A 143,539-nucleotide genomic window follows, 5' to 3' on the forward strand; every position below is an offset into this window, starting at 1 on the left:
CCTGTAAGTCTTGTCAGGACCAGGTTTAAGTCCCATGGGGGGAATGGGTTCCCGAATCTGTGGGTATAGCTTTTCTAAGCCCTTGAGGAAGCAAATGGACATTTTGTGCGAAAAGACTGACTTACCAGCTACCGGATGGTGGAAAGTTGAGATGGCTGCTAGGTGTACTTTAGTAGATGAAATAGCTAGGCCTTGCTGTTTTAGATGAAGTAGATACATCTGCACAGTCTGGAGAGGTGACCTAGCGGATGAGAGGCCTTGATGGGACGACTAAATAGAGAAACGCTTCCACTTGATGAGGTAAGTAACTCTAGTAGATGGTTTTCTGCTGCATAGCAAAACCAGGCAGACTTGCTCTGAACTGGCCAGCTCCACAGGATTTAACCATGGGGCTGCCACACAGTCAAGTGGAGGGTTTTGAGGTTTGGGTGGAACATTCAACTGTGCTGTTGTGAGATCAGGTCGAGGAGGAGGCAGAGAGTGGCATTGGGGTTGCTGCTGACAGGTCATGTCAGTGACATGGTCATGACAGTGCTGGCATGGCCAGGGAGGAGCTATAAGAATAACCCTTACTCTGTCCTGCTTGACCTTCAGTAAGATCTTGTGCATCAGAAGAATGGGGGAGAAGGCATTGTCTGAGGGAGCAAGAAGACATCTGTGAGAGATCCTTGGCTCTGGCCGCACAGGGAGCAAAATCGATGACATTTCCTGTTCTGCCTGCTTGCGAACAGGTCTATGAGGAAAGTCCTCCACCACTGGAAAATGGTACTTGCTATGTAGGAGCAAAAGGACCTCTTGTAGTGAGAGGAGAAAGAACTGCTGAGGTGATCTGTTTTCTGGGCTCCTGGAAGGTGAGAAGCTTTGAGGTGGATCAAATGCTTCATGCATAACTCCCACAAGCAAATGGCCTCTTCACACGGGGAGGGCTGCCCTCTCTGCCTGTTGAAAGGACTGAAACACAATTGTGACATTGCACACCATAATGTTTTATGGCAATATGCTTATGAGTGTAAATATGATAGAACTGGAATATGCTTCATGCAAAAGGTCTCTTGTAAGGTATCATTACAAAGATTATAACCTACTGAATACATTCCTCTTATTTGTATGCATCTATCATCCTTGCATCTGAAGCTAGAAATATGATCTGAGGACCTATTGTAATTATGCAAAGTGTGGGCCATTAATGGTGGTTTAGAATCTTGATGGCTCCCATTGACTAGGACAATTGATTGTAAATGGTTTATTTACCTCCAAGCCTTCCTGTATATGTGCAGGCCACCCCTGGAAGAATGGAGTGGGTGTCACAGGACATGTGAACATGTCACCTGATACTGGTATCCATCTTAAACCTGGTGCTTTTCCATTTAGAAGAAGGGGTGGGGTCCCAGAGAATGAAGGATTCCCACCTTGTGCCAAAGCTATAAAAGGCGGGTGGAACAGGATAAAGGGGCTTCCAGTCATGAGAACCTCTGCTTACCACCTGAGATATCTACTGGAACTAACAAGGACTGTACCAGGGGAAAAGACTGGGCCCAGACTAGGAAGGAGTCCAGTCTGTGAAAGAAGCTTATTGGAAAATCTCTGAGGGTGAGATTTACCTGTAATCAGTTTCTTAATGTATTAGGCTTAAATTTGAGTGTTTTGTTTTATTTTGCTTGGTAACTTACTTTGTTCTGGCTGTTATTACTTGGAACCACTTAAATCCTACTTTTTATACTTAATAAAATCACTTTTGTTTATTGATAAACCCAGAGTAAGTGATTAATACCTGGGGAAGCTAACAACGGTGTATATCTCTCTATCAGTGTTGTAGAGGATGGACAATTTATGAGTTTACCCTGCATGAGTTTTATACAGAGTAAAAGGGATTTATTTGGTGTTTGGATCCCATTGGGAACTGGGTGTCTGGGTGCTGGAGATAGGTGACCTGCTGAGCAGTTTTCGGTGAAAGCCTGCAGCTTTGGGGGCATGGACCAGAACTGGGCCTATGTTGCAGCAGGCTAGCGTGTCTGGTTCAACAAGGCAGGGTTCTGGAGTCCCAAGCTGGCAGGAAAAACGGGCTCAGAGGTAATCTTAGCACATCAGGTAACTGTCCCAAGGGGTTCTCTGTGACCGAACCACATTACAACAATGTCTTGTCATTTCTGAATCAACATTTTGGGGAACTTTTCATTTTGTGAAAAAATGTATTTCCAATTTTCATCCCCTTTGGCTCAGCTCTAATTTAAATAGAATTTAATTTGTAGTCAGAGTCAGCACAGGTGCATTAAGATTTACTGGGGCTCTAGGCACAAAGAATATTACCCAACTCCCTCTCCCCCATGGTGAGTGAGGATTAATTATTTAGCTTTTATAAAGCAGCTTGAAGTTTAACACCACCAAATATAAGCTACATATTTATTAGAAAAATACTAGATTGTAAGCTGCCCAGGGCGGGAGCCCTGTCTCTTTACATGTGAAAGAATAAAACACTAATATAAAATAGCATAGAAATAAATATGAATGAAAACAAGTTGTTCAATGCACCTAAAATGTGGATATCTTTAAAGTTGTCATCTTGTCAATAAATTGTATGGTTTTGAATTAATAACCCTGCTGCTACTTGGGACAGTAGTTTTGGAGCCTGTAGTTTCAGGTGAGTGAGTGTGGACAGCTGCAGGGATCTGTACACCTAAGGCAGTATTATGCCAGAGAACTCTGCCTAAGTGCCAAATATTGTAATAGCTGAGACATGAGGCTTTTTTTATTAAAACAATATCTATCATAAGTGTTGGAGATTGGCAGTCAGGACTCTTGAGTTTTCTAATTAGCAATGATACTTGATTCACTTTGTGCGTGACTGTAGGCAAGTCACTTAACCTCTGGGTGTTTCACTATACCTATGTGTAAAATGGGGGGAAGGAGAGGGACCGTGTGGGGGGGCCAGCTCCACGCAGGAGGGAGGGGGAGGAAGGAGAGGGGCTGGGGAGCAGCTCTGCACAGAAGTGGGGGAAGGAGAGCATCTGGGGGGGCAGCTCCATGTGGGAAGAAGGGGGAAGGGGAGGGGCTGGGGAGACAGCTCTGCATGGGGGGAAGGGGAGGGGCTGGGGACAGCTCTGCACAAGAGGGAGAAGGGAAGGGGAGGGGCTGGGGGGCAGCTCCATGCGGGAGGGAGGGGGAGGAGAGGGCCTGGGGTGGGCAGCTCTGCACAGTGGGAGCATGCTCAGTGCTCACCCTACCACAGCTCCTGCGTCTGTCCAGCCTGGCCAGGGGGCAGGAGAGGAGGAGCGGCAGGGTTCTGGCCTGAGGTAGAGTTGCCAACTGTCTAATCACACAAACTCAAACACTCTTGCCCCGCCCCTTCCCAGAGGCCTCGCCCCTTCTCCAAGTCCCCACCCTCCACTCACTCCATCTGCACTCCCTCCATCGCTCACTCACCCCCCACTCACTTTCACTGGGCTCAGGCAGGGAGTTGGGGTGTAAGAGGGGGTGCAGGCTCTGGGCTGGGGGGGGCAGTGTGGGATGGGGCTCCAGGCTGAGCCTGGGGCACGGGGTTGGTTGCATGAGGGGATGTGGGGTGCAGGCTCCAGGATGGAGTTGGGGTGAAGGTGGGGGGCTCAGGTCTGTGGCAGGGGATTGGGGTGCAGGAGCGGGTGAGGGATGTGGGTGGGTGGCTCTTACCTTGGGCACTCCCAGAAGCGACCTGCATGTCCAGGTCCTAGGCTCAGGGGCAGCCAGGCAGCTCTGCGCGCTGCCCCTGTCTGCAGGCACTGGCCCTGCAGCTCCCATTGGCTGGGAAGCACAGCCAATGGGAGCTTCAGAGTCTGCCCTCAGGGTAGGGGCAGCATGCAAAGCCCCCATGGCTGCCCCGTGCCTAGGAGCCAGTGGGATGTGCCAGTCACTTCTGGAAGCTACGGGGAGCCAGGGCCGGTAGGGAGCCTGCCTTAGTCCCACAGCACCACTGACCAGAGTTTTAGCGGCCTATTAAAATCTCCGGGATTAGTTTCAGAAGCCACCGGGAGACTGATTCCAATTCCAGGAGACTCCTGGCCAATTCGGGAGGGTTGGCAATCTTAGCCTGCGGGGGAACCTCCCTATGGCCAGGCCCGTAGGCACAGGTCCCACAGACCCATAGGTGATCCACCACTGTAGTGCAGACAGGCCCGTTAGGGCATGAATAATGGGGCCCCCACAGCAGGAGACAAAGACATAAAATAAGGTGAAAAGCTGGAGAACTAGATGCAAGGATTTCTTTGTGCAGAGAAAGGGCTGAATAAAGTGACCTATGAAGGTATTTTGAAATACCTAAATATGCATAGTTTGGCTACATAATGAATAACTAGAAGACACAATAATTCACTACATGCATTTAAAAGGAAATTCTTTAGGGGATTTGAACAGGTAAAATTAGGAGTAAATGGACTGAAACCGAGAAAAGGGAGCGTTTCGGGAAACATTTTCTAACTGAAGGGGCTCTCAGACTGTGGAGTAGTTTCCCAAAGGGAAGGGGGTTGGCAGTCCCATTAGCTAAGGCACTAACAACTAGTATTATATAAATCCCTGGAACATGTCATTTAATTCTAGGACAAACCACTTGTCACAATGCTACACACTGTGGCCAGTTGGCACTTCATGGGAGCAGCAGGGATGGAACTTTCAGGCTGGTGTTCCAAACCCCCAGACCTCGACCCCTTCATCCAAAGGAGACCCCATTACATGTTAGCTGTATCAGGCCCCAGCACACAGCTGAGTATTTCTGTTTCCAACCTGTAGCAGGCAGGGGGCATCTACAGTCCCACAGTTCATGTTCACAAGTAAGGAACAATCCCGCACTAGTCACTAGCTGGAAAAGGTGAGGGCTATTGACACAAAAGTACTTAGCAGATTTTCTCCCACAGACCCTTTCCCCTATTCTGGCTGTGGAGGGCAGAGACCAGCTGGATGGGACACACCTTGGCCTGAGAAGTCCTGGGTGAAGCTGTGATCTGGGGCTGAATGGGGCTAAGGGGGTTGGGAACAGAGAGGCCAGGAGCCATTGGTCAGGTTGGTGAATTCATTTATTTGTAATGTTTGTTTCCTGATTCTTGCTGCTGTTTTCTCTTCGTCGCTCCATCCATCCACCTCAGCCTGTGCAGGGGCTAAGTAGGTGGGACGCAGGAAGTTCGGAACACGACTCCATCCCTCACACATTGCCCTGCTCAGCTCCCACTGTGAGGGGGAAAAGAGTGGGAACGGAAGGGGTTTAGAGAAGAAAATTGCCACTCCTCCCCTAGGCCTGGGTACATATCCAGGGCTGGGCACGGCTCCTCTGCTGCAGGGAGCACACCCCTGCCAGGGCCCCAGGCAGGAGATTCCATGGCCCTGATCTCTCCCCACCAGGGACAGGACCTTGCCACATCTGCCTCCAAACAGAGTGTCTCATAACACTGGGGAGTCGCAGCACAGGCTGTGTCAGCCTAGGCTCCGGCTGGAACCATCTCTGCTGTGTCTGACACTGCAAAGCGGCCATGTGGCAGGGAAGCAGCCCAGCTGGGATTCACCTGGGATCACAGGATACTCGGTGCCATAGACATGCTAAGGCTCAGCTTGGACATTTGCTTTGGGAGTGAGGTGCTGATCTGAGCAGCACGTTCTCTCTCCACCCCTTTGTTCCTATGGGACCCAGCACAGAATGGAGTGAATCCGTTTACACAAGAGCCATCAGTAATCAGGGGAGGGAAGGGAGCTCCCTGCACTGGGACTGAGCATCTGCCTGTGGATCAGCACCAGGGGAAATGGAGCGCAGAGAAGCCCCTGGATGCTGAGATCCTTCCCTGGGCCTCTCAGACCTGCAGAATAAGGGCTGGGAAAAGGAGGGTTCTGCTGAGTCCTGCTGCTGGAAGACCCTCCCCTCCTCTGTCTGGCTCTTCTCTGCTTTGGTTCTTTAATTCACTCTCTCATCCTCCCTGTCACTGATATTTTGGCTCCTCTGATCCTAGCCAGAAGCAGGAAGTTCAGACCCAGCTGCTGGGGAAAGAGGGGGTGTAAAGAATTTGAGCTTATAGGACAGGCTGAGCGGCCTCATGTTCTTATTTTGATCTGAGCCCGGACAGCCCATCTCTGACAACTTCACACAAACAAGCGACCCAGTGAGATGGCAGGGGCTTGCTGGCTCTGAATGGACTGGAGCCTTCACCCCGCCCCTGGAAGAGCCTCTCACAAACCACTGCAATGACACAGTTTCAATACAGCTCAGGAGGCAGAGGCTGCAGCAGGGAGATGTGTAAAGTGAGGATGAAAGGAGCATCTGTCCCCCGGAATAAGCAAAGACACCATCAGTGCAGGCAACAAACCCCTGTGCAGGGGAAAAAAAGCCACCAGCTCCGACTGCACTGGGGATGCACACCTGGAGCTGAGCTCTTGCAGTGGGGAGTAGGTATGGGGGTGCTGTGAGCAGGACGAGGGGAGGAAATGGCTCTTCATACGCTACCTTTGCTGCAGGGGGCGCTGTACTCAGTGATGGCAAATTCATCTGGAAGACACAAGGGAAGAGAGATGTGATCAGGGCTGTGAGACGCAACCAGGACTCCTCGCACTTTCACCAGGCCCTGTGGCAGAGAGCTGGCACCGCATCAGAGATCTCAGGCAGGAGAGGAGGGAGCCCTGTCTCCAGGGGCACTGGGGGAAGCTCAGCCGGGCTCCATGGGAGGAAGGCCAAGGTTACCCCAAGGCTACAGCACAACAGGTATCTCCAGTGGGTCTGTGCCAGGTGCCCTATGTCCGTTTGCACCTCGTCTGACACACAACCGCTGGGGTTGCCGTTGGGCTCTGGTTTTGTCACCCGATGTCCTAGCTGGGGAGGTAGAGGAGTGAATGTGCCTCCCCCAGGTCACACCCAGAGCTGGGATCTCAGGGCAGGATCTGAACCCAGAACCCTCCCAGGTCCTTTTGGCTCTAACCCACCTGGGTTGGCACCTTCCCTCTACAGTGCGGGAGGGGTCTGGGGCTCATGGTGCGAGCATGAGGCCAGTGGAGTATGATCCCTTGTCCATAATCCCTGTGTGCCCCACATTCTCATCTGGGAGAGGGGTGACACTGCTGAGATGGGCCTGTTGTGTCCAGAGATGAGAGGGGGACGCTTTCTGCGTGAGGCAAACCAGTGTCAGGGATGGTGCGGCAGGAGCATTCGGGTTGGAAGCAGGAGCAGAAGGGAATGGGGTTTGCCCTTGAACCTCCATGGGCAGTCGCTGAGCAGGCAGCGCTGGCGTGAGGTTCTCATCTCAGCCCCAGGCCTGTCACCACCCTCAGGAGGCAGCCCGGGGTTGGGGAGGTGGATCATTGAGAGAACAAGGCCAAACACAATCCCGAGCCCAGCAGGTCCCCCTGTGGCTCTGACTGTGGCCTCTCTCCTCCCTGTGACAGGCCCATGGGAGCTAACGTTCCCCCCAGCCCTGCCCCCACACGCACCTGTCTCATAGTAATCGTAGACTTTCACCAGTGCCGGCTTCAGGCTCTGTACAGGGAAGTCCTGCTCCACCGCGAAGGAGAAGCTCTGAGTCACATTGCTCACCTGGGGTGTGTGTGGGGGAAACAGATGAGACTCAGGAGGATGCTCTGAGCCACCTCACTCTCTCCTTCCCCATCTCCCCACCCCTCATTCTGCAGGTCCAGCATCTGCCCCCCTTGGCTGCAGGGCCTGGCAGGGATTCAGGCTCTGAGGGAGAAGGGAGAAGCCCTACCGTCACGATTCCCCTCCCCCAGGTACAAGCAGCTCTCTCTGGTACCCATAGGCTGGGGAGAGAACAGGGTCCCAGCTCTATGTGTTGGGAGGAGCAGGAAGAGTTTCACAGAAATGCTGGGGAGCAGCAGCAGCTGCGCAGGAATACATGGGTTTGTTTTCCCTGGCCAAAGCCTGGGAGATCCCCGCTCAGTGCCCCTATCAAAGGTATGTCAGGGGGTGACTCTCCCTGGCCCATCCTGGCCCCCTGTGAGCGCTCACCTGCTCCATGTACAGCAGCACGTGGTTGGTGCTCAGTTCTGTGCGGTGGATGTGGTTACGTCCTTCCAGCTGCCAGTGGCCAAGGGAGAGAAGCAGGATGTTACTGAGCCCACTTCGAACCACCCCAGAACCCTAAGGAATGGGATGCTGAAGCAATCCCAGAGCTGTTAGCAATTATCTTTGAGATCTCCTGGAGGATGGGTGATTTCCCAGGGGATTGGAGACAGGCAAACAGAGTATCTATCTTTAAAAATGGGAACAAGCGGACCCAGGGATTCTTAGACCAGTCAGACTAACATTCATACCTGGAAAGATAGCCGAAGAAATTATTAAACAGTCACCTTGTAAGGACCTAGAGTGTAACAGGATTACAAGATAAAGCCAGCATGGATTTGTCAAGAACAAATCAGGCCAAACCAACCTCACTTTCTTCTCTGAGAGGGTTACTGGACTAGTGGATAGTGGGGGCGGGGAGGGAGAGGAAAGCAGCAGTCACCATATATCTTGATTTTAATAAGGCTTCTGACACAGTCCCACCTGACATTCTCATAAGGAAATCAGGGAAACGTGTCCTAAAAGAAATTATTATCAGCTGGATGCACAAGTGGTTGAAAGACTGTACTCAAAGGGCAGTCATCCACGGTTTGCTGTTAGACTGCTAGGGTGCATCTAGTAGGGTCCTGCAGTGGTCAGTCCTGGGTCTGGCACTACTCAACATGATCATTAATCACTTGGATAATAGAGTTGAGAGCATGCCTCTAAAATCTGTGCATGACACCAGCTGGGAGGGGCTGTAAGCACTTTCGACAGGATTAAAATTTAAAACCATTTTGCCAAATTAGAGAATTGGTCCAAAACCAAGATGATGAAATTCAGTAAAGAAAAGTACAAAATACTACACTTGGGAAGGAAAAATGAAATGCACAACTACAAAATGAGGAATAAATGGCTAGGGGGTAGTTCTGCTGAAAAGGGTCTGCGGGTTACAGAGGATCTCAAATTTAATATAAGTCAGCAATGTGATGCAGTTGTGAAAAAGGCTAATATCATTCTGGGGTATATTAACAGGAGTGTCATATGTAAGTCATGGTATGTAATTGTATCACTCTACTTGGCATTGGTGAGGCCTCAGCTGGAGTACTGTGTCCACTTCTGGGCACCACACTTCAGCAAAGATGTGGATAAATCAGAGAGAGTCCAGAGAACAGCCACAAAAATGATAAAAAGTGAAGAAGACCTGACCTATGTGGAAAGGTAAAAACTCTGGGCATGTCTAGTCTTGAGAGAAGAAGGCGGAGGGAGGACCTGATAACATATTTGAATACTTTAAAGGGTTGTTATAAAGAGGATGGTGATCAATTGCTCTCCATGTCCACTGAAGGTAAGACAAGTAGTAATGGGCTTAATCTGCAGCAAGGGAGAGTTAGAAAATTTGTCCTAAATCTAACCTAACTGCAATGGCAGTTAAGCTCTGGCACAGGCTTCTAGGGGAGGCTGTGATTTCCCATCACTGGACATTTTTAAGGACAGGTTAGACAGACACCTATCAGGGATGAGCTAGGTTTACATGGTCCTGCTTCCTCACAGGTGGCTGAAACTTGATGACCTCTTGTGGTCCCTCCCATTCCTAGCGTAGAGTCCTGCGTGGGACTAATTTTTAATCCTGCTCCCGCTGTTATGGCAATGGGTCCTGCGGGATCCCAATCCCATTGCAGAGCTCTACACTAGTCCCACACAGGGCTCTAGCCTATAGCTCTGTGGTTCTTTGCTGGTGCCATAGGCACTGACTCTGTGGGTGCTCTGGGGCTGGAGAACCCATGGAAAAAAAGGTGGGTGCTCAGCACCCAATGGTGGCCCACTGATCAGCTCCTCCCCCTACCCCCCAGCACCTCCCACCCACCGGTGGTCAGGTGCTCAGTGGTGTGCAGGAGGCTCTGGGGGGAAGTGAGAGAAGCAGGGGCAGGAAGAGGCAGAGGGAGGACAGGGTGTGCTCGGGGGAGGGGGTGGAACGGGGCGGGAAGAGGCAGGGCAGGGGGCAGTCCTCGGGGAAAGGTGGCAACTGTGGGCAGGGCCTGGGGCCCAGCAGGGGTCAAGCGCCCTCGGGGAAACCAGAAAGTTGGTGCCTCTGGCTGCTGCTTTAAAGGAAGAGGCAAAATCTGTACTATGGCCCCAGGGACAGTGCGTAATGCAGCTGGGAGAGGCTAAGCCTCCCCAAACCTCCGCTAATGCGCAGCCCCAGGGCTGGGCCACAGCAGGGCTCAGAGCTCCTTCAGAGCCAGGGATTGGGGCTGCTTGGCCAGGCAGCTGGGGTTCCTCTGTCTGCGGTGGGGGGCTCAGGGCTCTTCTGGCCCCAGTGGGTGAGAGTGTGGGGGCATGGGGGTGGGGCCTCAGGCAGAAGGAGCAGGGCAGGGGTGGGGCCTCGTGTGTAAGGGGCGAGGCAGAACTAGCCTCCCCGAAGGGGGGGGGTTGGTGCACCGTCGATGTATGGCCCCACCCACCTGGTGGACTGAGATGTGAAGTACCACGGTTTGAGACCTGTGGGGCTAGGCCACAATCAAGTGCAGCATCAGTGCAGTGTCTGACCCATCCCCTGAGGGCAGGGCTGGGGCTGTGGGCAGTGTTGGGGTTCTGGGCACTGCCTCCCCTGTGCTGCTCACAGGCATCATTAGTCTGATGCCATCACACCTCAGGGCCCCTCAAGGGACACCTCCCAGTGTCTGAGTCTCCCTGAGGAGATGCAGGGCCCAGGGTGGGCTCAGGAGTTGCAGTGTGTGTGTGTGTGGGGGGGGGTGTTAAAGCTGGGGGAGAAGAGAGGGATGCAGGGAGGTGGGGGCTCATCACTCTCTCTCCCAAGCACCCCGCAAGCCCAGCCTGACTTCCCCTTACAGGAGCACTGCCCCCTCCAGGGGAGACTGTGAGGTGCCTCCAGCTGGGCCTGCTCCCCCTGTGTGTAACAATTTATCAGGGAGTCACTGAGTGGGCGCTCAGGGGGATGGGATGGGACGGGGAGGGCGTGGGGAATCAGGGGAGGGTTAGAAAGAAGAGATGGGGTCAGAAAGACAGGAGACAAGGGGGGACCAGACGCTGGACAAGGGATTAGGGAGGGGCCTGGTTGCACCGGTAAAATGAGGGGTTGAGGTTTGGAGCTGACCTGGGGCCAGAATGGGATTGGAGTCAAGGGGCCCTAGATGCACACTGGGTGAGGTTGGGGTTGTGGGGAACTGGACTCCACTGGGTTGTGGGGCAGATACCCCTTGGGGACTGCGACCCATACACAGAACAGGCCATTACCATCTTCACTGATGACTTCACAGGGATGAATCCTGACAGCATTTTAACGTCAACAATGACCATGTTGGAGACGGGGCGTTTCCCTGTGTAGCTGGGAGACCAAGCAGGAAACGAAACAAGGTTTAATACATCTCAGCACAGAGCTGATGCACCTCAATCCTGACCTGCAGCACCTCCCACCCTGCCTGGCTCCTGCTAGTCCAGTTCTGGTCCCTGGCTCCCTGAGCTGCCAATACCTGCCATTCCTGCCCTGCAGCCTAGCGCCGCTGCTATCCCAGTCCTGGGCTCCCCACAGAGCTCTGCCAGTGCCCCTCAGTCCTGCCCTTGGAACAGTGGAAGTTTGTTGAAAGTCCCTGAAACAAGACGGCATCCTTTCCAATAAGGGGTTTAGTTAAATTACTCCCATCGTTGGTGGCAGGAGGAGGAGGGAACAATTTAAATCAGGATTTAAATCACTTGGTTTTTTACAATTATTGATTTAAAATGGGTTGAGGGGTTGTAGAACCAATGTAAATATTGGTGCTAATTTTGACTGCAGTTTGTAATGAACTAAGTTATAAAGACTTGTGTTTCTAAATGCCACTATGGCTAGAGGATCCTATTTGAATTTGACAGAACTTTTAGACAGAAAAACAAAATACTGGAAGTGAAGGTGCCGTTTCTGCAAACTGTTTAGCCGGTACTGTAGGGGATATATAGAACAGGCCTGGTTTGAATGATTAATAACTAGTGATTCCTTCCAGCCCTCAAAAATGAGAAAAGCTACCCACCTCTATTTATCCCAAAATAGGATGCACTTAGGAATAAAATGGTTCACATCAGGTGAGACCCTTTGTCTATGGACCCACAGTTCAGCCAAGGTCAGGAGTTGCTCTCCCCAAGAAGAGAAACTAAAGTGGCTAATGAGAGTATTGTTAATCGCCTAGAAAAGAATTTCTCATTATTTGCATATGGACAAAACCTCTTTCTCCCTCCTAATCTAGCTAAAAAGAACTCCAAGTTATCAAGAAAGGGTCATTCCCTGCTTTCCTATGCAAAGTGGCCTACTGCACATTGAGTGGATCAAGAGATGGGTGGGGAAGCTGCAAGCTAAACAAACCAGAAGTGTGGCTGTAAGACTGAAGGTCAAATTGGGTGAAATGCCCGTTTCCCCAAGAAATCCAAACCATAATCTTTCACCCTAAATTAGAAGCTGAACATTGTTCTTGCTAGTAAATATTACCCTTTTATGATTTTTGTATGTTAAACTCTCATAATAGTTTTATATACTAACCAAAAGCCTTTTCATTTTGTGTATGTATATATTTATTGCCATGTACATATCTAACCTACTGGTGAAGAGAGGATGATGGAATGAGTGCAATCGTTTACTCTGGTTTTTACCCCAACTTAATTAATACAGCCCAGACAGCCAGGGAAGGGAACCCCTCAAAACTACTGAAAGGTATCTACAGCAGTATCAGAGGGGTAGCCGTGTTAGTCTGGATCTGGATCATGCATCCGACGAAGTGTGTATTCACCCACGAAAGCTCATGCTCCAAAACGTCTGTTAGTCTATAAGGTGCCACAGGACTCTTTGCTGCTTTTACAGAAGTATGTTTTCATAAACAAGGCTGGGTAATTAATAAGGGATGCTTATGATCCAATTATGTTCTGTGATTGATAAGAGGTATTTGTTGTTACAGATGGGTTCTATATGGATGGAATAAAGGCCCATTGAACATGTTTTTAACTCATTAAGAACTTTCAGTTGTTACAGCTGTTAGTAATAATCACTGGATTAGAGATTCCTTTTTACTCATCAGTCAGGTAAATGGAGGGCCATAAAAGAAATTCCACCAGTAACTAGGAAAACAGAACATATGGCAAAAATAATAACGGGAAAGTACTTTTTCCTCCAAAAAGAAGTTTCTTTATCTCACACTGTATAAAAGGAAAGAGGGTTGGAAAGTTAGTTTGGGAATGAACACTCTTAGCATTCCACAAGGTACAGAAGAAGGGAATATATGTGAAAGAAAACAGTCAAATATAGTAAAAATCTTTAATGAAACAAACTGTACCATAGAATCCCTGTGGATATAAATTCCATGTTTGAATAATAAGAGTATAGCAGTAGGAATATGCTCCCGACCATCTGACTTGAATAGCGACCGTGAGTCACAAGAGTGAAATGCCTGCAATTTTTTTAAAACACCATAATAGAGGCTCGAATTTTATGTATATCCCAAATAAAAAAAATGAGAGGACCACAAAAGTGCCACTGTGGCTGAACAACAGAGTGAAAGAGGTTGTTAGTGAATAAAAGGACGTCTTTTAAAAACTGGAAGTCAAATCGACAGAGGAAAATAGAAAAAAACAAACTATGGCACATCAAGCATAAAAGTAAAATTAGGGAGGCCAAAAAAGAATCTGAAGAGCAACTAGCAAAAGGCCTAAAAACTAACAGCAATTTTTTAAAGTACATCAGCAGCAGGAAGCCTGACAAACATCAGTGGGGCTGCTGGACAATCAAGGTAAAGGAGCACTCAAGGAAGAAAAAGACATTGTGGAGAAGCTAAATTAATTCTTTGCATTGGTCTTAACCACAGAGGATGTGAGGGAGATTCTTGTACTTGAGCCATTCTTGTTGGGTGACAAATCTGAGGAGGTTTTGGAATAAATAGATAGATTAAAGGTAATAATTGGAGATATACCAATCTCCTAGCACTGGAAGGGACTTTGAAAGGTCATTGAGTCCAGCCCCCTGCCTTCACTAGCAGGACTATTTTTTGCCCCAGATCCCTAACTGGCCCCCTCAAGGATTGAACTCATAATCCTGGGTTTAACAGGCCAATGCTCAAACCACAGAGCTATCCCTCCCCCCATTTAAGCAGATTAAGCAGTAAATAGTCGTCAGGACCAGATGGAGTTTCAGAAGGAACTCAAATAGGAAATTGCAGAACTACTAACTGTGGTACGTAACCTATTGCTTAAATCAGCCTCTGTAGCAGATGAATAGCGGCTAGCTAAAGTAATGCAAATTTTAAAAAAAGGCTCCACTGGCGATCCTGGCAATTACAGGCTGGTAAGATTAATTTCAGTATCAGGTAAATTGGTTGAAACTATAGTAAAGAACAGACTTATCAGAACTAGATGAGCACAATTTGTTGGGGAAGAGTCAACATGGCTTTTATAAAGGGAAATCATGCCGCACCAATCCATTAGAATTCTTTGAGGAGGATCAACAAGCATGTGGACAAGGGTGATTCTGATCTTGGGAGACAGGCCAGTCCTCACTTACAGACAGCCCTCCAACCTGAAGCAAATACTCACCAGCAACCACACACCACACAACAAAAACACTAACCCAGGAACCTATCCTTGCAACAAAGCCTGTTGCCAACTCTGTCCCCATATCTATTCAGGGAACACCATCATAGGACCTAATCATATCAGCCACACTATCAGAGGCTCGTTCACCTGCACATCTACCAATGTGATATATGCCATCATGTGCCAGCAATGTCCTTCTGCCATGCACATTGGCCAAACTGGACAATCTCTACGTAAAAGAATAAATGGACACAAATCGGACATCAAGAATTATAACATTCAAAAACCAGTCAGAGAACACTTCAGCCTCCTTGGTCACTCTATTACAGACCTAAGAGTCGCAATTATTCAACAAAAAAACTTCAAAAACAGACTCTAACGAGAAACTGCAGAACTGGAATTAATTTGCAAAATGGACACCATTAAATTAGGCCTGAATAAAGACTGGGCGTGGATGAGTCATTACACAAACTCAACTATTTCCCCATGCTAATTTTTTCCCTACTGTTACTCACACCTTCTTGTCAACTGTTTGAAATGGGCCATCCTGATTATCACTACAAAAGGTTTTTTTTTCTCCTGTTGATAATATCCCACCTTAGTCGATTAGTCTCACAGAATCATAGAATCTCAGGGTTGGAAGGGACCTCAGGAGGTCATCTAGTCCAACCCCCTGCTCAAAGCAGGACTAACCCCAACTAAATCATCCCATCCAGGGCTTTGTCAAGCCTGACCTTAAAGACCTCTAAGGAAGGAGATTCCACCACCTCCCTAGGTAACGCATTCCAGTTCCTCACCACCCTACTAGTGAAAAAGTTTTTCCTAATGTCCAACCTAAACCTCCCCCACTGCAACTTGAGACCATTACTCCTTGTTCTGTCATCTTCTACCACTGAGAACAGTCTAGATCCATCCTCCTTGGAACCCCCTTTCAGGTAGTTGAAAGCAGCTATCAAATCCCCCCTCATTCTTCTCTTCTGCAGGCTAAACAATCTCAGTTCCCTCAGCCTCTCCTCATAAGTCATGTGCTCCAGCCCCCTAATCATTTTTGTTGCCCTCCGCTGGACTCTCTCCAATTTATCCACATCCTTCTTGTAGTGTGGGGCCCAAAACTGGACACAGTACTCCAAATGAGGCCTCACCAGTGCTGAGTAGAGGGGAATGATCACATCCCTCGATCTGCTGGAAATGCCCCTACTTATACAACTCAAAATGCCATTAGTCTTCTTGGCAACAAGGGCACACTGCTGACTCATATTCAGCTTTTCGTCCACCGTAACCCCTAGGTCCTTTTCCGCAGAACTGCTGCCCAGCCATTCGGTCCCTAGTCTGTAGCAGTGCATGGGATTCTGCCGTCCCAAGTGCAGGACTCTGCACTTGTCCTTGTTGAACCTCATCATATTTCTTTTGGCCCAATCCTCTAATTTGTCTAGGTCCCTCTGTATCCTATCCCTACCCTCCAGCGTATCAACCACTCCTCCCAGTTTAGTGTCATCTGCAAACTTGCTGAGGGTGCAGTCCACACCATCCTCCAGATCGTTAATGAAGATATTGAACAAAACCGGCCCCAGCACCGACCCTTGGGGCACTCCACTTGATACCGGGAGCCAACTAGACATGGAACCATTTATCACTACCCGTTGAGCCCGACCATCTAGCCAGTTTTCTATCCACCTTACCGTCCATTCATCCAGCCCATACTTCTTTAACTTGCTGGCAAGAATACTGTATCAAATACTGTATCAATACTGTACTGGGAGACTGTATCAAAAGCTTTGCTAAAGTCTAGAAATAGCACATCCACTGCTTTCCCCTCATCCACAGAGCCGGTTATCTCATCATAGAAGGCAATTAGGTTAGTCAGGCATGACTTGCCCTTGGTGAATCCATGCTGACTGTTCCTGATCACTTTCCCCTCCTTTAAGTGGTTCAAAATTGATTCCTTGAGGACCTGCTCCATGATTTTTCCAGGGACTGAGGTGAGACTGACAGGCCTGTAGTTCCCTGGATCTTCCTTCTTCCCTTTTTTAAAGATGGGCACTACATTAGCTTTTTTCCAGTCATCCGGGACCTCCTCCAATCGCCATGATTTTTCAAAGATAATGGCCAATGGCTCTGCAATCACATCGGCCAACTCCTTTAGCACCCTCGGATGCAGTGCATCCGGCCCCATGGATTTGTGCTCGTCCAGCTTTTCTAAATAGTCCCGAACTACTTCTTTCTCCACAGAGAGCTGGTCACCTCCTCCCCTTACCGTGCTGCATTGTGCAGCTGTCTGGGAGCTGACCTTGTCTGTGAAGACAGAGTCAAAAAAGCTTTGAGTACACTAGCTTTCTCCACATCCTCTGTCACTAGGTTCCCTCTCTCATTCAGCAAGGGGCCTACACTTTCCTTGACTTTCTTCTTGTTGCTAACATACCTGAAGAAACCCTTCTTGTTATTCCTAACATCTCTGGCTAGCTGCAACTCCAAGTGTGATTTGGCCTTCCTAATTTCACTCCTGCATGCCTGAGCAATACTTGTATACTCCTCCCTGGTTATTTGTCCAATCTTCCACTTCTTGGAAGCTGTTTTTTTGTGTTTAAGATGAGCAAGGATTTCACTGATAAGCCAAGCTGGTCGCCTGCCATATTTACTTTTCTTCCTACACATCGGGATGGTTTGTTCCTGCAACCTCAATAAGGATTCTGTAAAATACAGCCAGCTTTCCTCGACTCCTTTCCCCGTCATGTTATTCTCCCAGGGGACTTTGCCCATCAGTTCCCTGAGGGAGTCGAAGTCTGCTTTTCTGAAGTCCAGAGTCTCTGTTCTACTACTCTCCTTTCTTCCTTGTGTCAGGATCCTGAACTCGACCATCTCATGGTCACTGCCTCCCAGGTTCCCATCCACTATTGCTTCCTCTACTATTTCTTCCCTGTTTGTGAGCAGCAGGTCAAGAAGAGCTTTCCCCCTAGTTGGTTCCTCCAGTACTTGCACCAGGAAATTGTCCCCTACACTTTCCAGAAACTTCCTGGATTGTCTGTGCACTGCTGTATTGCTCTCCCAGCAGATATCGGGGTGATTAAAGTCACCCATGAGAACCAGGGCCTGTGATCTAGCAACTTCTGTTAGTTGCTGGAAGAAAGCCTCGTCCACCTCATCCCCCTGGTCTGGTGGTCTGTAGCAGACTCCCACCACGACATCACCCTTGTTGTTCATACTTCTAAATTTAATCCAGAGACTCTCAGGTTTTTCTGCAGTTTCATACTGGAGCTCTGAGCAGTCATACTGCTCTCTTACATACAACGCAACTCCCCCACCTTTTCTGCCCTGCCTATCCTTCCTGAACAGTTTATATCCATCCATGACAGTACTCCAGTCATGTGAGTTATCCCACCAAGTCTCTGTTATTCCAATTACATCATAATTCCTTGACTGTGCCAGGACTTCTAGTTCTCCCTGCTTGTTCCCCAGGCTTCTTGCATTTGTGTATAGGCATGTAAGATAAATCACTGATCGTCCTGGTGTCCCAGTATGGGGCAGGAGCCCTCCCCTCTTGCATTCACCTACTTGTGTTTTCTCCCGATATCCCACTTCCTCACTTACCTCGGGGCTTTGGTCTCCTTCCCCCGGTGAACCTAGTTTAAAGCCCTCCTCACTAGGTTAGCCAGCCTGCTTGCAAAGATGCTCTTCCCTCTTTTCGTGAGGTGGAGCCCGTCTCTGCCTAGCAATCCTTCTTCTTGGAAGACCATCCCATGGTCAAAGAATCCAAACCCTTCTCTCCGACACCATCTGCGTAGCCATTCGTTGATTTCCACGATTCGACGGTCTCTACCATGGCCTTTTCCTGCCACAGGGAGGATAGACGAGAACACCATTTGCGCCTCAAACTCCTTTATCCTTCTTCCCAGAGCCACGTAGTCTGCAGTGATATGCTCAAGGTCATTCTTGGCAGTATCATTGGTGCCCACGTGGAGAAGCAGGAAGGGGTAGCGATCCGAGGGCTTGATGAGTCTCGGCAGTCTCTCTGTCACATCATGAATCCTAGCCCCTGGCAAGCAGCACACCTCTTGGTTTTCCCGGTCAGGGCGGCAGATAGATGACTCAGTCCCCCTGAGGAGAGAGTCCCCGACCACCACCACCCTCCTCCTCCGCCTCTTGGGAGTGGTGGTCGTGGAACCCCCATCCCTAGGACGGTGCATCTCATGCCTTCCAATCAGTGGAGTCTCCTTCTGCTCTGTTCCCTGAGATGTATCATCCACTCCACTCTCTGCACTAGTACCTGCAGAGAGAACATGAAAATGGTTGCTCACCTGTATCTGTGTTTCTGGTACATGGACGTTTCTGGTACTCTTTCCTCTTCTGGAAGTCACATGCCGCCAATTATCCTCGCTGGCCTTCTGTCCCCGCTGCGTAGCCTGCTCTGAATCTTCAGAACATTGTGCCCGCTGAAGCTGATCCTGACGTCTATCCAGGAAATCCTCATTTTCTTTTATGGAACGCAGGGTTGATATCCGTTTCTCCAGACCTTGAACCTTCTCTTCCAATATGGAGATCAGCTTGCACTTTGCACTCATTAGAGTTGGTATGGCAACACCCATTTTTTTATGTTATCAATCTATCTATCTACTGAATTTTCCACTGCATGTATCTGATGAAGTTGGCTTTAACCCATGAAAGCTTATGCTCAAATAAATTTGTTGGTCTCTAAGGTGTCACAAGTACTCCTTGTTCTTTTTGCAGAGTAACACAGCTGCCACTCTGAAATCAGTGGACATAGTGTCCTTGGACTTTTAGAAAGCCTTTGACAAGGTCCCTCGGCAAACGCTCTTAAGCAATGTAGGGTGTCATGGGATGAGAGTGAGGCTCTCTCATGGATCAGTAACTGGTTAAAGGACAGGAAACAAAGGGTAGGAATAAATGGTCAGTTTTCAGAATGGAGAGAGGTAAATAGCAGTGTCCCACAGGGATTTGTCCTGGGACCTGTGCTGTTCAATATATTCACAAATGATTTGGAAAAAGGGGTAAACAATGAGGTGGCAAGCTTTTCAGGTAATACAAAATTATTCAGGATATTAAGTCCAAGGCTGACTGCAAAGAGTTACAAAACTGGGTGACTAGGCAAAAAAATGGCAGATGGAAATTCAGTGTTGATAAATGCAAAGTAATGCACATTGGGAGACATAATCCCAACTAACATATAAAATGATGGCATCTAAATTAGCAGTTACCACTCAAGAAAAAGATCTTGGAGTCACTGAAAAAAAATCTGCTCAGTGTGTAGCAGCCTTCAGAAAAGCTAACAGAATGTTAGGAATGGGATAGATATTAAGACAGAAAACATAATGCCACTGTATAAATCCATTTTATGCCACATCTTAAATACTGCATGCAGTTCTGGTTGCCCAATCTCAAAGAAGATATGTTAGAAAAAATACAGAGAAAGGCCACAAAAACGATTAAGGGTATGGAACGGCTTCCATATGAGAAAAGATTAGAAAGACTGGAAGTGTTCAGCTTAGAAAAGAGATGACTAATGGGGGGATATGACTCAGGTCTATAAAATCATGAATGGTGTGGAGAAAGTGAATAAGGATGTGTTATTTAGCCCTTCACATAACAAAAGAACCAGGAGTTATCCAATGAATTGAATGGGCAGCAAACTTAAAACAAACAAAAGGAAGTACTTCTTCAAACAATGTGCAGTCAACCTGTGAAACTCGTTGCCAGGTGATGTTGAGAAGACCAAAAATATAACAGGGTTCAAAAAAGAATTAGATAAATTCATGGAGGATAGGTCCATCAGTGGCTGACTGCCAGAAGTTGGGCCTGGACGAAAGGGGATGGATCACTCAATAATTGCCCTGTTCTGTTCATTCCCTCTGAAGCATCTGGTACCAGCCAGTGTTGGAAAACAGGATATTGGGCAAGATGGACCTTCTTTCTGTACACAGCTGTATTAATCTTTGGTTAAATAATCTCATTTGAGCTTGTTATTTGACAATCTTGAATCATTATTAAATTCAAACTTGCAACATTCTATACATGGAAAATATCTTTTGTTCTAATACATAATGGGAAATGCTTATGTACAATACAAGAACGTGTGGAGTATGTCCTCCAAATTGAGAAGCTTATAAGCGATTTTGTTGGTTTTCATTGTAAATAATTGCTGTGGTCTAACAGTAATAGGAATTGTCTGGCACAAGGAAGAAGAAATGTTAGAAGATATAAACCAGAGTATAACCTGGGAAAGTGACAGAAATTGCTTAAAAGAGGGGATCCTAATTGATAGTAGGGGCTAAAAATGAAATACAGTCCTTGAAATGAATCAAACTTAAACAGCCTCCAATAAGAAAAGAATTGAAGAAATTTGTTATACACAAATGCCATGCACTGGATACTAATGGAAGCAGCAAGCAAACTGAAAGAACAGGAATAAGAGGATGCCCCTTACCCTCTTAGGAGCCCTGAAACTTGGATATATAAACTGTATTTTTAGTAAACAATTCTCCCTTAGTAGCATAAAATCTCTGTCACTTCAGATCCAAACTGGTTCCGTGTTAGCACTAGGAAGTTATTATTTCAATACACTAGCAAAGTCATTGTGAGATTTTTGATACTCACTTTCAAAAATAGGAGCTTAAAGTTAGATCTGGTCTACACTACAGACCTATACCTATGTCACTCTAGGGTGTGAAAAATCACAACCCAAGTGATGTAGTTATATGGATCTAACCCCACCATGTAGACAAAGCTAGGTTGGTGAGAAAGCTTCCCCTGTCAACATAGCTAGTGCCTCTCGGGGAGGTGGAATAACTACGCCGATGGGAGAGCTCTCTGCTGTCGGTGTAGAGTGACTTCATTTAAGTGCTACTGCGGTGTTTTAAGTGTAGACTTGTCCTTAGGCTCTGAAGCCCATATTTTGGCATCTAAGGGTGGGTATTGTAAAAGCACTGAAATGATTTAGGAGTACAAGTCTGATTGAACTCGGCCTGTAAATCCTGGTGAAGGAGAATGGCCGGGTCAAAGCACTCAGCTCCTGCGACTGGGGTAGTTCGCTCCGTGGGAGGGTGGTGATGGTTGCAGGTACAGGACGGGCTACTGTCTGGGCACTTTTATGTCTGAGTTTGTGTTGCTCTCACACGAAGAGTGTGACTAAGATGCTGACTTGTCTTTTTCAGCCTCAGGGAAACAAGCCCAGAACAATCACTCTAACAATTTAGCGGGAGAAAGTAAAGAGCTAGCAACACAGAAATACAAAATCTGATTGACATTGAAAAGAGCAATTGCAATTAAGAAAATATCATGGGATTTAATTTTTGAAAAAATATTGATTTGTATCAACTTTTCTGGGGGCTCCTCTCACCACTGAAATGACTTGTCCCCTGCCCTAGGGCTGCTCCGGAAGGTCCGGCCCTGCGAGGGGGAGTTACCTGATGTTTATGGCGATGTTAAAGGTCCTTTGAGCCTTGGCGCTGTCACATGTCTCGGGGATTGTGTGCACCTCCAGCGCGAACGGTGCCTCGCCCGTCTTGGGGAGCACATTGTACCTCAGGCTGGTCTGAAAGAGAACACACGATTCTCTGTGTGTTTCCATCTGTCCATCTCCTCAATCTCCTTCCCTCTGCTCAGTTTCATTCTTTCCTTTATCTCTTCTCTCTCTCTCCCTGTTCCCCAACTCTCTCTGTCAACTCTCTCCTCCTCACACCTCTTTCCTATTTTCTCCTCCTCTCCCCCATCTCTTCCTCTCTTTTCCTTCCCTCCCTCCCCAATCCACCCCATCTTCCCATCTCCAATGGGAATGAGACAGGCTCCCCTCAGCAGCAGCCTCTCCCTCTCCACCTGCCCCAGGGCCCCTCACCTGCACGTAGACACATCCTTCTCCTGTCACCCCCATGCTGTAGTCCCCTGGCACCTTTGGCAGTGCTATACGCTGGAGCAGCAGACGGTTTGCGTGATCCACCTGGAATTGGGACTGGAAGTTCTCTGTAGATTGCAGAGTCACTGTAGATGCTCCTTCGCTCTTGGCATAGGTGGAGACTCCATATCGGGACAGCGCCTGGAGTGCCACCACTGTGTCCTGCCAGACAAGAGATGAGCCCAGGTGCCCAAGGGGATGAATGAGCCATTTGTATGGGCCCAGAGCCCCCACTCCACCGACTCTTCCTACACAGCAATGCCCTGATTTTCCCATTTCCACTCCCACAAGCCATTCACTCTATTCCCTTGGGCCCAGATCCTCATAGGTATTTAAGCACCTTTCTCCCACTGAAAGCAGCCAAGTGTCTAAGTACCTTAGGGAACCTAGGCCTTGGTATTTCTGACACTCCACCACAGGCATCTGAGGGAAGATGCCACCACCCTTCCCTGAAGGACCAACTCAAATGGACAGTTCAGGACCAGATGAAATGGGAGCTGCCTGTAGCTCAGAGAGGACCCTGGTGAGGCAGCCAGGAGGCTCAGTAATGGAGTATGAGAAAGTCTTACAGCCCTGTGGGTATCAAGCCAACCAGGGCAATGGTGGAGCATGGGGCCCAATGACTGGTCCTGTCTAGAGAGGTCACTCCCTGAGGTCCCAGCCTCCAAGCACCAGCATGGTCTGCACCCGCTCAAAGGGGGAGGTGGCACCTCCTGTTTGGTTGTCACTCAGGATGGTGCTCCCCTCCCCGCCTTTCTGGTTATGTCCAGTAGTGACTGGCTGCTGCTGCTTCTCTGGGGAGGCCTCTGCTCCTGAGCTGAATTGGGCTGGCTGGCTGGGGTCAGTGCTGGGGGGAGCTGGGGATGGCACTGCACTACCTTGTGAGTGCTCAGGGTGACTCTTCTGTCCTCCATACACAGCAGCATCACTTGTCCAGTCTCCTAACTCATTAGTCCGTCTGGGCCTGTGGGTATCTGATGCAGCCATACTCCATGCTGTGACTATCCCCTGATCTAAACTTAACTATATAGGGGACTGCCATGCCTTCCCCCTCCCCAGGGCAGCCTCCTCCGTCCCCCAGGTTGCTTGTCTGTCTCCTGCCCTCTCCTGTCAGCCTCTCCCTCCTGCCCTGGGTGTCTGAGGCTGGGGATGGGAACAGTTCACCTGGGTGGAGGAGAAGCCCCCATTGGGATTCTGCTGCTTGCTGATCCACTTTGCAATTTGAGTTGCTAATGACAGGTCGTCTTGGGATGGTGCTGGCTGCGTGGTGAGGTGAGCGAGGAGCACATAGGACGTCATCTCCACTTCGGCAGAAGGAGCACGGGGGTGGTAGAACGGGAGCTCGTCTTTCGGCTCCTTCCCGGGCCTCTGCCAGTGAATGGAGCCATCTGCAGCAGGAGAAGGGAGCAGGAGGGCAGGAGAGAAGGAAATACAGATGCTTAATACATGCCATTTCTAAGGGGGTTGTTGACCTGCTGCTGCTGAGGGTGGGAGAACAGAGCCCCCCCATGCTCGTCTGGCATATTGACATGAGACATGAAAGGATTAAATAGTCCCTCACTTGCTGGTCTAGTGGATTTATACAAACCTTCTGGTACGAACACTCAGTGACTAATCAGGCTGCCACCTCTGTGCCTACATCCCCTTTATCTTATGAAGGGACATCCCAGGAATGGACAGTAGCAGCCTTTATTGGGCTCTTTGATCCAAAAAGTGTGAGGTCACTAAGTGGCCCCAGGCGCTCAAGGCCCAAGGGTTACAGCAGTGACGGTTGCACCCCACTGCAGCAGGGTGAACAGCCCATAAGTCCTTCTCTTACCAGCACAGGCCCAGTTCTTCCTGGGATTTCCTGGGACACCAGGACCTTAATTTGGGGCCCCCTGGAATGATCTGATTTTTCATTTTATCAGTCCAAAGAACAGGCTTCTCCTCTTCATTTGTCTCTTGCTGTAGGGAGCAGATGTCACTCTGTGCTGACCAGGGGCCATCGCTCCCATGGAACGAGTATCCAGAGTGAGGAGCAGTGCTTGGAGCGAGGAATGGAGTGGAGCCAGCTAAGATATGAGCAGAACTGTGCTACTGCTCAGTGCGAATGGTACCATTTGGTCTGGGTTTCAGGATATGCTCAGTCACAGCACTGAGATGTGTGGGGGACCGCCCAGATACACCTGTGTCGCTGCAAAGTCAGGCACCGGCAGCTCTGGCCCCAGCTCACATTTTTAAAAAGTTCCCTTTGTCTCTACATTAATATTTCAGCACCTTAAAAAAGAGCCACCATCAAACTGTTCCCACAGGAACTTGCCCTCGGGAAAGGGGACCCAGGCCCCAACTCTCTCCTCCCTGGTGATGACCCCTATGTCTGGGAAGCTGTAAGGCATCTCCCAGAGTCCTAAAATGTGCCCCCTTGATGCTTCTCTCCATGTAATGCCCCTTGGACCAAACCATCCTCTGCCTCACCTGCTGCCCCCTGAGCTGCTCTCAGTGCTAGCCCACTCCTGGGCTGCTGTAGCCACCAGAGCCTGGGGGCGGGGGGTGCAGGAAGCTAGATGCCACTGAGACGCTTCCTCCCCCTGCAACAGGCTCCCTCCTCAAAATGGGTGACACTCCTGGGGAGTGTGGGGACAGGAATCCTCCTGAGGCAAAGGGGGAGAGGAGGGTAGAGACGGCTTGGACCCAAAGGAGTAGGGAGAGGGAAGAAGAAACCAGGGGAGAAGGAAAGAAAAATCTTGGGTGAGAGATCCTAGGGAGGAGGGCAGGAAAGGGAGGGGGAGAATCTGCAGACACGGGTGGGAGGGAGGAGAGAGACACTCAAGGAGGGTGGAAAGGGGAGAAGACGCCTGTAAGACCTGGCCAACACACAGATTTTGTGCCACTACAACTATTTTGGTTAGGGCTGTGACTTTTCTACTGGTACCTGTAGTCTGGGCATGGTCATACTAGCATAAAGGTGCCTTGTACCAGTAGGGCTGTACGGGAACAGTTCTATTGGTATGAACACCTTCATACTGCTATAACTGCGTCCACACTGCGGGAGTTGCACCACTTTAATTATACCAGTACAGATACAGCAGAATGACTTTTGTGTGTAGACAAGGCCTGAAGGTCCATCTACCCTGGGGAAATGCTCCGTGTTAGAAGAGAAAATGCATTAAGCAGCATGCTGGTAAATATGACTCAGCACCTAGAATAGACAGGGATGGCTGGGCTTACAAATTCATTTGCTGTTTGTAAACTTAGGCTATGAGGTGCCCTCAGGTGAGCCACAGGCAGCTAATGTGATTGGTTGGCCACAACCAGCTGCCGTTTTTCACCCCACCTGACTCTGTCTAGATCTGCCAGCAGATCGAGGGACGTGATCACTCCCCTCTATTCGATATTGGTGAGGCCTCATTTGGAGTACTGTGGCCAGTTTTGGGCCCCACACTACAAGAAGGATGTGGAAAAACTGGAAAGAGTCCAGTGGAGGGCAACAAAAATGATTAGGGGGCTGGAGCACATGACTTATGAGGAGAGGCTGAGGGAACTGGGATTGTTTACTCTGCAGAAGAGAAGAATGAGGGGGGATTTGATAGCTGCTTTCAACTACCTGAAAGGGGGTTCCAAAGAGGATGGATATAGACTGTTCTCAGTGGTACCTGATGACAGAACAAGGAGTAATGGTCTCAAGTTGCAGTGGGGGAGGTTTATGTTGGATATTAGGAAAAACTGTTTCACTAGTAGGGTGGTGAAGCACTGGAATGGGTTACCTAGGGAGGTGGTGGAATCTCCTTCCTTAGAGGTTTTTAAGGTTAGGCTTGACAAAGCCCTGGCTGGGATGATTTAGTTGGGTTTGGTCCTGCTTTGAGCAGGGGGTTGGACTAGATGACCTCCTGAGGTCCCTTCCAACCCTGATATTCTATGATTCTATGGTGCTGAGTTGTCTTTAGCAGTATGTCAACTAATGCATTTTCTAACACAGTGAGTTTCCTCACCTGCATGAGGCCTATCAGTGTGGGGCTAAGGCTCTGTGTTTGTGGGGCTGGGGCAGGGGACAGAGAACCCAGGTGTCTGATGTGATGGGGAGGGAACTTGGAGTTTGCACGTGCTGGGACCCTGCATAACAAGTCCCATGTTCACTAGGGTTGGGGGCAGTCTCTGTGTGTGTGTGTGTGTGTGTGTGAATGGCTTTCGGGTGGGGGAGAAGGAGCCTGTGCGTGTGAGTGGATCCTGGGGCAACCTTGCACGTGCTTGTGCATTAGCTTGTGCCTGGGGCAGGCTGCAGTGTGTGTGTGGGGAGAGAGAGATTTGTGGGGTGCAAGGCAGCAGGACAATATGCCTGTGATTTTGTGGGCTGGGAAGTAGGGAGTATGTGAAAGCTTTTGGTGTGGGAGGCAGGAGAGAGGAGAGAAATTTGGAGACTTGGGGGAAGGAGGAAGAGAGCAGGAGGAAAAGAAAGGAGAAACCAGTCACAGTATAGAAAAGGGGGAAACGGACTGAAACAAACAGAGGAAAAGCTAACAAGCTCCCGAGTAGAGCAAGGGGGCAAATGGAGGGAAGGCATGGACAAGGGAAAGGGCAAATGCAAGAGAGACAAATGCAAAGGGAAAGTTGGCAATTTACCTAATAGGTAGGTTGGATACTGAAAGTTGCAATCAATGACCCAGTTTAAAAGAACAAGGAGTCCTTAAAAGGGCAGGGATACAACATGCTGTCAGGTCAGAAACCTGCGTGGGCTGCCTCTCTCTCAATCTGGTTTCTTCTTGTCAAATAACGTTCTCCCGCCTGGTGCCGGCCCCTCGTAACATTCCTCTGCTGTGGTTTCCCCTCTGAGCACCTGTATATGATTCTCAATACATGGTCACCTTACGAGTTGGGGATGTAGGGCCGGGGGCTGGGATGCAGGAGAAGGGCCCATCGAGAACTCTCACCCTCTTTCACAGCTTCCTTGTCAAGCGAGTCCAGCAGTGCCCTGCGCTTCTCCTCCTTCCCCGCCAGGGCAAAGGCGTAGGCCAGTAGCGCCCTGGTGTACACGTGGTTTCCTCCCTGCTCTGCTGCCATCTCCAGACAGAACAGAGCATTACGGACCACAGAATGCTGTGTGGAGAGAGAGACATGGGCTGAGAGGGGGAGGAGAGGTCACCCTGGAGGTGAATTCAGTCTGTGAGCTCAACAGGCAGGAAACAATATGCACTTTTTCCATTTTATGAAGTATTTTTTTCAGATTTTCTGACATATGGGTAACTCTAAACAATAGCTGATCTTTCAGAGCCAGATTCCCCGGGACACTCTCTCGCTTTCACCACTCCAGCAATGTGCAGTGGCTGGTTTACAGATGCTTTGCATCACTAGGCTGGCACTAAGCATCCAGAGCGAACCAGTGAGTCCGGCCCTTCACATTTGGTGAATGGCGACGGCGTATTGGGGAACCTGGCCCTTTAAATTTGTCCTGTGGTCGGTCCTCACTTAGGAACATTTGAGAAGCAAAGTTTGGAATCAGACATTTCCCGTAAGGACATTCCAAGGGATACCAATGTGCACAGGTGCATACACAGCAGGGCAGTTCATCTGTTTTCGTCAATGGCTGAGAATGGAAAGTCCAGCAGACAGTCCCATTTTCAGTGGCTTGAAACTTTTTCAGACTGTTTTGATCTGAACTTTCCTAGCCCTTGGTGTCTGCTAAGAGAGAGGTTCTTTCTGGGAAGCTGGAGGGAATGAGCTCAGCTGGTATTGAGACAGAAAAGCCTGAAAACAAAATGCCTTGGGGTTTATACTCCTGCTAACTGAGAAGGGCTTAATCAGGACATCAACTTTCCTCAGTTAAATACAGGGGATGAGGTTAGTCTAATGACAGTGGATGGGAACTGGCTGCCACTTCATCAGGACAATGTTAACAAGCAGGCCATGTTGGGCCACATCCACTTGTCTTGTCTGACCACAGCCAGTAGCACCACACATCTAAAGCCTGGTCTAGACTCGAGTTACAGAACTCATCTTTTCTGGGCACAGCCTGGCACACGTTCACACTCAACTTCTCTACCAAGAAAAATCCTCCACTTTTGGGGGCATACTGACTCCCTTTTCTGGAGCAGCATTAGCCCCATGTCAGTGGAGTTATATCAGCACAGTGGTAAGGTGCATGCTCACTGGAAGTACCAGTGTAAGTGGTCCTTCCACTGCAGTCCCACAGTGCAACATTCCCTTTAACAGAGACTGTCTGGTAGCACTTTCGAACCAAGTGTCCCAATGATGGGAAGCCCACCTGGCTTTTACACAGTCAGCACATTCTCCACAGCCACAGCTGTTCCTGCTACTTGCTACCTTTTCCCACGTGCTCTGAGTGAACATTTCCCACAAGCACAGCGAAAGCTACGCAGCAAGATTTCCACACAAAGCAATGCCGCTGAAAGCGGCACAGAGGACACTGGGATGCCTACCCACAATGCACCACACTTTTGCCAATCTGGCCTGATACTAGATGAACACAACACACTGGCACAAGTGGCCCAGTGTGAACTCACTGCACCGATATAGTCTTTTTGCCATTGCTCCCTGATGATAAAACTTTTACCAGTGCAATTTCTGGATGTGGAGCAGACCTAACTGAAGGAGAACAGAAATCAGCCCTTGATGGGGACCCATTTGGCTAGTGCCAACTGCCAAGGGGTTAAGTGTTATTTACCCAAGTGTTAAATATCTGTAAAACTCTAAGCTGTAGGCGTGTAAGAGAGGATCAAGCAAACACTGCCTGAAAAGTTTTTAAATAAAGATCATATAAAAGGATAAGAGATGAGAAAGAACCAGCATCCTGGACTGGAAGGGAAGCTGCAGGGAAATTCCAGTTCCAGATCTGGACCTCCATTTAAAGTCTTTTCTGACTGGATTTCCCCCTTTTTTAAAGGCTTCTCTCTCGGGATGGGAGGCTGTGACTTGGGGGTCCCCAGCTCTGTCTGTGGCTTGAGGGGTAACAGGTACATACAGTGATGGGCAGAGGAATCTCCAGCAGCGCGATGGTGATGTAGGCAGAGAGCGTGACCTCATCGTCCACCCCACCCTGCAGGGAATCACAGAGAGAGACATTAACCCGGAAACCCCGCCCACTGGCTCCTCCTCCCAGGGGAGTTCTACATCCCTGTTCTTCCCACACTGTGGTAGCTTCCATGTACCTGCCCCTCTTCTTTCCGCTACCCACGGTCGCTCCATGTACAGTATGGTTCTCCCCTGCTCTTGCCTCCCTTGGTAGATCCCATCTGCCCCATTTCCAAGCCCCCTGCCCCAGACCCATGTGCTGCAGTGGCTGAGCTGTTCCCATGTGCAGTTGCAGGCTTCTCCGTGTCACTGGAGTCCTGTATGGGTCCCATGAGGCCCATGGGAAGCTGTCTGGGCGGATACGTCACCTTTATGGCATTGTTCAGGAGCGTCCCCGAGCTGCGGAAGCAGCCGTTGTCCTTCTGCTTGCCAGCGAGCCAGGCCAGGGCGTCCTGGATGTGCTTCTCCTCGATGAAGATGTGAGAGCGGGCCTGCGCAAAGGACTTGAGGACGAAGGCCGTCAGCCTGCGACAGAGAGTGGACAGCGGTGAGAGCTCCCTCCCATGCCCTGTGCTCACTGGAGGGGACGGAGTCCTGGGGCATCGCCAGCCTGAATGGAAGCAGCAGGGGCCGGAGAGCTGGTGGCCATGGGCCAGGGAACCATTATCTCACTCAGCCACCTACTGACGTGCAGCAGAGCCTGGGGGAAAGACCCAGCAGTCGTCTGACAGGGCACAGCAAAACTGCCCATTTTAGGACAGGAAGTGAGCCAGCTTCCTGCATTGGTTTCAAACAGCCAGGGCACAGTTTAGGGGTAGAAGGTGGTTGTCCAGAGCCCTTGGGAAAACAGCCCTCACAACCTTCAGTGACCAGGAATGGCCAGGACACTGGCTCTGCATTTTCTTCTTATAAAAACAGGAGCACAGCGCCCCCTAGCATGAGACTGGGGTCAGCACTCAGAGAGACAATATGCCTTACTGAGCCAGCCACCCCACTCCCTGCAGCACAGCACCCCCTAGCACCACACTGGGGCAATAGAGTCAGTAGTGGCAGAGGGAAAAGCAACCCCTACAGAACCACCCACTGCTACTCCCTGCAGAACCTGTTTGTTCACCCTTAGTGCAAGGCATGCACTAAGCATTGAGGGGCTGTGATGGCTCCACCCTCTTACCAGCTTCCTCATTATCCTGAGGGCAGTGGTGGCTAAACTTTTCTGGTTGAGGATCGAACATATAATTTCAGAAAGGTCAAGTATCCACAATCAGGACTGTGGGATGGATTCTCTGCCAAAGGGAGCTGAAACTACCAGCAAGTCACCCAGCTGGGGAATCTTTGGCTGACCCTTTTACACTACCCTCCACATAGCCCCTGGTACAGAGAGTGAGTGGCTGGAGTGTGCTGTGTTCTGGACACATCTAGCTGATGTATAGTCCTCAGGGGACTGTGGCCAGCTGGAGCAAGTTAGAACAGCCCCCTGGCTGCTCTAACCTGAGCTGAGCATGTAATCAGTGTGCTGTAAATGGTTATTAAGCCAAAATTGCAGGCCTCTAGCATATGATCTAAAGGAGATCTCCCTTCCCTACCAGCTCTCATAGTTGCCTTATCCTCCCCTCTTCTCCACTCCTCCATGATCAGCACCTGTTAACAATGGGCAAGCTCCAGGTTATAACAAGAGAAGGGAAAGAATTCAGCAGCACTGAAATCTTACCAGGTGTTCCCTGGTTGCCCATAACGTGGCCCAAATGTGCTGTAGGAGCCATCCTGGTGTTTGTACTTCAGCTGTGTCTGGTAACCTGAAAGGGAGAATGAAGTTGTGTTTTACTGCAATAAAGTCCAGCTGTAGATGTCAGCCAGGAAAAGAGACTCTTCAGCCCCATCTACACACAAACATCCTGCTTTAATTGTACCCGTAGCATTAAAATGCTGCGAATCCCCCAGAGTGGATGTAGTTAGGATAATATAAAAGTGCTAATACCAGTACAGCTTGTTCCCAGATGGGAAGGGGGTAGAACTGCATCCACACTAGGGGTTGTACTGATTCAATTATTTTGGTAAACTATCACCTCCTAACTGAAATAGTTACACTGGTACAAAGCTGGGTTTAGATCAAGCCTTAGACGCAGAAGCAGGTCCGATGTAGAGTACGCAAGCCAGGCAAGCCTCCCATTCCTAAAAACAGCCTCAGTGTCTCAGCAGAGCGGCCTTGGTCTTCTGTTAGGCGTTAAAAGAAGGTACAAGCAACAGGGTTATGATGTGCATCTACTAGCCACCCATACCAGGTTCAAGGATCCCTTTGCAGCACCTAAAATAAATAAATGGGAAGGCTGTCTCTGAAAGATTGCTAACCCTCATTAAAAACAGGGTGGAGCAGAAATGCAGAATGAGGAATAATCAAAGGTGTGACCCAAACTGGGGCTCTTCTGAAAAGTGACTATATGGGAAGGGCCCCTTGTCACTCAGCAGCTCTGCCCCGGGTGTGTTCAGAGTCATGGCTACTGGCTTTACTGGCAAAGGTCATGGCCACATTAGGAATAAAGGAGCATTACCAACATTGTTAGCTAACACGTGTTTCAATCCTAACACAGACAAGGCACTTGTAGTTTCACACATGTTAGCTGGTTGAGTTAATCCTAGCGAGGAGCTTACAGTTTACCTTGATCAACAAACATATATTAAAACTACAAGTCCTTCCTTCGAGGTTTTTAAGGCCCAGCTTGACAAAGCCCTGTCTGGGCTGATTTAGTTGGGGATTGCTCCTGCCATAGGCCCCAACTTCATGGGTGCTCAGGGGCTGGAGCACCCACAGGGAAAAATTGGTGGGTGCTCCTCACCAAGGAGGAGGAACGCAGTGTGCTCGGGGAAGAGGCAGGGCAGGGGCGGGGATTTGGGGAGGAGTCCAATAGGGGCACGGAGGGGGCTGAGTTGGGGCCAGGCCGGGGGCAGGGTGGGGGGGCACCTGCGGGTCCTGCTTTGAACAGGGGGTGGATCTAGATGACATCCTGAGGTCCCTTACAACCCTGATATTCTATGATTCTAAGTTGGCTAAATGTATTACAAATAGACAAATCTCCTCTAGTGACAATAAGGCTTAAACGCAGGTTTTGCTCCATTTACTGCTGCCAGGCCTGCAGAACCAAGCCAGCTCTTCTTCTCTGCCTTGCATGTCATCAGCAGCACCCAGGCTATGTCCACATGGACCCATCTTCTCCCATCGAGCACTTCCAGAGAGTAGAGTTCTCTATGTTCCTAGATGTCACCCTAGATCTAAGCATGCTACCATGCTATGGCATCCCCTGTTGGGAAGCGATCTATTGTAATACCAACCATTAATGGAGTAACTACTCAGAGTAACTCCTGGGAAAGGGAACCCCTGACCTCTGGTGCGGGGTTGGGGGGAGGGGGTGTCAGAGGCCCTGGTTCAAAGGTAAATGATGAGGGTCAGTTGTGACGGTACTGCCAATATGCTGGTGGCTAGGAAAGGCCTATATAGGCCATCTGGGGAGCCGAGTCTGGTTTGCTGGGGCAAGAGTGAATTACCACTGGGCTCACACACTGGAGAGCAATGGGATGAAAAGGCTGAGAGGGTACAAGTGTGTTCCCCTCCCACCCAAGAGACAGGTGGTCCCCTCAGTCCATCCATCCTTCCCAGTGGGAGCATTATCTGAGCAAGGCAGACCCAAAAACCTCCCAGCACAACCTTGGAAGGGAGTGTCATAAACAGATAGTTAAGGGTTAAAGTCTCTTTTACCTGTAAAGGGTTAACAAGCTCAGTAACCTGAGGAACATCTGACCAGAGGACCAATCAAGGGACAGGATAATTTCAAATCCCTGTGGAGGGAAGGCTTTGTCTGTGTTCTTTGTTTGAGTTGTGTGCTCTCTTTGGATCTAAGAGAGGCCAGACATGTCTCCAAGTTCTCCTGGAGTATTTCCTACTATCCAGTATAGTGAGTATTAGTTAAAAAGGCAGATTAGTCTTTTGAGTTACTTTCTATATTTGTAATTGTGTGTTTGCTGGAAGAATTCTTTATTTCTGTTGCTGTTGCTGATTATTCTGAGGAGGAGGGAGGGGGAAGTCTCTCCAGTTTTTATAAGTTAGACCCTGTATTTTTGCATCCTGGTAATACAGAGAGAGTGTACTTTTTTCTTTCTTTAATAAAATCTTTTCTTTTTAGAACTTGATTGATTTCTTCCCTTGTTTGGATTTTCAGGGGAAGGGGAGGGGGAAGTGAATCCCTCTTTGGTTGATTCAAGGAGTTTGAACCAGGTATCTCTCCTAAGCACTAGGAGAGGGGAGGGGGGAAATGGGTTGTTTCCCTTTGTGTTGAGATTCAGGTTTGAATCTGTGTTCCCCAGGGAAAGTTTTGGGGGAACAGGGAGTGTGTCAGACACTTAAAAACTGACTGGTGGCAACGAGAACCAGATCTAAACTAGGATTTTAGTTTAGAGGAGTCCATGCAGGACCCATCTTGGAACCCAAAAGCTCCAAGTGGGGGAGAAGACCTATGACAGGGAGCAAGTGGAGAAACAAAAGCCCCGTCCCTCCTCACCGCTGACTAAGTATCCGATGGCCTTGGATTTGGTCTCCTCGCTCAGCTGCCTCGTCTTATTCAGATAATCCAGGACGTAGATGTTGGGGGCAAACAGGACCATGTTCTGCTCCCCGCAGCCGAAGGGCATCTGGAGAAGCTGCTGCAGGTTCTGCATGGCTGTGCCCAGGATATCGCCTGGGGATGGATACACAGGGAGTCAGTGTCAGGGAGTCGCACAGAGCCGGCCCGTGGAGGCAGAGTGCACCGCAGAGCAAGGATGCTAGTGTGAGACATCCATAACAGGCTTGTGAGATCACAGGCAATAGGAGGGAAAGAGAGAGAGACACACAACACAGAGAAAGGAGGAGACAGAGAAATACACTCTGAGAGAGAAGGGACACATGAAAGGCAAAGTGAAGGGCGTGTTGCTGGAAGGGCAGATGGGAGCACTAGGCTGGACGAATAGCCAGAGATGTGGGCCCAGAGGCAGAGGTGTTGGGAAGGAGAGAGAAAAAGAGGTGAAGTGCTAGCTAGTGACTACAGCTGTGGGCAGCTGGGGGATGTGATGGGTGCACAACGGGATGAGGAGTGGAACGGGTGGAAAGACCACTAACGTCAGGCACGGGGAAGGCACAGCCGGGCTCTTTGGACTGCCTCACTTACCTAGCACTGAGAAATAGGCTCTGGCCGATCCCTGCACCACGTTCTCTGGGAGCTTCAGGGACATTGGCTGCGGCGCTGTCTTTCCTGGGGAAAAGTGACATAGATGAGATTGTAGTAAAATCCCCCCCGTATAACAGTGACCAGGCCCCAGCACAGGAGCTAGGACACTGCCCCTATGGCTGTCTTTCCCCTGGCATTGCACAGGGGCTCCCTGCCTTTAGCAGCTCCATTCCTCCATAGCTTTATAGTGAACCCCCCATCCATCCCCAACTCCCCTCTCAGGCTCGGATCCCCCTCGCCCCCCACCCCAGCCCTCCACATGGAGCGAGGTGCCACCACCTGGTGAGACAAGGGAACTGCAGTCTCCAGCTCTTTCTCTGGCACCTTCCCCTTTGTAATTTCACTCCATGGAATCGGAGAGTGAGAGAAGGGGAAAGCCCCATTTAATCCCATCTAGCCCATCCCCACAGGACCCGGCCAGGATCGTTCCCTAAGACCTAGGCTTCCAGCCCTTCCCTTGGGGGCCATTCCAGACCTTCCGTGTTAGGAAACATTTCCTCGTTATCCAGCTGGAGGTGTCCCATGTTCTTATTTCCATATTACTGCTTCTAGTTAGCTCTTCCCCTCGGACACCCGGGGTTTCCAACCTTCCCTTTGCAGAGGCAGGTCAGGAGGGGTGGGGCTCTTACCAGCTGCACAGAGCAGGAAGTTGTAGGTCGTTTCCTTCTCAAGCCCTTCAGGCTTCGGGTTGGGGAGGAAAAGGGAAGGGGAAGGAAAATGAGAAAGGTGAGAACCTGCAGAGACACTAAGCACCTGGTGGCAGAAACATCTGGCCAGGGGTGATGGGGAGAAATGGGGAGAAGGGAAAACGCTAAGGTTAAAAAGAGAGAAAGAAAGAGCAGAGCATGAATCAGAGAAAGAGGGAGTTTTGCAAATTCTCATGTAATAATAATTCTGATGAAGCCAGCAGATTATGGTTGGAAATTGGCTACTAACAAGTTATTGCCTCCTCACTCCCAAGGGGAGGATATTGCAGTGCTCTACCATGGGTGATTAGTTGCTGGTAGCACACTGTACAACCTGGACTTTCCTTGTTACGCAGAGAGAACTTCCAGCTATACACCATGTGCTGGTGCTGATAATATGCTGTGATGCTAATGAAGTGATGTAGGGGCTCGATCCTGCCAGGTGTTTAACTTTAAGCCTGTTTGAGGTCAATGGGACAACGCATGTGCCTGAACTGAAGCAAGCTTTGCTGGGTCAGGCCCAAAGCACTCACTGCCCTGAAATGACATATTGTAATGACTGCAGGGCCACCTAGAAATTCACCATTACACACTGTGGCCGATTAGTCCTGTAGGGCTACAGTAGGGCTAGAACTCAGCTCCTCCTGCTCCAAAGGCCCAGACCCCCATGGCTTGAGCTAAAGAAGAAGCCCTGTTATTTATTGAAATGACCAGAACAATTCTGACTAAAACTCAGGAACTAAATGTGGAAAAAGAGGGTTTAGTCAAATCAATTTTTGTTTTTGGAACACACCCCTCCCCCGCAATTTTTTATTCTGAGAATAGTCGGTTTCTCCCCTTTTAATAACTGTTTTCCAACATTTGCCAGGTGGAAACCAGTAGCCGAGCATGAAAAGGGGCTTTCCCTCATTTTCTCACACTTTTAAAAAACCTTTCCCTCTCTTTCTTCAGTTGGAAAAGGTAAAAAGTTTTAAAAAGTGTGTGTGTATGGCAGGGAGGAGTGGAGAGAATCCAAAAGTTGACTCCCCCCACTAAAACAACATTTGAGATTAATATGAACGGTTTGAGATTAATATGAATGTTGGTTTTTGTTTTGTTTCAAAATGTCTTTTCAAAATTAATCTCAGTGACAAATCTGCTGTTGAGTTTAATTTTGAACATTTCACAGGAAATCCAAATGCAGTGATCAAAGATGTTTTAAAGATTCTTTTTTTCTGGTGGAAAATTCAGGGGGAAAAAAAATCCTGTTTTCCAACCAGCTCTAACTCTTTGCTAGCCTAGCACACACAGATGAGCATTTCTGATTCCATCAGGTAGAGGGCAGTGGTGCACCAGTCCGTTCTTTAAAATAACAGGGCAAGACCAGTACACCCCCTACATCCCATAAAGTTGCCACTAGGGTCCTATTATTTTAAACCCAATTTTCACCTCCTTCATAATTCTGAGAAAAATAATCCCTGTGTTTCCAGAACTGTTGAAACAGCCCAAGATGAAGTTGGACATTTCCACTAATGTGATGGAAGCAAAGTGAATATTCTTCAGCTGAAGAGGTTTAGAAATCATTTATTTTGACTTTTTTTGTGAAGAGTTTCACAGTTCTTTGGGTCCCTATATGTTGAAAAAGGAGCCAAGTTATCATTCAAATTTCACTTGGCACATAGGAGAACTTTAAAGCAAAAGCCAAAACACATTTACTGTAACATGACAGAATCATAGAAATGTAGGGCTAGAAGGGACCTTGAGAGGTCATCTAATCCATCCCGCTCAGAACATGGCAGAGCCAAGTACACCTAGACTATCCTGGACAGGTGTTTGTCCAAACTGTTCTTAAACCTGCAATCATGGGGAATCTGCAGCCTTCCCAGGTAACCTGGGCCAGTGTTTACCTACCTTTACAGTTAGAAAGTTATTCCTGGTATCACACCTAAATCTCTCTTGCTGCAATCTAAGCCAATTACTTCTTGTTTTACCCTTGGTGGACGTGGAGAACAACTGATCACTATTCCCTTTATAGCACATATTTGAAGACTGTTATCTTGTTCTCCCCTCAGCCATCTCATCTCTAGACTGTGGAGGCCAAGAATTAATTAATAAAGGTTTGAAGGGATCTTAATGTATGTTAGCTAATTAGCAGAGGTTAAGCTGTTACCCTGTATCTGGTGCAGAGTGAATTGTGTGAAAAGTCGTTATGACCTTGTGAATTGCAGTCTTGTTTTCTGTTCTGGTATTGCAGACAAATAAGATAATGAATAGGCTTATGTATAAACAAATGCAAATGTTTACTTTTACTGTCTGCAAGTTTGCTAGCCACTGTCTGTTAAGAAGGTATAAAGATTGTTATGATTGTTTTACTAATTGAGAGAGATCTGTTCAGGACAAGGGGCAACCCAGTTCCTGACACTCTCTCCCTCTTGTGTTCACTAGAGTATTATAATAAAGTATTTGTTTTTGCTGCACCTAAACATAAGCGAGAACTGAGTTTTCTTCGACAATTTGGGGGCTCGTCCGGGATGGCAACGCCCACGGACACACAGACGGCTGCTACGGATCGTTCCCCTTCGAACCCCATGGCGCCACAATAGAGGTAAGAGACCTTTTGAAATCTCTATTGGGGTATCGGAGGAGGACTGTCTGTGGGGGACGTCTGTTTCTGTTGGGCTCACGCCATCTGAACTTTTTGACTGTGCAGCAGGATCAAATGCAGAGTGGTATTGGGGAGAGGCCCCAAGAAGGTTAGTTATAGCAGTACTGGGAACTGCTGAGTTGGCCAACAGGTAATGCATAAGGTAATGCATTAGAATGCACCGGTGCTGAGGGGTTTTTACCGCCTCAAGAGGGGTTGTCATACCGCCTCATGGTATTGGTCCGGACCAGGTAACGATGCATCTTGGTTAAAATAAAAAATAAAAAATAAAATAAAAAAGAAAAAAATTTTAAAAAGGTTAAAAAAGGGTTAAATAGAGGAAAAGAGGCCTTGGTGTGTGTGTGTGTGTGTGTGTATACCTGTGTGAGTGTTCGTTGCTGGAAGACGCCCAGATTGCCCTGTGAAGCGATTGCTAATGATCAGGAGTAGTCTAACGCAAGCCCAGTAACTAGTGGATCTTTAGGAGATCCGACCCACGGTGGGCTGACTCAGCTTGGCATAGTCCGGCGAGGAAGCTGCCTGGGTCTAGGAGTGTGTGAACCCATTTTCCCTCCCTTTCCCTTCTGTGTGGGCTACTGACAATCTGATCGTCTCCCTGGATGCAATTAGAGTATGCGGGTTTATCTCCCGGAAATGGAGTCTTTAGCCGACGCTCTTTGCTGAAAGGAGATGTACGAGGGTCGTAGTCTTTCTTGTGAGTCTCTCCTGTACGTGAGTGCCCTGTAGGGAGGGATTCTTAGATTCTGGTCCGCTAGCGCGGACAGGGACCCCTTCAGTTGGTGTGACTGGAACATGGGGGGGAACAGTCTAAACTTTCCACTTTACCCCCTAAGGGTACCCCAGCATATTACATGTACGTACATTATGGTCCTAAAACCTGCAGGTATTTAAATGATTGGAATCTGTACACGCGTGAAAATTCATTTAAACAATGCCCATTAGAAGGTACCTTTGAGTTAGATAAACTTACATGCCTCCGTGAAGCCCTTAAATCACACACCTCTGCTGCGCAGTGCGAGCAGTTTCTGTCTTGGTGGGAGGAAGCAACAAAGAGACTCCATGAGTCTCGGGTGCGGAGTCTGAAGGACTCCCAGGAGAAATTAAAAACTGAAGTACAAGATTTAAAACTTAAATGTCAGACATCCAAATGTCTTCCTGCTTCAGTGCAGCCCTCTGCTTCTCTTTATCCTCAATTAGTTAAACCTGAAAGTGAGGAGGAGACTACAGAAGATATAGTGGATTTTTTTTAGCAGCATTCCACAGCCGCAGCAGGCTTCCCCCTCGGCCCCCCCTTCTCGGGCTGTGCAGGCAGTAATCGTTTCGTCGCCGCAATTATCAACTGCACAAGTTGTTCATTCTCCTTCTTCGGAAGAATTATCTTCTTCCCTACTGACTGACACCAGTAGTCCGGTTAACCCTGCTTCTGCTGATAACCATGCCGGCTACTTTCTTAGAAGCACGACACAGGCACTCCAGGCTCCTTTAAGGGACTTGCCTGGAGCTGGAGCGATAGGGGGGTTAATTAAGGTACATGCCCCGTGGACACCTGGAGATCTTAGAAACTTGGTGAAAGAATTTCCTAAAATCCGGGAGGAGCCAGTAAAGTTTAGAGAAGAGCTCCAGACAGTGATTCAGTGCTATAATCCATCTTGGGCAGATATTAATCAACTTTTACGAGCTGTACTGCCCGCCGAAGTACAGCAACGCCTTAACAGACAGGCAGCTTGGCCTGATGCCGACCCTGGTATTGGGGATGCTTTGACAGAGGCTAGGAATCGTCTCTTGACCTCTATTTCAGAAGTTTGTCCTAAGAAAACAGATTGGACCAAGATTGCAAATTGTAAACAAAATAAGGGAGAATCCCCTGCTGATTATCTTGATAGACTGACTAAGGTCTTTGAACAGCATTCGGGAATTACTGATCCAGCTGATAATGCCAGGGAAGCGGTGGGAGCTGCTTTTGTTCAGGGACTCTTGCCAAAAGTTCAGCAACCATTGAGAACTATTTGTATTGGCTGGCAAACTAAACCCCTTTCAGAATTGGTGACAGTTGCAAATCATTGTACAGCTTGCATAGACCAGAAGAAAGAAACCAGTGAAACAAAACTTATGGCTTTACAGTTACAAACTTATCAGAATAGGGGTCGTGGGGGACTGAGAAGAGGACGGGGACGAGGTCGTGGGAGAGGTATGGGACGAGGTTCCTCATATCCTGCCCAGAATCCTGCCCCGACTGGGAGCACTGCATGCCACTTGTGTGGTCAGGAGGGACACTGGAGAAATGAGTGTCCAAATCGATTTGCTCAAAATCCTACTCAGTTCCCCAATCCTGAAGCGCCTGTTTTCTCCCCACAAGGAACCCCTTACTAGGACAGCCTGAGGGAACGTAACTGCATCATGAATCCTTTAATTTCTATTAATCAAGAAGGCCCGTTTGTTGATTGTAATATTGCTGGTAAATCTGTTACTTGTCTTGTAGACACTGGGCTAGTAGGTCTGCTCTGAGATCCTCGGAGTTTCCCTCTGTTCCTTTGTCCGCTTTGTCTGTTAATGCTGTGGGCATTTCAAACTGTCCTGTTTCGCATCCTGTCTCAGTACCCCTCGAAATTTGTCTTGGCCCTCTAGAAGATAAACATTCCTTTCTACTCAGTTCTACTTCTCCTGTGAATTTGCTGGGAAGAGATCTGTTGTGTAAATTAGGTTGTACCATCTACTGTACACCAGATGGCGTATTCTTACAGGTTCCTGATGAGAATACTAACCTGGTGTTGGCTACACTCCATATATCCGAGCCAGCTGCGTCGAAGTCTCCACTCAGCCCTGACCTTGTGCATTTGTTGTCACAAGTGCCCCCCCCATCTCTGGTCTCGTCATGCAAATGAAGTGGGACAGATTAGAACAGCCGAGCTGGTTAAAATTCTTGTGGACCCTGCTAAGCTTTTGCCAAGGATTCCACAGTACCCACTGCGTCCTGAAGCAGTGGCAGGCATAGCTCCGGTTATAGAATCTTTATTGCAACAGGGTATTATTATTCCCACTATTAGTTCTTGTAATACTCCTATCTTTCCTGTAAAGAAGCCAGGAAGGAATACCTATCGTTTTGTTCAAGACCTTCGCGCTATTAATGCTGTGGTTTTGCCTTCTTTTCCAGTGGTTCCAAATCCAGCTACAATTCTTTCTTGTATTCCACCGTCAGCCACTTATTTCTCTGTTGTAGATTTGTGTTCAGCCTTTTTTTCCATTCCAATTCACCCAGATAGTCAGTATTTGTTTGCCTTTACTTATAAAGGATGTCAGTATACCTGGACCAGGTTACCCCAAGGGTATACTGAATCTCCCTCCCTGTTTTCTCAGATCCTGAAGAAGGATCTGGATGATGTGGTTTTCCCTGGAAAATCAGTACTTATACAATATGTGGATGACCTTTTACTGGCGTCTTTCTCTTTTGACTCTTCTAAAACTGATACTCTGACTCTTTTAACTGCTTTAGCTGCCAAAGGTCACAAAGCATCCCGAGAGAAACTCCAACTGTGTCAACCCAAGGTTCATTATCTTGGTCATGATATTTCTCATGGCAAGCGTCATTTATCAGACTCTCGTATTTCAGCTATTTTAAATATGCCTAGGCCTAGTACTGTTTCTCACATGCGTACTTTTCTGGGCATGACTGGATATTGCAGGCAGTGGATTTTAGGTTATGCAACAGTGATTAAACCCTTACAGGATCTGACTAAGTCTGGTACCCCTGAACCTCTTCCTTGGCCCCCAGAGGCTGAGAGCGCTTTTGTTGCTATTAAACAGAGACTATCTACTGCTCCGGCCCTGGGACTTCCTGATTATACTAAACCATTTACTCTTTTCTGTCATGAGCGTAATGGGTTTGCTTTGGCTGTACTAACGCAAAAGCACGGGGACAAACACCGTCCAATTGCCTACTACAGTACTGCCTTAGACGCTGTGGCGGTAGGATTTTCCCCTTGTTTACGGGCTGTAGCGGCAACGGCCCTTTCTGTTCAGTTATCTGAATCTATTGTATTGGGTTCCCCTTTGAGTGTGTGTGTTCCGCATGCTGTGGCTGCACTCTTGTTGAAATCTAGGACGCAGCATTTATCCGCTTCTCGTCTTATCAAATATGAACTGGTTTTGCTTTCTTCCTCTCATATTACTTTGGCTCGTTGCCCTGTTCTTAATCCAGCCTCTTTGTTGCCTGGGCCTGAAGATGGAACCCCACATGATTGTGTGTTTGTAACGTCTGTTCTTACTCGTCCTAGAGATGATTTACTGGATGTGCCTTTGCAGAATCCTGATCTCCTTTATTTTGTGGATGGCTCGTGCTTGCGAGATTCTAAGGGTAAATTAGTTGCTGGTTATGCTGTCTGCACTACCTGTGCTGTTGTTGAAAGTGCTTTCCTTTCTTCAGTGTTTTCCTCGCAAGTAGCTGAACTGGTGGCTTTGACTCGAGCTTGTGTTCTGGCTAGAGATCAAACGGTCACTATCTATACGGATTCTCGTTATGCTTTTGGAGTGGTTCATGATTTTGGATTGCTTTGGAAATATAGAGGCTTCCTTACATCCACTGGTTCTCCTATTAAGAATGGTTTTTATGTTTCTGCTCTTTTGGATGCTCTTTTGTTGCCTAAAGCTATAGCTGTTGTTAAATGTACTGCTCACAAGACCCCTCATGATGAAGTTACCCGTGGGAATGCTCTAGCTGACTCTGCAGCTAGGACAGCGGCTCTTTCTGCACCTCAGGCTGTACATTCCTGTGTACTGATAGAGCAGCCTTCACTGGCCTCCCTTGACGATCTGGCTAAGATCCAGGAGGCAACATCAAGAACTGAGAAGCACTCTTGGAGTGCTGCTGGCTGCATTTTACATTCTGATAATCTTTGGCGTGCCCCGGATGGTCGCCTGGTGGCACCAAAGATGTTATTGCCCTATCTTGCTCGCATATACCATGGGATGGCACACGTGAGCAAAGGGGGGATGGTTGCTGCAGTTGCCCGAGATTGGTTTGCACCCATTTTCCCTTCTGTTGCCCATTCCTACTGTCAACACTGTGTGATTTGTCAACAACACAACATTGGTAAAGCTGTTAAAGCTATGCGAGCAGCCCACCCTCCTCCTTGGGGACCTTTTGTAAATATTCAGATTGATTTTATTCAAATGTCTAAATGTTGTGGTTATGAATATGTATTGGTTTTAGTTGATGTATTTACCAATTGGGTTGAAGCTTTTCCCTGCAGGAAGGCAGATGCCAGGACTGTTGTGAAACTTCTGCTTAAGGATTTTGTCCCTCGTTTTGGCATTCCTGTGAGTATCAACAGTGATCGTGGAACTCACTTTACTGGACAGATTGTAAAGGAGTTATGTACAACTTTGCAGATCCAACACAACCTTCACTGCCCTCATCACCCACAATCTGCTGGGACAGTGGAACGCCAGAACGGGATTTTAAAAAATAAACTGGCCAAGATTTGTGCTGAAACGAACTTAAAGTGGCCAGATGCCCTTCCATTGGCACTGATGAGTATGAGAGCCATTCCCAATCGAAAGACTGGACTCAGCCCTCATGAGATTTTGACGGGGCGCCCAATGCGACTACCAACTGCACCCCCACTGACCTTAGCTCAGATGGACATTCATTTGATGGATGATATAATGCTTAAGTATTGTCAGGCACTAATGAAATGTGTTAAGTCTTTTTATACACAGGTGAAGGAAGCCTTACCGAAGGATCCTGTGCAACCTTGCCACTCGTTGGAACCGGGAGACTGGGTCTACATAAAGGTCCATCAACGAAAGACTGCCCTGGCTCCACGCTGGAAAGGCCCTTTCCAAGTCCTGTTGACTACCAACACTGCTGTGAAGTGTCAAGGACTACCTGCCTGGACCCATGCATCGCACTGCAAAAAGACCCCTCCACCTCGGGAGGCCACACCTACTGATGATCAACGTGCTCCTTCTTCTAGCCCCGCTGTTCCTGCTGGACAGCGGAAGAAGAGGACAAGGTGACGTACTGGTGACCTCTCCCTTGTCCTCTGACGGACCTACTGTGCCTTTGGATTTTTCTAAAGGTATTCCCACATTACAACCCTCTTCCCTTTATCATGCTAGACCACGATTGTTTTTGGGGAAGAGGAGAAGATGCATTCGTTCTGCAAACTCCTCCAGAGTCCAGGGATTCCTGACTAAAAGAGACATTATGAACTGGCCCTGGTGGAAGAAACGAAGCATCGTTTATTGGCAAGGAGGGAACTGTGGGGAGCGTGCTTGGGCGTGTGGGGTTCAATGGTGGCTAGGATTTCTTCCAGGGGCAGGGCTCTGTGCTTATGGACAAGTACCCTGGGGATGTACTGCCCTCCCTAATTGGCTTTCAGATAATGACTACCAAAAGCACCTTGCTACCACAAAGGTTACCCCCACTAGCCCCTCAACCCTGGCCGTCACTTCTGTAATTTATCCAGATGTAAACGAAATAGTATATTCTAATGAGATTCGTTGGCCCAGACCTTCCCATCTTAGTGATTTATTAGGATATTGCTCAGAAAGCCTATTTTTTAAAGTTCAACAGACTTCATATGAGAGAACCATTGAGTGGAAAACAAATGGATCAGTGGCAATAGAGATCCATAATATTACTGCAGATCAGCCCCTAGACTTTAGATATGAAATTGATGGATTCCATAGTGAAGTAGATATGATGGTTATTCCTGGACTTTGTGCTATGTTACCTGAAAGAGGCCCTTATTGTTATTTGGTTACCCAATTAGTGAATAATCAAACGACTACCCAAAGTGTTTGTTCTACTACTGGGAATTTTACCTGTCTTGAGACCATTCCAGTGACTGATAATGTGACTTGTACTTTATTGCAATACACTCCCTCTTATGCTATTGATATTAATGCCTCTCAGAAATATATGCAGGTCTACAACCAACAGATGTGGTATAGACCTACGCTGAGGGGAAATGTGCCAGAATATCGGTGGACTGTACTAAACACTACACTAGGGACTGTGAAGTTTACATTGCCTTTATCTAGTTTTCACATCACCTCTACATATCCAAATTGTTCCCAAGGGGCTGCCATTAGATTAGCACAACTGAGGGCCTGGGTTATTTCCTCTAGAAAGAAGAGGGATCTAGCCGGATCCTTGTGGGATGGGGCCAATTCTGCAGCTGCTGTTTGGAATATTTTTAAGACCCAGGAGCATGATGAGAAATTGGGCCAATTAGAGAAGGCCACTGGCCTGATTTCTGGGGCACAGCTGACACAAGTGCGAACCGGGGTGGGTGAGTTACATGTCATTTCCGCCCTTAGTTCTCTGACCCAGAATTTATTGAGAGAGATGGTACTGAATATAACTGAAGCTGGGAAGGCATTGCAGTGGGATCTAGCATGTTCGGAAATTCAGGATTTCCTGAATGACCAGCTGATGGCCATTCGGAATGATCTAGTGCACCAAGCTTGGCCCACTGCCCTTACAGACACGTCAGGAGTACCATCTGATCTGTGGCCATGGAGACATACTTGGAGACTTTCTGGATGGAAATGTGGACGTTCACAGTGCTCCTTCCAAGCATATGGACCGGTTAAGGGGGTGTGGGCTCCCACATACCGAATCCTGCCGGGTCCATGGGGAGGATGCATGTGGGATTGGGTGATTCACCGAGATATCTGGGAAGTCAGGCCACCTGATTCTCCTAATCGATTTTTAGTTAGTGCTCCTGGGATTACAGCTGATATTTGGATGGGGTTAGGGAATTTATGGACATTTTGGCCGTTAGAACCACCACAGCTTCAGTGTATACGGAAACTGAAGCCAGGGGAAGTTGTCACTGTTTATGACAATATTTGCTGGGAGGGTAAAGGTCAAGGGACTACCCTTACAGGACACCCACTTTTTCAGGCTAATGATAGCTGTGTGTACATTAATGCCACCACGTTACAAGATATACATATTAATCTTACCACTGCTGCAGGCAATCATATTATTTACTGGCCTGCAGATAGAATGTTACATGTAGCTCTTAGATTTCAGGTATATTTTAATTGGACTAGGATAGTACCTGATCGTTTTCAGAATTTGCTTTCATTGTTGCCAGAGGTTCGCAGAATCTCTGAGTTGCAGGGGCAAATTCACATGCTTCAGAATATATATCATGCTGAGCAGAATGCCTTTCATACAGCTTATAGAGTTTCTACTTTATGTACTAAGTTTGATGTATTGTGCTTTGTTACCAAAACTGTACGACAACCCCATTATTTTATTCCTATGGGGATGTTATTGTTTGTAGTGTTGTTAGTTGGTGTGGGATTATGTTATTGTTGTTGTTGTTGTAAAGGACGTAATGATAGTAATACTACTTTTCATGTTCATGCTAATCATGCATTGTCCTTACATCCCATGAAAACCCCTAAGGTTGGGATGTCTCCTGTGGACTCTGAAATCCATGGTTTAATGCAAATTGAGATTTGAGGTATTTGTTGTACTAGAAGTACTAAAGGGGGAATGTTGAGGCCAAGAATTAATTAATAAAGGTTTGAAGGGATCTTAATGTATGTTAGCTAATTAGCAGAGGTTAAGCTGTTACCCTGTATCTGGTGCAGAGTGAATTGTGTGAAAAGTCGTTATGACCTTGTGAATTGCAGTCTTGTTTTCTGTTCTGGTATTGCAGACAAATAAGATAATGAATAGGCTTATGTATAAACAAATGCAAATGTTTACTTTTACTGTCTGCAAGTTTGCTAGCCACTGTCTGTTAAGAAGGTATAAAGATTGTTATGATTGTTTTACTAATTGAGAGAGATCTGTTCAGGACAAGGGGCAACCCAGTTCCTGACACTCTCTCCCTCTTGTGTTCACTAGAGTATTATAATAAAGTATTTGTTTTTGCTGCACCTAAACATAAGCGAGAACTGAGTTTTCTTCGACAAGACTAAACATGCACAATTCTTTCAACCTTTCCTCATACGTCAGGTTTTTTCATTTTTATTGCTCTTCTTTGGACTCTCTCCAATTTGCTCATGTCTTTCCTAAAGTGTGGCATCCAGAACTGGCCACAGGATTCATTCTTGCCTTGAAGCTTAGAGAGTGTTTTTTTCTGCGTTGATTCAATAATGTGAATTGTATCTTTGCCTTACTGAAAAAGGTGGGCTGCATTTCTGTAACTCAGAGAGGAGCTGCAGTATTAGGTCATGTGTTACTGCTTACATCACACTATTGAAAAATGATTAGTACTTTCCTATAATGGAGAGAGGAGTGGCCACCTTCTATCACGTCATATTGCTCCAATCAGACTATGTAACAAGTTATCACTACTTCTCTATTACATAGAATAGCTATGGAGGTTTATATTATGAGTTATTGTTAAGTCCCGTTGGGTGTCATTTTAAAAAAAATGGGAACAGCCATGGGTTCCTCATCACAAAATACTGCAAGAGACAAATTTATAGAAAAATATACCCTCCAAAAATGGCTCACATTATCTTGAGATTTTTTAAAAAATTATGACGTTAAATGATTTAAAATAAATAACGATAATTCACAAATAATTCAAAAATGTTTTAAAGGCAGTCACTCTCCCATATTCCACGACTCTGGTCACGTACAGCACAAGATTTGTTACAGGTCCTGGAAGTGACCTATTAGCAGGGCCGGCTCCAGACCCCAGCGCGTCAAGCGCGCGCTTGGGGCGGCATTTTGCCGGGAGGGCGGCAGGCGGCTCCGGCGGACCTTCCGCAGTCATGCCTGCGGGAGGTCCACCGGGAGCCACGGGACCAGCAGACTTCCCGCAGGCATGACTGTGGAGGGTCCGCTGGTCCCGCGGCTCGGGTGGTCCTCCCGCAGGCATGCCTGCAGATGCTCCACCGGAGCCGCGGGACCAGCGGACCCTCCGCAGGCACATCTGCAAGAGGTCCCCCGGAGCTGCGCAACTGGTGACCGGCAGCGCGCCCCCCGCGGTGTGCTGCCGTGCTTGGGGCGGCCAAATTCCTAGAATCGCCCCTGCCTATTAGGGAATGGGCCAGCAGGATTTACAAGAAAAAAAGTAAATGTTTGGAAAGGCTTTTCTTTTGCTGTAAAATGAAGATTCAGGTTAACCAAAACTTTTCTCCTATGTGTGCTACACTCACCAAATTTTTTCAACTAAAAAAACCCAAAACATTTTTCAATTCAAAATTCCTTTTTTCATTTTAATTTTAGTTCAATGCTATTTTTTTAAAAAGGGTAAAAAGATTGAAAGAGAAAAAAAGCATTTCATGTCAGGTCAAATCAAATATTTTGTTGGACTTGAAACGACCTTTTTTGACTGTTTTGGTTCACCAAACAACCTGAAACATTTCTGTTCGGGTTGACCCAAAACAATTCTTTTTTTTTTTTAGTTTGGCCAGCGAACCAAAAAATTGGTTAGTCACACAGCTCTGTTTACGAGGACTATGATCCACGTCCACAGCTGGTGTAAATCTGCACAGCTGCATTGAATTTAATGGAACTATGCCAATTTCCATTGCCGAGGGCTTGATCCCATGACTTGTTATGGACAAAACCTAAAAGTCCCAAAAGACAAACTTATCTGTGACAAACTTATCACCTTTGCTTATTATTTCAATCACGTGGTGTAACAAGATACCAGTATTCTTCTGTAAGAAGTTATGCAGTATTACAGCTTATACTGGCTAATATAGTAACTTATCGCTGCTTCCCTTTACAGCATTAGAGAACGTGTTATTGCTGAAATCATATTAAGTCATTATGGCTTCCCTATAAACCAAGAAGACCTGCAGCATTATATCAGTTGTCACTACGCAGCAGTAAGTTATCATGGCTTCTCTATACCACAGGGACTAAACAGCCCACCTACCTCCACTAACAGCTGTTTGATCACCGTGTCCTTCCGCCCTTTGTCCGGGGTCTCCACTACCTCGTTCCCACAGGGCAGATCTGTCTTCAGGGCTTCAGCGCTCACTGAGAAATTCACATTACCTGAAACAAAGAAGGATAAGTGTTCTGCCAGGCACTGCAGCTACAGGGGTGCCAGTGTCATTTACATGGTGTTCTGCTTTGCAGCTACACAGATTACATGGAAACTTCTCTAAAGACGGCAGAGCTCAAGTCACATTGTGCAGGCTAGCACTTTTGCACAGCTCTGTGGTAGCCTTCCATCCCATCAGCTCCAGTGGCTACATCAAAAGGGGTTTGGACAAGATGGAGAGGAGGGGAGTGCAGGGGCAGGTCTTCAGATTCTGTCGCCCAGACCCCTGCATGATGTCAGAGCCATCATCTTCCTTTTCCAGAAATTTCAGACCCAACCGGTATTTATATGGCCCCTATCTCAGTAATCAGATGGGGAAACTGAGGCACAGGGACCCTGACTTGCCCAAGAGCTGGACACTGAGTCCAGGTCTCCTGAGTCCAGTCCAGTGCCTCAGCCACAAGGCCAGCCTTCCTCCTTTCACAGCAGATCAGTCCCTTCCAGAGAGGATGGAGCCATCCAGTATCTGATCCAGAAATTTTGGAGCCACTTGGTCCCTCCCACAGAGGTTTTGGAGCCATCCATTGGTCCCTGATCCTGAGATTTTGGAGTTGCCAGGTCCCTTACCCAGAGATTTTGGGGTCACAGACCAAGACACTGTTTTCCGTCCGTTCACACAGAGACAATAAGATTCTTCTTCCTTCTCCACAGGGGTAGCCCAGAAGTCATCAGATAAAGCCAGTGAGATGTTGACCTGTCAATTGCACAGAGAGGTGCCATCAGGCAGGGAGAGAGAGGGGTTCAAAAGGTTGGGGGTAAATGGAGATGGGACAGTGCAGGGGAGGAGAGGGGGCAGGGAGTTTGGGGGCCACGGGGGTTTGGTGGGGCAGGGATTGAGGTGAGATAGGCACAGGAGGTCTAAGGCCAGGTGCCTTCAGCCACACAGGAAGTTGGTGTCAGGTATATCTGTAGCTTGCAAATCTTTGTCAGCCAAACAGATTCCTTCTTTCATAATGCCCACTCTGTACCCCTACAGTAACACACAGGGGCCAGTCAGATTCCTCTTTTCCATCACCCATTTCTTTCCACTGTAAGAAGGCACTTTCCTAGGGGCCAATCATCTGCCTGCCCTGGATGGGAAGCCATGTTGCAACTGGCCCATGTGGTCTCCTCTCTGGCCCCTGCTGAGCAAAGCTAGGAGTGTCCCTTACCCTGATGCAGCGGGTCAGGTAGTTGAAGACAGTGGCCTTTAGTGTGAAGGCCTCACCGCGCACCACAGAGTAGGGCAGAGTGAGTTCCACGAAGAAGGGCTGGAAGGCTTTGAGGGACACGGTCGAGGACAGGCCAAAGCCAGTGTCACTTGAAGTGCAGAACGCGTTGGCTTTCCATTCTGTGATGGTGTCGGGGATGGTCACGGCCAAATCAGCACTTCCGACAGACCTAGTGACAAAACAAGAACAAGGAGATGGGGGGAGCTTTCCTAGCTTTGGTGGAAACAACTGTGTCCTTCACAGCATCCTGAATTACACCCCCCCTGCAACCCTTTGTAACTGCAGGATCCCTCAGGAGCACTGGGGGTGTGCATGCTGGTCGGCTATTGTAGGCTCACCGCAGACCACTTCCTCCCATTCCATCCTACATCCAGCTCTGCAGAAGAATCATCCAAGTAACAAGACTGGGGTTGAGGTTCCACGGTGAACAACAAAAAATCCCTCAGACACATGGATAAGAAAAGGATGAAATGCATAGCTAATAGCGACTTCTGCACCAGAGCTAGGACCAAATAGAAATTACATCTCCCTCTGTCACACACACACACACACACACACACACACACACACACACACACACACACACACGTCCCTGGTGGGTCACATAGTGATAGATCACTTTACAGGGGATTGTCTATTGTGATCCACACAATTAATTGTCTCCCAGTTACTGTGAGGAGGAGGAGTGGATGTGGTGTGTTAGTAGAACTAGTTACTTCTTGCCTTTCTTCTACCTGCCTATTCATCCCTCATGCTTGTCTCTCTGTATTCTATCTACAAAAGGTATTCCATCTATCACAGATGGATATAAGCGCATCTCATGGTGTTTGAGTAACTTCTTCTGAGTGTCTCTGTAAGCCAGTTGACCACACTCACCACATCCCATAATCATCACTTACGTCACTGTAACTAAATCCCAAATCCACGTCTCAGGGAAATACTTCCGGACGGTCTCCACTGGGCCGTGATCGATGTTAGGCACATGATCGAGTGCATCCAAACTGAGTGCATACATTGGTGGAGACATACGTTCTTTTTTAGACATTAGGGGTGCAGGGTGTGGTGAGAGGAGAGAGGACATAATATGTTAGACCTTATTCTAAACCATGGCACTTTGTTTCCAGTTAGTGATAGGCCTGATCCTAAACCCAAGACCTAATAACCCTTCCTCACAAACTTCAGCCCTGTTCAGACCCAAACTTAGACCTGTCTCTGCTTGCAACCAGGCATTCTCTTCTGCACGCCACTCCCCCCAGTGTCATCATCTTTTTAGAACCTTTTTCAAAGCCATTGAAAAAACATCTCCATTGCCCTATTGTGATCTCAAACTGTTTCCTTTCTAAAGATTTCTGCACCCCTTACAGGACATATTTATTCCCCCACCTCCAATCCCAGAGTGTATGGGGAGCCCAGATGTAATGACTGTGTTGAAGCAACCCCTAGAGCCCTGCCTATATCCACGTCAATATGGAATTAGCCTGTGGAACTCACTGCCCCAAGACATTATAGATGCAGTAGCTGAGTCAGATTCACAGGAAAAAATTGTGTTTGTATATGACTAGGAGTAGCAGCAACACTAGTGACACCAGCCAGGATTCACATGATCAGGATATCAGTCATCGTATGTCAGGATACAAGTTGACAAGAAGCCATAGGCCAGGAAGAAATTTGCCCCACAGTATTGCACAGTGAGGAGTATTACCAAGGTTTTCCATCTTACTCTGAAGCAGCCACCATTGGCCACTGTCTGAAGAGGGATCCTGCACTAAAAAGATGACAGTGCTGATCCAATATGGTCAAGAAGCAGGACACTGCCATATATAGATCAGTAGTCTGATGTTCTATAGTAGGAATGGGGACATTGGATTAGAAGGTCAGTAATCTGATCTGGTTACTCTTCATTTCCACTAGTGTAATTGAGAGCATAATTAACACTAATATTTAGCCATCCAATCTCAGAACTCTTCACAAAACTAAGTATAATTAGTTCCCTTTTATAGATAGGAATATTAAGGCACAACTAAGTGAAATGATTCACTTCCAAGTTCAAGTTGATGGGAGACCTGAGAATGGAGTACAGATTTCCTGATTCCCAATCCTAAACTCTCCCCCTGGGTTCACACTCCCTCCCCATTGAACCTGGCTCTCTTTCTGCTTTGCTTTTTCTCTAGAACTTGCTGGAAGGCGAAAACCTGGAAGTGGAAATTGTCCTGTCCCAGGCTGAGAGAGCTGCAACCAAAATCAGCAAGATTTAGCAGCCGTTTTGCGCCAGTGCAGCAAATCTACATTAGGGGGTGCAAGGTGCCATTGCATCAGTGTAGTTACAACAGTGCATATTTCCTTAGCTGGTGGAAGGTTAGCAAGCAGGTGGAACAAGCAGGTAGGTGAGCAAGCAGGTGGAAATGGACCAGATTCCTATTTCAGGACTGACATTAGTGGATTTCAGCCAGCACAGCTGAGAACAGAGTCTGGTCCAATTGGTCTAGTTTCCATGCAGAGGAGAGGGTGAAAGGGAGGGGAGGGCGAAAGTAGGAAAAGCACCTAACGGGGGTATAAGCGGGGTAAAACAAAGCAGTCTCTTTTACCACCCATTCTAGCTGCCACAGGTCCATATGGTCCAGGTACACCGTACATTCTCTCCATGCAGAGTCTGGGTTTATGGACCTTGGTGCTGGTGAAGACTTTTAAACCCATCTCCTGTAAAAAGATAACCCAGACAGCCATGTGGTAAAGTAAACCATACGTCGGGAGATAAACGTGCCGTGTGGACTGGATCGGGATGTGACGGACTTATCACAGAGCAGGGATGGGTCATTGAAGAGCAGATACTAAGGCCTGAGAAGTCAATGCCAGTGTGGCTGGCGGGAAGCCAAGGGCGAGGTCTATGTCAGTGAAAGGCGCCGGACCAGCAGCTGGAGTGTGTCCTCAGAGCAGGTTCATCAGAGGCACGAGCAGTGCAAGTTTCTGCCATGCACTCAGCCCCTGCCGGCTTGCCCTGCCCTGGAGGGAGTTCAGGCTATCTGGCCCAGTCCATCCCCTGCCTCTCTGCTGAGACACCTAACAGTCCTTGTCAGGTGTGCTGGGGTTTGGGTGATTTGGGAGCGAGTCCCACTGGGAACAAACTTGAGATCCCGCAGGACACCAAACCCTCACCAGCTGGGGCTGGGTAATTACCCTGGGTGCTGGCTCAGAGCAACACTCCGCACATGTGTGCATGTGTGCGCGTGTGCTACGTAGACAGGATAGAGAGCGTGTGGGACAGGATCTCTTTGACAAAATGGCTGCGGAGGCTGAGTTGCCCATTTCTGGGCTCTATTTCTTTATCCCAGCTGTTAGGACATCTCCTTGTCATGTTTAAATTAGTGATGGGAAACCTCTAGAGTTCAGTGGTTGAGAGAGGCATTCAGTCCTCAATGCTGGGGGATTCCCATCTGGGGTTTTCTGGCCCTGGTTTAGTTATTACCTTGAATGTGCTGGTTAACAAGCACCCAGCTAAGTGCACTCAGACAGCAGCTATGGGATATGACAGGAGTTTGCTCACCCAAGAACACAGTGAGGAAATCTTCTGAACTAACAGTGATTTCACACACTAAAGGGAGACGTGGCGCTCACCTTGAGAATGTTGTAGGCGTCCCCTTCACCATCAGGAGAAATGGGTCCGTAGATGAATCCATTTAAAATGATGTTGTCGAGATTCACACAAGGGTTATCGTCTTCTTCCTCCAAATAGTGCTCCCGGTAATTATAACCCCTGATCTCCTTCACGGGGAGCAAATCATACACCTGCGGGGACACGCCTCGATGTCAATGACCATAGGCCCAATAATAATAAACCAGCATGTGCCACCCTAGTGATCACAGACAACTTGCAACACTCCCATGCGTGCAATCCCAGTGACCAAGGGTGACCCTACAATAACAAACCCTACAGTAACAGAGCAGAATGTCTGACTCCAAGACTCAGCCCTGACTTTTGAATAATAACCCAGTATGTGCTGACCAGTGCTCACCAGTGGCCCTCCAGTAATAAATCAATATGTGTGGTTGTGTCCTCACAAGTGGCCCCAGAACTATAAACCACTGGGTGCAGCAATAGTTTTCATGAGGGCCCTACATAGATCAAGCAGTGGGCGCAGTCCCTGTGCTGATGAGGGACCCTACAATAACAGACAGACTGCTCTGCCCTAGCTCACACGAGTGATTCTCGGCACTTTCCAGACAAGACCAGCTCTTGTGTCTGTTGATCACCGGGCCAGGCTGGCACTTACAGAGCTGGGAGAGAGCTCAGCTTCAGGCTTCATGAGGAGGACGCTCTTGTCCACAGCACGGACGGCGCACAGGGAGCCTGAGGAGGCTCCAACCCGGAGGTGAGTGTCGGAGGCGGGGAGGCCCTCGGCCGGTGAGAAATTCAAGTCGACCTGCAACCCCAGGAAAGGAGTTAGAGGAGCTACTTCTCCAGATACCTTCACACACTGCCCTGCAGCACAGCCCAGTCCTGGAACCGCCTCATTCAGCTCTGCCAATGCCCCTCAGTCCTGCCCTGCAGCCCCCTGCCATCCCAGTGCTGGGCTCCCCACACAGCTCTGCCAGTGCCCCTCAGCCCTGCCCTGCAGCCCCCTGCCATCCCAGTGCTGGGCTCCCCACACAGCTCTGCCAATGCCCCTCAGTCCTGGCCACTGCAATTCAAACATGACCAGCAGTGCCCCCATACGCCAGTTCTGCTTCCACTCTCCATAATTCTGCCTATGCAAATTACTCCTGATGCGCATTCATCTCTCATATTCAATTGCTGCTCCATGGTCAGTGCCCGATGGGCTCATGGAGCCACTGAACATTTCCTGAGTCTTCCTTGAAATTTGCCGTTCCAGGTTCCACAGGTGGACCATTGTCCATGGGGTGAATGCAAGTTATAGAAACAGGATGCTCACCTTATTGGCAAAGCAGTTTTCAATCTTGAAATCTTCGGAATTGGCGATAACTTCCCCGCTGGGTAAAGTGGTGTATATGAGTACCCGGGCCAGGGGGGCGATATCAGGCTCCACGTGGAGCCTCAGCTCAAATACCTGGATAACTGGCAAACACATAGAGGGGGTGACTAAGCTTTAGAGTATCAGCTCCAGGGCCACACATTTCCCTAGGCTCCCTTATTATAGCTGCAATATCAGCCACCCTGAAAAATTCGCTATCCAAGGGTAAGAGTGTTGATGCATAGTTGAGGCCTTTGACTCTTACTGCAGACACCTGGTGTGGGATATTCAGGTGAGATGGGTTTGGTGGCTCTCAGCATGTCCCCTAAATCCATATCAGCTAGAGTTTGTGCAGGATGCCCCTGCCCATGCAATAATGAAGGCGAGGAAAGAAGTGCATGTTGTACAGTGGCTCTGTGCGGAGGGTTGTGTGCACAGGGCTGCAGAGCGGGTGGGATTCCACACTCCTGTTCCTCAAGGTGGAGTTTGCCCAGCCAGCCTGAATCAGTCAAACTGGGAATCCCTTGAGACTGCCATTAATGAAATGAAATCGGTCAGGGGAACTGTGTGCGTGTCAAAGGGAGAGAGAGACCACGACTAGTGAGACAAGAAGGAAAGAGAGAAAGCGAAGAGGAGAGAAGGGTGCTGTTCTCGGCACCTCCTTCAGACACAGCACTCAGCCTCCCAGGACAGACAGAGAAAGGGCTGGGGAGAGCTCACAATGAGAATAAGTGAAATTTTTCAGGTGATTTTTTGTTGTTGAAAAATGTAGACTCGGATCAACCAAAACATTTCACAGATTTGTGTGAAATTCACCAAATGGTTTTTGTCAGAAAAAAAATCAGCAACAAAGCAGAAGGTTTTGTTTTGACATTTCCTAAATGAAAAGTTCTGTTTTTCAATTCAAAACAACTCCTCATTTACAATTACCCTTCAATTCTATTTTAGAAAGCTTAAAGCAGCTCAAAAGTGAAATGGTTCAGTCGCCCCCAAACAATTGTTTTTTGAGGTTTCTGGTTCGGCCAGCGAACCGGGAAATCAGTTATTCACACAACTCTACTCACGTTCTCCATCCCCTACGGGATGCACCTCGGTGCCTGCCCTCACGATGCCTCCCTTGGCCATCACCTGCCAGGAGGAAGAAACCCTCCTGTTACAGGGGTCCTGGTGGGAGGTGGGGGATGCTTATGGGGGAATACAGGGGGTGGGGGGTGTCTATACTGATGCCTTCCTGTGGGGAAGGAACAGAAAATCCCACAGAGTCCCAGACCCAGACTGGAGTTTACTGGGACCTCGACCAAGTCAGAAATTCTCTTTCCCTGCAGAAACCATCCACTGGCTGGCCAGTTCTGCATTTCCTTCACTGGCTTTTGTCAAGCTCAAGTGAACCTGGCCTAGGGGCAGTTTGGTGGCCTGGGACATATATGGGTGTCTGGCCTCCAGTGCTGTGTCATGTGTACGGAGGTAGAGGTCACTAGGTCTGGGCTTACCACATAGTAAAAGACGATTTCCTTCTGCTCCCCCAAGGCCTCTGGCTTCAGGATGTAGTGCACCCGGACCATCTCATTGGAGCCGCAGCTTAAAGTGTGAGACACAGGCTCGATTTTGAGAAAGCTCTTACTCAGGGAGTAAAAGCGTGTTGCTGTGTGAGCGGCATTACCATACACAGGGGTGACCCAGTATGCGTCGTAACAGTTCAGTTCAGATTTATGGTTTGCCTGAGAAAGACGAATGTTTTTACATCAGATCAAAAAGTGAGTAACAAGTCTACTAGCATTTCAGAAGGAAAAAGTGGGTAATTCTAAAAACATTTTCTTGGCAGATTTTTCAGTGCACAGTGCATTGATCTGTATTTTCCATGCTCATGTGGAGAGAGAGAGAGAACCAGAGGGAGAATGACAGAGTGTGTGCAAGACTCAGAGAGCAAGGGGCAGACAGAGAGAGAGCAAGACAGAGAGGAGGAGACTGAAATTCCCAGCCAATAAACTCTTTGTTTTATCTCCCGATGGGCGGAGAGATCGATAAACCCACGGACATCTCTCCTGAAGCTCAGCCTGTGACATCTCAGATCCCCTAGCTCCCTGGATTCAGCCACTCACATTGATTTGAATGGAGGTGTCTGTGAAGTTGACAGTGTCTATGGAAAACCAGACTCGGCCCTCTTCATTCGTTGTGTAGTTGGCTTCATATTTGTTTCCCCCTATGAAAATCCGGATTGTTTCGTTGGCGATTGGAGCATCGGTCCCGTCCACCAGCTTCACCTAAAGGAACAAATCCAATCTCCGTTGCTTATACGAGGCAGGGAAGAGTCCCCACAGTCTTAATGGCCCTTTGCCCATGTTATTCCCCTGAGGTAGCTCCAGAGGGTGTTTCTTACAGAGCCGACCAAGGGCCAGGTTTGTATGAACGTGCTGGGTGAGTCTGAACCACCTGAGGAGGTGGCACGTTCTCACAGTGTGTGTGATTGGGAACATGGGAAGGACTGTGCTGGCTCACACCAGTGGACCTTCTCCTCTGTATCCTGTCTCTGACAGCACCAGGGGGTCAGAGGAAGGTGCTGCAATTCCCACCAATGGCAAGGATACCGCAGCATGTGTAGAGGCAGAGGGAGATGGCTCCTGTGATCCTCCCACGTTTTCCCTTTTCCATTTGCAAGTTCTCATTCTCCACAGCCAAGCACACTCATGTCAGGCAATTTCCTGGGCTCTCAGAGGTTCCCTACCTGCCCAGAGAAAGGGATCCCTGGTATGTAATGAGAGTCCACCCGCTCGAAGGTGATTTTGCTCATGATGCCTGTGATCTCACTGAAGCCTGTCCCAGTTAACTCCACCCCTGCAAGAAAACACAGAAAAGAAGGGCTTGAACTAATGCACTGACCTGCAGCACTTCCAGATGCTCCAATCTTGCCCCCCATGTTGTCCAGCTCTGCCAGTGACCTTCAGTGCTGGCTTGCAACACCCACTGCTATTGCAGTGCAGCCCCACAGCTCCACCAGGGCAGCATGATGCATACCTGTACCCTCTTCCGTGAGCTTGCCTTGCACCTCAATTTTCATCTCATAAGCCTTTCGCTTGAGCTGGAATATTTTAGTCTTCACCACATTGGAGACACAGCCTCGAACGTCCGCCTGAGCCAGAGACCAAAGAGGAAATTACCATGGAAATCCCTGTACAATTCAGGTCCGTGTGCAACAGGAACAGATGCCTCAGCACCTGAGACATTTGCCTTGCTTGATTTGCCTTAATCCCATCCTCTTACTCACTTGATCCAACCTGACTCCCTCTCTTCCCTTCTTCCTCAACAAACCAATCCAGGCATCGCTGGTCCCCAGTGATGTATCCAACATGCTGCTCTCTGTGATGCATTTCATCACCTGTTCTCCAGGTTACACACCTGATTCCCTGACTGTTCAGATCAGATCCCCTAGATCTGCAACTTCCCATCAGTTTGATAAATCCAATTGTGTCTTTTATCCATCCATGGAATCCTCTCTCTTTCTCCAGGCACATTCTCCCTCTTCCTCCTTCTCTCTTTCCTTCTCTCTCTTTCTTCTCCTCCAACTATCTCTGTCTAACCTACTTCTATTTTCTCTCTTACTTTCTTCTCCTTCATATTCTCCCTCTCTCTCTTTATTGCTCTACCCCAGGCCTGCACAACTCGTAAAGCGGCGAGGGCCACATTACTCCAAAGAAAACAGCCGAGGGCCGAAACCTCCCGGCCCTGCAGAAACGTCCAGCCCTGCAGAAACAAACCCTCCTTCCCCAGCGCCGCCCCACCAAAACAGCTGTGGGCCAAAAAGGAAGGTTGGGGGTGGGGAGGTGATACTTTATTTTAAATCAACCGGGGGCTCCCAGCTGAAGAGGTGGCTGGGAGCCCTCAGGGTCAAATTAAAGGGCTTGGGGCTCCGGCGGCTGGGGGAACCCAGGAGGGCCGGCTCTAGGTTTTTTGCTGCCTCAAGCAAAAACAAATTTGGCTGCCCCCTGTCCCAGCCCTGGGCTCCCCGCTGCTGCCCCAATCCTGGGCTCTCCCCCCACTGACCCACACCCCCTGCCGCCCCAGCGCTGGGCTTCCCCCTTTCCTCCCCATCAGTGCCCTCCCCCCACCCTGCTGCTGCCCCAGCCCTGGGCTCCCCCCCCACCAATGCCTCCCCCCCACACACACCTCCTGCCTCCCCAGCCCTGGGTCACTGGTAACTCGCTCCCAGGGCAGGTCATTCAGCAGGAATTTTGGATGTGCACAGAACACAGACAGGATTGGTTCCCATATGGTTACAGAGCTGCAGTAAAGTGGAACAATTTTCAGCTTGTGTGATTGGAGGATATCTGGATGCATATTATAAGACTGTCCTCCATAAATGAGGAAAAGTTGAGGTGCCTTTATTATTCTTTTGTTCCACTCTTTCTTTCTATGGGGAATTTGCCAATGCAATATCACTGTCTTCCTTTTAAACAAACAAAAAGGCAATGGCTATTGAAAATAGCAATTCCAGTGCTAATAAGCATTTCTTGCTCAATTTTATCCTGCTTTCTCTACAGCAAGTTACAGTGGATCAGTGTATTTGATTTGGGAGAAATGAGGTAACAGCTGCCCAAACTGAGCTTGAGCACTCCTGAATTTTGAGGTGTTCAAATCTGGAAGGCAGGTGCTGGGGGGCGGGGGGGGGGGGCTGTGGGCTCCACAGGGGAGCATGGCAGCAATGTGTCTGGAGCTGCATGAAGCCAGACATACTGGTCTGAGTGGCACGGTAAGGGGGCTGGGGGTTACAGGGGGCAGTCAAGGGACAGGGAGCAGGGATGGTTGGATGGGGCGGAGGTTCGGGGGGGCAGTCAGGGGACAGGCAGCAGTAGGATAGGCATGGGAGTCCCAGGGGTTTATCAGGGGACAGGTAGGGGGTGGAGTCCTGGGGGAAAGTTGGGGGGGTCTCAGGAGGGGGCAGTTGGGGACAAGGAGAAGGGAGGCTTAGATAGGGGCTGGGGTCCCAAGGGGCAGTTGGGGCAGGGGTCTTGGGAGGGGGCAATTGGGGGACAAGGAGCAGCAGCATTTAGATAGGGGGTGGGGTCCTGGGGGGCAGTTAGGGGCAGGAGTCCCGGGAGAGGGGTATCAGGGGACAAGGACCAGCGGTGTTAGATAGGGGGTGGGGGTCCTGGGGGGCAGTTGGGGCAGGGGTCCGGGGAGGGGGCAAACAGCAGCCGCATGCCGGGATTCAAACGGCTCTGGGCTGCCCGCAGCCACGGGGAGCCCTGAGCCCTTTAAATCCCAGCCGTGGCCGGGAATCTCTGCGGGCAGCCCAGAGCCTTTTGATTCCCGGCCGCGGCTGGGATTTAAAGGGCTCCGTGCTCCCTGCGGTTGCCGTCAGCCCAGAGCTCTTTGCTCCCCTGCCACGGCTGGGATTTAAAGGGCTCTGGGCTGCCCACAGAGCGCCGTGTGCAGGGGATTTAGAATCCCCTCGCGGGCCGTACAGTGAGGCTCCGTGGGCCGCATGTTGTGCAGGCCTGTTCTACCCCATTCTCTCTACCTCCTTGCCCGGTCTCTCTCTTTCTTCTTCCTCCTGAGTTCTCTCTCTCTTCCAGATCCTACAGTTCCCTCTTGCTTTCTCCTCTGCTCTGCTAAGCTCCCCTCCCCATCTCAATCCCATTCACTGATACAAAAACGTGCTTGCATCCGAAGAAGTGGGTATTCACCCACGAAAGCTCATGCTGCAAAACTTCTGTTAGTCTATAAGGTGCCACAGGATTCTTTGCTGCTTCTACAGAACCAGACTAACACGGCTACCCCTCTGATACTAAAAACCTCTCCGCGTCTTCTCTTTCCCAGCTAGAAGAAACATCCATCCAGGGGTGAATCCTGACCTGACTGATGTGAATGGGAGTTTTGCCATTGATTTCAATGGGGCCAGGATTTCACCCGAGGAGGTTTTCTTCGTAATTTATATCCCCCAGCCCTGGCCTCACCTCCTTCTAACCAATACCTCCCTCCTGTGAGACAGAGCCCAACCCAAAACACAGAATCCCCGCTGAGGTCTAACAATCCCCTTTGACAGACACAGATCACCCTTGAAGGGTATGCTTGTGTTCATTTTGGATAAAATGTGGTTTGCAGGGTGCTTATGCATAGGGAAGCAGGCTGTGGCTCAGCCTAGGAACATTCTAGAGAAGGCCGGGGGGGGGGGGTTGGGGGGAGCTCAGCATGTGGACTGGAGAACTATGAGCATGTGATAAACAACCCCATATATGGAAAGGTTAAATCTGATTGGTTAGAGGTTTGTGTTATGTAACTTGTTATGTAAGTGCCATGTGCTATAAAATAACAAGGGGAGGCGCTCCTAGCTGGAGGGACTCTGCCTGATTTTTGGTACCAGGGGCTCTCCCTTTGTGCACATTGAATAAAGCCTTGTTGAATCACATCTAATTGAATCGCATCGAATCAAAGTCCCTTGATTCTGCCCAGCATCTTACTCATTGGGAACCACAAAATCCCAACACCCTCCTCAAGACGTCACCTGCTGCCTATGGGATGGGCCTTGGACTCACCTGTCTGGTGAATTCCTCACACACAGCCTCGGCCTCTCTTCCATAGCAGTGTGACCTGGACTGGGAGAATCTCCGGCACACACGGACATTTAACAGGCCAGGGACAGGGGTCCCATAGGTGTATCTGTAACCAGAGAGGGGTTAAAGAGACACAAGGTGCTTAGACGGGGAGACAGAGTCAGACAGAAGAGGCCTTTTGGGGCCCTTTATACCATTGCCCCTGAGGACTCTGTTGCTGGTTTCCTAGTGTCTATTCTCTGGAGCTTGGGCTAGTCCTGTTTCTCAGTGACTCAAGTGACAGGGCTCCAGGTATTTCCCGAGGGAGATTATTCCATGACCCAGCAGGCCTGCCCCCATTAGGAAATGTTGCCTGATATTCCGGCTCTTCTGCGCCTTAATCAGTTGAGTTTCCCTTCTCCCAGCTCCCTCCTATTTGGCCAAACCTTTCTGGTACAGACGAGCCCAGACCTGTAGACAATATTCCAGGTGCAGTCTCCTCAGAGCTGTGAGGCCCGGAGCTGAACACTGTCTTCCAGGTGGGGTTGCACTAACCAGGGGCGGCTCCAGGCACCAGCACGCCAAGCGCGTGCCTGGGGCGGCAAGCCGCGGGGGTGCTCTGCCGGTTGCCGCAAGGGCGGCAGGCAGGTTGCCTTCCGCGGCATGCCTGCGAAGTGTCTGCTGGTCCCGCGGCTTCGGTGGACCTCCCGCAGGCGGGCTGCCGAATCCGCAGGACCGGGGACCTCCTGCAGGCAAGCCCCCGAAGACAGCCTGCCTGCTGTGCTTGGGGCGGCAAAATACCTAGAGCTGCCCCTGGCACTAACGCTGTATAGAGAGGGATTATCATCTTCCGTCACTGCTACACGACACCTCTGGAGCACTGTTTTCAGCTCCGGGCACCTCCTACCCAAAGGCCATCGACAAATTGGAGGAAGTTCAGAGAAGAGCAAGAAATATGAGCAGGGAGCTGAAGGGAGGGATTTATGAGGAGGGAAGGAAGAGTTAAATCTAGAGAGTCTGGTTATGGGATGTCTAAGAAGGGGCATAATTTCTGCCTACAAGTGTCTGAAGGAGGCATCATGAAGGGGGGCCGGGATTATTTAAGGAGGCACTTGGGGGCTGATTAGGAAGGATGGAATGATGTTAAGAAAGGGGAAATTTGGGTTGAATAACAGAGAAAAACATTCTGAAAGGGAGCTGTACGGGGCTGAGGCATTGTTTCCTGGGACAGGGAGAGGAGCCCCATTTCTTGGGATGGGTGCAGACTAGACAGTAGGAACAATCCTGCCCAAGGCCCCTGGGGATGTAGAGAAAGTGACCCGGGTCCTTCTCCAGCTTTGGTTTCTGGGGTAGCAGCGGGAAGGCAATGGTGGACGAGCACAAAGAACAGTGACTCAAACCCCGCGACTCACAGACCACAGACGGCCACTTTCAGCTCCTCGTCCTGGATGGTGATTTTCTTGGGCAGCTTCACTGACACCTCGTACTTGGGCAGCACTGAGTGGGAGAGACGGGCCAGAGTTGAGCAGAGTGGTGGGAACACGTGTACATCACTGTCACTTCCCCATTGAGTGACAGACACAGCCTCTCCCCCTCCCATCCCCAACGCATGGTGCCAGATCCTCAGCTTGCTATAAATCACTGCAGCTCCATGGCCGTCAGTGCAGCTGTGCCAGCTTACACCAGCTGAGGATCTGGCCAGGGATTGTGGAACTGAAGAGAAAGACACCGTAACCCCTGCTCCTCTCCCCTTTGCTCCCCTTGCCCAACCCTGACCTCCGGGCTGTCGTTGCTTTATAGGCTCTATTCCAACCTATGCTACGCAAGTGATACCTAGTGAGGGCCCGACTCCCCAGTGCACCACCATCACTCACCAGATGTAAAGGGCCACATTCACTGTGTGCTCTGGCTCCTGTGCTGCTCCAGGGAAGCAAAGCAGCCATAAGCCTGGTTACTTTGCATCCCTGGAGTGGTACAAAGCAGACAGACTGCACCAGTTAATCTGGCGCCGAAAGTTCAGCCATTTTAAACTTATCCCTGCATGAAAAGAGTCGGATAAAAGCTGTTTCATAACACGGTAAAAGCAAATATTGTTTCCTGCTGGCTGAGCTCACAGACTGCATTCACCTCCTGGCTGGGCACTATAATGTCAAGTTTCAGCCCCAAAGTGAATTTTCTCAGAAGTTCTGAACTAACTGAATGAGGGGGTTATAATGGGAGAGAGACACTGGCAGGGTGGGAAGGGTGGGGGGCGAGAGTGGAGAGCAAACTCAATAAGAGCTGCTGTAGCTATAAGGCTCAGGCAAAAGCCAGCATGGCTGGGAGTGGCACACACAGAGGCATCCCAAGCAAGGAGGTGACAGTCTGTCCAGAGCCAGGTCACGCTGGAGCACTGGAACCAGTGAGATCGGCCCAGCTGCAGCACAGGCTGGTCACTGTGCCCCACTGCCATGCTAACAGGTGTTTGGAGCTCTGCGGGTTTGCCCTACAAGAGCACTGCTTTAAAGCCCTTCAGTTGCGACACCCTGTGGTACCCATCCCGCAGTTCCCAGCACAGACCCCAGAAGCAGTGGATTCTGGGAAGTTTCAGAGTGCCCTGTCGGACAGCAGCAAGAGGACTAGTGGAGCCACTGTTACTAACCCATTCAGAATGAGCTGGTTCTTAGGCTTGCTGAGAGCAAGCTCTTGGAATGCTTGTAAGTGGCTGGAGCACTTCTGTGGGACAGTTCACATGTGGTCGGAATGGAGGCTGGAGTGGTACGTTTCCCTAGACTAGACAGAGCTGTAATTTCTCTCTCCTTGATTGATTAGTGGCAACCACTATAATTAAGGTTCTTTGAGAATCTATCACCCCTGCTGGCCTCATTTTCCTTTCCTCAGAAACCTTCCAAAAGTTTGTCCTTTGGGGCTGATGTTTTCCAGGCTTGGTCTCCAGCCAAAGTGTCTTTATTTATTTATTTTGAATGTTTGAAGATATTCTGGGTGCCAGGGGCCGCAAGGACAAAGGTGTGAAGACCAGAGTGGGAGAAGGGGAGAAAGGAGTGGTGAGTTAAGCCAGTTTCATTGGCAGAGAACAGGGGGAGCAAACTTTGCCACTGAAAAAGACGGTTACTCACCGTAGTAACTGTTGTTCTTCGAGATGTGTTGCTCCTATCCATTCCAGTTAGGTGTGCGCGCCGTGCGTGCACGGCTCTTCGGAACATTTTTACCCTAGCAACTCCGGCGGGCCGGCTGGGCGCCCCCTGGAGTGGCGCCGCCATGGCGCCGAATATATACCCCAGCCGGCCTGTCCGCTCCTCAGTTCCTTCTTGCCGGCTACTCCGACAGTGGGGAAGGAGGGCGGGTCTGGAATGGATAGGAGCAACACATCTCGAAGAACAACAGTTACTATGGTGAGTAACCGTCTTTTTTTCTTTGAGTGATTGCTCCTATGCATTCCAGTTAGGTGATTCCCAAGCCTTACCTAGGCAGTGGGGTTGGAGTGAGACGTGGCGGAGTGTAAGACTGCTGAGCCGAAGGCTGCATCGTCTCTGGATTGCTGCACCAACGCGTAGTGGGAAGCGAAGGTGTGGACAGAAGATCAGATGGCCGCTCTACAAATGTCCTGGATGGGGACATGGGCCAGGAAGGCGGCTGACAAGGCTTGCGCTCTCGTCGAGTGAGCGGTGAGGCGGCATGGTGGCACTCGAGCAAGCTCGTAGCATGTTCGGATACATGCCGTCACCCAGGAGGAAATCCGCTGCGAGGAGACCGGTTCGCCTTTCATGCGGTCGGCAACTGCTATAAACAGCTGTGGCGAATGCCGGAAGGGCTTCGTCCGCTCGATATAAAAAGCGAGGGCCCTGCGGACGTCCAGGGTGTGAAGCTGTTGCTCACGAGGTGAGGCATGCGGCTTCGGGAAGAAGACCGGAAGGAAGATCTCTTGATTAAGGTGAAAGGCCGACACCACCTTAGGGAGGAAGGCCGGGTGTGGTCGAAGCTGCACCTTGTCTCCGTGGAAGACGGTGTATGGTGGACTAACCGTTAGGGCACGGAGCTCAGAAACTCGTCTCGCTGATGTAATTGCGACGAGGAAGGCTGTCTTCCAGGAGAGATAGAGTAGAGAACACGTGGCCAGGGGCTCGAAGGGCGGTCCCATAAGCCTGGCCAGAACGAGATTCAAGTCCCAGGTCGGGGTAGGACGCCGCACCGGCGGGTACAAGCGGTCCAGGCCTTTAAGGAAGCGGGAAACCATCGGGTTGGAGAAGATGGACCGACCTCCCATGGATGGACGAAAGGCGGACACGGCTGCCAGGTGCACCTTCAAGGAGGAGACCGCAAGACCTTGCTCCTTAAGGTACCAGAGGTAGTCCAGGATGGTAGGGATAGGGACTACGAAGGGATTGAGGCCCCGTTGATCACACCAGAGCGCAAAACGCTTCCACTTCGCGAGGTAGGTGGAGCGAGTGGAAGGCTTTCTGCTCTCCAGGAGGACTTGCTGTACTGGCGCCGAACAGCCCCTCTCTGCGTGGGTCAGCCACGCAGGTACCAAGCTGTAAGATGGAGGGACTGTAGGTCCAGGTGGCGAAGTCTGCCGAAGTCCTGCGTGATGAGGTCCGGCCATAACGGAAGGGGAATGGGATCCCGCACGGAGAGCTCGAGCAGCAGGGTGTACCAGTGCTGCCTCGGCCAGGCCGGAGCGACGAGTATGACGTGGGCCCTGTCCCTCCGAAGCTTCAGTAGCACTCGGTGTACGAGCGGGAACGGAGGGAAGGCGTAGAGGAGGTGATCCGTCCAGGAGCAGAGGAACGCGTCCGACAGGGAGCCTGGGGAGCGACCCTGGTATGAACAAAACAGATGGCACTTCCTGTTCTCCTTGGAGGCAAACAGATCTATCTGGGGAAACCCCCACCTCTGGAAAATTGTGTGCACCACATCCGGACGAAGAGACCACTCGTGGGAGAGGAACAACCTGCTGAGATGGTCGGCCAGCGTGTTCTGCACTCCTGGAAGAAATGACGCTTCCAGGTGAATGGAGTGGGTCACGCAGAAGTCCCACAGGAGCATCGCTTCCGTGCAGAGGAGGGAGGAGTGGGCTCCGCCCTGCTTGTACACGTAGAACATTGCCGTCGTGTTGTCCGTGAAGACTGCCACGCAGCGGCCTTGCAGACAGGCGCGGAAGGTGTGACACGCCAGGCAGATCGCTCGCAGCTCCCGGACGTTGATGTGGAGAGCGAGCTCTTGGGGTGACCAGAGACCCTGGGTGTGAAGATCGCCCAGGTGAGCCCCCCATCCCAACGCCGAGGCATCCGTGGTTAGGGTGATGGATGGGCGAGGAGGGCGGAACGGGACTCCTGCACACACGACCTCTGGGTTCAGCCACCAGCTGAGCGAAGCGAGTGTCGGTTTTGTGACGGTGACTACCATGTCTATTGAGTCGCGGTGTGGGCAGTATACCGACGCCAGCCAAGATTGAAAAGGGCGGAGGCGGAGCCTCGCGTATGCGGTGACGAACGTACAGGACGCCATGTGGCCCAGGAGGCGCAGGCAGGACCGAACCGTTGTCGTGCCAAAGTTGAGAAGGTCCTGGATGATGGAGACCATCGTCTGGTGCCGAGAGCGAGGGAGGCAGGCCCTGGCCAAACTGGAGTTGAGGACCGCTCCGATGAACTCCAGTCGCTGCGATGGAGTTAGAGTGGACTTCTCGGCATTGATAAGAAGGCCGAGGAATCGAAACAGGGATAGTATCTCTGACATCTGGTCCTTTACCAGCTGTCGGGATGTCCCGCGAACCAGCCAGTCGTCGAGATACGGGTATACGTGTATGCGACGACGGCGGAGGGCTGCAGCAACCACTGCCATGCACTTGGTAAAGACCCTCGGCGCGGTGGACAGGCCGAATGGCAGCACTGCAAACTGGTAGTGTGCGTTGTTGACTACGAACCGCAGGTAGCGTCGATGGGGAGGGTAAATCGCGATATGGAAGTATGCGTCCTTCATATTGAGGGCGGCAAACCAGTCTCACGGATCCAGGGAGGGAATGATGGTCCCCAGGGTGACCATGCGAAACTTGAGCTTGAGCAGGTACCTGTTGAGCTCCCGGAGGTCCAATATGGGTCGGAGACCTCCTTTCGCCTTGGGGATGAGAAAATATCGGGAATAGAATCCCCTGCCCCGCATGTCGTGAGGCACCTCCTCTATGGCACCCACGCTCAACAGAGTCTCAACCTCATGCAGGAGGAATTGCTCGTGAGAGGGGTCCCTGAAGAGGGACGGGGAAGGGTGGGAAGGAGGGGGCGAAACAAATTGAAGGCGGTAACCCGACTGGATTGTACGAAGCACCCAGCTGTCCGTTGTTATTTGGGACCACGCCGGAAGAAAGTGGGAAAGGCGGTTGTAAAATAAACGGGAAGGATCCGGTACAGAGACTGATGGGCCGTGCTCGGGCGTCCCATCAAAAGGCCTGTTTCGGCCCTTGAGGGGCCTTGGAAGGCGCCTGGGTCTGGTTGCGCCTGTTGCCCGATGGTCTGCGGCGATTCAGGCCGGGTCGCCGGCTATTATAGGGTCGCGACCTGGGCTGATTAAAGGGCCGGTAGGGTTGCTGCCGGAATGACCTTCGCTGGGTAGCCGGTGTGTGCATACCCAGAGTGCGAATGGCAATTCGACCGTCCTTTAGGGTCTGAATTCTGGAATCCGTCTTTTCCGAAAACAGACCCCGAGTGTCGAAGGGTAGGTCCTGTAAAGTATACTGCACCTCTGGTGGCAGGGTGGAGGACTGCAGCCAGGAGATGCGCCTCATGGTCACTCCAGAGGCCCAGGTTCTGGCACCCGAGTCCGCCGAGTCCAGAGCTGCCTGGATGGAGGACCTGGAGGATTTCTTGCCCTATTCTAGGAGGGCCGAGAATTCCTGGCGTGAGGCTGACGGTATCAGCTCCGAGAATTTCGCCAGGGACACCATGATGTCGAAGGTGTATCGGGCGAGGAGGGCCATCTGGTTGGCGATCCGGAGCTGAAGACCCCCCGCTGAGTAGACCTTTCAGCCCAACAGATCCATGCGCCTAGCCTCCTTCGATTTCAGCGCTGGAGCTGGCTGGCCATGTCTCTCCCTGTCGTTGACCGACTGGACCACGAGCGAGTCTGGTGCAGGATGGGTATACAAGTACTCGTACCCCGTTGGGGGAACGGAGTACTTCCTTTCTACCCCACAGGCGGTGGGAGGGACGGACGCCGGTGACTGCCAGATGGTAGTGGCGTTCTTTTGAATGGTGCGTATGAATGGTAAAGCCACCCGCACTGGGGCCTCAGTCCCAATTACATTTGTCACCGGGTCTTCATCCTCCATGACCTCCGCCATGGGGAAGTCGATAACCTTTGCCACCCGGCGAAGAAGGTCTTGGTGGGCCCGCAAGTCAATAGGTGGAGGGTCCGCCGTAGATGCTCCCGCTACCGCCTCATCTGGCGAGGATGACGAGGACCGACCTTGGACCACAACCTCCGAAGGTGGTTCCTCCATGGGGTGGGCAGCTGTCTCGGAGTGCGGATGCTCCGCAGGACCAGGAGGTGACTGGGCTTCACCTGGTGGTGATGGGGGCGGCCTGCTTACTGTGGCCTCCGGCACCCTGCGTTCGGAGGCTGGGGTCCGCGGGGGGCAAGGGGGCCCGTGGGCTTCGTACTGGGCCCAGGGGACCCAAAAGCCCCACTGCTGCGCACCGTGGACTTGTCCTTGCGGGGCAGTTGGAAGATGGCTATAGCTGTCTGCCCGCGAAGCGACCGAGGAGTGACGAGACGGCCACAGAGGGGCGGAGGCACTCACGGACTGCGCCGTCGATGGTGGCAATCCATCCCCGTACGGTGCGGAGGATCGGTGCCGGTCGTCGTGGTGCCGAGACGGAGAGCGGGACCATCGACTGCCTAGGTGCCGGGAGCTCGACCGGTGCCGGGAGCTCGACCGGGATCTCGACCGCCGGTGCCGGGAGCGGCTTCGGGAGTCACGGTGCCGGGAACGGTGCCAGGAATTGGACCTCCTGCGGTGCCGACGGGCTGGCGACCGGGACCGGGAGCATCTCCGGGAGTGTGACCGGTACCGCGATGTTGAGCAGTACCGGGACTGCGACCGGCGCCGAGAGGGCGAACGGTACCGCGATGGTGAGCGATGCCGAGACCTGGAGCGGCGTGACGGTGACCGTCTTCGGGACCGGGATCGAGACCGAGACCTGGAGCGCCGTCTATCCCGTCCGTCAGGGGAAGGAGGCCGTATCATAGCCGGCTTACCAGCTGACTTAACAGCCCGCACCGGCGGTGCCGGGGGCCGGAGGCTGGGTGCCTCTGTGAGCTCTATGAGCTCTCTCACCATCGAGAATGTCTCGGGCGTGGACGGGAGCTGTAGCTCGACTGCGGTTGGCACCGGGGAGCATGGTGGTACCGGACTCAACGGCCCTTGTGGTGCCGGAGTCAATGGTACCGTGCACGGTTTGTGCACCGCCACAGCCGGTACCGGAGGCATCGGTGGTGGCTGGGCTAAAGGTCCCGTAGGATGCGGCTTAGAGGCCACCTGCACCGTCTTCCTTTTCCTCGATGGAGAGAGGGAATGGTGCCGGGACGCCGGTGCCGGCTGCGGAGCTCGAGCAGTCTCGGTACCGGAGCTGCTCGGGGCCGCCGGTGTGCTGCGCGCCGATGACGATTTCGGTGCCGCCGGAGTCGGCGCGGGAGGTTGAAGTGTCGCCTCCATAAGGAGCTGCTTCAGGCGAGTGTCCCGCTCCTTCCTAGTTCTCGGCTTAAAAGCCGTGCAAATGGGACATGTAAACGGGTTGACTCACCCCTGCGGCGCCTCCTGCTGGTTGCTCTGCGAATTAGCTCAGTCCAGTGGTGGAGCACCCTCTGCAGGCTGGTGATCCACCTGTTCGTAGGCCCCCGTGTCCCTCCCTGGACCCGGTGCCCTTTTACATGGGGTGCTGCCCCCTAGCAGTAACCCCCCCGTCTCTCTGGGTCTCCCCTCCTTAGGGAACCCTCACCCTCTATCCATAACTTGCCTCAGTTTTTGGCTACTGCCAGTCATTGTCTAGCCCCACACTCTGGGGCAGACTGCAGTCTCAGCCAACTCATCCCTGGCAAGGAGGGTTTGGACCTGCTGCCTTGGCCTACCCCTAGGTTGCCCCCTGCAACCCCCAGTACCTATTGGCCCACTGCTAGGCCACAGCCTGGGGCTTTCTAGGCTGGAGCTCCCCGGCTCCTCAGCCTTCCCCAGCCCTGCTGCACTCAGGTATCTAGTCTCAAGCTCCTAAGCAGCCAGGCCCATCTCTCTCTATAGCTAGAGAGAGAGACTGTCTGGCTTCTGGCTTCCCTGCCTTCTTATAAGGCCCTGTTTCTCAGTTTGGGGCATGGCCCCAGCTGCAGCCACTTCCCCAATCAGCCTAGCCTGAAGGCTGTCTTCTCAAGCCCTGCCAGGCCACTTTTTAAACCCCTTCAGGCAGGAGCAGGGTCCACCCTGCTACAGGACACTTATCTGGCCGATGGGTCTCCCCGAGGCAGCGCAGGCAGGAGTCGTGCGGGTCCCCGACAGGCATGTGCCGCTGGCAAGCCGCACAGGGCTTAAACCCCGGTGCCTTGGGCATGAGCCCGCACCAGTTGTGGAAGAAGAGGGGCTAAACCCCCCTAATTCCCTTACTAAACTATATCTAACTAAACTTATTCAACTAAACTAACAACTAAACTGAGTTAACCAACTATGTACACTGACGAAAAGGAGAAACGCTAGGGCTGTGGAGGTGAAGGAGCACTCCACTGTTCCAACTGGCCGTCACGGGTGGTAAGAAGGAACTGAGGAGCGGACGGCCCGGCTGGGGTATATATTCGGCGCCATGGCGGCGCCACTCCAGGGGGCGCCCAGCCGGCCCGCCGGAGTTGCTAGGGTAAAAATGTTCCGAAGAGCCGTGCACGCACGGCGCGCACACCTAACTGGAATGCATAGGAGCAATCACTCGAAGAAGAATGCAGCATTCACATAGTTTGTTCTGCATCCATACCATATACTGCACACAACTGGTAGGAAAGACCCTACACAAAAATAAAGCTGCATTGTACTGAGGCTGGAATCACAGCCCAAATCCAGTAGGCCCAAGGGATAGGCCTTTGTATTCACACCCAGATACTCCCAGGCTTACAGTGAACAGTGACCCTGACAGTTCAAGTGCTTAGGAGAAAGCTACACACCACTGGATGGGGGGTCAGATCCTGATCCCTTAAAGCATCCAGTGTTTTTCTGGCCTATTCCTCAGACCACTCTTACTCAGCTAAACCCCAGACAATCCTGAACTGGATTTTTGTGCCTGGAATGGATGAATCCCAGACGGTTGCTCCTGCTTCAGGCACCCCCAGCCCCAGCACGAGTGGGACCCTTCCTTACCATATTCCTCCACAGTAAAGGGGTGTTCGATTTTGGTCCCCGACTCCTTCTGCACCACCACGTTGTAGGTGCCTTGGATGGGCTCGGAGGTGAGGGGGAAGGAGAGCTGGGTGAGGCCCACATTTAACTCCACCTCTCGCCACTGGTACACGCGGTTCTTCTGCGGGTCCTAGAGGTGAGGAGAGCACAAGGTCACAAGACAGGATGACTCTTAACCTTTCATTTACAGGCAGGGTGTCTACACGGCACGAGGCTGGAGAGCAGGTCAGTTGCAGTCCAATGTTCGGCAGAGATACAGGATATATATGATCATCTCCCTCTCCTATAGATGAGGTTAGGGCACCTGGCAGCCAGCTCTGTACTTTCCCAGTAGTCTGTAAGGATTAACCAGTCAAGTCCTGTGCAATCAGCATGTGATTAAACAGCCAGATACCAGCACTAAATCTATTCCATTGTCTGCCCACCTGATCAAAATCCCACATCCGCATGGAGTGGGCAAGGAGGACGAGAGAGAGACAGGCTAAGAGACCAATGCACAGATGGCAGGATGTGATGAGTTTCTGTGCCTGGGAGCTTGAATGTTATATTTGCAGTTTGAGAACTGGCAACTGCTCTGGCTGAGGATTGAAATACTCAAGTTACCTCTGGGGCTGAGAAAACCTTCCCCATGCAGGTATGTGGAAGGCAATGGAAATGCTCACCTGGTCTTAAATATGTTGTTGTTTGAGCCGCTATTCCTCTTCAGGCAGCCAGTATATCTTTGACCAGTCTAGCTTATCCCTGTATGGGATGGGAAATGAGCTGTGCCAGTATAAGGCACCTCTATGCTGGTATAAATGGGCCCATGCTAGCGGCTGCACCAGGTGTAACTACTTTGGTATAAAATTGCACCCCTGACTGACACAGTTAAACTGGCATGAAATCTGTGTGCAGACCAGGGCTCACTTTCACAAAAGACCCTTTTCAGGCTCCTTTAAACAACCTAAAGAATCAGAAAAGGCCACAGGCCCATTTTCCCCCTTTCCAGGTCATGTTCCAATGTTGCGCTGCAGGTGAGATGCCAGAGACTCAGCTGCGAGGGTGGGTGGGGTGAATGCAGGACTCTATTTCCTGTTCACAGGCTCACCCTTACTTCCTTTTTCTGAGCCCTCTAGTGGCTGCACTACCCATTCACAATGAACACCACACTACACCCTCCCTCTGCTGTGGAGCACAGGAATTTCTCCCCATCCCTGCAGCAGCCCCAGCTTTCAGCTAGTGGCTATGAGAGTAAAAATCAATGAGTCACTTACCTTGATGAAGACCAATGGAAACTGTGGGGGAAACAGGGAGAAGCAGAGTTAGAAATACAGGTCTAATGTGCACTGAGCTCATTTACCCTGTTCAGGGGACTTCTGCGTCTCTCCCCTGCATTTCCCTTTGCCCCTTGCTCTCTGTTACTCAATGAGAAACTCCAGCAGAGCCTTCTAATGTTTTAGCACCTGAACTGGTCAGTTTAACACAGCTGTGAAATTAAACACTTCGTTTTGCATTTAGAGGATTCAGGGTAAAAATTTCAAAATCACCTGAGTGACTTAGGAGCCTTTAAAAAATGACTTAGGCACTTTAGGCCATTGATTTCAATGGGAATCAGGCACTTACATACCTCGGAGGTTCTGTGGCTTAGGAGCCAAAGAGCCACTGACTTTCAGTGAGACTTTGTAAAGGAGGCAGATTTGTTTAGGTGCCCAACAATGCGGACAGGCACTGAGTGGAGTTTCCAAGTGCTGAGGTATCTAGTTCCCCACTGCAACCAATGGGAGCTAGTCTCCTAACCTGCCTATGTGCTTTTAAAAATCCCACTAGGCACTTACCTGCAGCCTGAGGCATCTAAATCCCTTAGGCAATCTGGCCCAAAGTGCCCAAGTCACTTCTGAAAATGGGACTAAGGTTTCTAAGTCACTGAGGCACTTTAGAAATGTGCCCCTGAGTGTGTAGCCATTTGGAAAGTTGCTGGTTTCCAGGGCTTTCAGGTGGCAACTCAGTTCTCTGTGTCCTGCTCTGCAGCATCAGGTGGGGCCTGTTGCTGGGATGTCTCTTCAGGGACCCCTGCTCCTGCAAACTCGCAGTGAGGTTATGGAGGGGGGTCAACTAGATCACAGTGTACGATGTGCAGGAAGGTGGGACAGAACCAGGTACAGGGGTCTTGAGACCCAGTCACATGACTTCCCACAAGACAGAAGTGATCTCCTCAGGGCCTGACTCACTGCTAGCCCACCCCGGTGCTGTCACTCACACCAGTGCAAAGTGGGGCACACAGCAACCAGCCTCATTTAGCAACATTTTATGCCCACTTTGCTCTGGTATTAATGATGCCTATCAAATGGAGAAGCCCAGTGCTTAATTTGTCCCAGGGCTGAGCCCCGGCACCTCTGAGCTTGGCAGTTCATAGCCTCGGCACCTCTGGGCTTTCTGTGTCAGTTATGAAAGTAAAAAATTGCTTGAGCCCCAGCACCTAATTGCTTGAGCCTCTTTCATTATAAATTCATAGCACATCTCTTTCATTACAAATTAAGCTTGGGAGAAGCCAGTTATTACTCGGCAGGTGGGAAGCAACTGCTTCTTCTTTGATGGTTATTCTTTGCAATTCTGTTCAAAGCACTAACTTCTCTGGTAGTGTTTTACGTTTCCTTGTGATCAGATGAAGTGATCAGACTCTCCCTGTTACACTAGCCTGCACCTTTATGTTCAGAATAATGATCTGCCTCTGCAGATTCATCTGCCCTGCTGTTCATTCCCTCTGTCCTGAAATTCTGTTTCCTGTATTCAAAGGGCCCGTAAGGATGCCACAATCAGAGGATTATGATTTTTAAGGGCTAGTCTACACTTACGAGCCGGGTCGACGCGGTGAGTTCGACTTCTCGGAGTTCGAACTATCGCGTCTAATCTGGACGTGATAGTTCGAACTCCGGAAGCGATAGTTCGAACTCCGGTACTCCACCACTGCAAAAGGCGGTGGCGGAGTCGACCTTGGAGCCGCGGACTTCGATTCCGCGGCGTCTGGACGGGTGAGTAGTTCGAACTAGGGTACTTCGAATTCAGCTACGCTATTCACGTAGCTGAATTTGCGTACCCTAGTTCGACCCCGCTTCTTAGTGTGGACCAGCCCTCAGATGTAACAGAAGATAGAGGGAGGTTCTTAGCTCCACCAACTGTAAGCAATTTATTATGTAGTCCTCCCTCAGCCAGGGCCGGTGCAACCGTTCAGGCAACCTAGGCAGTCGCCTAGGGCACTGGGATTTGGGGGGCACCATTTTCTTCGGCAGCGACCACGTCAGCCGGATCTTCATTTAGGCCGAGGGAGCTGGGGCAGGGGAGCGCAGGGAGGGCTGCCTGCAGCAAGTGAAGTGGGGGCGGCACGCAGGGAAACTCCGCGCCCCAGCTCACCCCTGCCCCACTCCTCCCTGAGCACGCCGTGGCTGCTTCACTTCTCCCGCCTCCCAGGCTTGTGGCGCCTAACCTGAGGTGGGAGAAGTGAAGCAGCCATGGCGTGCTTGGGGTGCTCATGCTCATGCGCGGAGCAGGGATGAGCTGGGGCGGGTAGGGGTGTGCCTCAGGGTGGAGGGGGGGAGCTGCCGCAGGGGGGTGGGAGGGCCGCAAGGTGGAAGTTTTGCCTAGGGCGCGAAACATCCTTGCACCGGCCCTGCCCTCAGCCTTTTCTTCTCTAGACTAAGCATTGCCCAATTCTTTCAACCTTTCCTCATAGATCAGGTTTTTTAAAACTCTTATAAATGTTGTTGCTCTCCTTTGGACTCTTTCCAGTTTATTCACCTCTGGCAACAAGATCCTAACAGGACATTTTTCACTCCCTGCTCCAGGGGCAAGACGAATCTCTTTCCCAAGTATGAGGGGAAGAAAATACTGAGAAGATTTTTGAACTTCCCCCCGAAACTCTGAAGATCAGATGGTTAACATCTCTGGACAAAACCAGAAGGTATTATTGGATAAGTTTAATATGATACCTGTAAATGGAAGAAGTGAGGGGACATTTCACATAAATTTAATTGACTGCTGAGAGTGGTATTGATAATATTATTATCCCTGTGTAATTCATCATTGTAGGGATTTCTCTGTCATTACAATGTTGTGCTCTTTCTAGTGAGATTTTTATTATCCATGGAGAGGATGCCTTAATTAAATGTGGTTACAAAGACTAAAGCTCAGCCATTCCTGACAAATTGTCTAGGAGATTGGAAGACTCTGATGTTAGATTTCTCAGAGACATCATTATTGTCCTTGAATTCCTCTCAAATTTGTGAATCATATGAGTTGCTGGGAAAGTCCTTGCAACCACTTGTCTTTGAACAAATTGATTTTTCTTTTAACTATTCTAAAAATTATTTCAAAGATAAGTACACTTGGCTTGATGCAGACTGTCTAGCTCTAGCCTGTCTAGCTAACAGGGTAAGATGCAATCCATCTCCTAATTTACTTCATAATTTAGTAGCTGCCAGAAGACAATATAAAGGCTTATTATATCAGAAAAACCAAGAATATCTTAGATCCTTGTGGAAGGGTTTTGAATCAGCATCTAAGGCTAAAAATTCTTACACATTTTAGAAGATGGTGGCCACGGGTTCTGGTAGATCTACTCTGAATGATGAACCCCATATTAATCATGAAGCTTGGATAGTACATTTTGGCCAGGTCTTTAATGATTCCCCTCAACCAGTTTTTAAATCTAATTCTACCATAGTTGATGCAATGAGGAATCCTCTCTTTGATTTACCACTCTGGCTTTCAGTACAGTACAGTGAAGTCCACTCATTACTTTTAGACCAACAATGGAAAAAAAACCTCTAGGAGAAGATTTTCTCTGTGATGAAGTTTCTCAGGATAATCCTAATTGGTGGTTCCCAGATTTGGCTAAATTATTTACTGTCATGAATCATATTGGATGCAGTCTGTCTGGCTCACTATTACAGTTCCTATTTAAAAAAAAAAGGATAAGAAAGAATTCTGGGATAGTGCAGTGGTTTGAGCATTGGCCTGCTAAACTCAGGGTTGTGAGTTTGATCCTTGAGAGGGCTATTTGGGGATTGGTCCTGCTTTGAGCAGGGGGTTGGAGTAGATGATCTCTTGAGGTCCCTTCCAACCCTAATAATCTATGATTCTATGTAGACCTATTGGTCTGTTAGATGTGGCAGCGAAGATTTAATGTGGATCCTTACTCTCTAAATGCGAAATATGGGCTTTAGAGGGTGATTTGCTACACAATGAGCATTTCAGCTTTAGGTCTGGTAGAGCCACAGTGGATAATTATTTTATCCTATATGATTTATAAATATACTGTGGTTAATGGTAGTAGTTTATATGCTACTTTCATAGATCTAAAGATGGCATTTGATTTTATTAACCAAGAAAAACTTTGGGCAAAATTAAGAAGGATGGGAATCGATCTAAGACTTTTGCATATTTTGGAGGTTCTACACCAGTGCACTATGGTGAGGTTAAGAACTAAAGCCAATGGGGAACGTATTGTTTCCCCTATTTCTAGGGAAGTATGCCAGGTTTGCTTTACAGTGCTGCTTCTTTTTAATGTATATGTTAATGAAGTGGTGATGTTGTAAAGGAAGATCATTTCTCTCCCCTGCAAATTAAGAGTAGATCCATTCCAGTGTTGATGGCACGGTTGTTTTATTGCAGCATCCAAGTGGCCTTCGATGGTTATTATCTTGTTTTTCTCTTATTATAACTTTCAAGGCCTACTTCTCAATTATAAGCCCAAAGTCATGATTTTTGGGAAGAACAAAACAAGTCTGTGCTTTTACTTATTTAGGGATAAAGTTTCATCATTTAGGCCACTGGTTTCCTTATCATGAAGACTTAAAACAAAAGGCCATTAGCTCTGGCCAAGGGGTGCTCTGTTTTACCTGCCCATATGCTGGGAACAGAGCTGCCCCAGTGCTAAGAATCTTTAATGCAAAAATAATGTTAGATGATCTATGAGGCTGAAGTTTGATTTAGGGGCCAAATTTTGGCCTTAGAGATCATTCAAAATAATTCTACTCCTCCTTTGTTTTTACATGCTGAGGTGGATGGTTTTACTGTAAGTCATAGAGCTTGTATTGCTTTTCTTAAATTTTGCTCTAAGATCTGTACTCTTCCAGATTACAGCTTGCCCCATTTTTACCTTCAGGAGATGGAGGAACAACCTGTGCACTCTAATTGACCTTTTAAGGTTGTATATGTTTTATATGATGTTGCTGTTGTAGACTGTTGTATGTTTTTCTTTTTGTATTTGCAAAAGACTTATGTTTAAATTAATCATGATTTAATAAAACTGCCAAAACGTTTTGACATTAGCCAGTTTTACATTATAATAAAGCATGATTCATATTATGCCATAAAAGGACGTACTCTTGTCAATGAAGTTGAATGGGGTGTAAATCATGGCAGAATCTGACCCTTATAAAGAAGATGTGGGGAGTCAGAAGGCATCACTTGCTTTACACAGTCACTTTTATGGTGCTAGAAGATGTTAATAGAAATAAATTCCTCAGGAATCACAAAGGACTTTAAAAGGGTCATCATCAGCGCTCACCATGTCAGCCATGGAAACTGATCAGTGATCAGACCTACCTTCTCCTTCAGGGGATGGAAGTCTTCATCCAGAGAGACGATACGAAACAGAACTGCGGATACCATGATTGAGAAAGGAAGAGATTTTCATTGTTAAACTTGCAGCCGCTCACCCAGGAACCATCAGTCATTGAGGCAGATGCTGTGTGCATGCTTGGCCCAGATGCAATGACCCATGGACACATGGCAGTGTTGGATGCATGCACCACACTGCCCAGGTTTATGACTGGTGGGGAGGAGGTGGGAAGGCAGGGTTACTGCCAGCTGTACTAACTTAGTGACGAGTTGTGGGGTCTCTGGGGAGGCAGGGAGGATTTCCTGCTCTGTATATAATTCCCCACCCAATTCCCTGTACCTGTTTGTCCTGATTTGTAGATGGGTTTGTCCGTCTGGACAAAGACCAGGCTCTCTGAGTTCTTGACCAGCACCGATTTCCGGCTCCTGAACTCCAGCGTCGGCCCCTTCACCAGCACCGTGAGAAACGCTGATGATGAGCTGCTGGACTTTGGAACCTGGAAAACAGCAAAAGAGCCACTTGCCTTAGAGACTCTCCCCTCTGCACTGAGCCTTTGGAGGCTGGAGTTGTACATGGAACCAAAACAAAAAGGTCACCACGTACCTACCAGAATCAGGGACTGTGGGGTCTGGGGCTCTGCCAGTCTGACCTCACCCTGGTTTTGCAGGACTCTTCTCCTCCATCCCCACTAATGTCTCCTCTATGCTGCCGGAATCTTTGCAGTGATGGGGCCTCCACCACCTCCTCCAGAGGAGACTCTGCCTGCCACCCCTGTCCGTCCCCTCCCTACCAGGAGACTCTGACTTCTCCACCTCAGTAGCTTGTATCTTAAGAATGTCCCCCAATGTCTTAGTCTCAGCTTTTCCTTCTGCCCATCACCTCTTGTGCTGCCTCTTGCCAAGACTGGGGGTCATTTCCCTTCCCTTGTTATGCTCCTTCCTCAAAGGGATTGATGGACTGTGATCGTGTCCCCCCAGCTGTGAATCCCAGTGATGGCGGAAAATGGGAAGCTACATTTGAGTAATTACTTCTGTGCTGGGTCCATTTTCTTCTACTGTCCTCCCAGCCAGCCTGGAGAGCTGCAGGGAGAAATCCTAAACTGGCCCCCAGGAGAGGCACAAGATGATCTCATTGATGTTGTAATAAATGAAGGGGGGATAGCTCCCTTTGATGTACACCCAGCCCACCAGTTAGCTGTAAAATCCCTCTTGGTCTGTTCTCTGCTTGCTTTACCTGTAAAGGGTTAACAAGCCCACAGGTAAAAGAAAAAAAAGTGGGCACCCAAACAAAAGAGCCAATGGGAAGGCTAGAACTTTTTAAAATGGGAAAATAAACTTTCCCTTTGGTTGTGGTTGCTCTTTCTGGGCAGCAGGAACATGGAACAGCAGTGCTATAAGCAGAAATGCTGTGTAAGGTTTGAACCAGGTACGAAAAATTATTTTCCATACCTAGCAGGACTCATTGGGATAGGGAATGTTTAGATAGACATGATTAAGTTATTTCTTTATTTTGGCTTGTGGATCTCTTCTGTGCTAACCCCTGATGCTTTTGTTTGCTTGTCCTTTAAGCTGAACCCCGAAGAAGCTATTTTGGGTGCTTAATTGTTGGAATTTTTGCTCTTTTAATATCTAGCAATTTCTTTCTTTTTGATTTAAATAAAATTTCCCTTTTTAAAGAACAGGATTAGATTTTTGATATTTTAAGAGGTCTGTGCATTCTGTTTGATTGGCTGGGGGCAACAGCTAATTTCCTTTGTTTTCTTTCTCAGCGCTTCCCCGGAGTTGGGGGGAGGAAGGGCTTGAGGGTACCTCACAGGGAGGAATTCCCAAGTGCTCCTTCCAGGGTCCAAGGGTTTTTTTTTGCATTTGGGTGGTGGCAGCTTTTATCAAGCCAAGGTCAGAGAGAAGCTGTAACCTTGGGAGTTTAATACAAGCCTGGACTGGCCAGTATTAATTTTTAGAATCCTTGCGGGCCCCCACCTTCTGAACTCGGAGTGACAGAGTGAGGATTCAGCCTTGACAGATGTCAATGGTCTTGAGGAAGTTCTCTAACCTCCTTCTTCCATGGATTTCTTTCTGGCCTCACTCAGAGGCTTGTGGAGCCCCTTGAGAAATGGGAGACCAGTTCTCAGCAGTAAAGTCAGCACTGACTCAGAGAGAAAAGCACCCAACAAAGCCAGCCAACCACAGCCTGTAGCACAGCCTCTCCAAGAATCATGCTGGTCACTGAGCTCAGTACCCACTGAAGATCACTCCTAATGAGTCATCCACAGCACTGCCAGTAAGAACCGTAGTTTTCCTTGAATGTCTCGTAGCTAAGCCTGTCTCTGTTTGTGATTTCTGATGATATCAGGCCTTTCGGGTGTTGGTCCCAGGCTGTCACTATCTTACAGACTCAAGTAATAAACCCTGTGGGGGTCAGAGACTCACCGTGAACGGGACGCACTTGAACACGTCCTTCTCCGACACCACATCTGCGATCAGGCTCCTGTTCTCCCCTGCATATTCCAGCGTGGCGCTCAGCGTCACAGACTCGTTCAGGTGGGTCAGCTGGATACAGACCTTTTCAGGAACGTTGGTGTGGATCAAAAAGGGCACTAGCACCATGTACTGCCTGGGAAGGGGAAGGGCACAGGTCAGAGAGGTGGGGATGGGGAATGGAGAAGGTACTGATGAAAGGACATGGGCTAGTGCGACAGCCAAATCCCCGACCATCCATCCGCACTGTAATTTTTACATACAGGATGGTGAATTTCATTTTGCTTTTGTAACATACCAGCCGGTCTGCTCGGTCAGCCAGGAACCTAGGACACCACCTGGAGCGAAGGAGCTAGTTCTGTGCTAACAGCGATTGCTGTCCAAGGGCTGTTTGTTCAGGCTCCCAGCAGGGAGTGGGGATGGCTTGAAAAGTTCCAGGCTGTTAATTGAGGTTTGTGTATCCCACAGCCCTTGGCTGTATTATCTGAACAGCGGGGAGGGAGCTCAGATGAAATGCTTGTTCTACCTCCATGGAGACTGGCAGGCAGTTACACAGGAGTGTGGATCAGGGCTTTAATCTAACCTCCTCTCTAGCTGCCTGTCGATCTAGGTGTGTCACCTGCTGCCCTCAGTAATGGAGAGATCCAAATGTAGGGGTGGCTGCGTGTGCGCTGACATCTGAATGTAGGGAATGGCCATTGTGCTAAAGGGGCAGCGTGGCCTAGTGTACAGGGCTTTGGCTGGAGAACCCATTGCTATTCCTGAGTGTCAGTGACATGCTATGTGCTACTGGGCTTCACAGCTCTGTGCCTCTGTTTCCCCATTTCTGATATGGGGATCCTGAAGATGCTGCTTACACCCCACTCCCTCTTCATGTGCCTGGAGAACTCTGGATGAGAAGTGCTCGCTTACAGGTTCAAGTGTTAGTGAGGACTTTACCCAGCTTGCCAGCAATGACAGCAACAGAGTGATTTGGGCTACGGAAGGAGACCTCACCGGCCATGGCTGCAGCCTGCTGACTCAGAGCAGAGACGCTGGCAGAGCATCACTGCTGGGAGGCTGGACGTGCAGCAGTGTGAAGCTCCCTGGGACACGCAGCTTTCTGCCGGCGCAGGGGGGCTGTTCATCTTGCTTAGCCAAGATTTCAAAGTGACAGAGTTAGGTAGAAGCAGCCTTAACCTGGCTCTGATTAAATTCCATTTCGTCCTTTGTTAGGCCTGAGTCAAAGCCCATGGAAGTCAATAGGACTCTTTCCATTCACCTCACTGGGCTTTGGATCAAGCCCTGAGTGATTTTCACTCTACCTTCAATCTCAGCCAATAAAGGCTGGCGGCTGATTCTCCCCCACCTGGCACCTGGTTCAGAGTGAGTGCAAAGGGAGCCTGAAATGCGCCGTTCTGCTCTGGTAGCATTTGACACCCCTTCTGCCCTGCTGTAAATGGCGATACAAAGAGCAAGGCCATGGAAAGCCAGGGCCTGCGTTTAGTGCTGTCAAGTGTCCTGCCTGATGTGTGACACTCACCCGTTCGTCCGGCCGCCCTGTCACATGTCCCTGCAGCTCAGCTGGATTCTCACACATCAGAAAAGAAACCCTCACACACTACCAAAACCAGACACTGCTCCAGTGCTTAATTTGTGCCAGGGCTGAGCCCCAGCACCTCTAGGCTTGGCAGTTCATTGCCCTGGCACCTCTGGGCTTGTAAAAAAAATTGCTTGAGCCCCAGCACCTAATTGCTTGAGCCCAGGCATCTCTTTCATTACAAATGAAGCACTGCGCTGCACACACTTCTCCCTCTGGGGTGAGGATGACAGAAGGAACAACACGTGACAGTCGTGTTGCTTAACATTCTAGTGGCAGGCTCGCTGGTACTACAGTGATTAGCATAGTATGAGAGTGAATAGCTGAGCTGTAAGCAGGCAGCAGGCAGTTTCCTGCAGTTGCCCCTTTGCTGCTAGAGGCAGCTGTGGCATTTGCTGAGCCAGCAGCCAGGTGCCTCCTCTCTCCCTGCTGGAGCAGAGCAAGCAGCCTGGAGGTGCTGGCTGAATGTGAGATCTGATACTGGCCCCAGGCTCCCCCCCTCACCGGTACAAACCCCCAGCCATTGTGACCTGAACAACCCAAAGCATCCCAGGAGCGCCAACAGCCTTACCACCCAGTAACAATGACCCCAGCCACTCCGCATCTGACCCTCTTGGGCACGTGCTACCCCAGCCAAAGTTGCCAGGTTTTGTTCAGTTTCCTGGTGACCACCACCCCTTCCCTCCTCCTCTCCTCCCAACCAGCTTGGGGCAGAGTATGTCAACTGTAAACTAAGCATATATGCCAAATAGTCATTAATATGCCGATTACTTCATTAAACAGCATAAAATGCCTCATGGAGCAGAATAAAACTTGTGACTGGCATCACATTATGTTCTTCCCTTGCCCTCTCAGCCAGCATGAACTTTAGCTGAGACAGAGAGAACCAGACTGGACACAAGGCAGGTCTCGGTAAGACAGATGGAGAGAAGAGTGGAGCCTCTCCTGTGCAGCAGGATGCAACCGAACACAAAACGGCAGCTGCTTCTGCAGCACAGAGTGATCTTCTCTCCATTTAAAGGTGCAGGACGCAGACAACATATCTGACCAGACACAAGCTACATGCTCAGAATGGAATAGAGCTGGGTGAAAAAAGTCTGATGAAACTGTTTTCTGTCGGAAAGTGTAGTTTAGTCAAAATGGAACCGGTCTCTGGGAACATGTCAAGTTTAACCAAGGGCCCAATAGAAAAATGATAAAACAAATGGTTTCAACTTTCTCATTTTGATAACATCAAAACGTTTCATTTTCCCTTTAATATTATGTTGTAGTGTAATATTTATATACATTTATATTATAATTATTCAATATTATTGTTAACAAAATGTTGTGACATTATCAAAATGAAACATGTCCATGTTTCTGAATCAAAATTTTCTGGAATTTCCTTCCTCTCAAAATTTAAACTGCACGTTCCCATTTGGAATGAAAACAAATTTTAAAATGGCAGGTTTTCCGGTGGCATGGCAATTCTGGTTTCCAGCCAGGTATAGATTGTCTTCCTGTTCTGTATATGTATAAAGCCTAGCACAGTGGGGACCCTGATCCATAGCTGGGGTGCATAGGCACTGCGCGACACAAACAAACAATTCTAACAAGGCATTCATTGGGTTAAGCGATCTGACATTGGAGTTAGGGGACTAGATCCAACCCCCACTGAATCAGGGCAGCGTAAATTGCACCTGCTCATATACACCAGCGAGGAGGGATGCTATACCAGGAGAAGGGAGTGTGCACTGGAGGGTAAATGCTCTAATCTATGTTGGGCTCCATCCACAGGAACTCTCTGTCAGTAGACGCTACCAAAGAGATATCCTGAGTCTGCCCAGCTCCCGGCTGAGCTTGGCTACACCCCGTCTTCAGGCCCCTCAGTGGAGGTGAGGTTGCAGCCAAGTTGCTAGTTTGCAGTGCCGCAGGTGGATATTCCAGCAGAGTCTGCCACTGCCAGGGTCTGTGCTGACAGACAGGAATCTAGGTCACAGACTCTCTTTGGGAACAAACACCGTCTGTGGCTGCCAAGGGAAGCAAACTGGCTTTAAAGAAGAAGAGAAAAGAGAAACACCTTTCTGAGCTCTCGCTCACAGGCAAGGAAATTGGGGCCCATCCACTAAAGGTACCACAAGGCAGATGGCATATTGCCTGTGAAGCCACAGGGAGATCCAAGCTCCTGCAGATGTCTAGGTAGGGATATAGGTATCGAGAGCTGTGTGGGGAGCCCCAGAGTGGAATAGCAGGGGGGCTACAGGGCAGAACTGAGGGGCATTGGCAGAGCTGTGTGGGGAGCCAGGGCTGGAATAGCAGGGAGCTGCAGGGTAGAACTGAGGGGCGTTGGCAGAGCTGTGAGGGGAGCCCAGGGCTGGACTAGCAGGGGGTGGCTAAGCATTGGCAGAGCTGTGAGGGGGATGAAGGAAAGAAAAGAGAAGGCAGCACGAGTCCCTGCATGTGCAGCTTACGGTTCGGTGGTGGGCGAGGTGTTTCCAGGGAGGAAGAAGAGGAGCAGGAGGAAGATGCTGGGGCCACCGGGCAGCCTGTTCTTCCCCATGGTGCAGAGCGAGGGTGGTGAGTGAGGCAGACACACAGCCTTGTCCGCTGGCTCCCTGCACCCTGGCTGTCCGCTGGGTCCGCCCCTTTATACCTCTCTCTGCAAACAGCCCCCGGGAGGGGCGAGATAAGGGCAGGGGGCCAGGACCATTTGGGAAATGGGGAGAGATACGTGAGGAGGAGCCAGAGCCAACAGCTCTGACTCGTGGCACAGAGACTGTCCCTGGCCAGACCCTGACAAACGAGGTGGGAGGGGGGAGATATTTATTGGAAGTGTTCATGTGAGACACTCTCCTGTGTCTGAGCCATTCACCCCAAACCCCTGTTTGTATCACTCCAGCAGCTCTCTGCGGTGGTTGGAGAAGCCCTTTAGCTCATTACAGGGCCAGTCTAGCATTCTGTGGGGATTGGAATGAACTCCCAAATCCTGCCCAGTGTTTCCAGAGAAAATGTTCCTGTTTGTATGCTGTATTCCACTGGTATGATAGCCAGCTACTTCCATCAATATCCCTCTGGTACAGCTCACAGGGGATGCCAGTGAGAGACGATTTTGTGTATCATTGCCCCCCTGCATGGTGAGTGTCAGAGCTGGCCATGGCTATAAAAGTGCCCTTTGCTGGCTGCAGGAGTGGAGCTGCCCCTGTAGGGGTGTGTTTGTGCCAAAGTCCTTGTTAGGCGTGCGTAGAGCACACTTGCTCATGTCCTCAGAGCTAGTTCTGGGCATATCCGTGCCCTCAGTTGTTTGAGGGAGCAGGATTGCTTCCTTAGCTCCCCAGGAAGCCAGTGCTAGTTGTGAATGGTCTCTTGGGAGCACAGTAAGATTGGCACACTGGGGCTCTAAACAGAGGAAGGAAAGTCTTGTGAGAGAAAGTTGGGAGAAGTGGGTTCATTTCTCAGCCAAGGTCACTGTGTGACCTTGGGCACGTCCACACCCCTCTCCATGCCTCACTTTACCCATCAGTAAAATGGAGGTAATGATCCTGACCCATCTGGCAGGGGTGACGAATAATTGTCAAGTGGTTTAGGATCTTCTGATGGGAAGTGCTATAGAAAGGCAAAGGAAGAAGCCCTTTGGGGGGCACATGGGAAAACAGAAGTCAGACATTCTGAAGATTAATCCCTTACCCCATTAGGGAATTAAGATCATTCAGGGAGTGTGGGCAGCCCCTGCCCTGCTTCCATGAAACAGAGATCTGAAATACTGGGGAAACCTTAGCCGGGGAAGGATGGATCCTATTCAGCTCCCTAGTAGACCTGGGAGAACGAATAATTTTTCAGTTCCCGACAACCAAAAGTTTACTAAACATTTACTGAAGCGAAAGGTTGAAAAAAATGGTTTTGGCTCAAAAGAAACAATTCATTCACCCTGAAAGAAAACATTTAATTTTTATGTTGTCTTTTTTTATGTTTTTGTGTATTTTAAAAATAAATTAAAGGAAATTTTGAAAAGACCAAAAAACAAAACAAAACAAAACAAACAAACAAAAAAACCCAACCAACCAAAAAACCCCCCAAACAACCAACCAAAAAACCTCCCACCCTATAACATTTTATTGGAAAATTTCAAAACAAAATATTTTCTTTTTTTTGGAATTTGGTTTAAGGTTTTCCCCCCACAAAAACTAAAATAATTTGCAAAATGTTTTGCTGCTGCCTGAGCTGCATTTTTACTGCCAAAAAAAGAGACTTTTGTACAAAAAATGTCACTCAGCTGTGCAAACCCACACAGGCCCAGCTTTAGTCACTTCCAGTACAAACAGTTGGAAAAGACAAACATGTGGGGAGGTTATGCAATTGGCTGGGGGTGATAACCCAGCCTTCACCCCACTGTGGGTCCAGGAGTGGGAAGTGAAAACGTGAAGAGTTTGTACAATACTTTAAAAGACCTTGGACCACGGACTCAGAGGGTCCTGTCAATGAACAGGACAGTGAGTTAATACCCCCTGCATAGTCCCCTTCATACTGTCTCTCTCTTTATGCTCAAAGGAAATTTTCAATGCCCCAGCTGTCAGTTCATAATGTCTGAGAATTCGGGGATCAGGAAGGCTTTGTGAAATAATGGTCTTGAGAGAGGGCCAGAGGGGGCTGCAGGGACGGATGAAGGGTATTGCCAGAGCTGCGGGGGGAGTCCAGGAATGCATGTGGCACTGGTGCAACCACTGCTGGAATACTGTGCCCTGTTCTGGTGTCTACAATGCAAGCAGGGTGCTGATACACTGGAGAGGGTTCAGAGAAGAGCCTTGAGAATGATTAGAGGATTAGAAAACATGACTTAGTGATAAGATAAATAGATTGAACTCCTTGAGTCTAACAAAGAGAAGGTTAAGGGGTGACTTGAACCCAATATAAGTTTGTACATGGGAAACAAATATTTGATAACAGGTTCTTAACAAGATCCAATGGCTAGAAGTTGAAACTAGACATGGGGTTCTCAAACTTCATTGTACCACAACCCCCTTCTGACAACAAAATTACTACATGACCCCAGTAGGGGGGGGACCGAAGCCTGAGCCTGCCTGGGCCATGCCTCCAGGCAGGGAGGCTAAAGCCAAAGCCCAAGGGCTTCAGCCCAGGTCTTCAGCCCCAGGTGGAGGGCCTGTAACCTGAGCCTCAGTGCCCAAGGCTAGGGTTGCCAGGTGTCTGGTTTTCAACTGGAACGCCCAGTCGAAAAGGGACCCTAGTCGCTCTGGTCAGCACTGCTGACAGGGCCATTAAAAGTCCGGTCAGTGGCGCTATAGGGCTAAGGCAGGCTCCCTGCCTGCCACGGCTACGTGCAGCTCCCGGAAGCAGCAGCATGTCCCACCTCCAGCTCCTATGCCTCCAGGGGGCTCCACACACTGTTCCTGCTTCAAGTGCCGGTACTGCAGCTCCCATTGGCCATGAACTATGGTTAATGGGAGCTGTGGGGTTGTGCCTGTGGACTGGGAAGCACGCAGAGCCGCTTGGCCATGCCTCTGCATAGGAGCTGAAGGAGGGACATGCCACTGCTTTCGGGAACTACCTGAGGTAAGCGCCACCGGAGCCTGTAGCCCTGGCCCCCTCCCATGCCCCAACCCTCTGCCCAAGCCCTGATCCCCCTCCAAATATCTTGATCCCAGCCTGGAGCCCCCTCCTGAACCCCAAAACCCTCATCCCGAGCCCCATCCTAGAACCCACACCCCTAGCCAGAGCTCCAAACCCCCACACTCCAACCCCTTGCCCTAGCCCTGATCCCCATCACACCCTCTCAACCCCTCAATCCCAGCCCGGAGTCCCCTCCTGCACCCCAGACCCCTCATCCATGGCCCTACACCAAAGCCTGTATTCCCTGCTGGAGCCCTCACCTCTCCTGCACCCCAACCCAATGCCCCAGCCCCCTCCTGCATCCCAAATCTCTCATCCTCGGCCCCACACTAGAGCCAGCATCCTCAGCTGGAGCCCAATCACCCCCCAACCCCAGCCTAGGGCTGCCTCACATACTCTGAACCCCTCGGCTCCATCCCCAGCCCGGAGCCTCGTAGAAGAGGCACGGCAGGGGTGGGGCCTCAGAGGAGGGAATGGGGCAGTGGGAGGGTGTTTGGTTTTGTGGGAAGTAGAAAGTTGCCATCCCTACCCAGGGCTGAAGCTGAAGCCCAGGCCCCGCTGCCCAGGGCTGAAGTCCTTGGTCTTTGGCCCAGGCAGTGGGGCTTGGCATTCGGCTTCAGCTCCAGCCCCAGGAAGCCTAAAGCCAGCCCTGGTGACCCCATTAAAACAGGGTCCTGACCCACTTTGGGGTCCTGACTCACAGTTTGAGAAGTGCTGAGCTAGACAAATTTAGACTGGAAATAAGGTCTACATTTTAACAGTGAGGGTAATTAATAACTAAAACTATTTACCGGGGGTCACAGTGGATTCTCCATCAGGAGCAATTTTTAAATCAAGACTAGATTTTTTAAAGGACGTGCACTAGTTCAAAAAGAGTTGTCTATGGCCTGGGTTAGACATGAAGTCAGAGCAGATGATCACTTCTGGCCTTGGAATCTATGAATAGTGGGCTGCAGGGCAGGACTGAGGGGCACAGGCAGAGCTATGTGAGGCGCCCAGCACTGGAATAGCAGGGGGGCTGCAGGGCAGGACTGAGGGGCATTGGCAGAGCTATGTGAGGCGCCCAGCACTGGAATAGCAGGGGGGCTGCAGGGCAGGACTGTGGGGCATTGGCAGAGCTGTGTGGGGAGCCCAGGACTGGGATAGCAGGCGGGGCTGAAGGGAAGGACTGAAGAGCATCATCTGAGCTATGTGGGGAGCCCAGGGCTTGAATAGAAGGGGGACTGCAGAGCAGGATTGAGGTATATCTCTGGGTAAAGCTTGTGGGACCCCTTTTCCACACCATGGTGGTGCTTTTAGGGTCTCATTGACAAGTCTGAACCTTCATGTGTGGGGGAATGAAGCTGTGTCCTGGCTGGCATTAAGCATAGCCCACCAGTGGAAGTGGCTGAAAAACAGTTTCCCTTTCTTGTGAAAAAATTAAAATTGTTTTGAACAGAACAAAACAAAACTCTTTTGTTCCGAGCAAAGACATAAGGTATAAAATTTGAATTTTTTCACAAGGAGAAAAGCCTGAAAAGATTCCCTTTGGGGAGACCAAGCCAGAATTTAACTACTTGCTCCAGGGGCTGCCTGACTCCCTAGTCATTTGGTTTCCTGGGTTGGCTGACTCTGGGCCAAGGATGCCCTCAGAGCTGTCTGAGGAGCCCTGGGAGCAGAGGCTCCAGCCAGCCCTCCAGGTGAGGAGCCATGGGAGGCTGGTGATGAGCTAGCTGAAAAAGCAGGCAGGTTTCCATTGAATGTTTCATCGATATCTACCCAGTACCAGGGAACATTTTGGTTTTGATGAATCATCATTTTCCCATGGAAGAACTTTCCATTGGCAATTTCCAACACCTTGTATTTGCTGAGCACATTGATGGCGTGGGAGTTTAGGAGAAGACAGGAAAGCAGTGAGCAGATAACAGAGGATTTGGAAAGTGAGACAGAACAGAATTTGCTGGTTCATCACTTAATCATTTGGCTTCGTTACAACAAGGGCCAAGGGGAGCACAGTGGATTTGAGCCAAACGACAGAGCAGCCAGCTGCATATTTACAACTGAGGAACTGATTTGCTGCAAGGCCGTGGCCCATGTCACCTTTGGTCTAACAGGAGGAACACAGAGTAAATAACCAGGAGACCCAGCAAGGACATGCAGGTTGCCTTTGTGCCAGCTTCTCTGGGGCCCATAGGTGCTGGAACTATGGGTGCTGCCACACACCCCTGGCTTGAAGTGGTTTCCATTTTATCCATGGTTTACAGTTTGGCTCAGTGGTTCTCAGCACCCTCACTATACAAATTGTTTCAGCACCCCTGCTGGGGCCAGACATTATGCCAGGGAGCTCTGCAGCTCTTTCATTCTGGTCCCCACACTGGGAGGGAGAGAGGCCCACCCAGAACTCCAGTCCCTCACCACATGGCTCTCAGCAGATTCCATCCTGCACAACACTGGGATGGGCTCCATGATGCAAACCTATGGTCTGAACCAAGGAATAAAGAAGAGTAGTTATAGTGACTATTAGAATTTGAGCCAGAATTTTGGTTACTGGTGGGGGTTTGCAATGCTGAGAAGAGTCCCCTTCAGTGATGCAGTGAAGTTAATGGACAGGAAGCTCAGAAGTAGATTTATGATCTACTGTTACTCTTCCCAGTGCAGACACTGAGATCGCAAGGGCCAGTGTGGTTCCTGTTAGCCTTTCCCCCATGCCTGTAGCATGTAGAGCTCTGGCTCAGTTACACCGTTGAGAAGGAAAAGCCGGACTAACTCCTGAGCGTGTGGAAGAGGGATAGCGATGATCTTTAGAGGGACCTCAGAGGCAAGAGGAAGGAAAAGGTTCTTTGGATGTGGGCTGGGGAGACAACCATATTGGGTCACACCAATGGTCTATCTAGCCAAGAACCCTGTCTTCTGCAAGTGGCCAGTGCCAGGTGCTTCAGAGGTAATTGACCAGAACAGGGCAATTACCAAGTGATTCATCCCCTGTTGTCCATGCCGAGCTTCTGGCAATCAGAGGCTAGAGACACTCAGAGCATGGGGTTGCATCCCTGCCCATCTTGGCTGATAGCCATTGATGGACCTATCCCCCAGAAAAAATAGTCCCAGTCTTTTAAATCTCTCCTCACAGGGCAACTGTTCCATACCCTTAATCTTTTTTGTTGCCCTTCTTTGTACCCTTTCCAATTCTAATATTTCTTTTTTGAGATGGGACAGCCAGAACTGTATGCAGTATTTAAGGTGTAGGAATACCATGGATTAGGAGTAGAATGGCATTATGATAATCACCATTTTATTATCTAGTCCTTTCCTAATGGTGCCGCACATTGTTACTTTTTTGACTGCTGCTGCACATTGAGTGAATGTTTTAAGAGAACTGTCCACAATGACAACAAGAGCTCTTTCTTGGGCGTTAACAGCTAATTTGACCCCATCACATTGTATATATAGTTGGGATTATGTTTTCCAACATGTATTATTTTGCATTTATCAATATTGAATTATAGCTGCCATTTTTTTGCCCAGTTACCCAGTTATAGGCAGCAGGTTTAAAACAAATAAAAGGAAGTTCTTCTTCATGCAGCACACAGTCAACTTGTAGAACTCCTTACCTGAGGAGGTTGTGAAGGCTAGGTCTATAACAGCATTTAAAAGAGAACTGGACAAATTTATGGTGATTAAGTCCATAAATGGCTATTAGCCAGGATGGGTAAGGGATGGTGTCCCTAGCCTCTGATTGTCAGAGGATGGAGATGGATGGCAGGAGAGAGATCACTTGATCATTGCCTGTTAGGTTCACTCCCTCTGGGGCACCTGGCATTGGCCACTGTCGGTAGACAGATACTGGGCTGGATGGACCTTTGGTCTGACCCGGTACGGCCATTCTTATGTTCTTATTAGTTGTGTGAGATCCCTTTGTAACTCTTTGCAGTCTGCTCTGGACTTAATTATCCTGAATAACTTTGCATCGTCTGCAAATTTTCCCACCTCACTGTTTGCCCCTATTTCCAAATAATTTATGAGTATGTTGAACAGGACTGGTGGCAATACACATTCCTGGGGGACTCCACTCTCCATTCTGAAAACTGACCATTTATTCCTATCCTTTGTGTCCTGTCTTTTAACCAGTTACTGATCCATGAGAGGACTTTCCCTCTTATCCCATAATGGCTTACTTTGCTTAAGAGCTGGAGAGTTTAATCTGTGGAAGGACTCTATATAGCGCTATTGTTCTCATCCTGCCTCTCTGTAACTTGAAAAATTCAGCTGCTTTTCCCCCCTACAAACCTACATCTCAGTATCCTTGGCATTTCTAAAGAAGTTTTGGGCCAAGCTGTGTGGCGAGCCCAGGACTGGAATAGCAGGGGGCTGCAGGGCAGGACTGAGGGGCATTGGCAGAGCTGTGTGGGGAGCCCAGTACTGGAATAGCAGGGGGCTACAGGGCAGGACTGAGGGGCATTGGCAGAGCTGTGTGGGGAGCCCAGGACTGGAAGAGCAGGGGGCTACAGGGCAGGACCAGGGGGCATTGGCAGAGCTGTGTGGGGAGCCCAGTACTGGAATAGCAGGGGGCTACAGGGCAGGACCAGGGGGCATTGGCAGAGCTGTGTGGGGAGCCCAGGACTGGGATGGGAAGGGGCTGCAGGGCAGGACCGAGGGGCGTGGGCAGAGCTGTACAGGAAGTCCAGCCTTGGAATAAGACAGCTTGCATTTACAGAACTACGCAGCAGATTTTTGCACTTCAGCTTGTCCACAGTAGTCCTGACTATCAGTCCATGACCCTTGCACAACTCCATTGCCCGTCTGTTACTATCTGGGTCACTGGCTCTTTAAAATTGGCATTAGCTCAGACTAGTTACACACTTCATTGCTTAATGAGGCTGAGCTCTCTCCCCCCCCCAAAGGTGAGAGAAAGCAGTTTATTGAACTATTGCTTATGATTTCTGTAGCTAGCTGCAGAGGCATTAGATAAATTCCTTTGCTTGCAGCACCACAGTGGGCATGCTGTAGGCCTGATTTTTCTCACACCAGTCAAAAGTGTGAGAAAGTTATCACATTACAGACAAAAACTTCAACAAGTTGAATGTAGGGCCTGACTTCGCTTGTTCAACAAGTGATAATCATGCTTTGGTGAGCAAAGACAAGATAATCAGGACCCAGACACACGGAATTTGATTATTACAGCGATTATTATATGTTTTATTGCCAACTACTGTTCTCAGTCAGTTTGGAGGCAGGGTAGAGGGTTGTCTATATAAGTCTGGAGGGAGAGTATGAAGGGACATGCAGGCTGGGGTTGAAATCAAGCCAAGTTACCTACTGCATAATCACAACCTGACTGACTGCATGCTGTTAGTGTAACATATACAAACAAGTAGTAGTGGAAGGATTGCAGAAGGAAAGAGGGGAAATAAATGCTCTGGCTTCTTTTCTCAGTCTGGGGTTGTCCTGTGAGGGGCGGGAGGGAACAAGAAAAAGACTAAAAATGAGAATATTTTTTGTATAGCTCAATTTTCTCCCCAGAAAATGATGTTTAGCTGTACAGAATGACAGCAGGCCTGTCCTGAAAGGAAGTTTCTGTCAGTTCCATGTGGGACCAATGAAACATCAGCCTGTTTGGGCCCCATGCAGAGCAATCCTACATCCCCTCCCATTAGGCCCCACCCATGCTCTCTCCTTCACTGCAGATTCTCTATTGACTTCAGAGGATTTACTTTTGAAGTAAGCTAGAGAGAGACAGAGATCAGACTCTCTTATTAAAAGCCAATGTGCCAATTCTGCTTGTGCCAGGAGGACAAAACCACACTTAATCGCTCTGCCTTTCTTCTCCTGCTCTACAAACGACTGCAGCTGTATGAAACAGCTGATAATTTAACTGCAGAATTAAGCACAGACATTTTCACTAAGTTTCACTTTTCCAGAAAACTCCCTGAAGTGGCTGGTTACAACACCAGCACCATGTGAAAGTTTCAAATCCTGTATATGCAAGAGTTTCAATTCCAGAGTCACCTTCAGCTGATGGGCAGGATTTTCAGAAGTGCCTCAGGAGTACTAACTAACTTTCAATAGCATGTGTGCTCCTAAGTCATTTAGCTGCTTTTGAAACACCCACCCCCCTTTCCCGCCCAATGGGGCCATGTTCTGCTCAGAAAGTGGCTCATTTTCATGGGGAAGGGATCTATTTCCAAGTTCAACATCTACAAAATCTAGTACATTTTCCCAGTGAAATCCATCCCACTACACTACTTTCAAATTCTTTACAAAATACATCAGAGCCCTCAGGCTCTGAGCAGCTTCTCCTTTTCATCTGGATTACATCACACCCAGTCTCTTGTCCACTTCCCCCCTCAGCCTGTCCTCTCCCCATTCTTATTGTACTCTATGGAGAGTACCACTCACAAGCTGCTCTATCTGGTGCAGACTTGTAGCTGCTTTCAGGCTGAGATGTCTGACCCCAGGCTGTGCTGTACTCAGCAAGGACATGCTCATCTACAAAAGAAGAAACCCAAACACATTCAAGCCAAATATTCCATATCCTCAATAAGTGTCCCTGCCCCGGTTACAGAATCTTCTCAGCTCACAAACGCCTTTGAGAACTTGAAGCCTCCCTTGTTTCAGAATGACCTGTCTTCATAGCTGATCTATAAATTCATGGGCAGCATTTGATATGTTCAATAAGTCCCTAAACATCTGATGAAACTCCATTGCCATCTCCCCATTTCAGACTGATCCATTCCCCAGGCTGAGCTACAATATACAGGCAGTGTCTGGCGAGTTTCAAGGTGTCTCCCGGTCCCGTCTGGGAGAGACATGGGGCTAACATCCAATATAAAAGCTGGGAGTGCCCGCCCCCAGTCAATGTGTGTTAAGGTAAGAGTAGTAGCATGTAAACAAATCCCATCCAGCTTAGTGGAAACAGACAATGATCTCAGCCAGGCCTCCTATCTACTTCCTAGTGATCATAGATCAGCACTGAAGCTGGTTTGACGTTGAACACAGGAAGTTCTTGCTCAACTGAGAAAGAGAAAGCGATATTCTTCTGTGAGGCCTGGGAAGGGAAAGACAGACAAGCTTGTCAGATTATTTTCTTTTAATATCAATTTCTTTCCACCAAAGCCCCCTAAAGTGGGTCTCAAACACATGGCTGCTTACCTTGTATGATACCATCTTCCTAGAGTCCCTGTTCACTTGACTTGGTTGCTTTACAATTGCCTTGTTAGGACTTTTGGTCTTAGGGGAAAACAGTTTTATAAAATCTACACAAAAAAGTCAAGAAAAACTAACATATTTTCTCAGACGTACACTTTCCAAGTTGAAGAGGCCACGGTTCTTCTTGGTTTCCACCTGCATCACCATACCATCATCCTGAAGCTTGAAACAAGGAAAAAGGAAAGATTCATTTATTAACACAAAAGACATCCCAGAACCTGCAAAAATGGCCACATGATGTCATTAAACACCTAACACATTCTTAATCAGTGCAAGTATTGGCAGCTCTATTATCATGGAACCAGTGCTGTGTAATAGCCAAGGTGGAAACTGCATAATAATCACTAGGTGGCAGATTGTCAGAGGTATTTAGGCACCTAAGAATACAGATGGGCAGGTACCCAAGTGAATTTTTCTAAAGTGCTCAAATACCTGATTCCTTCTGATTTTAATGGGAGCTCGGTTCTTTTGAATGTCCCACTAGGAGCCTACATACCTTTAAAAATCTGTCCTTGGGTGGGGAAGTGGGGGGTGCTGTAACATACACCCTGCCCCCAGGTCTATGTGTGTATTTATTTGGCCTAGGCTAGTCTGCAGCAGTTTGTCAGGCATCCACACACAGTTTGGGTATAATGTTTGTTTCATTAAGTGGGTTACTGGTTGTATGGAATGAAGGGGATGGCAATGTGTCCTGAGACAGGTGGGCTCCAGTGAATGCCCGTATGGCTCAGAACACTGGTTGCCTAGCCCAGTCCTCTCTCTTTATCCAGCCCAGGGTATAACAGCCCATAACCCCTTCTGCCCCAGGGTGGTTTATTCACCTCACTCTCATCCTTTATCTTCCACAGGGATGAACCGACTGGGACAAAGCCTAGAGCATCTTGCCATCAAGAATGGCCATGCTGGAGCTATTACACTTCTCAGCATAAGAGCAATGAGAGAGACCAGAGCAGTCTGGACCATGAATGAGGAGGAATCACAATGTTACCTTCTGCTCCAGAGCACAAGACCTTTCTGATTTACCTGTTCTATTTTGACTTCTTAGAGTATGTCTGCACTTAACACAATACAGTGGCACAGCTGCAGCACTGCAGTGCTTCAGTGTAGACACCACTATGCTGATGGGAGGGGTTCTCCCATTGGTGTAGAGAATCCCCTTCCCAAACAGGCTAGATAACTATCTACACCAGGGCTTAGGTCAGCTTAACTACACCTCTCAGGGGTGCAGATTTTTCACACCCCTGAGCAACATAGTTAAACTGACTTAGTTTTCTTGTGCAGATCAAGCCCTGATTACATGGAAGAGAGAGACAGGACTGCAAGAGGCATAAGTGCATGAGAGGGACAGGGCATGGAGAGGCCTATTAATACAGCATCTAGTTTCTATAGTGCTAGTGCTCTATAAACACCTAGCGATGGAAAGGGTGTTGCCATGAAGCACAGTAAGTTCCATGCAGGGTGAGGGTACTAATGTTCTGAGTGTTTTTTATATTCCTAGTCACAGGGACACAATCCAGAACTGCCGGACTTGCACTGGGGGGAGGTCCCAGCATCAGGAACAGGCAACAGGTGTCTCAGCAGGAGCGAGTGCTTTAGGGGACTCTGGCACCACAGGGCTGTGGCTGGAGAGAACCCCAGAGTACTTACAATGGCGCTGCAATGGCAACTGCCATTTAAATGATTCACTGCTTATGTGCACATTGTACTCATCCAAACAACCACCATGTGGCTAAAGGGGTGCAGGGAGCAAATGTGAATCATCCCCATTATAAAACAGCATTAACACTGTACTCAACTGTCTAGTGTATATGTGCACTGCAGGGCATTGTTGGATGGAATCAGAAATGCTTAGTTGTGTATCATAGGCCCCATACTGCTAACAGCTAGTGGAAAATCTCCTTTAGAGCCATTCGTTAAGACCTGGGTTTTCAGGGTAGGAGAAGCTCACAATCACACAGGCCATGGCAAAGTCCTGGGGTGCCACAGATTTGTTCCAATATTTATAATCAGCCCTGTTTTAAACCCTCCCCGCACCCCTTTCCCAGTCAGCTGGTTCTTGTCATTCAGGGAGCTGAGGCAGTGAGAGGAGGTTACCTGGCTTAAACGACCTGGTCAAACTTTGCTAGCACATCAGCTGTGCAGGTAGCATTCACTGGCTGCACACAGAGAGAGAGAAAGAGAGATAACCCAGATGCCTTCTCAGGCACAAGGATGTTGTATCTAGAAAAAAGGGAAATAATCCTGACAATAAAACCCCAATCACTCCCATCCTCCATTTAACATGGTGGCAGTTCTCAAACACCTTTCTGTCAGATCTGCCTCTATCCTCTATTTTTCACATCATTAATTCAGCTCCAAAGATGCTTCACTTGTGACTCAAATACTACCCCACAGTGACTCCAAGGTAAGGGTTGCATCTGCATCAGAGACACAATCCATTACTTTTCACACACACACACACACACACACACACACACACACACACACACACACACACACACACACACACACACACACACACACACACTATAAGTTTTAAACAAACAATTTAATATTTGTACACAGCAATGATGATCGTGAAGCTTGGTTGAGGTGGTGAAGTCAGAGGGTGGGATATTTCCCAGGGAATGCCTTGCTGCTAAATGATGAACTATCAATCAGCTGAGCCCTCAAGGGTTAACCCATTGTTGTTAATGTAGCCTCATACTCTACAAGGCAGCACGAATGGAGGGAGGGGAGACAGCATGGCAGACAGAGACACACTGTGTGTGTGTGTGTGTGTGTGTGTGTGTGTGTGTGTGTGTGTGTGTGTGTGAGAGAGAGAGAGAGAGAGAGATATGCACATTTCCCCTTTAAGTACGCTGACCCCACTCTAACTACACTGCCTTTTTAAGTATATCAGCAAGCTGAGACAGAAGCTGCTGACAGGAAGCTCCCTCTGTCCTGAGCCCTGTTGTGCCCCCTCCCCTCACTCTATGGAAATGGAGTAAGCAGGGTGCAGGAGCAGGGGGAGGGGGACACCGTGACATTAGCACCCCCCTCCCCTCCTGCACCGCAAGCAGGAGCAGCACATGGCAGTGAGGGGAGGGACAGCTGAACTGCCGGCAGCCACACAGGAGCGGGGAGCTGATAGGGGGGCTGCTGGTCCAGCCTGGTTCCAAGCCCTCATCAGCTAGCTCCAACGGGCTGCTCTTCCTGCAAGCAGTGGACAAAGCAGGCGGCTGCCAAACAACGTTATAAGGGAGCATTGCGCAACTTTAAAAGAGCATGTTCTCTAATTGATCAGCAATGTAACAATGAAACAACGTTTACCAGGATGACTTTAAGGGAGGAATTACTGTATGTTGATGAGCTGTTACTGAGGATTTCAAAATGATCAATACATTGCTAGTTTCCTGGATGTATTTGAGGTGCAGTTCCTGTGCATAATGGAATTACAGTGATCATGCATCAACAGAACAAAACAAGCTGTACACCATACATTGTATGCTATCCTAGATCTCTGTCTTAATTTTCCACTAATATGAACAGAATGTGTTAGAGTGGATGGTTGCTTCTCCTCTCCATTACCAGAAGATAATGCATGCATGTCCCTGTACATTCTCACAAGTTATCCCTCCCAGTGCCTAGACTATCTGTAATGATTTTAATGCAAGGTAAATTGACAGAAGTACATTTTCAGCTGATAACCACAGTGAAGGAATTCCTTACCAAGCTGGGATGTCCAGCGTCGAGCAAAGCCATGCTGATGTAGGCTGTGAGTGAAAACTCATCTACTCCTTCCTGAATAGAACACACAGAGAGCTAGTCAGTCCAAGAAAGGAAAGGAGGGACCATCTTCTCCCCTTCTTCTTACGGTTTCTCACTAACCCATTGTATGACTGGATGGTGGACCACTGACACCCACTCTATAGGTTTGTTCATTGTCCCTGCCCCAACCTCAAGAGTGTGGTGCCAAGATGCAGCACTTAGAATAATGGTGTGGTAAAGGTTCTATCAGCATGAATTTGTGATGGCAACCATATTCACAAATAGCAAATTTACCTCCAGAATCACAGCGTCCGTAGATCTGGTACACCTGAACACTGAGTGTGTTGATCATGGCAGGTTGACTTTAAAATGATAGCTTTTTAAAACGCTTATCAGAAGTTTGGAAAGTTAGACTAATTCCTGGTGGATATAAATTAGTGGGCAGAGTGCAGGAGAGATGGTGAGAGATACAGTTTTCATTGATATCAACATATATGTGCTATAAAATATTTCTAGCTGGACTGTGTGGATGCAGTTGATTGCCCTATTCTGCTCTTGGATGTGGTAGTCCAAATCCTGATGAAAATCAATGGAGTTACTCCAGATTTACACAGAACTCAACCTAGAATATTTTGCATACACCAGTAAGCCCAGTGGTAGAACAAAATATGCTTGGTAAGGACAATATTTTTTAGTGGTTACACTAAATATGCAATGGCTGAATATGCAGAGACACAACCCCTTCAAGGTGTTATTTAAGAGTTTCCCAGCATTTCAGAAGCAGCAGTCTGGCTTCTGTTTGCTTGCCAGCCAGACCAGAGTTTGAGAATGTTGTCAATATAGATGTAGCATTTGGCTTGTGCAAGTGACTTAGATATGAAGACAGAGAGCCGGCAAGAAACCACAGAGACATGAGCATCTACTATGAGTCAGGAGCAGTAAAGCTCAGCTCAGATCCCTTTCCCTCCACGCAGACTCAGATAAGAAATTGGATTCTGTGTACTCAATTCTAGTGTCTCAACCCTGCCCCCGCCACAGATTCCCAGCTCTCACCATGTGTTCCTTCCTTCCTTATCTCTGCTCCCAAAGACACTGTAGGATCCATCTGGGTGTTTGTAAGACTGCTGCTTCTGGTACCCTAAAAGCACAAGGAGGAGACTGAACCATTCCCTGCTTTTAAAGTTAGGTGAAAGGTAAAATGCTTTTTGCCATAAGTTAAACCTCAGTCTCCAAACAGCTTTCCATAGGATTTATAAACTAACAGGGGACCAAATTCTTTTGCCATTTACACCAAAGCAACCCTATGAAAATCAACCGACTTGCAGCACTGCAAGTGAAGAGATCATTTGGCCTTGGATAATGTGACAAAGCTACACAGGAACAGAAGAAGGAAGTGTTCTTCATGAATTATAATTTGATGAAAAAAATTGCCAAGATCAATGTAACTAGCCCTAAGATCTATGCATATATTAGAAGGAGGAATCCTCTAATGCCCCTCACCGCTGACTAAGTATCCAGTGGCCTTGGATTTGGTCTCCTCGCTCAGCTGCCCCGTCTTATTCAGATAGTCCAGGACGTAGAAGTTGGGGGCAAACAGGACCATGTTCTGCTCCCCGCAGCCAAAGGGCATCTGGAGAAGCTGCTGAAGGTTCTGCATGGCTGTGCCCAGGATATTGCCTGGAGGTGGAGACATAGGGAGTCAGTGCACCAAAGCACCCAGTCTGTACATACTATAAGGTTCAGAGAATCCATTTTTCCTCACTGGAGTCTAGGTGTCCCCTTTGCTACACACAACGTTGAGCGAGGGCAACGAGTTTCTAAGGGAAAGGAACCAAGCTCAGAGTTCAGAAGTTGGTGTCTGAGACACAAGAGTCTCAGTATGAAATTAAGCATGGGAATTAGTAAACTTACCAAGGACAGAGAACAAGGCTGTGACTGATTCCTGCAACCATTTTGCTGGCACCTTCAGACACTCTAGTTCAGAAACTAAAGAACCTGTGAGTAAATAAAGAATACAAATCCTTTAAGTTGTACAAATATAAATCTGAGTGAAACAAACAAAAACATGTTTGTTTCTTTCTGGGCATGGGGCTGAACCCCAATCTCTCACTTCCCATTCCCCAGGTAACAGTTTTCTAGTGTGCAAAACTATTTATGCAGAATATATCACTGAGCAAATTAATTTGCATACACACATAAACAAACATGAAATAAAAAAATTAAATACTAGTCAACACTCTGCACGTAACATAACAGTGAGTGGGTTTATAAAGAAAGTGCATTGCTATTTGTTTGTAGATCTCAAGCTTGGTTTATCCTTGTTTTAACTGCAGTGTTATTGCAGGGATGTATCTGAGCCCCTGCATCTCCACTGTGTCCAACTGCTGGATCTACCATATGAAGATTTTAATAAAATGGCAAAACTCGGAATACATTTCCCAACCACATACCTAATACAATGCAATGGATTAGATGTGATGCAAAGACTCCAAGCCAAAGTGAGATTAAGTCCAGGAATGAAAGCATCTGCAGTGCAGATGGAGAAGAATCGCTGAGAGGTAAATGAAAAACTTGTCTGGCAAGAAGACAGGCATTTCCTGTCTCTTTCTCCACCTCTCCTCACTAGGAGGCTCATTCCTCTTCTGTTGCAGTCAGGGGGGATTGAAGGTGCTCAACACCAACTTGTGGCCTTATGACTCTGAAAGGACACGTTTAATTTTGGAGCAGTTGCTTCGGCCCAGTGAGGTTTCAGGACACAAGACTGCTGTTCTAGGACCTGAGAATCTGGTTGCAGATTGTCTTTAAAATAGGAAAACATTTGATGCTGATTGCTGTCCTGTCTTTCTGATCTCAGCACTGAGACTGCCACAGCAGAACTGTTGGTGGAAAGGCGGCCTCCTCTGTTCAGTTTCATGGCCCCTCTTCCCTCTAACAGGGACATTAAGTTTTCTCCCTACCCCTAACTGAACAGAAGTGGAACTTCCCCCCCCCAAGTCTGTTTTGCCAGTTTGTTGGAGAGAGAGTGTGTATGTAAGAGTCCATCATGCTTATGACCATGCTGCCAAAGACTTTACATTGTGTCATGTTACATGTTAGCTGACCATTTCTTCTGGTATTGCATTGAATAAGAAACACTCCTTAAACTTGCTTTGGGCTGTCACCTTTTAAGGGCAACTATTAGGAACATATTCAAAAGTATATAGATATTGAACATATAACCACAAAGCACAAATTCTGCCCCAAAAGACTGTACTCTCCATCTCCACTTCATTGTGTGGTTGTCTTCTGAAGTAGTTATTTCATTATTTCCATCTTTGAGAAAAACAGTCAGAACAGTGTGCGGTTGATCTTAAGGGGAGGCTTGCAGAAAGAACTAAGCTCATCTCAATCATTAGGGAATCCCACCATCACTGAGGGTCCTCCATGGAGAATGTCACGACCCCAGGCCTTGAGAACATCATGCTGAGTTCCAGCGGCCTCGGTATCCCTTTGGAGCTCAGTGTATTAGAGAGGGAGAGGCAGTTCCCAAGATAGCTAAGCTAATGGATTTAGGGCTTGGAAGATTAGACCTAGAAGCAGATCTGGAAACTGACAGGGAGCTAGCATAAAGCAGAGAGCCACAAAGGTTTAAGATTTGTAGAAGACCTGCACATGTCCTGTCTTTCTCTCCTTTCAGCAAAAACTGCTATTCAATATTATTTGATAAGGAAGGAACTCTTTCCCCCCACCTTAGATCTTTCAATTTATGATTGGTCTCTGTTCTGGACCCCAGCTGGATGTATTGTTGTAGCTTTGTAATCTAGCTAGGTGTGTTGATAAGTTCCTGTGGCCGTGCCAGTTGCTGACAATAGCAGAGATGAACCAGAATCCCTATTTCCAGCAGGTCTGTTGGGAGGTTGCCACATACCTGAAGAAGAGGTGGAGGGAGAGAGACTGCTCCTTCTGTCAGTGTCTGGTTCCTGGTAAAGGTCATTTTATATTGATACACTTATTTTGACTTTTAGAGCCAGCCCCCCCGCCCCAGATGAACTGGCAAGATATTTTGATGACTAACATGAACTTTGGGAGTGCAGCTTCAAGCCACTTGAGAAATCTTCTGTTCAAATGGTGACACACAAGTCATACAAAATTCCAGAGGAACATCTCTATAGGAGTCTTCACAGGTCTCTAGCAGGTAGCTTTAGTTGCACATCTTTAGCCATTACCCATGTGAGCAGGTCAATAGAATCTTTTCTATTTGTTTTGGAGTGTGTAGACAGTGTATTGAAGCCATCTGCAACATCAGTAACTAGAGACAGATCTGAATAAACATGAACATGGAAGGATGCCCAGATCACAACTTTATTTATCTAAAGGTCTGGACAAAGACTCTTGATCTCAACGCTATCTCTAATGCTACTTGTGAAATAGTAATAAAACAATGTACCATCTATAAAATCAGTGAAGGGAAAACCACAAACTGCAGTAGTCTTAGGACTGCTCTACGTGGTGCAGTAATGTGCACTAGACGGCGTGATTATAAAGTGCACAAATATGTTGCACACCAGCTGGTCATTGTAGACCCTGTTGGATGCACACTAAGTTCCCAAGTGCACATTAACATACTGCAGGTTGAAACATACACACTTATGTTGTATGTTCCTCACACTAATTTTCTCTGAAGATTTCCTTTAGGCAGCTGGGATTGTTTCTCCAGATATGCAAGAAGAGAGAAGCCAGGTAAACCATAACTCATGGTATAGAATTGACTGGCATGTTGGATGTGCCTCCTTTCAGTATGCATTAGCATTAAGGAGGCTTAGCAATGTAGTGGCAAGTACCACCAGCAATGTAGTCACAGGCAAACTTCAAGGGGAAAACAAAATTACCCCTGTACATTTGTTTTTTCTCTTTTTGAAAGACAATCCATGAAAATACTTTTTCAGTTAAAATTTTGAATGTTTTCTGCCAGGAAGCACTTGGAATTTTGCAGAGTTCGGCCCACCAAACACACCGCTAGGACTGAAGGAAGCTGAGGGGAGCAGCAGTTTAAGAAGCTCCTGGATACACTTAGACAGTAGAACTTAATTCCTGAAGTGGAGTCATGGTGATGGCCTACAGGCTCTCATCCCACTACCCTCAGCTTTAACCGCTTTAAAATGGCAAGAGGGCAGTAGCTGGATAAAGCATCTTCCTGCCTCAGTAACTAAGGATCAGATGCCGCCCTAAATCTCACCATCAGTGTTGGGTCTGGTGGGATAGCTAGAGTGGGATGAATCTGCTTGGGTCCAGCTCTGCGCCGAAGGTGGCATGGCATGAGGAGATCACAACTGTGTGTGGTGTGCAGTGGTGAGACTTTCACAAGGAAAAGACATCTGAAGACAATGCCAAAGACAAAAGGGAAAACATCAAATGCTGAATGCTTTAAACACCAGCCCTTGCAGTGGCACTGGGGTGGTTGCAAATGGAAACACAACATGAAGAAAACTAAAGGAATTTTTGCAGGAAGTGACTGTGGATCAGCAGGGCTTAATTACTTCAGACAGTCAAGACTCTATGCAACCATAATCCATCTTGTTCTCTGCATCTAGCTAGGTATTCATACTGCATAAAAAGGTAGTCGTGAATCTATCAGCCCCACCCTCCTCTGGCCAACTTTCCACATGCACTAGAGTATGGGAGGAGGGGGGCATATCCTCAACGATAGGTCCCCAAATCCTACTCTCCCTCCTGTTTTTCTGCAGCAGAGATACACTGAATCTGCTGGGTCAGGGCCCTCCACACACATGTAGGAAGGGCTAGGGTGGACCCCTATGACATTGCAACAGCTGCTTTACTTGGAGAAGGTTGAAATGGAAAACTCATAGGCAATACATTTCACACTTTCTAGTTTAGTCTCATTTGCACTTGATTTTTGCAAAGTGTAGCCACACGGCTGCACCTTTAGACAAACCCCTATGCAAGGGGTGATGTGTGAACTGTTCCAGTTCAGGAGGAGCCCTGGGAATCACCATGCCTCAGATACCCCTTCTGAGATACAAGTCGCTCACTTGGGTAATAATTTGCTGTTGGCCTATAGTAGCAGCAAGTTACGTGCTGGCTCAGCTAAGCCCATTTCCCACCCTCACCCCCAGATCCTTGTGCACCTGGACCCAGGGCTGGGTAACCCACACAGGAGTGTATGGGAAGTTCCTAGCCCCCTCATGCAGTGCATTCCAGGTCACAGTCTAGCTCCATGTATTTAGTATCAATTAAATTTGGCTTTGTATTATAAATCCACTAAAATAACTCAAATTTAGTGGTGTAAGTGCAGGACTCACCCTGCAGCACCTCCTGTTGGTTATCCATGGGAATTAGCTCACCAGCCCTCTGGAGCATCCTCTGTCAGTCAGTGATCCACTACCACTGCTGCCCCTGCCCCCATGTCCCTCCCAGGACCCCAGTGCCCCTTTAACTGGGTGCTGCCCCTTGGCAGTACCCCCACAGTTCTGGGTCTCTCCCTCCCAGGGGAACCCCCACCCACTATCCCCACTTTGCCTCAGTCTTGGCTACTGCCCAGTCTCCATCTAGCCCCCATTCACTGGGGCAGACTGCAGTATAAGCTACTCATCACAGGCAAAGGGGTTTTTGACCAGCTGCCTCTGGCTACCCATGGGCTGCCCCTGCAACTCAGTACCTAATAGGCCTTACCTTTCCTAGGGCAGAGCTCCCTTGGCCTTTCCTCAGCCCTGCTCCACGCCAGATACCTGGTTAACTTCCCTGCAGCCAGGCCCTTCTCTCTCTGAACACAAAGAGAAACTGTTGAACTCCTGACTCCCAGCCTTTTCATACAGGCCAGCTGAGGCCTGATGGGGCATGGCCCAGCTGCGGCTGCTTCCCCAATCAGCCTAGTAGCTGCTTTCCCTGCCACAGCCCTCTCCCAGGGTTTTTTAAGCCCTTCAGGGCAGGAGCAGGGTAAGCACCCTGAACAAGTGGACATTAAGATTCTAAGTTTTCCAGCAATTCAGACATTTGGCTGTGATATCATATGCAGTACTAGATTTATAGCCCTTGACATGGAGGCTGTTAGATGTTGAAGCAGCAAGGAATCTTAGCTAACTCAGAAAATAATGGACGGTCCTACTTTGAAAAGGGATGCTGGACCAAAGCATGCTCCAAAGTCCATATGTTACCTAAAAAAAGATTTCCTTCTTAAACATCACTACCTGCAATAGAGATCCAGCAGGACAAATGATGCCCTCACCGATATGCGTGCAACCTCATTGTCCTCAGTGGGTTTACGCAGGTGACACTGATCAGCACCTGTTGAATAATTTTCTGATACACAAGAGGTAACAGACTAGCTTCTCTCTGATCTGGGATGGCTCTGCAGAGTAAACAAGAGGAAAACCAAACTTGCATCTCTAAAGTGAGCAGCTCTGACTCTAAAAAGCACACAGAGGGCAGGTCTGCTGAGGAAGGTGCGGTTTCCACAGTCATGTTTCAGAAAAAAACTGCAGTTTAATGGGCCGCAGTCACCCCAGATTTGAATTTTCCCCACTGATGGGGGTAGTTTAGTTGGGGGTTTGACTCACCCCATTAGAGTTTCTGCAAGAGCAAGATGCAAAGCCGAGATCTGGATCCAAGCCTCCCCAAAGTTCTGAGCAAGTCATTTGTTTGAACTCTGTCTGACGGGTGTGTTTATCTAAGATTCTGTTGTAAATGCTCAGCTTGCAGAGTCTTACAGGGTAGAATATATTAATAAAAGGATCAGCCAGTTGGACTCATTGCCTTTCCTGTATTTGCTGTTTGGCACTGACAGCCTTGGAGCTGAAGTGTAGCAGTGTTATGAATACCAAGATGTCTTCATGAAATGATTACAGTATGTGATCTAGTCAGGGAAGTTTTTGTAGACCGGCTTATATAATTCCCGTAGGACTGCATTGATCTACCTTACTAGGGGGCAATGTGAAGGACAAACAGGAAGGCAACACACTGGTCCCCAGTTCAGCAACCTCCTGGTAAACACCAGGGGCAATTACAAGATGATGGCCTGGCTCCAGGCTGAAGACAGGGTTTTGCCAGGCTGGGAACTTAGAAGTCAAAAGAAAACTAAAGCATTAGAAAGCATTCGGAGGCGAGTTGCCAGCGGCTGTCCAAGGAGTTGTCAGCGAGTGCTGGCAGGGAGACAAACTGACACAGAGACGCTGTGGAAGAGTCTCTAGGGAGGCAGTTCTACCAGGGTCCCCATGTGGAAGATGGTTTAGCACCGGGTATGCTAGACTTGCACAGAGTCTGGTTTATTGTGTTTAAGATTTTTTTTTCTAATAAATGACACTTTGCTGTAAGGAGGCTGTTTGATCACTGGCTACCACTGTGATTGCCCTGGAGGGAACAGAACTGCAGTGTCTGAACATGTAATACCTGTGGAGGTAAATCATCGTGGATACACAGGGGACTGCAACCCAGGGGACTCCCACACAGAGATTTGTGTGAGTCCATCCTGAGCCCCAGGTGATGGCTGGAAGCCTGACACTTTGAGGAGCTGTGCTCTCAGGGACCAGGCAAGCTCCAGCATGCAGTTCAGATGGTTACTGAGATACGACCACACTGGCATCCATCCTGGAAGTTCCACTGGTATCCAGCAAGCTAAAGCTGCTTCAGATCAGTTATGGTGAAACCTTTTGATACTAAGTCCAGATTCTGGTCCCATTGAAACGAATGGGCCCTTTGCCATTGACTCTAACAGGACCAAGATTCGGCCCTGACTGTGGATGTAAGATTAGGGACAGTGCAGTGTAACAGACAGTTGCAGTGTTTAGCCAGAGAGTTTAACCTAGCTACTAGTTCACACCCAAGGGTTTCTTTTACATGAGTGTATCTGAGTGTACCATGTTAGCTGGGGACTGAGGGTGACAGTGTCAATTCCCACCCTCTGCTGCCTTCCCTGCTGGTTCTAGTCCCAGCAGTGCAGAATTTGGAGAGAGGCCCTTACCTTTTGTGCAGACGAGGGAGCTTTGGATCACCTCCTTTTTGATGCCTTCAGGCTGCTCAGCACAGAGGGGAGGAGACCCAAGCAGATGTGTCTTCATGAAATGCTAAGTATGGTGTTCTGGTCTCCCCTGGCCTTGGTGCTCCCTATAGGCAATGGGGGGCTACAGTAACCTGCAGATGAGATGCACAACAAGTGGCGTTATGGTGGAGGAGGGGACAAGAAGAACTGGCTGTGAGGAACATCTGCCCATAGCATAGCAGGCAGGGGTCAAGGATGCCCATTCTTCTGAAGCCAACCCCCTCCTGCTCTGTGGCTGGAACCTACAAGGTCCCCAACAGACCATGTTTGTCACATTTACCAAGCACTGGGTCTCCTGAGGAGAAGTCGTCTTATTTGGCATCCACCTTAGCTTCATTGCCAGCTTTCCTCATCCCCAGCACAAGTAGGAAAAATCCTAACTAGCTTCCAGCAATGATTGGGATGAGACAGAAGAATGTTCCCTCTTCTCAGGGGTCAGGACTTTCTCCCATACCTCAACCAACAGGGGCTTGATCAGGATGTTCTTCCGTCCTCTCTCCAGCTCCCGGGATGTTCCATTCCCACAGGCTCCAGTGTTTGGCTTCATCTCGGCACTAACCATGAAATTCATGATACCTGAGATAATTGCCCATGTACCAGAGATAATTAAATCCTGAGTGACTCGAACTAGTTCTGGCTTCATGCTAAATTGATCAGAATGAGCCCCAGCAGAGAGATTTTCATCCACAAGGCACTGCACAGACATTACTTGTCCTCATCATGTGAGGCAGGGAAACTGAGGCACAGAGTGGTTAAGAGACTTACCCAAAGTCACAAAGGGAATGTCAGAAATGGGAGTGGAAAGTGAGTTCCTGGCTCCCCAGCCTGTGATCAGTCGGTTAGACAATGCCCCCCAGAATAGTTCTCCTCATGATGGTGGAAGTTAGAGTTCTGCACCAGGGCTATGGGCATGGAGTGCTGAGCTCTTCAGCCAAACAGACAACATCAAATCCTACCAGCAATGGAGCTTTCAGCCCAGTAGCCCAGACTGACAGAGTGGGGAGGGAGCTCTTGTGGCATCCAGCATGCCAACTCTCAGTCACAGGTAAACAAACGGCACTGAGAGAAGACTGGGGCACACGCTGGGGGCAAGGTTCAAATGCTGTTCTTTAAAACCTGTAAACTACATTCAAAACTTCTTGATTTCAACAAAACCCTTTCATTAACTAGGTAGCTATAAAAGAGAATGCAGGCAGAAGCCCAGCTGCAGAGTGGGGGCTATCCAGTTTATTGCACTGAGTGCAGCATGTATGATTACCTGCCCTGTGAGCAGGTGGTGTATGTGTGCATTCGGTGCAAGGAGCTCCTGGCCCTCAGACTGTGTATGGGCTTTGGAGGCCAGGGTGGCAGAACTGGAGGAGCTAAGGGAGGCAGAGAAGTATGCTGATGAGGCTTTCCGGGACACTGAAGAATTGTCCCACCTCTGGTCAGACAGCCCCTGCGCTGTTGAGGAGAATGAAAGGCCCAGGGAAGCAGAGCAGTCAATGGGAGCAGAGGGAAACCTTCCCATAGTTGGGAGCCTCCTTCCAGATGGTGTTAGGGTTGCCTCTCGCACTGAGGTTACCTCTCGGGGGGAGGGAACTCCAGTCACTAGGAAAAGGCAGGTGTTAGTAATGGGAGATTTGATCATTAGAAACATAGATAGCTGGGTTTGTGATGACTGGGAGAACTGTACAGTGACTTGCCTGCCTGGTGCGAAGGTTGCGGATTTCTTGAGGCATCTGGATAGACTTATGTGTAGTGCTGGGGAAGAGCCGGTGGTCGTGGTACATGTAGGTACCAGTGACATAGAGAAGGGTAGGAGAGATGTCCTGGAGGCCAAATTTAGGCTGCTAGGGAAGAGACTGAAATCCAGGACCTCTATGGTGGCATTCTCAGAAATGCTCCCAGTTCCATGCGCAGGGCCAGGTAGGCAGGCAGAGCTTCAGAGTCTCAATGCGTGGATGAGATGATGGTGTAGAGAAAAGGAGTTTACATTCATTAGGAACCAGGGAAACTTTTGGGATGGGGGGAGCCTATACAGGAGAGATGGGCTAAACCAAAGTGGACTAAACCAAAGTGGAACCAGATTGCTGGCACTTAACATTAAAAAAGTTGCAGAGCAGTTTTTAAACTAGGAGATAGGGAAAGCCGACTGCTGCAGTGGAGCACATGGATCGGACAGAGACTTTTCTTAGAGGGGAGTCTACTGAAAGAGAATCTACGTTATAGTCAGAAGCAGAGGATGGAAGAGGATAATTAAGGGCCAGATCAGACGAGAAACATTCACATAAAGAATCGGACACTTCAGAAAAGGGCAGACAAATAAACAGGGAGAAGTTTTTAAAGTGCTTGTACACAAATGCTAGAAGTCTAAATAATAAGATGGGTGAACTAGAGTGCCTCGTGATAAAGGAGGATATTGATATAATAGGCATCACAGAAACCTGGTGGACTGAGGACAATCAATGGGATACAATCATTCCGGGGTACAAAATATATCGGAAGGACAGAACAGGTCATGCGCTGGGGGAGAGTGGGGGGAGTGGCACTATATGTGAAAGAAAATGTAGAATCAAATGAAGTAAAAATCTTAAGTGAATCCACATGTTCCATAGAATCTCTATGGATAGTAATTTCATGCTCTAATAAGAATATAGCATTAGGGATCTATTATCGACCACCTGACCCAGACAGTGATAGCGATGATGAAATGCTAAGGGAAATTAGAGAGGCTATACAAATTAAGAACTCAATAATAGTGGAGGGTTTTAATTATCCCCATATTGACTGGGAGCATGTCACCTCAGGACGAAATGCAGAGACAAAATTTCTTGATACTTTAAATGACTGCTTCTTGGAGCAGCTGGTATGGGAACCCACAAGGGGAGAGGCAACTTTCAATTTAGTCCTGAGTGGAGCGCAGGATCTGGTCCAAGAGGTAACTATAACAGGACTGCTTGGAAATGGTGACCATAACATTTAACATCCCTGTGGTGGGAAGAACATCTCAACAGCCCAACACTGTGGCATTTAATTTCAAAAAGAGGAACTACACAAAAATGAGGGGATTAGTTAAACAGAAATTAAAAGGTACAGTGACTAAAGTGAAATTCCTGCAAGCTACATGGATGCTTTTTAAAGACACCATAATAGAAGCCCAACTTAAATGGATACCCCAAATTAAGAAACACAGTAAAAGAATAAAAAAGAGCCACTGTGGCTTAACAAGCATGTAAAAGAAGCAGTGATAGATAAAAATGTATCTTTTAAAAAGTGGAAGTCAAATCCTATGAGCTGGCTTTTGTAGGTGACAAGTCTGAGGAACTGTCACAGATTAAAGCGTCACTAGAGGAGGTTTTGGAATTAATTGATAAACTCAACATTAACAAGTCACCGGGACCAGATGGCATTCACCCAAGAATTCTGAAAGAACTCAAATATGAAGTTGCGGAACTATTAACTATGGTTTGTAACCTGTCTTTTAAATCGACTTCTGTACCCAATGACTGGAAGATAGCTAATGTAACGCCAATATTTAAAAAGTGATCTAGAGGTGATCCTGGCAATTACAGACCGGTAAGTCTAACGTCATTACCAGGCAAATTAATTGAAACAATAGTAAAGAATAAAATTGTCAGACACATGGAAGAACATAAATTGTTGGGCAAAAAGTCAACATGGTTTTTATAAAGGGAAATCGTGTCTTACTAATCTATTAGAGTTCTTTGAAGGGGTCAACAAACACGTGGACAAGAGGGATCGAGTGGACATAGTGTACTTAGATTTCCAGAAAGCCTTTGACAAGGTCCCTCACCAAAGGCTCTTACGTAAATTAAATTGTCATGGGATAAAAGGGAAGGTCCTTTCATGGACTGAGAACTGGTTAAAAGACAGGGAACAAAGGGTAGGAATTAATGGTAAATTCTCAGAATGAAGAGGGGTAACTAGTGGTATTCCCCAAGGGTCAGTCCTCGGACCAATCCTTTTCAATTTATTCATAAATGATCTGGAGAAAGGGGTAAAGAGTGAGTTGGAAAAGTTTGCAGATGATACTAAACTGCTCAAGATAGTCTGCTTTGGTCTTAACTGTGAAGAACTTCAAAAAGATCTCACAAAACTAAGTGATTGGGCAACAAAATGGCAAATAAAATTTAATGTGGATAAATGTAAAGTAATGCACATTGGGAAAAATAACCTCAACTATACATACAATAAATTTAGCTACAACGAATCAGGAAAAAGATCTTGGAGTCATCGTGGATAGTTCTCTGAAGACGCCCATGCAGTGTACAGAGGCAGTCAAAAAAAGCAAACAGGATGTTAGGAATCATTAAAAAGGGGATAGAGAATATATTATTGCCTTTATATAAAATCGATGGTATGCCCACATCTTGAATACTGCATACAGATGTGGTCTCCTCATCTCAAAAAAAGATATACTGGCACTAGAAAAGGTTCAGAGAAGGGCAACTAAAATGATTGGGGTTTGGAGAGGGTCCCATGTGAGGAAAGATTAAAGAGGCTAGGACTTTTCAGCTTGGAAAAGAAGAGACTAAGGCGGGATATGATAGAGGTATATAAAATCATGAGTGATGTGAAGAAAGTAGATAAGGAAAAATTATTTACTTATTCCCATAATACAAGAACATGGGGCCACCAAATGAAATTAATGGCAGCAGGTTTAAAACGAATAAAAGGAAGTTCTTCACACATTGCACAGTCAACTTGTGGAACTCCTTGCCTGAGGAGGTTGTGAAGGCTAGGACTATAACAGCGTTTAAAAGAGAATTGGATAAATTCATGGAGGTTGAGTCCATTAATGGCTATTAGCCAGGATGGGTAAGGAATGATGTCCCTAGCCTCTGTTCGTCAGAGGATGGAGATGGATGGCAGGAGAGAGATCACTTGATCATTACCTGTTAGGTTCACTCCCTCTGGGGCACCTGGCATTGGCCACTGTCGGTAGACAGGATACTGGGCTAGATGGACCTTTGGTCTGACCCAGTATGGCCGTTCTTATGTTCACAGCAAAGAGAGGGACAGAGCAGGTGACTGTGTGGGGTAAAGACAAAAAAAGAGGGAGAGTGAGCACCAGACACTAAGAGCTCACCCAAAAGCCTGGGTGAACTCGTCCAGACGTGGTTTCTCCTCTCATCCGGGTACACACAACCATTGTCACCCTTTGGGGAGAGGGACTAGGCCTGGTAATCCTGGGAACTTGCCAGCGAAGTATTGACCTGAGAGGAGGAGAGACATATTGGTGTGGTGCAGGCTGCATGTGACACAGGTGCTGCTGCTCTGCTCAAGGGGTGAGCATTGGAGGAGCTCCCATTACCCCCATCTCTGCTGGGTCCCAATACTGACCATTCAGGCCAGTAACGTCAGGGGTAGGGGAGGGTTCTTCAGAGAAGACAAGCTGTGCTCCCTCTCACCCATGTCCAGCAGGTTCCCACACTGCCACGGCAAGGTGGTACTGCACACAGTCATGCTGCTGTGTGCAAAGTCTTGTCCTGGGCCAGAGAGGTTAAGCCCACCCCCCTCCTGCCCTCTCTCCTGGCCTGACCAGGGAAAAATAAACTCTCCATGGTAGTTCTCAGAGGTAACCTAGTGTCCTGGCCTGGGTTTATTCACACATGTGCACGTGCACTCCCTGCCAAGGAAGCAGCACCTACATGAAGGGAGCAGAAAGGGAGTGGGACAGAACGCACCTGGATACATTTGTCCAGGTAGTTGAAGATGGCTCTAAAGGAGGAAGTCTTCCCCACGGATGATGGAGTAGTGCAGGATGCGGTCAATGAATAAAGACTGGAAGGCCATCAAGGAGACAAGCACAGAGATCCTGAATCCAGCCTCCTCCTCCAGGCAGAAGGCTCCAGCTTTCCATTCGTTGATGGTGTTGGGGATGGTGAATGAGATGCTGGCATTTCCAGTGGAACTGAGAGATGAGAAAGTCAGAGAGAAAAGCCCCACCATTCAGAAAGGGTCTTTCCAGCAAATAGAGCATCAGCCACAATGCAGCAGTTCCTTTGCTGTCTAGTGTGTGATTCACCCAGAGCAGAGTTAAGAGGCCACTTGGATGGGGAAGTGATATTTAAACTGTATTTCCTGGGCAGTCACTCTTCTGGGGCTAGGATTTTTGGAGTAACTGCAGGTTTGGACAGAAAGCCACTGTTTAAAAATTCTTCCCGTCTTGGATTGACTAAAACAGCATCAGTCTTGAGCATAAGGCAGAGATACCCAGCAGCACGGACCTCTCAAGAATGAGAATTCCCAAGTGACAGACCCCCTTCAGCTAAGAAGAGAAGCCCCTGGGAGTGCCGGGGCACTGACAGGGTACGATGTCATGGAGCACCTAGTTGATCGCTAAATACGACATCATGGAGCAAGATAAATCTATATCAATATCTAGGGAGGGTTTGTGGAATGGCTGGATATTTACAGTTTCTGGAGCTGTAGAGTATCTGGATATTTACAAGATAAAAAGTGCATAGAGTGGCTGGGTACCTACAGGGACAAATGCTGTGGGATGGCTATGTCAGGGTTAAAGGGAATGAAATAGCAAAGTATTTGCTGGGCAGTGACTGGGGATTTGACAGGAATGGGAGTGGCTGGGTGGTTATATCCATGAGAGATACATGACTGTTATTTTGGCCTTTATTAAATGCTCTCATTGTGTAACCTGAAGACAGCTCCAACAGTATGAGACATTTAAACCTCAGATTAGACAGAGCACAAGTAAAGGGCTAGGTGAATCACATATTTTGATCCAGTGGCCAAAATGAAAAAAAAAAAGCTGGTGTGTGTGGGGAAAAGTTTCAGACCAAAACAGAATATTTGTTTTTTTTTTAATTTGATTAATCAAAAAACCTCAAATACATGTTGAAATGAATGGTGTCATTTTCTAAATGAAATGTCAGTACGAATCAGTATTTTCAAAATGAAATCTCAAAATGGGTTAGTTCAAACATGTCAATAAAAAAAAAGGGGTCAGAATATTTATACAAATCTTTGCTGAATTTGACCTGAATTTGTGAATGTTTCAGAGCCAGAAAAATGCATTTTTTTGGGCAAAAACAACCTGTTCCCCAAAGAAATGTCACCCACCTCTACTGGAGTATATACACAACAAGGTGCATTCCTGCATCAGCTGGAGTATGCTGCATGGAACAGCCAGAGAACTAGGTGCCCTGAGAAACATTTCCAATCTCTGACTTCTAGGATTTATTAAGCTGTACTTACCTGTTAGTGATTCTACACTGCTACCAGGTACATAGTGAGTTCTTGCCATACAAGATATGTGCTGTGGAAATATGGATGGCATTTCCCCCCCAGTAATGGAGCACCACTTGCAGAACACAGGCCATAGAAATAGCAAAGCATCTGAGCCACCTCACAGTGCTGGCCCTGTTGGAAAGGATAAGTCTAGAGAGAAGACTGTAGAACAGCCAGGCATCCCATGGCTTTCCTTGTGGCAAAAGGCTCTGGCTAAGGCAGTCGAGATGGGAAGAGGAGAGTTGAGGAATGGTGGAAGCACTAGTCAATGGTGACTAGATCCCAAATCCAGGTCTTGGGGAAGCATTTCCAAACCATCTCAATCACAGCTTTTCCTTCCATCCTAGAGGCAGCATCCCCACCAACCCACCAATCATTGCCTCTGCTTCAGGAGAAGGAAGGAGCATCATTACACCTTCTCTATGCTATTTGAGGTGTAGAGCCCTCTCCAGGGCATGCTCAATGCCTTCAGAGAATTCTGAACTCCAGGAGTTCTGGGTCAGGAAAGCCACATTAGACAGTGAAAAAAAAAACTGGGCTGGGGGCTCATTTTAGGATGTCTTCTTAGAAGGGAGAATGGAGTTCTGACAGGGGGTTTGCCACTGTTCCCCATTCAGAGCTTCTCTGTGTGTGTATGGAACTAGCCAAACCCAGGGGACAGTTAGAATAACCCCTGGAATGAGGATCCACTCCAGGATTGTTCCCTATTGAAGATTGTTCAGGGCTCAGTGAGGTGACTCTAAGAGAGGGGAAAGTGATCAGGAACAGTCAGCATGGATTCACCAAGGGCAAGTCATGCCTGACTAACCTAATTGCCTTCTATGACGAGATAACCGGCTCTGTGGATGAGGGGAAAGCAGTGGATGTACTATTTCTGGATTTTAGCAAAGCTTTTGATACAGTCTCCCACAGTATTCTTGCCAGCAAGTTAAAGAAGTCTGGGCTGGATGAATGGACGGTAAGGTGGATAGAAAACTGGCTAGATGGTCGGGCTCAACGGGTAGTGATCAATGGTTCCATGTCTAGATGGCAGCCGGTATCAAGTGGAGTGCCCCAAGGGTCGGTGCTGGGGCCGGTTTTGTTCAATATCTTCATTAACGATCTGGAGGATGGTGTGGACTGCACCCTTAGCAAGTTTGCAGATGACACTAAACTGGGAGGAGTGGTTGATACGCTGGAGGGTAGGGATAGGATACAGAGGGACCTAGACAAATTAGAGGATTGGGCCAAAAGAAATATGATGAGGTTCAACAAGGACAAGTGCAGAGTCCTGCACTTAGGATGGAAGAATCCCATGCACTGCTACAGACTAGGGACCGAATGGCTGGGTAGCAGTTCTGCAGAAAAGGACCTAGGGGTTACGGTGGACGAAAAGCTGAATATGAGTCAACAGTGTGCCCTTGTTGCCAAGAAGGCTAATGGCATTTTGGGTTGTATAAGTAGGGGCATTTCCAGCAGATCAAGGGATGTGATCATCCCCCTCTACTCAGCACTGGTGAGGCCTCATTTGGAGTACTGTGTCCAGTTTTGGGCCCCACACTACAAGAAGGATGTGGATAAATTGGAGAGAGTCCAGCGGAGGGCAACAAAAATGATTAGGGGGCTGGAGCACATGACTTATGAGGAGAGGCTGAGGGAACTGGGATTGTTTAGTCTGCAGAAGAGAAGAATGAGGGGGGATTTGATAGCTGCTTTCAACTACCTGAAAGGGGGTTCCAAAGAGGATGGATCTAGACTGTTCTCAGTGGTAGAAGATGACAGAACAAGGAGTAATGGTCTCAAGTTGCAGAGGGGGAGGTTTAGGTTGGATATTAGGAAAAACTTTTTCACTAGTAGGGTGGTGAAGAACTGGAATGGGTTACCTAGGGAGGTAGTGGAATCTCCTTCCTTAGAGGCTTTTAAGGTCAGGCTTGACAAAGCCCTGGCTGGGATGATTTAGTTGGGTTTGGTCCTGCTTTGAGCAGGGGGTTGGACTAGATGACCTCCTGAGGTCCCTTCCAACCCTGAGATTCTATGATTCTATGATTCTATGAGATGGAGGGGTTCCTAATGAAAACACCAGGAGTTGTATCCCAAACTCTCAGTATTAGAATAAGGGTTAGGTTAGAGGCAGGGAAGCCATCAGGTTAACACTGGGGATTCTGTTCTGCATTTAGCATTAATTGCCTGATAACATTTTTTGTATTGTGACTTAAACTGAAAAATACATGGAAACTCAGCTATGATATCTGCATACACTGGCCCACCGAGTTGCTAGCTCAAACCACATCGCCATCCCCACACAATAACAGAGCCAGAATTATTAATAATAATTTGATTATATCTCCTCCCATCTCCCTCCCCCCTCCATTACCTCAGGGCTCTGGTCCTCCAGCAACATTATAATCCAGAGGGGTGTTTGGACTTTATGACTCTGGCACACATCCGGCTTCTGTAGCCAAGAGTTAGTAAGAGCCATTAGCCCCACGTTCTTCCAAAAGAAAAATCAGGTATGTCACCTCCTCTCATTTGAGTCTGCAAGAGCAACATGTCTGCCTATTTCTTTAATTACCCAGGTGTGTCTTGTGAAAAAATCCCCCAGATGGTGCTGTCCCAGACAGCAGTTGAGATGATGCTCCAAGCCTCCCATGAGGCTTCAAGCCACTTTGGCCCCCAAGAGACCACGATGAACATCCACAGGAGGTTCTGCTGGGTAGGGATGGCCCAAGCCATGCAGGAGTGGTGTGACAACTGCTTTGTTTGCCCAGCAGATGAAACCTATGGTTGGGGGACAGAGGCCTCCTCCATCCAATAAAAACCAGTGCACCCTTGGAGTTGGTAGCATTGGACAACTTGAGGGTGAAGCCAAGCCTGAGTGGTGCATCCTGACCATGGTGGTTCATTGCACCAAATTCCTGGTCACCATTCCCCTCAGGGAGATCACAGCCAGAGCAACCACAGAAGTCTTCTGCGCTACTTTGTCCAGCCCTACAGCTACCGCACCAAGATGCTCATGGATCAGTACATGTCTTTTGAGTGACAGATATTCAAAAACTATGCTTTCCATATAGCAGCTGCAAGCTGAGAGTGACAGCCTACCACCCACAAAGCAATGGTCTCTTCAAGCAAGCCAACCAGATGCTGCCAGTGAGACTGAGGACCTTTTGAGATTGGCTGTCTTATCTGCCAGACCTGATCTATGTGTATAACACCACACTGCACAACTCCATGAAGTACATCCCCTACTTCTTGATGTTTGGCAGGCATGACTGGCTGGCAACAGACATGACCCTGAGCATCTGACCAGGGACCCTAGAGAATTAGGGTCTGAATCATAGGACTCACCATTCTGAACTCACACTGCACACCAGCATCAGAGTGCATGGACAGATGGACTGACCCAAAGGCAGGAGGAGAGTGAACTGGTGTGGAGCAGAAAGTCTGTGTCTAGACAGGCATGTGGCAGGTGCTGTATTGCTGTGCTAGGAGCAAGGAAGTCTGTATAACCCCTGCTCCAGATCTTGATGTGAGTCTACTCCTGGCTTTGCCTAGGTTAGAGAAGTGTTGTTCTATTGATAAGTATGGTGCTTGTTCCAGGGGTTAACTCTGACCCCACTAGCAGGAGGACTGGTGTTTGTGCAGAGGTGCACGGGTGGGACTTGGGATCCCTTTCCCAACCCTGGAAACCCCCCTACCTGAGATGTTTCCTTGGTGGACAGATTTAGGAGAGGTCTGCTGGCACTTACCCTGACACTTCATTGGCATGAGAGTTTACAGGCATATAACACAAGCTGTTGTGAAAAAAATCTTATCAGCCAGGACATGTGGCTCTTTGCTGTCCTCCTCCAAGTTGAGCCCATTGAAGTGGGAGCCATAAGCCATAACCTGATGTGGCTGAGAAGCAGTCATCTTTGGTCTTAGTTATGTTCCCATTTATAGTCAAGCCAATGGGTGGGTGATACTCCCATCTAACTGAGGGCAGAATTGGGCCCTTTTTGTCAGAAGATCCTGATTCCAGATGATAAGATCTAAGGAAAAAGTGATTCTTAAGAATCCTGCCCAGCAAATTCTCACCAAGAACAGCACTTACCTCCACTGAATCTGACTTGCTCTTGGCCATTCCTAACAATCGCACCTTTCGCCATCATCTGTGCATAGAAAGATTTCTTGAGATGGGAGCTAAGAGGCAGCAGCCTAGTTCAGGGAGGAGACAGGGAAGTTTCTATGATCCTAAAATCCTCACTATGGCATCTCAGTGTTTGTAACTGAGGGATGAATTTGGAGCCACTCAGGGTATGTCTACACTTGGAGTGTGTGTGGGGTGGGGTGGGGGGAGTGATTCCCAGCTTGTGTAGACATACACGACTTTTGTCCTGCCATTGGAGCAAGATGGAATCTGGGAAGAGAGAGTGAGGCTGACTATGTGCACCTCTCCCTCACTTTAATCCAATTCACGTGCAAGTCTTGACATCCCTCCAATTCCCGTAAACTTTAAAGTCCTGTGGCGATGGGCAAGTGACGAAGCAGCAGGTGTGGATACACTGGGAGCTGTAGCCGCGGACCTGCACACAGGCGGCTCAGGTCTAATGGTCGTCTTCTTGCAGACCGAAGCAACAGCTGGATTCGGCGTCTACCTGAGTGACTGAGCAGCCCTCTTTAGGACTGCACTGCTCACCTCCGTAGTAAGAGGAAGGGGCTAGAAAAGGTGCCCTAAACATTGTTTGCTTCATAGAACCCTGGCCAGCTTACCGCGGCTGGAGGGGATCCCATCTTATGCGGTCGAATAACAAAATTTCAAACAACAAAACGCAAGGTGACACCACTCATTATTGGTACATGGAATGTATGCACGCTTCAAGACAACCCCACAGCAGATCGACCAGAAAGAAGAACAGCCCTGGTCGCCAGAGAGCTCGCAAGATTTAACATCGATATTGCGGCCCTGTGTGAAACTCATCTAGCCAACAAAGGTCAGCTCACAGAAACAGGAGGTGGTTACACATTCTTCTGATGTGGACGTAGCAGTGATGAACGTTGTGAATCTGGAGTTGCCTTTGCGGTTAAGAATCATCTTGTCCACAAACTTGCCAGTCTTCCCAAGGGCGTGAACGATCGACTCATGACACTTCATCTTCCACTACCGAGAGGAAAGCGAGTTATACTAATCAGCGCTTATGCACCCACAATGACGAATCCGGATGAAGTTAAGGACAAGTTTTATGAAGATCTTGATGCCCTACTTTCATCCGTGAAGCGCACCGACAGGCTGATTCTACTTGGCGATTTTAACACGAGAGTAGGATCCGATCACTCTGCCTGGGATGGCATCATTGGAAAAAATGGAATCGGCAAATGCAACAGCAATGGCCTACTACTATTGAAGACATGTGCGGCTCATGATCTGATCATCACCAATACCATCTTCCGCCTGCCCACTCGCAAAAAGACGTCCTGGATGCACCCATGTTCCAAGCACTGGCATCTCATTGATTATGTCATCGTGCGGAGGAAAGACAGACAGGATGTAAGGGTGACTAAGGCCATGCCGAGTGCTGACTGTTAGACTGATCATAGACTTATCATCTCTAAATTAAGCCTTCACATCAAGCCAAAGAGACGTCCGCAGGGAAATAAAGCTGTGATGAAAAAGATCAACTTCAGTAAACTGAGGAACCCCAACACAGCAGCTTCACTAGTAGAAGATTTCGACAACCAACTCTCAGAGCTGCAATTAGAGGAAAACGTTGAGAGGAACTGGGAACGCTTCTGAAATATTGTGCACTTTTCTGCACTAAAGGTTCTTGGACCCTCACACTGGAAACAGCAGGACTGGTTTGATGAAAACGGTGAAGAGATCAAGGCTTTACTTGCTGAAAAGCACCGCCTTCACCATGCTCATCAGAACGACCCATCGTCAACAGCTAAGAAAAATGCCTTCAACAACATTCGCAGGACCGTACAGAGCAAGCTTTGTAAGATGCAGGACTCCTGTTTGAGTGCCAAAGCAGATGAAATCCAGAGGTTTGCTAATAGAAACAACGCCAAACGGTTCTACGAAGCCCTTAGATCCTTGTACGGACCTCGGCCTTCAGGGAGTTCCCCTCTACTGGACTTAGATGGTGTAACTCTCATTACTGAGAAGACTCTGATTTTACAGCGTTGGGCTGAGCATTTCCAATCCGTACTGAACCACCCATCTTCCATCAATAATGAGGTGATTGACAGAATGCACCAGGCGGATATTAATTACAGCCTGGACGTTCCATCATCAGAGACTGAAACCCTACAGGCCATCAGTCAGCTGCCTAGTGGCAAGGCCTCAGGATCTGATGCGATTCCAGCGGAAATCTATAAGGATGGTGGTGCAATGCTTGTTGACAAACTCACTCAGCTGTTCCAGTCCTTCTGGAATCAAGAGTCCATTCCTCAGGAATTGAAAGATGCGTCCATCGTACACCTCTACAAGAGGAAAGGAAATCGAAAAGTCTGTGATAATCATAGAGGAATATCACTGCTTTCTAGCGCAGGTAAGATCCTTGCACGAGTGTTGCTGAATCGCCTGATTGACCACCTGGAACAGGGTTTACTACCCGAGACACAGTGCGACTTCCGCAAAGAGTGTGGCACTGTGGACATGATCTTCGCAGTTCGGCAGCTCCAAGAGAAGTGTCAAGAGCAGAATCGTGAACTGTATACCATCTTCGTGGATCTTACCAAGGCTTTTGACACTGTCAGTCGCGAAGGACTGTGGCGCATCATGTCGAAGTTTAGGTGCCCTGACAGATTCATCCTGATGGTACGTCAATTCCACGACGGCATGACGGCTCGTGTTCTGGACGACGGAGAAGCTTCAGAGGCCTTTCCCGTCACAAACGGCGTCAAGCAAGGGTGTGTGTTGGCACTGACCCTATTCAGCATAATGTTTTCAGCTATGCTGTCAGACGCTTTTCAGAACAGTTCCTTGGGAATCAGCCTGAGATACAGGACTGATGGGAAACTGTTCAACCTGCAAAGACTCCAGGCTGTCACCAAAATAAAGGAGACTGTGCTAAGAGACCTTCTTTTTGCTGACGACTGTGCCCTGAATGCTGGATCAGAGCAGGAAATGCAAGCTAGCATGGATAAATTCGCAGTAGCATGCGATAACTTTGGCCTCCTCATCAACATAAAGAAAACCGAAGTGATGCACCAGCCAGCTCCGAAAGCCCAACACCAAGAGCCCACCATCATAGTGAAGGGACAAAAGCTGCAAGCAGTGGACCAATTTACATACCTTAGCAGCACCCTTTCTCGCGCAGTGACAATTGACATTGAGGTCAACTGCAGAATCGCTAAGGCAAGTTCTGCATTTGGCAGACTGTTGACCAACGTGTGGGACCGCCGTGGAATAAGCCTTGCTACAAAGCTTAAAGTCTACCGAGCAGTAGTGCTAACTACCCTGCTGTATGCCAGTGAGACTTGGACTGTATACAGGAGGCACGCTAGGCAAATGAACCACTTCCACATGACTTGCCTCCGCAGACTTCTGAGGATCCGGTGGCAGGATAAGGTGCCAGATACAGAAGTCCTCTCCAGAGCAGGCCTGCCGACAGTTTACACTCTGCTTATGAAAGCCCAGACACGCTGGGCAGGCCATGTTGTAAGGATGCCAGACCACCGCATCCCCAAACAGCTCTTTTATGGTGAGCTGTCTCAAGGAAAGCGATCGCACGGGGGACAAAAGAAGCGATACAAAGACACGCTGAAAGCCTCTCTTAAGTCCCTGGATATTGACATCACCTCCTGGGAAACCCTGGCACGAGACCGATCGACATGGCGTACACTGATCCATCAAGGCTGCCAGACATCTGAAGCCAGAAGGATAACTATAGCACAAGAGAAGCGAGCACTCCGTAAAGCCAGAGCTGTAAATGTAGTAACAGTGGTGCACACACATGTCTGCCCGACATGTGGCAGAACATTTCGTGCCTGTATTAGCCTTATCAGCCACCTGCGGACGCACTGTGGACAGCTCACAACCTGCTAGATGTCAAGGTCTTCTTCGAAAACGATGGACGAACATCATCAGACATACTGGGGCTAGCTCTTTGAGCTAGTGTGCTGAAAATAGTGGTGTAGCCACGGCAGCTTGGGCAGCTGTGAGCAGCAGCATGAGCCTGAAGCCAGTGAGTGTGTCCTCAGCTGGGAATCACAACCCTAGCTTGTAGTGTAGACAAAGTCATGATGTGAGCAGGTGTTGTGCAAGCTCCCCTTACACACAGCTTTGCAATAATGCCAATGTCATTCACTCTGCTATGTCATTCCCAAGTGTCACAGTTCTGGGCACCTTCTCAGAGCTCTGGAGATGGACTGAGGCACCTCTTGCTATTCTGATTTAGGACTCTCCTGCCTGCCAGTTGTGCAGCTTCATGGACTGAAGGACAGTCCACCCAGTTGTGAGTGTCTGCTTTCCATGCGCTGGGAGATAAGTTTAGAAATTGGCGATTATTCAGTTTGGAGTTTTGCTGGTCAGATCCCAGAAAGAGCCCTTTGGCAAATCTCTGATCTCTGCCCAGGTTACAGATTTGACCAGTACTCAGCGAAGCCTTTTAGGGAAGCAGAGCAACCACCCAACACTTACCACATAGGAGAAATTTGCACTGGTGGCCTCCCCATTCCTTTCTTTGTTCAGGGCATAGTGCACAGTGATCGCCTTGTCCTGGCAGCTCAGCTCTTCCCACACAGGCTCAATCTCACAAAGCCATTAGTCCAGGAGCAGAAGCGCTAGACAGAGTAATAGGCCTCAGGACAGAAAAGTACCAACCAGCCAGCACTATATTGTCAGGCAATATATAAAACCAATGACAGGAATGGAGGAAGGTGGGGAGAAAAAAGTTACAATACTTCACTGGAGATGAAACAGAACATCAAATCACACAAACCTGTAGAGACCAATAGTCAGAAGCCATTTTTAATATGTGTGATTGCACTGAATTTCCTACATTTACTGTGTAGATGCATTTAGTGTTAATGCCAGATCTGTGAGAATTGCAGTTTCCACAAGTCTTTCAGTAATTACTAAAACGAACTGGCTACTGTATCCATGTGTGTGTCCACTTTCTTCTAAAGGACTGCATCAGACTTGTTCATCTGTGTAGCAAATGCCCTGTACTGCTAACAGATTCAGATTAGATTCAGTAGCTGGAGGCTGTGATTTGGGAGCAAAAGGATGTGAGTTTCCATATCCCAAACAGACTAATGTCTGAGGCTAATTTTGCACAAGCCACCACTATATACATGGGGCTGACACTGAAGAGTTACTGTCTGAGTCATTATGGGATCTGGGTCAAAAATGGCAACTAAATTTGGGATTGTTGAGACAATCCAGGGTTTTGTTTCACCCCACTACAGAGTTAGGGCCAGCTGTGCTTTTCTCATCCAGATCCAGAGTTCCCCAAAGTGTGTTCAGATCTGAGCGTTTGGTTTGAGCCCCATCTCTAGCTTTGGTGATGGCCAAGACCATCCCTCAATCTCCTCTGCAGAGGGACTTTCCAGGGCACAGGCTCCTCCTCTCTTTGGCGACTCACTCTCAGGTTGAAGTCAGGATTGAAGAGCTCAGACGTGTCGATAGAAAACTGAACAGTGCCATTCTCAGTTGTGGTGTAGTTGCCAATGACACTATCCAGCTGAAGCTCAATGGAAAGAACGTGGGCAATGGGAGAGTTGTCCTCCTCTACTAGCTTGAGCTAAGCCAAAGTGGGGGGAAAACACCAGACATCTAAGACATTCAGGAAATACTGAAACTTGAGAGTCTCTTCTCCCATCCTTTAAAAACACCTGGTGAGCCCTGAAGGCCAAAAGTCCTTGGTATGTTACAGTGAAAAGCAAAAGCCTCTCCTACAAATATTAACATGCATCTAAGACTCTTCTCAGCATGAGTTACTTGTTTTCTGATCACACAAAAGGAAAATTCTTCCTGGTGATGAACATACTGGACAGAAATCAGAGAAAGCAGCATTAAATAAACCTGATCACTTTTTTAGTACTTTACATCTTGCAAGCAGCATACCAGCACTAACCCACCCTCACATCTCTCTGACCAGACAGGGAAGTTGTTATCCCCTTCTTGAAGATGTAGAAACTGAAGGATAGGGAAGGCAAGTGACTTTCCCCAGCACAGCAAATCAGTGGCAGAATCACTAGTGGAATCCAGGAGTTTCTAGGGGCATGCTAAACTACTATGTTAGACTAGCACCTCCCTATTTTGCACAGGGACTAATTTCCAGATGGTATAAATGTGTAAGCCGGCACAGACTCACCCGACAGCGCCTCCTGCTGGTCATCCTCAGGAATTAGCTCTTTGACCCAGGAGCGCCCTCTGCAGGCCAGTGATCCACTTGCCGTTGGCCCCCGTGTCCCTCCCAGGACCCTGGTGCCCTTATCCCAGGGTTCTGCCTCCTGCAGTACCCCACAGTTTTACTGGGTTTCCCCACCCCAGGGGAACCCCCACTCCCTATCCCCACATCACCTCAGTCGTGGGTACTGCCAGTCTCTGTTTAGCCCCCCATGCCCTGGGGCACACTGCAGTCTATCAGCCAATCATCATAGGCAACAGGGGGTTTGGACTTGCTGCCTTTACCCACCCTTCAGCTGCCCATCTGCAAGCCCAATACCTAGGTGGGCCTAGGACCAGGCCCTGGAGCCTGGGGAGTTGCTGGCCTCGGGCTTCCCAGATCCGATGGCCTTTCCCCAGCCCTACCTTCCTCTAGGTCCCCTAGGTGATTTCCCAAGCCTGTCTCCCTCTCCAGTCAGAGAGAGACTCCTCCCTCTGGCTTCCCTGGCCTTCTTATAAGGCCCCAGTTGCCTAGTTTGGGGCACGGCCTCAGCTGCAGCCGCTTCCCTCAATCAGCCAGGGGTTTACTCCCTTGCCCAGCCCCTTCCGGGCTGGAGCGGGTGTTCACCCTGCTACAAAGTGATTTTACCATGCACTCTTAAGGGCTGATGGGAAACCCATCTGAATGCTTAGTTTAGTGGCCCCAGAAGGTGGTATAAATGCTGCCAAGAGGGAGTCTGGTGTCTTGCTCTTAGCCTGTGCCTTCCATGAGGCAGCAGAGGATGGAAACAATGGGTGGGTGACACTCCTAGTTCACCATATGATTTACATGAAGGGCACTCATCAGGAACAGCATGAATGGAGTGTGGAATGGGAGTTCCCTGTAGTGACTGCTGGCAGAAGCACAGATGTGATGGCACAAGGCCAGAGTGCTTGGGGAGAGAGATTTAAGAGGCCTTGTGTGTATAATATCTTCATCAAGGTGCAGGATTGACTCAGACTCCTCCCTAGTTACCCTTCAGCCTGGGCATCAAACAGTGCCCAGCAGTAAGAAACCTGGTCCTTGGTGGATGCATTTTGCAGTCCAGTGCTGGGTTTCCTAGCCACCAGAGAAAGGGACAAAATGTCATAGAAAGCCCCCTCCACCCTTCTGCAATCCCAAATGCTTTTGCCCAAGATGTTCACTCTGACTGTAGCCATGTAGTAATTACCCCTTTATCTTATGATTACTACTAAAAGGAATTGATTGCAGAAATGCAAGAGACCTATAGGCCCAGACCCATAAGAAAAGCTCAAGAAGTTAGCACAAGTGCAGGGCATTACAGCCTGAATAGGAGCACTTGCTCAATGAGTTAGCATAAGCAAATAAATTAACAGTGAGCTTAAGTCACAAGATGGCATAAACCTTTATTTATTGTTTTGTAACAATCACAAGTGTTGCAGGAAGGAAGTTTGTACCAGTTTAGAATATTTTTGGAGGAGAACATTAGCAGATCCTCAACTGCAGGTAAGCATAGTAATGCAATGGATGTATTTGTTAGTGAGTTTAGCTTAATTAATATACAAGCCTATAGGATAAAGGCAACGCAATCTTATGAGGGTGAGGAAGTTAAGATATGGTAAAGGAGGAAAGATCTATGCTCACATATGCATGAGGACCACCAAGGTCTACGAAACACCTGGTCTCAGGTACAGCCATTGCAGTTCTTCATCATCAGCATGGCAGAGCCAGACTAGGACCTGTCTCAACTTCTAGAGCTCTCCAAGGATAGAGCGAGTATATACCTGTAATGGTGCAGGCCGAATGTACAGCATTGTATTACATCACTTCACTGTTTTGGATTGTTTTATTTATTGGAATAATCATTGTAATAAATAAGACTTACTATTACAGAAAGTCTTCCCTGAATGTGAGTGCTGTTGTCACTCCCATATCTTATTGGGCTCCTGAGCCAGTAATTCTGATAATGCTGGGCAGGGGCGGCTCCAGACCCCAGCGCGCCAAGCAGGCGCGTGGGGCGGCATTGTCAGGGCAGGGCGGCATTTGGCTCCGGCGGACCTTCTGCAGTCATGCCTGCGGGAGGTCCACCGGAGCCCCGGGACGAGCGGACCTGCCGCAGGCATGACTGCGGCGGGTGCGCTGGTCCCGCGGCTTGGACGGAGCTCCCGCAGGCATGACTGCGGAAGGTCCGCTGGAGCCGCGGGACCACGGCACCGTCCGCAGGTACTTCTGCCCCGGCCGTGGGACCAGGGAAGGGCGCTGGCTCGCCGCCCTGCTTGGGGCGGCGGAATTTCTAGAGGCGCCCCTGATGCTGGGCCTGATCTTGGGACAAGTTTCAGTGTCGGGGATTCTAAATTAATAATCTAATCAAACAATATACCAGGCAACATGATGTCCTACCTGTCCAAAATAAGGAATTCCCCCTTTGGAGTAGGTGTTCATGTTCTCAAACTGCACACTGCCTAGCACCTGCACTGAAACAAATTAGAACCATGAAATAACAGATTAATGACCTCATGAGGTGTTCACTCTGGTGCTGAATACTGGGCTTAGAATGTGGGTCTTCTCTGGGAACTGTCTCATGCTAGCCAAAAAACATAACCCACTCAAAACTAGGTACCATAAACCATGTCCATTTCCTCACTTCATCTTCAATAAATGCTATAAGAGCCTTTCTGCTAAGCATTTGTTCCTCTTCAATCCTGAGGAAAGCATGTATTTCTCTATACTTAGCCTCTGCATCGACTATCGCCACCACCTTCTCATCTATTAGAGTCACTGTGAGGTAATTCAATCACACAATTTGTAGTAGGGAAAAAAAACAATCAGTGTTTGTTTCTGTTGCTTTAACCTTTTTACACAACACATTATATCCATTCTTCACGTAGCACTTGATGTGATACACAATATACGCATGGACGTCTTTTGGGACAATGCACCCACTTATCTTGACTTTCCATGCAATGACCTTGATAAAAAATGACTGCTTCATACAGTTTCTCACCTACCTTATGTCTTGGAATTGAGCTTAATGGATGCTGTAAGGCTTGCCATGCATACCATAGGAAGAAGAATCTTGCCCACAGCTGGCACTTGTTCTGGCATCTTCAACTTTTTCCTGCTGGTTGATGTACTTCCTTCTCCAGTCTTGCCAAATTCAGTTTATGGGTGCACTTCTTATAGCATGGGTGGGGAACCTATGGCCCATGGGCCAGACCTGTCCCACTGATTCATTTAATCTGGCCTGCAACAAGTCTCCGTGCTGTGGGCTGAGAGCTTTAGGCCTCGGCACTCTCTCATGGGGCTGAAGCCGAGAGTACCAGCTTACCCCACTATGGGGGGAAGCTGGGGTTGCCAGGCCATTAAAAGTCTGGACGGCTCTGTGCAGGTCCAGGAAGCGACCAGCATGTCCCTGCGACCCCTAGGTGCAGGGGCAATCAGGGAAGTTTGGCACGCTTCCCCACCCCCAGTGTCGGCTTCACAGCTCCCATTGGCTGGGAACCATGGCCAAAGGGGAGCTCCGGTGGTGGTGCCTGCAGGTGTGGGCAGTGCACACTGTGCAGAACCCCCTGGCCCCTCTGCCTGGGGGCTGGACATGGTGGCTGCTTCTGGGAGCAGCGTGAAGCCCGGATAGGCAGGGAGCCTGCCTTAGCCTCGCTGCACTGCCAAGCAGGAGCCGCCTGAGGGAAGTGCCGCCCAGCCAGAGCCCGGACCCCAAATGCCCTGTCCCAGGTCAGAACCTCCTTCTGCACCCCACCTGCCCCAGCTCTGAGCCCTCTTCTCCTGCATCTAAACTCCCACCCGGAGCCCACACCCAGAACCTCCTCCCACACTCCAACCCCCTTGGCCCCAGCCCAGAGCCCCCTCCCATGCCCTGAACACATCATTTCTGGCCCTACCTCAGAGCCTAGGGGAAACCCCAAGCTTCCCCCTGACCCGCCGCAGGGCTGTGTGAGGCCTGAAACTGATTTTTTCTGTGGGTCAGTGGCCCATGATAGAAAAAAGGTTCCCCAACCCCTTTGTTATAGCATGTAAGGTGTCCTGGGTGTAGCCAGGTCCTTTGCAGTGGTATTCTCCAAAGATTCAGCTACTAGTTGGTACTCTGTGCTCCCCATTGATGCATAAAAATGATCTCGACTAAAGCAAACACAAGGATTTTGTAATAATTAATTACAAACCTAAAAGTTATTTGATGCCACTATGTGCACACTGTTTGTGGATGGATTCCTGTAATTTCTGGCTGGATGTGAACATCTTAACCAGTGCCTCATTGCAACTCTTTTGGCATCACAAACAAAGCTCTCAATCAACGCGACCAAACCACTTCTTTTTGCTGATGATGGCAAATCAACTTAATGACCTCCTTCCATTTACAGTAATCTGTAACATTAAAAAAAGATCAGGTATCAGAGGACCTGAAGCTGGGAGCCAAGTGTGGGGGGGTGGAGGGGGGTGGGAGGGAAAGACAGTGACTCCCCCTTTGCCACACTGTGGAGGGTGACGCCATTGAAGTTATGATTCTCTAGATTTGTATGAATCAAATGACATCTCCCTTATCTTTCTATCATTAACTTGCCCACAGAATTTCACAAGCTCCCAGATGATTACATGACGTCTCTACTACTACTGTAGCCTCTGCTGGCTAATGCAGCCATAGCCTCAGTCTGAGAATCAACCCCTTCATTTTTTGGCTGTGCTTAGGTAGTAGGAAAGCAGCACTCCTAAGCTGTATGAGGACATTGTAGCAGTTTCTTTCCTAGTAAAACCCTGAGTTAGTGCCTTGGGCAGGGGAGCTCCTGTCCAATGAAGGGGCCTCCATGTTTACAGCACCACATAGGAGATGTGCATTATGGAAGCAACAATGAGCCAGAGAGCTGGTCTAATGGATTGGGCACAGGACTCAGAGACATGGGTAGCTTGTACACCTTGCTCTGCCACTGACTTGCTGTGTGAAACTGGTCAAGTTGCTTCACGTCTCCACCTGTAAACTGGGGATGATACTGGGGTTTTTTAATTAATCATTTCTCTGTTTCTTTAATCCCCTTCCTCCCCATCTTTGTCTGCCTCTTTGCTCCCTCATTCTGTATTATCCACGACACAGTAGCTGATACTTATACACCACAGTCACTTTGAATTCTTGATCAATGACGGAGACTTTTTGGTACATCCACCATAACTTTAAATGTTGGTAATGCTGGAAATCAAAGTAGGTACCGTTATCTCCTTGTTAGGCCTGGCTCTTCCTGAGATGAGAAAGTAATGACTAAAGAACTGCCACTAACAGGTAGCATTCTGAAGTGGGACTATATAAGGAAGGTCCTGATTCTTTTGCCATCTCACATCACTGGGGATGGATTGTTAGATCCCTGATATTCACTCCTCTAGCTCCTGAAAATGTGACTGTGATAGTGTTTGGGACTCACCACTGCAGCGCCTCCTGCTGGCACATCTGGGAATTAGCTCTGTCCTCTGCAGGGCACCCTCTGCCAGTGGTGCCTCTGGCAGTGCCCACTGCTCTGGTCTCACTCCCTTCCGGGGGTCTGGTGTTATCAGCAGTCCTTTGTCTGCACCTGTTCTAGTGGCGAGCTGCAGCCTCAAAGTCTAGCCCCTTTGTCACAGGGGCCAGCCACAGCCTGTATCAGGCCATGCTTCTCCTCAGCCAGGTGTAGTACAAGAGGGGAGGGGAGGTCCCAACTCATGGACCCTCTAGCTGCAGCCTCCCTGCCCTCCTTCTCTCCCCTTGTCAGACTTTGTCCCTGGGCTGCTTCCCCTTCAGCCCTGTGCACCCACTCAGCCCTTTGTAGCAAGGTCTGAAGCCTGGGGTTTTCCTTGTCTGGAAAACTAGGGGCACTGCTGTGTCCAAGGTGCTACCTTTCAGCCCAGGAGCCAGTCCTCCTTCCTTGGCAGTCAGGGAGAGACTACCTCTCTGCTTGCTAGGCAGCCTTTAGATAGGGCCTAACCCGGCTCTGATTGGCTGTCTCTGCCCTGCCCTGATTGGCTCCTAACAGGCCTCTGTTGATTGGCTGCCAGCCTGCGCAGCCTCAAAGGCGTGTTCCAGCCTTTTTCTCAGGGAGTGTGGCACTGCCCCACCACAGTGACCCAAGACATTCCTAGCCAGAAAAGCTGACATAATCCAGTGGGATTAACACACATTTATGGTACGATGCAGTTTATTGGTACAAGCACTTCTTATATAAAAGCAACTCAGAACACTTCATGGGCTGATAGAATCTATGGCCCAATTCTTCTCTTACTTATACCAGTTTTATATTGTGACTACAGTGGCTTCAATGGAGTTATCCCTAGTTTGCAGTGGTCTATGTGAGCAGATGCACATACAGGATCAGTTTAAGTGCAGCTGAGCTATACTGGTTGCCCTCAGTTTACATGGAGCACTATAGAACATAAACATGTCAGACTAAAAGGTACGGCCCAGATTCACGGCTGGCAGAAGCTGTCACAGTGAATGCAGTGAATTTGATACTTCCAAGAATGACCTTGAATGTATCACTGCAGACTATATGGCTCTGGGAAGAAGGATAAAGGAGTTTGAGGTGCAAGGGGTGTTCTCGTCCATCCTCCCTGTGGAAGGAAAAGGCCCAGGTAGAGACTGATGACTTGTAAAGCACGAGAAGGAGAGCACAAGAGGGGAGGACTCCTGTCTCATACTGAGAAAACGGGATGATCAGCGAGTTATCTTAAGTGCCTATACACAAATGCAAGAAGCCTGGGAAACAAACAGGGAGAACTGGAAGTCCTGGCACAGTCAAGGAACTATGATATGATTGGAATAACAGAGCGTTGGTGGGATAACTCACATGACTGGAGTAGTGTCATGGATGGATATAAACAGGAAGGACAGGCAGGGCAGAAAAGGTGGGGGAGTTACATTGTATGTAAGAGAGCAGTATGACTGCTCAGAGCTCCAGTATGAAACTGCACAAAAACCTGAGATTCTCTGGATTAAGTTTAGAAGTGTGAGCAACAAAGGTGATGTCATGGTGAGAGTCTGCTATAGACCACCAGACCAGGGGGATGAGATGGAAAAGGATTTCTTCTGGCAACTAACAGAAGTTACTAGATCACAGGCTCTAGTTCTCATGGGAGACTTCAATCACCCCGATATCTGCTGGAAGAGCAATACAGAGGTGCACAGACAATCCGGGAAGTTTTTGGAAAGTGTAGGGGACAATTTCCTGGTGCAAGTGCTGGAGGAACCAACTAGGGGCAGAGCACTTCTTGACCTGCTGCTCACAAACCAGGAAGAATTAGTAGGGGAAGCAAAAGTGGATGTAAACCTGGGAGGCAGTGACCATGAGATGGTTGAGTTCAGGATCCTGAAACAAGGAAGAAAGGAGAGCAGCAGAATATAGACCCTGGACTTCAGAAAAGCAGACTTTGACTCCCTCAGGGAAGTCGTGGGCAGGATCCCCTGGGAGAATAACATGAGGGGGAAAGGAGTCCAGGAGACCTGGCTGTATTTTAAAGAATCCTTATTGAGGTTGCAGGAACAAACCATCCCGATGTGTAGAAAGAATAGTAAATATGGCAGGCGACCAGCTTGGCTTAACAGTGAAATCCTTGCTGATCTTAAACATAAAAAAGAAGCTGACAAGAAGTGGAAAGATTGGACAAATGACCAAAAAACTATTGCTCAGGCATGCAGGAGTGAAATTAGGAAGGCCAAATCACACTTGGAGTTGCAGCTAGCCGGAAATGTTAGGAGTAACAAGAAGGGTTTCTTCAGGTATGTTAGCAACAAGAAGAAAGTCAAGGAAAGTGTGGGCCCCTTGCTGAATGAGGGAGGGAACCTAGTGACAGAGGATGTGGAGAAAGCTAATGTACTCAATGCTTTTTTTGCCTCTTTCTTGACAAACAAGGTCAGCTCCCAGACTACTGCACTAGGCAGCACAGCATGGGGAAGAGGTGACCAGCCCTCTGTGGAGAGAGAAGTGGTTCAGGACTATTTAGAAAAGCTGGACAAGCACAAGTTCATGGGGCTGGTTGCAGAGGGTGCTAAAGCAGTTGGAGGATGTCATTGCAGAGCCATTGGCCATTATCTTTGAAAATTCATGCTGATTTGGGGAGGTCCCGGACGACTGGAAAAAGGGCTAATGTAGTGCCCATCTTTAAAAAAGGGAAGAAAGAGGATCCAGGAAACTACAGTCCAGTCAGCCTCACCTCAATCCCTGGAAAAATCATGAAGTAGGTCCTCAAGGAATCAATTCTGAAGCACTTAGAGGAGAGGAAGGTGATCAGGAACAGTCAGCATGGATTCACCAAGGGCAAGTCATGCCTGACTAACCTAATTGCCTTTTATGATGAAATAACTGGGTCTGTGGATGAGGGGAAAGCAGTGGATGTGTTATTCCTTGACTTTAGAAAAGCTTTTGATATGGTCTCCCACAGTATTCTTGCCAGCAAGTTAAAGAAGTATGGGCTGGATGAATGGACTATAAGGTGGATAGAAAGCTGGCTAGATCGTCAGGCTCTATGGGTAGTGATCAATGGCTCCAAGCAGAGTGCCCCAAGGGTTGGTCCTGGGGCCAGTTTTGTTCAATATCTTCATTAATGATCTGAAGGATGGCGTGGACTGCACCCTCAGCAAGTTTGCAGATGACAGTAACCCGGGAGGAGTGGTAGATACACTGTGGTAGATACGCTGGAGGGTAGGGATAAGACACAGAGAGACCTAGACAAATTAGAGGATTGGGTCAAAAGAAATCTGATGAGGTTCAACAAGGACAAGTGCAGAGTCCTGCACATAGGATGGAAGAATCCTATGCACTGCTACAGACTAGGGACCGAACGGCTAGGCAGAAATTCTGCAGAAAAGGACCTAGGGGTTACAGTGGATGAGAAGCTGGATATGAGTCAACAGTGTGCCCTTGTTGCTAAGGAGGCTAATGGCATTTCAGGCTGTATAAGTAGGGGCCAGCAGATCGAGGGATGTGATCATTCCCCTCTATTCGACATTGGTGAGGCCTCATCTGGAGTACTGTGTCCAGTTTTGGACCCCACACTACAAGAAGGATGTAGAAAAATTGGAAAGAGTCCAGCGGGGGGCAACACAAATGATCAGGGGACTGGAGCACATGACTTACAAGTTGAGGCTGAGGGAACTGGGCTTGTTTAGTCTGCAGAAGAGAAGAGTGAGGGGGGATTTGAAGCTGCATTCACCTACCTGAAAGGGGGTTCCAAAGAGGCTGGAGCTAGGCTGTTCTCAGTGGTGGCAGATGACAGAACAAGGAGTAATGGTCTCAAGTTGCAGTGGGGGAGGTTTAGGTTGGATATTAGGAAAAACTTTTTCACTCAGAGAGTGGTGAAGCACTGGAATGGGTTACCTAGGGAGGTGGTGTAATCTCCTTCTTTAGAGGTTTTTAAGGTCAGGCTTGACAAAGCCCTGGCTGGGATGATTTAGTTGGGAATTGGTCCTGCTTTGAGCAGGGGGTTGGACTAAATGACCTCCTGGGGTCCTTTCCAACTCTGATATTCTGTGATCTGTCTGGGAGCTGTACCCCTCCCCACACACCCTGATGTCTTTGGGCAGTGGGAAATGATCTGGGGCTGGTGATTGTCTCACTGACCATTGCAATTTGCAGCTGCTTTGCTGTGCTTTACTGGGCTTTCCATTACATAGGGGTCCTGTGCAGGCCTTGTAAATTGTGGAGCTGGTCACCTGCTAGCAGGGTTCACTGTAGAGTGTCTGGGCTGAACTCCCCTTTCCCTTCTCTGTTCATTATCCACCCGCTTCTTCTCTCCCACTCTCACCCGCCCTTTCACACTCCGTAGGGGTTTGGGGGATTTTGTGTCTGTGTGTCTGGCAGCCAGGGACAGCCCACCCTTCCCTTCCCCATCACTGACACACTGAAAAGTACACACAAAGGGCCGCAACTCTATCTCCTCTGCTGACCTGAGATTTCAATGTTCCATTAGCTTCAGACTGAAAATATCCAAAGTTTTCCTTTTTATGGTTTTCAATTCAAAACTGTCTGTATTTTACATTTTATGAGAAATTTCAACATTTCGTTCTGCTGTTTTCCCATTTCAGGAGACAAGGAAATTGAGCCACAGAAAGGTGAAGTTAAGTCCACACAGGGTCTGGGTGACAGAGCCTGGAGTAGAAAGCAGATCTCCTGACTACCAGGCTAGTGTTCTGTCCACTGCCCCACATCTCATGGTGACACAGTCTAAGAGCTGCTCACCAGGCAGACACACTTGCCAGTCTTGCCATAAACAACCAGTTGTTAATTAACCAAATGGTAAATCCTGCCTTGCTGATGGCACCAGCGGGAGCTGTGAGGAACACGCTCAGTGCCTGATTTCTCTAAATAGCAGCCTTAATTAGGCTTCCAAGTCCATCCTTAGGCACCTGCCTGCAAATGTGTAGTTGGGAGTAAACTGGGGTAAACAGAGTTTATCCATGTCTCATTTGGGGAATATGGATTTAGTTTGGGAGTTCACCCACTTCTTTTTTTACCACTCCCAGATAGGTGTGTATCTGCATGCACGCATGACAGCATGTGCTCCCACCTTTAACACTGCATTGAACCTATCAGTGTTACCCGCACAAAATTCTCTATTACTCACACACTCTGTTATTCACACACTCCACTTTACCCAGTTCCTAGGGCTCAAGGTGTAGCCCTCTTAATTTAGACACCCGCCCGTACCCAATTCCTCGGGCTCAGGGCGTAACCTTCTGTGGGTGTGCAGAACCTTCTACCAGTGAAAGAGCCTTACACAGTAATACCCTTATCCTCTATTTATTAACAATTATGTAGCAGAATACACATGCTAAGCATACAATGCTATGCTCACCAATCCTGCTCAGGCAAGCGGACTTTCCCTGTTGGCTAGGCAAGGACAGTCTCATCTGGATTCTGGTTGCTGCATGTCCCAGTCGTGCAGAGGATTCTTAGCAGCTTTAATCTTAGGCTGTGTCTTAGGCCTTGTCTACACTACAAGACTATTTCGAATCAACTTAGTTCGAATTTGTGGATTCGACCTTATGAAGTCGAATTTGTGTATCCATACTAAATACACTAATTCGAATTTCTGAGTCCACATTCACAGGGCCAGCGTCGACTTTGGAAGCGGTGCACTGTGGGAAGCTATCCCACAGTTCCCGCAGTCCCCGCTGCCCATTGGAATGCTGGGTAGAGCCCCCAATGCCTGCTGGGGGGAGAAATGTGTCGAGGGTGGTTTTGGGTAAGTGTCGTCATTGAACCGTCAATCACAACCTCCCTCCCTCCCTCCTTGAAAGCGCCTGCAGGCAATCTGTTCGTGCACTTTTCTGGTCAGTGACAGCGCGGATGCCACAGCACTGCAAGCATGGAGCCCGCTGCGATCATCGCCGTTTTCTCCTCCTCGCACTTTATCGTCCACCTCTTCCACAGTCAGCTGATGAGAAATTGGGCTACTTTTCAATGGTGCTGCAAGCACTGGGGGACCATAGGGGACGTTTTACAAACATCAACCTCGGGTGGCCGGGAAAGGTTCATGATGCGTGTGTTTTCAGGAACTGTGGGCTGCTCAGACGCCTGTAGGAAGGTAGTTTCTTCCCGGACCACGAAATAACTGTTGTGGATGTGCAGATGCCTATAGTCATCCTCGGGGACCCAGCCTGCCCGCTAATGCACTTGCTCATGAAGCCCTATACAGGCGCCTGGGACAGCGACAAGGAACTCTTCAAATACCAGCGAGCAGCGAGCAGCGTGACCTGTGACTGTTCAGTTTCTTTACAGAGAAGCTGAACCTGCCCCTGTTTCTTTACCCAGTTACTGTTGACTCTCCTCTTCGGTTACATACCCCGTTCACCCCGTTACCCCCACTTCCAGCACACGTGTAAAAATAAAATACTTGTCCCATTATTACTTAACAAAGGTTTCTTTATTCATGACTTTTCGTGAAAGGGTTGAAACTGGGACGCAGGCTGTGCTGGGTAGGGTGTGCGGTGATGTAAAGACCGCCTCTAAACTCAAGGAATGACAGGCTCCTGCTCCTAGAGCGGTCTGCAGTGCCGGAATGCTTCTTTCAACGGAGCCTGCCATCCCTCTTTATGGAATTCTGTGTGCGGGGGGATATGTGACCTTTTGGTGGAGGAGGACGGATACAGATTCCTCAGCTGCGTGACTCAGCGGTCCAGGACAAGGACCGCTGTATAAGATCTGTAACCGCCCTCCCCCGCTGCAAAGTCACATCTCCCCCGCCCACACAGATCCTGGAAACCACCTCCAAAAACCGACCAGGGTGCCTACTGACTGCACCGTGTGTGTGACCCGCTGCTGATCCTGCCCCCGTGTCTGTACCCTGGGAAAGGTGACTGTCCTATGCAATTAACCACCCCCTTCCCCACGCCCCCCATTCAAACACAGTCTTCTTTGAAAAAACATAACGGAAACAGTAATTAACAGCAAAGCATTTTTATTAATTAAGTAGACAGTTAGGGGATGGGACTGGGATTGGGACTACTGTGAGTCTGGAAGTGAAGGACTTTGGCAAATGTACGGTATGAGAGCTTTTGGGTACTTGAGCACTGTGCTGTGGTGCAGTGACAGTATTCACGTCCCCGGCCGCCTCTCCTCCTGATTATTTCCGGTGAGGGGGGTATGGGACTTTGTGGCGGGGGAGTGCGGTTGCAGATACACTGCAGGGTGTCTCTGTCCTCCTGCGGTCCTGCAGAACATCCACAAGGCGCCTGAGCGTGTCTGTTTGCTCCCTCACTAGTCCAAGCAGCGTTTCAGTCGCCTGCTTGTCTTCCTCACGCCACCTCTCCTCCCGTTCGCTGTGTGAGCGCTGGCACAGAGAGACATTCTCCCTCCACTGGCTCTGCTGGTCCGCCTCTGCTAGGTAGCAGCCCATACGTTCCTCGAACATCTTGTCCCTTGTCTTTTTCTTTCGCCGCCTAATCTTTGCCAGCCTCTGCGAGGGGGATGCTGTGGCAGGTCTGGAGACAGTGGAGGCTGTGAGATGGGAAACAGGGAGTGAATTCCTTGCAAAGATACATTTTTGCGAACAATTAACTGAGTCTAGGCTGTCTCTGTGAATTCTGGGTTGAGACCCCTGTGCCTGCTGGGGCACAAATCATTTTCGCGGTGGATTCTGGGTAAATGTCGCCAGTCATTCCTTCTTCCGGGAAAGCAACGGCAGACAATCATTTCAAGCCCGTTTTCCCAGAATTGCCCTGGCATACGCCATAGCGTGGCAACCATGGACACTGTTTTGCCTTTTGTGTATGTCACCGTATGTGTACTAGATGCTGCTGACAGAGGCGGGCCAGCAGCGCTACACAGCAGCATGCTTTTGCTTTTGCATGACAGCAGAGATGGTTACCAGCCATATTGTACCATCTACCATACCATAAATTGGTAATAAGATGGTAATAAGATGGGCATGGTTACCTGTTCTTTTGCACTGCCCCATTTGGTGCTGTCATAAGTGCCCCTGGCCGAGCAGCCAGGGGCGCAAAAGCAAAAATTGGGAATGACTCCGTGAGTCAATCCCTCCTTTTTGGTATCTAAAAATAGAATCAGTCCTGCCTAGATTATGGGCAAGTGTACTAGAGAACCACTGTATCATAGAACCAGAGAGCACAGCTGCTCTGTGTCCGATCCTGCATAAATTATGAGCTGTATGCTATTCACAGGGGGTGCTCCTGCAACAACACCACCTGTTCATTCCGTTCTTACCCCAGCCTTCCTGGGCTACCATACCATTGTCCCCCCACTTGTGTGATGAAGTAATAAAGAATGCAGGAATAAGACACAGTGACTTGTTTGTGAGAAATGAGTGGAAGGAAGCCTCCAGCTGCAATGATAGTCCAGGCAGGACATTAAGGAGTGTGGATGAAGGAGCCCATCATCCCTCTGCTAGTCCAGGGGCAATCGAATCTTTTATTTACAATGAAGGGTGGGGGCTGATGGAGCTCAGCCCCCTGTTGCAATGATGAGGACGGTTACCAGCCATATTGCACCATCTGCCATCAAAAATTAGGGACAGGCGCCCTTGATTGACCTTACTGATGCTAGTCGGCATGGTTACCAGCCCTTTTGCACTGCCCCATGTGCCAATAGGCTGATGATGAGGACGGATACCCATCGTTTTGTACCATCAGCCATCCATAGCGTGGGGGGAGCAAGGATGTTGGTGTTGAGTGCTGCACCATCGCGTCTATCTGCAGCATTCAGTAAAGATAGGGTGACATGTAAAAGAGTCAACAGAGGGTTGTTTTCACTTCTGGTGGTGGGTGGGGTGTGTGCGCAAATTGCCGAACTATGCCCTGACCCACCGCAGACACTGTGTTTGACCCTAGAAGCATTTGGAGCTCATCCAAGAATGCAAATGATTTTCGGAGACAGCAGGAACTGTGGGATACCTTGCGTCCTCATTCCCCCCTCCCTCCATGAGCGTCCATTTGATTCTTTGGCTTTCCGTTACGCTCGTCACGCAGCTGCGTGCTGAGTCTGTGCTATGCCGTCTGTCCGTGGATTTATTAAAAATACTTTGGACCAGGCGCACCATAACAGTAATTCCACTACTTAGATGCATGAGTCTCCTAGCGAGATCACCGTGAGGACGGGCACTGAAGGAGATAGAGAGCGCATGCTGCGTGAAATCTATCACGAACCACGGACCTATGCAGCCGTGCTCGGGGAGGCAATGCTCCCTGAATACCGCATGAAAGCCTCGCGTGGAAAAGGGTGCTATCACGGAGCACCCAATAAGGCAGCTCTCCCCAGGAACCTCCTGCTGATGCTTATCGGTTAACGGAAGGAGAGCTTCGTGGAGATCTCCAAGGATGATTTCTGTTCTATCACCATATATAGAGAGACCTCCTTCTCACACACTTCAGATTCCTGTTATATTAAGAATAAAAGTTAACATGGTTAAAGCACTTACCGACTGCTCCTTCCCCTGATTCAGGATCCGGGTTCATGGCCGGGGAGGGTTGGTAGGGGATCTCCGTGATGGTGATGAATAGATCCTGGCTGTCGGGGAAACCAGCGTTGTAAGCGCTCTCGCCTGCCTCGTCCTCCACAAACACTTCCTCATCTTCCCCGTCCGTGAACATCGTCGAGAAACTGTCCGTCGACACTGTCCCATCATCAGAGTCCACGGTCACTGGTGGGGCAGTGGTGGCAGGCTCCGTAGCGTCCGTTTGCCGCTTTGATTTTTTGGTAGCCTTGTCTGGGGTCCTTGATTTTCACGCGGCGCTGCGTTGCATCCCGCCTGTATCCTCTGTCTCTCATGGCTTTGGAGACCTTCTCGTAGGTCTTCGCATTCCGTGTTTTGGAGTGCAGCTCCGAAAGCACAGACTCCTCGCCCCACACACCGATCAGATCGAAGAGTTCCCAGTCAGTCTATGCTGGGTCCCTCTTTCTATTCACAGATAACATGAACTCCTCTGCTGGAGAGCTCTGCATCGTTGCAGGTGCTGCGGAGCTCGCCCCGATGTCCAGCCAGGACGTCAGATTCAAAGTGCCCAGACAGGAAAATGAATTCAAATTTTCCCGGGTCGTTTCTTGTGTGGCTGCTCAGAGCATCGAAGCTCGGACTGCTGCCCAGAGCGTCAACAGAGTGGTGCACTGTGGGATAGCTCCCGGAGCTACTAAGTTCGATTTGCATCCACACCTAGCCTAATTCGAGCTAGCCATGTCGAATTTAGCGTTACTCCACCTGTCGGGGTGGAGTACCAAATTCGAACTAAAGAGCCCTCTAGTTCGAATTAAATGGCTTCCTGGTGTGGACGGTTGAGCGGTTAGTTCGAATTAACGCTGCTAAATTCGAATTAAAGTCCTAGTGTAGACCAGGCCTTAGAGGTGAGACTTTCTTCTTCTTCCAGGTCTTCCCTTCTTCTTATTCTTCTGTTCCTTCTCTGCTGGTCTCCTTCTTGGACCCCAGTTTATACAGTGAAACTTGAGTCCTGCTTAGCTATACCTTAACCAATCATTTTACAAACATTTTACTAACCAATCCTAACATAGTGTAACAAAATTCTCTAACCTAGGCCTGGTCTACACTAGGCTGTTATTTCAGAATTAGCTGAGTTAATTAAAAAAAAAAAAGATTCCGTCCACATGACCAAACTGTTTTTTTCGATTTAAAGGGCTCTGTAATTAGATTTCTGTACTCCACCTTGGCAAGTGGAGTAGCGCTTAAATCGAGATTGCAATCCTGGGTTAAAGGTATTGTGGATGCAATTTGACGTTATTGGCATCTGGGAGCTATCCCAGAATGCTCCCTTGTGACTGCTCTGGACAACACTCTCAACTCCAATGCACTAGCCAGGTGGGCAGGAAAAGCCCTGGGAACTTTTGAATTGAGTTTCTTGTTGCACCAGCACAGGTGACCATCAGCACAGTCCACCATCACAGGTGACCATGCAGAGTCCACCATCACAGGACATCATGCAGTCCCGGATTTGCAGATGAGCTCCAGCATGGTCTGAACAGGAGGTACTGGATCTCATCGCATGCTGGGGAGATAAGTCTGTTATGGCAGAACTACGTTCCAAAAAAAGGAATGCAAAGACCTACGTTCCGTCTACCGCCCCACCGCAGTTAGGGAACCCCAGCGCATTAAAGCCATCCAAAGTGGTCTGCACATTTCCAAAAGTCACTACCCTTGATAGCAGCTGGTCAATGATTGCGTTGGCTACTTGCAGCAGAGCAGCCCTACAGTAGATTTGCCCACTCCAAACTGATTCCCAACTGACCGGTAAATGTCGGGCGTTGCAAACTTCCACAGAGCTATGGCCACTCACTTCTCAGCTGTGAGGGCTGCTCTTATTTCGGTGCCTTTGCACTTCAGGGCAGAGGACAACAAGTCACAAAGTTCCATGAAAGTGGGCCTATGTGCACAAAAGTTTCGCAGCCACTGGGAATCATCCCAGACCTGCAACACTATGTGGTCCCACTAGTCTGTGCTTGTTTCCCGGGCCCAGAATTGGCATTCCATGGCATGAACCTGGCCCAAGGCTACCATTATCTCCCAATCGCCACATGCTGTGCTTCTAGGAACGTCTGTGTCCATGTTCTCATCAGTATAGTAATCGCACTGTCGTCACTTCCTCGCCCAGTTTTGCAGGTACTGAACATACTGCTGGATAATGCGTGAGGTATTTACAATGGTCAAAACTGCAGCAGAGATCTGAGTGGGCTCCATGTTTGCCATGCTATGGTGCCTGCATGGTAATCCTGGAAAAAGGGTGCAAAATGAGCTGTTCGATTCAAGATGACCAATAAAAGACGGTAAATGGTTGTCTTCTGTAGCTTTCACGGAGTTGGGACGCTTGCTAGAGCTGCAAGAGCAGGAGAGCAGAGTTTGTGGTGGAAGAGTGAGCAGAGTTTGCGGCTCTGTTCATGATGGCTGAGAAACAGTGGGGAATTGTTGCCTTCTGTAGCTTCCATGGGAGCCCAGGACAGACAACATGGAAAAAGCGGCGGAAGCTGTGCAGCTCTGTTCACAATGGCCGAAAAACGGTGGGAATTCTTGCCTTCTGTAGCTTTCACAGAAGTCCAGGACAGACAACATGGAAAAAGCAGTGGAAGCTGTATGGC

At 48.8% G+C, this 143,539-nt stretch overlaps 2 protein-coding genes across 2 annotated transcripts; both read right to left on the reverse strand.

Annotated features, from left to right (window-relative positions):
* Positions 1-5,021: 5,021 nt before the first annotated feature.
* Positions 5,022-85,473, reverse strand: LOC123355747 (alpha-2-macroglobulin-like). Its single transcript, XM_044998379.1, has 36 exons — positions 85,319-85,473; positions 81,239-81,422; positions 79,149-79,305; positions 78,794-78,846; positions 73,465-73,485; positions 72,173-72,341; positions 63,204-63,288; positions 61,795-61,918; positions 58,277-58,391; positions 57,987-58,096; positions 57,364-57,525; positions 56,755-56,982; positions 56,329-56,392; positions 55,226-55,368; positions 54,566-54,715; positions 53,910-54,080; positions 52,883-52,994; positions 51,197-51,329; positions 50,238-50,466; positions 49,654-49,780; positions 48,916-49,037; positions 35,350-35,401; positions 34,661-34,744; positions 34,016-34,192; positions 31,177-31,261; positions 29,837-29,993; positions 29,419-29,493; positions 27,371-27,536; positions 23,628-23,851; positions 22,407-22,625; positions 21,979-22,106; positions 11,252-11,342; positions 7,961-8,029; positions 7,429-7,531; positions 6,452-6,493; positions 5,022-5,190 (listed from the first exon to the last, which is right to left on the reverse strand). Exons 1-36 carry the CDS (start codon positions 85,405-85,407, stop codon positions 5,165-5,167), a joined length of 4,446 nt encoding a protein of 1,481 aa, XP_044854314.1. The 5' UTR covers positions 85,408-85,473; the 3' UTR covers positions 5,022-5,164.
* Positions 85,474-100,450: 14,977 nt separating this feature from the next.
* LOC123346659 (ovostatin-like) lies at positions 100,451-108,979 on the reverse strand. The gene is made up of 4 exons (XM_044984169.1): positions 108,887-108,979; positions 108,355-108,406; positions 100,902-101,078; positions 100,451-100,539 (listed from the first exon to the last, which is right to left on the reverse strand). The coding sequence occupies exons 1-4, from the start codon at positions 108,977-108,979 to the stop codon at positions 100,451-100,453; spliced, it is 411 nt and encodes a 136-aa protein (XP_044840104.1).
* Between the last annotated feature and the right edge of the window lie 34,560 nt (positions 108,980-143,539).

The sequence above is a fragment of the Mauremys mutica genome, chromosome 1 (genome assembly GCF_020497125.1).
Source record: "Mauremys mutica isolate MM-2020 ecotype Southern chromosome 1, ASM2049712v1, whole genome shotgun sequence".
Classification (NCBI taxonomy): Eukaryota; Metazoa; Chordata; order Testudines; family Geoemydidae; genus Mauremys; species Mauremys mutica.

Excerpts from the sequence above, each read along its gene's own strand:
- LOC123355747 (XM_044998379.1), bottom strand. The coding sequence starts at position 85,407 with ATGGGGAAGAACAGGCTGCCCGGTGGCCCCAGCATCTTCCTCCTGCTC. Across the intron at positions 61,919-63,203 it reads AAAGTGGCCGTCTGTGGTCT|ATACACCTATGGGACCCCTG; the intron begins GTGAGTCGCGGG and ends CTCTGGTTACAG. Across the intron at positions 58,392-61,794 it reads GTGAGGAATTCACCAGACAG|GCGGACGTTCGAGGCTGTGT; the intron begins GTGAGTCCAAGG and ends TCTCTGGCTCAG.
- LOC123346659 (XM_044984169.1), bottom strand. The coding sequence starts at position 108,979 with ATGAAGCCAAACACTGGAGCCTGTGGGAATGGAACATCCCGGGAGCTG. Across the intron at positions 101,079-108,354 it reads CTCCCTCGTCTGCACAAAAG|GCAATATCCTGGGCACAGCC; the intron begins GTAAGGGCCTCT and ends CTCCACCTCCAG. Across the intron at positions 100,540-100,901 it reads CACTGGATACTTAGTCAGCG|GGTACCAGAAGCAGCAGTCT; the intron begins GTGAGGGGCATT and ends TTGTGCTTTTAG.